The following is a 144,179-nucleotide window of genomic DNA, read 5'->3' as shown; positions in this document are numbered from 1 at the left end:
AGTGTGTGGATGGAGGAGGTGGGTCCCTGGGAGCTGCCTTTGGTATATGTTTTGTCCTTGTTAAGTGGAGCTACTTTGTGCTCTCCCTCCCACCACTCCACTGTTGCTCTCACTTTTTTCTGGTTCAGTGACCTGAGCTGCTTTTCTCCACCACACATGGTGTTCTGCCCCACCTTGGGCACAGAGCAACAGAACAAGAGTTGGTCACCTGTAGACTGACATCTCTGAAACTGATAGCCCCCAAATAAATGTTTTCTTCTCTAATCATTCTTCTCAGATCTTTTTATCACAACAGTGAAAAAGCTGACAAAACAAAACCAGGGCCTGGCACAGTGGTGGCTCATGCTCAGGTGCAATAGTGAACCATCTGCCCCCAAATAGCTCAGGAGACTGAGGCAGGAGAATCAAAAGTTCAAAGCCAACCTTAGCAAAGTAGCCAGGCACTAGACAACTCAGTGAGACTCTAACTAAAATACAAAATAGGGCTGGGGATGTGGCTCAGTGGTGTAGTGCCCCTGAGTAAATCTCTGGTACAAAAAAAAAAATGGGACTCAGACTACCACATCTACTTCCAGGCTCTGTTGTTGCACAAATGTTACTAAGGAAACTTGAAGCCATGTGCCTGACACTCAACCAGCAGAAGAAGAAGTCGTTTAAATAAAAAGAAAGAAAACATTTCTGCAGTGCAATTAGGAAACAATACAAACCAAACATATCCGTCCAGGGCCAAAGTATCCAAAAGAAAATTTAAAAAGCAAAACATCCAGGCAACCATTTTCACAAAGTGAAGCTACAAACTTGGGGCAAGGGCTGTGGGTGGAACTCAGTGTAGCATACTCCAAGCCCTGGATTTAATACCCATGCACCAAAAACAAAAACAACACCCAGTGCATTCTGGGCTACTATATTGATTATCCACGTATCATTCTAAGCCAGCGTTCTTGCTAACTAGAGTTGCTGGATAGGCTAAATTAAAAAGATTTGTTTACACTTGTGCAACTGTGACTGTTGTAAACTGTCATGCGACCAAGAAATTCTTGGCGCGGGTAAGAGAAAGGTGGTAATGCCTAAGTAATCCACCAATCAGGTATTCTGTGCAACTAAGAAGTCTAAGGCACTGCTTGGCTAGTACTGGTTTCCTCTCACTAAGTTCTAACCTGAAGACGCAAGGCAAACTTGGGAGGTGGTTCAAATCTCAAGCATAGCTAGCTGGACTTGATTTCTTACTCTTACCAAAAAACAAAACAAAACAAAACAAAACAAAACAAAAAGAAAGAAAGAAAAAGAAAAAAAAAGAAAAGAAAAAATCTTTCACCAGAACTTACTCGGAAAAAAGAAAATTTCAAAGCACAACTAAGAAATCACAGGCAAGGAATAAACAGGAATGTGTTCCGCTTAATTGGTTCACATTTAAGGCTACAGGAGACGTGGAAAATTCTGAGAGCTAAATCTGAGAGCTAAATCGGATCTCATCAGCCTACCCGCACTTGCCTGGACAAAGAAATCTCAGATATGGACAAATAGAGTTCTGGTACACTTAAATAATGGTAGCACTCGCCTTAAGTGCTAAACTGTGCCTTCCACAGAAACAACCCGCCCACCCACGCAGGACTTTTGACAGGATCAAAATTACTGAGCATGAAACCCAATGGAATGCCATCCTTAAAAAAAAAAAAAAAAAAAAAAAAAAAAAAAAAAGAAGACCTGAGAATAGAAATAAAACAAACTGGGACTGGAAAAAAATGACAAAAATATACAAAATACATAAATACTAAAAACAAATCAGTTTGTAAAATCCCATTAGAGCCCAGCATGGTGGCGCATGCCTACTGTAATCCTGGCAACTCGGAAGGCTGGGGCAGGAGGATCACAACTTCGGAACCAGCCTCAGCAACTTAGTGAGCCCAGTCTCCGAAGCAACTGAGCTGGACAGTGTCTTAATCAATCAATCAATCAATAATTAAAAACCACGTTGTAAAAACGAAAGGGATATGAAATGAGCAAGCCACGGCATATTTATATTGTAAATTGCACTAAGTAACAAATCTTAATGAGTATTAAAGATTAAGAAATAAAATCAAGAAACCAATTCATTCTTTGAAGCTACAAAATTCTGAGAGTGATTCTAAAATCGTACATGTCATTTCTAAAAGTTGAAAAGGATAAAATTCTAAAGTTATGGAAGGGAATATGTAATAGGACAAATACAAATGTTTGAAACAGAAGAAAGCGGCAAGTAATAGGCGACCTGAAACGCTACAGAGAATCGTCAGGAGAACGAGAATTTTTAAAAATTGACAAGGAACAACTAAAGGCAAATCTCAGTGCGTTTTGATTTCCTAGTGAAGCCGTTTTGTAACCCAGAATCTTTTCACAGAGTAAGACTCCAGAGGCTCTTCTCTGACCTAAGGCTGCCTTGCTGCCAGAGAAGGATGGCAGCACCCCCCCACCCCCCAACCCACCCCCACACACAGGGCGCTGAGAACTAGGGGGAATCCACCAGGAGCCTGAGGAAAGCAGGTGCGGGTTCCACCAGTTGGAGGAGCCAACTGGGAACTGAACCTAAGAAATACAGAGCCAGCTCTGCAGGCGGCATCACTGTGGTGGTTGCACAAATCACCTCCTGCCCATTTGTGCGGTGTCCTGCTGGCATTTGCACCCGCCGCTGTGCGGGCTCTGGCTCTCTTAGAACCACAAGAGTGGCCTGTTACTGGCACCGGTTTCCTACCGCGCCATGGCATTTCTCCCAGCTGGGCCTGTGGATGGAGGTGCCGCACCCTCTCCCCAAGCTCGCTGCTTCCCTGTGACTGCCCAACTAAATGACTAAATGCAGCCCAAAGCGGTGTTCTTTGGACAACAGCAACACCCTTCCCAGGAGCCCAGTATCTCCTACGCCACCGCGTCTGGGTTCCCAACCCGCCAGGCGCAGGTCTCATTGCCAGGAGACCTAGGGGCCAGGCAGTGATTGCCGCCCCTTATAGGTTCAGTTTCCCTTCAGCTCCATTTATTGCGGTTTGTTATTCGACTACATTTTCCTATGGCATTTAATCCTTTCGGTTTTCTTTAGGAGACTCCACCCGCCAGAGAGCAGTGTATACCCAATAGCCACGCCCCCAGGGAATCCCTTCCTCAGGCCACACCCACCTGCCTCCAGTTACCACTCATTCTCATCAGAGATTCAGTCACCCAGTAAATCAAGGCTAATTAAGCCCAATCATTGCTCCTCTAAACTGCATTTTCTCACCATGAACTTTTGCGAAAAATCACATCAACTGTAACACAGCCTCCTGGAAGAACAAGTCAGAAGGCACAAAGATTTCCAGACTGCAGATGGCCATTGTTGACTGCCCAGTTTCTGGTCAAGTAAGCCAATCTAATCAATCCCCTTTTGATAATCATACTTCCTGTTGATTCTGTTCCTATGGAGACCCCTGACTAATATAACTTACTGGTCACTGTTCCTGCTTCATCTCCCAAACTTTGGTACCCAGTGATTTTCATTGTTATTCACATCTATATATTTTTTACTTTACCTTGTGCTTTTTTCCTTGATCAGAAAATTGTTTGAAATGCTTTTTGCTTTCTACAAATTTGTGAATTTTTACTTCCCCTTCTTTATTATTGATTTCTAGCTTCATCCCATTGGGTATATACAAGACACTGACGGCTATCTTTAAAATGTTTTTAAAAATCTCCATTATGGGCCATGTTGTGAGAATCTGGGTATTGTGCTGACAACCCAGCTAAAACCAGAGGAAAAATATCTATTTTTCAGTGACTTGTATGGAGCAAGACTGCCTCCCAACTATACAAACTAACAGATTTTTGTTATTGTTAATCTCGTTAACTGAACTTTGTGATGGGATTTCCTTTTAGGATCAAAGCCAACACCACCCAGGTTCCCAGTCTGTAGTTAGAAAGTCACTGGAGGCCAGAGGGGTTTAAAAACACCCAAACTGCTGTCTGCTAAGTCCCACATACTTGGTGGTGCCTGGTGTGAGGCCCACAAAGCCATGGAGCAGAATTCCCTGCCATGTGCCACAGGCTTGGAATTCTTCAGAGCAGGCGCCAGGGCTCCAGAGGCTTCCAACCCTGAGCTCACTATATCCTGGGCGGCCCTTGCCACTGTCCTCCTACATCCACCCACCAGATATCTCCTATGACCACCAAGACTTCCTCTGTGACCTGCATTCTACACCCCAAAGACTTTTTTCCTAGCATAGGTAAAAAAAAAAAGGTGACTTTCCCAGAGAACACAGCACCTTGTGCCAGGACACAGAGCCTCCTGTCCTGGACCAGGCATCTCTGACCAAGAAGAACCCCCAGGCACCCCCATAAAAGTCAGGGGTCTCGCAGGTACCCCTCCATTGGTTGTCTGCTGAGACTCCTTTGTCATGTTCCAGGTACACATGTGAGGGATGTCTGGAGCCCAAGAAATCTGGTTGTGGTCACCCTTGTAAGAAGGCTTTCCTACTGCCCCTGCCAGCAGCCAGGAAACTAGCCAAGACTGTTGGGAGTGGATTCCAGGCCTTCTGCGCAGGACTCCCTGAGGCTTCTTGAGTCTGCCACCTTTGAAACCCAGGAGCATTGAGAATTCCCGTGCAACTCTTGTTTAGAAAAGCGTTTTGGAAGGGATCATGTTTTCTCAATATAATTGTGCCAAAATGTGAAATTCTTTGTTGTGTAGTCCTCCTGTTGGGAATGTTGGGGAAAGTGGAGGCTCAAATGTTGGGTGGTAAGAGACCATGTCCAGATTTAAGAGGGTCAAGTCTGTATCTAAGAGGGCCCTAACTCATTGTTTTTGCTTTGCTTATTCGTAGGGTGGGTTAGTGGCTTTTGCTAGATATAGGTAGGTTAGACGGATAACTAGTGTACCAGGGGTTTCACATGCTTCGTCTCCAAGCAGATACACAGCAGCCTTGAGCACCCAGCTTGAGAAAAGATCTTCCTGTGCCGCCCAGTCCTCTGTTTCCTCTAAGTCTAGCTCAGGGGTGCTCCTGCCATATTGTAGGATTTAATCTCAGTCATAGTTTTAGATTTGTTCTAGTTTTCTTCTTGTTTCAGCCTTGGTAGGCATTGTTAATTTTAGCATTCATCCAACTTGATAGGCTTAAGAGTTGCCAATGATTAAGATGCTTCTGGGTATGTCAATGAGGGTATGCCTAGAAATCATTGGCATGAGGGATAGCCAACTGAAGTAGAGTTCCTCCCTAATATGGCCAGCACCATCCAATAGGATGGTGGCTTCGATGGAATAAAAGGGAGAAGAACAAGGTAGCTGCAGCAGATACAATTGCAATTCTTCCAGAACTTGTTCTTGATTGCTGCTGCCATCACTTGAGGATATCCGACTCTTGCTTCTTTATTCCTCCAAAGTAGGCTCTGCCTTTGATTGTCCAGGGAGTTGCTGGAAGCCTTCTGTTTCAGTACCTGAGGGCACTATTGATTTATCTTGTTTCCTGGGCCTTCAGCCACTGTGTTCTCTGAAAAAGTCATCTTTTTTTTGACCTATTTAACCTGTGCAGCTACAGCTTTCTCCAGCTCTACAGCCTGCAGACGGCCATTGTGGACTACCCAGCTTCTGATCAAGTAAGCCAATCTAACAAATCCTCTTTTTATAATCATACTTCCTGTTGATTCTGTTCCTCTTGAGAACCCAAATACACCTTCCTGGTCATGGTTCTTGCTTCATTCCATAAATTCCTGTACAGTGTTTGTCATTGTTATTTATATTAATGTATTTTTTACTCTCCGTTGTGCTTTTCTTTTTGATCAGAAAATTGTTTGAATAGTTTTTTGCTTTCTACAAATTTGTGAATTTTCACATCCCTTTTTTATTATTGATGTCTAGCTTCCTCCTATTGGTTGTTACAAAGACACTGACAACTATCTTTAAAATATTTTTTAAAAATCTCCAATATGGGTCAAGAATATCTTTCATAAGAAACTTGACATAATGTGCTCCAAAGAGCTCCAAATCTTTTTATTATATTACAGATATGTTTTTTAAGAGATTAATTGGATGGAGTCAGGTATGAGGTCATAGATCAATGAGATTTTAGCACGAGATATGAAACTCAAAACTCATTTTCCCATTTTTAAATTGCTTTTTGGAAGTATACTTAGTCACAAGTATTCTATGACTCAGGAAGAGTTCAGGCAGAAAAAGGGTTAAACCAAACCATGTTGAGAGAATCTGGGTATTGTGCTGACAACCCCAAGAAAGCCAGAAGAAAAATGTGACTTACATGCAGCAAAATGGCCTTCCAATTACAGAAACTAACAGATGATAGGTTTTTACTGTTATTGTTAATCTCTTTAATTGAGCTTTGTGATGGGATTTTCTTTTAGGATTAAAGTGAGGTTCCCAGTCTGTGGTTTGGAACTCCCAAGAGGCCAGTGGAGTATACAAATTCAAAAGGTGCTCCCTGCTAAGTCCCACATACTTGGTGGTACCTGGTGTGAGTCCCACAATGCCAAGGAGCAGCACTTTCTAATCTATGTGCCACCAGCTTGGAATTCTGCAGACCAGACCCCTGGGCCCTGGCCACTTCCCTTCTATAACCACCAAGAGGATAGCTCCTCTGAAAGCCAAGACTTTGACTGCAATCTGGTTTTCACACTGCAAGGAGGTCTTTGCTGCAAACAGTCTGAACAAAGTGACTTTCCCAGAGCACAAGGTACCTTGTTCCAGTACACAGAGCCTCCTGTCCTGGAAAGGGCATCCACAACCCAGACCAAGCCCCGAGTGCCCCACCATCAACCACCACCTGGGGCTCCCTTTTTGTGTTCCCAGTGCACCTGTGAGAAATATCTGGAGCCCAAGACCTCTGCTGGTGGTTATCCTTGTAAGAGACCTCTTCCTCCTGCCCCTGCAAGCCACCATGGGACCAGCCAAGGCTGCTGGGAATGAATCCGGGCTCTTCTGCCCAAGATTCTCTGAAGATGCTTGAGTCTGCAACCTTTGGGGTCCAGCAGTGCTGAGATTTCCCTTGTTTGGAGGAGCATTTTGGAACAGATCCTGTAACAGTAATACTTGTGAGTCTGCTTCTACACACGGAGGCTTCAGAGCTATTAAAAATGTTTCTTTTATTTTTTTATTTTTCTCAATATAATTGTGCTAAAATGTGAAATTCTTGAGTGTAGTGTACTCCTTCTTGGGATTGGGCAAAGAGGAGGCTCAGAAAACTGGGTGGTGAGACACCATGTCCAGATCTAAGAGGGTCCATCCTCATTACTGTTGCATTGCTTATTGGCATGGTGGGTTGGTGGCATCTTTTGGCTATAGGTTGGGTAGACAGGACACTTGTGAATTGGGTGTTCTACAAGCACTACATCTCCAAGCAGAAACAGAGCAGCCTTGAGAACCCACGTAAGAATGATCTTATGTGCCACCCTATCATCTGTTTCTCCCAAGGCTATTTCAGGAGTGCACTGATACCTTGCCACCTCTGCCTGTCTTTCTTTCAAACCCAAATAAAACCTTCTTTTTGGGACTCAGAGTCTTCCCAGGCAGTTAGGATTCAAAGGAGTAAAGAAGCTAGAGTAGAAGATCAAGTCCAGTCAGGGGAGGGCAGGCCACTCCCAGTCTGGATCTCAGCTGCCACTACACCCTTGACTGCACTCACTTTGAGGCCTCTCAACAGACCCCAGTAGCTAGACCTCCAAACTCTGGGCCTAGGTATTCACCCATTGGCATAGATCTTCCAGAAGACTTCACACAGAATCTTTTGCTTCCAGGGGACTTCCAAGGTACTCTACTAAAGCTGGCCTTCTTGGGTTTTAAAAGTTTCAACTTGAAATCATACTCTGCTTTTTACAACCTTATCAGATACATCCACAATACTTTTAGATAACAAATACATCCTTAGTAGTTTTTTGTTCTTATTTTGACACATGATCTAGTGCAGTTGCAGAAGCTTCTCTTGAATTTGTAATTCTTGTGCCTCAGCTTCCTAGGTAACTGAGAGTTTCTCCTGTACTACCCTGACACATATTGCAAAATTTATCTTTACAATTAATTTAATATTCAGGTAACTGGAGTACTGTTTCTCAGTGATATTTTACAAAATATCAAAAGGGAGCTAAATTTTTGCTCCAGTGAAATAACTGAAAAAGGACAATTATGTAAAGTGATTCTAATTAATATATGGCAAGTGATTCTGCTCTGCTAAATGTGCTAATGTCTTTAGTATATAACTCTGGGAAAAAAGTGGATTCAATAAGTTGTATGATTATAGCATCTATTTAATAATTCTCAAAGCAAGGGATACCTTCAATTTGCATCAGAAGCATTACACTCTGTAGTGTATAAGACAATGGAGTAGCTTGGGTTTGAATCAACACATGAGATGATATTTCATTGTTTTTTAGGTCCAGATATAGAAGTCTAATCCCTTGGATTGAAATTTATGTTTGTATTTGCACTTGGAATTGGTCTCCTGGGATAAAATTTCACCCAGATATCTTTCCATATAGTCATAGTTTGGCGCCCTTATTTCATCTATAAGGGCTCCCTCTCCCTATCTTTCTCCTTTCCTTCTTCCCTTCCACCTTTCTTTTGTTCTTTTTCAGATACTGTGCACAATTTTGATGGATCCTAAGCTCCAGGATGACTACTGTGACTTCCATGGCCAACGCAGCTCCAGACACTGGCTTATTCCTGGACCTCTATGTAGTTTCTTCTTCCTGAATCTTGCCCTCTGCTACATTATCTTCTAGCAATCTGGAGCTCTATTCAGTGATGTCCTCCCCCCACCAAGATTTCACCTAATTCTGACTGCTGATATGTTCTTGCTTTAAAATTACATCAGTGATTTTCCTAGAGCAGAAAAGTAATAAGGCTTGGAGGTGGTATAAACCTGGAATCTGGAAAGGAGAGTTTAGATTACACTGGGTATCCAGAGTTCCTTACTGTTATGGTGCTAAGTGGTACAATAAAGAGATGTTATGAGGTCAAAGATTTGAAATCATAATTGAAGATTCAGCAAGACAACAGATTGGAATGAATAATAGGGAAGAAAAAATGGATACGAATGAGGTGAAGAGGAAACAAAGTACATGAAAACTGGACACTTAATGCTTTTCAACCTACTAATTATTGATAATTAGATATAAACAATGACATTCACCCAAAATTAATTACAATAATGCTCAAAATTACAGAACTCTTTTCATATTCCCTCAGACAAATATATAATACTACAAGCTTCTTCAGTAGGAAAGATAAGGCTAGCCTCACTAATGTTAGACATAAGAAAAGTAAAAGAAACACACATTTACATAAGATATTAAAAAGTGCTAAGGGGCTGAAAATGTGGCTCAAGCAGTAGCACGCTTGCCTGGCATGTGCGGGGCACTGGGTTTGATCCTTAGCACCACATAAAATAAAAGTTGTTGTGTCCACCGAAAACTAAATATATATATATATATATATATATATATATATATATATATATTAGAAAAACAATTCTCTCCTCTCTCTCTCTCTCTCTCTCTCTCTCTCTCTCTCTCTCTCTCTCTCTCACTTTATCTCTTTTTGAAAAAAAGTGCTAAGAATTTTTATTCTTAACGTGTAGTCTAGGGATGTAGGTCAGTGTTGGAGCACTTGCCTAGCATGGATAAGTCCCTGGATTTGATTCCTATTTTATAAAACAAAAGAAAAAGTTTTCATTATAACCATGTTGTTAAAAAGTTAGCAAAAATACGTTCTTCAAAACTGGTTGTTTGGTAGGATACATGAATATGCAACATAGCCATGTGTACTAACAATTTTAAACACTTTTTGACACAGGAATTCCATTTTTAAAAATTTATTCCACAGATTCATTCCTGAAACAAGAAACTCTATGAAATACAAGTGGTTTTTTTTCATAGTACAAGATAAAAATGATCCATTTAGTTAGAAAGAAGGCAACACTTAGAAATCAAAAAGGAATAGATTGTATAGAGGTTCTAGGACATACTAAATGTCTTTATAAGTCCAAGACGGAGAGAATACTAAGGATTTTGAATCTATGTACATGTTTATGTGATGAAATCATGGCTTCCAATTGACATGGAATCATGAATATTTTAAATCTCTAAACCAACATAACGATGCTACACAATTTTACAGATTTCATGTAGGACCTTCAATCTTTCACTTTCATTTCTTTCTGTGTCTTCCTGAAAATTATTCTAAAGAAATAAAATTTAAGTAATGACTTTTTTAGCAAAATATTTGTAAAGTAACAAAAACCACAAAAATATACTGAGATTTTAGTCTGCAAAATGGATGCAAATGAAGCTTATTAAATTTTGAAATGGATACAAAAGATACTGAAGATTATTAAAAGACAAAATTTTCAGTCATACAAAGATTAATTAAGGTTAGTTAAAGATTAGTTACATAAAGGTGTCATAGTACAATTAAGTGGGGGTCTAGTCAGGAGATACCTTCTCTTCCTGGTACATTTTCTAACTCAGACCAAAGGACTTGGCCTCGCCCTGTGCTACTTGTCAAAGGCTAAGCCTTCCTCAGGCTGTGGAATTGAAACAGAACCTGTGGTCCTCTGCCTGTTGCAGGAACCCACCCTGACTCTTGGCCCCAGGCACACTTGTAGCTTCAGAGACTCATTCCTGCACTGAAAACCCAATCAATACAGTAAATTAAAAATCATATTCCTTCACTACGGTTTTAAGACAATATGTTAATATTATGTATCAGATGTTATATTAGGTATGAGAGTTAATTGTTTTCTTTCAGTTTTACAAAAAATGAAAACAATTTTGTAGGCCCCTAAATTATTATAAAGCCTTAGATACTTTTTCTAGGGGGTAGGTAAGACCTGCCTTGTATCCTAGGGATTTGTGTTAGCAACAGTTGGGCTCTGTATCTAGAGTGGCCAAATTATAAACCCACTTCAAAGCAGAATTCACTTGGTCCTGCATGTTTAAGATGAAACTTTGTGAAAAAGTCTATGCTTTTGTGTGTGTTCATTGACTCCTAATGATAAAAACTACTCCTCCCTGGATCTTTGTGAAAAAATTTGTTAGAATAAAACCTACACTGTGGCTTCTTTCTCTCAAACAGAGATTTCTTCATGAATCATTTTCAATTCAGAGTCATGAGACTCTTGATTGTATTTCAGGAAATCAATACCTTATAGAAAATAAAAACAATCTCTTAGGAGAGTCTTAAATTTTTAAAAAAAGAGCTGGGTTGTGACTCAGTGATAGAGCACTGCCCTAGCATATGCGAGCCCTGGGTTAGATCCTCAGCAGCACATAAAAATAAATAAATAAATAAAAATAAAGTTATTAGGTCCAACTATAACTAAAAAATAAATATTTTTTTAAAGCATAATTTCTTTCAATGTAATATTTTGAAATAGAGTTAGTGATTGTGAAAATCAGCCAGCTTTGTGTACTACCTCTATGCAATTGACCATTATCAATTCCTAATATGTCTGTAATTCTACTACTCCATCATTTATACTACTCAGAAGGTTGAGGCAAGAGGATCACAAGTTCCAGTATAGACTCAGTAATTTAATGAGGCCACAAGCAACTTAGTGTGACTCTCTCTTAAAAGATAAAAACAGCAGAGGATGAAACCCAGAGTAAAGGTATTTCAGATTCATTCCCAAGTACCAAGAAGAAGAAAAAAAACTATTTAATGTCAATTTTTCTTTTCTATTAATTTATTCTGCTAGCATTATTTTTTATCATGTGCTATGCTATGTATTTCTTCCCATGATTATCAATATTGATAGCAAAAGTTGTATAAAGACTTTTAGAGAGTTCTAATTTTGTTTTATGCAAATTTAACCAAAGGAAATTACAGCTAATTGTTTTGCTAGGCTCTGTGTGTGTGTGTGTGTGTGTGTGTGTGTGTGTGTGTAAAAACAATGAAACTTCCTCAAAAATGAAAAGATTTCCTTTTTTGTACATCTACTTTTATTTATTTTTTTTAAGAGAGAGTGAGAGAGAGAGGGGGACAGAGAGAGAGAATTTTAACATTTATTTATTTTTTCTTAGTTTTCGGCGGACACAACATCTTCGTTTGTATGTGGTGCTGAGGATCGAACTCGGGCCACACGCATGCTAGGTGAGCGTGTCACCGCTTGAGCCACATCCCCAGCCCTGTACATCTACTTTTTAACATATAAAATCTCCCAAGGTCTAGAAACTTTGGGCAGTGGCATATGTAGTCATGCCTCATTGTTTTTTTTTTTTTTTTTTTTTTTTTTTCCCCTTGATGGTGTGGGTGATTGAAACAAGGGATTCACACATGGTCAACAAGGCCTCTAACCCTCACCTCCATCTCAATTTTTTTTGAGACAGGAACTTGCTTATTTGCTGTGGCTGACCTTGAACTTGTTTCCCCCCTCCCTCAGACTCTAAGTCCTTGGGACTACAAAATTGAGCCACTACACCTAGCTTCCTGCCTTTCTTTATCATGGAGCCTAATACTCCAGTTGTTCTCAAGTTTCAAACAAATCAACAAGGTGAGGGAGAGGATGAAAAGCTGATTTAGATTTTAAGTCTTTAAAGTGAGGGTGATCACATGGCATGTTTCTCTATATCTGAACCACAAAAACACTCTAACTCCTCTTTTATCCTCTACTCCTATTTCATATCATGGACAATTAAACTGAGGAGAAACAATAAAAACAGGCCTAATCCTACTGTTCAGGAAGACCTAGCACCTAAACCCCTCTAAATCCAAATTTCCTTAATCTAAAGCCTACTGAATTTCAGGGAACAGGAAAATTTAAAAGTTCATGTCCATCCTAATGAAGGCATTACTTCCCTTAAAGCTCAGCCCATAAGAAACTTAGTGAGACTCTCTCTAAAAAGAAAAAAAACAGCGGAGGATGTTACCCAGTGTTAAGGTGTCCCAAGTTCATTCCCAAGTACCAAAAAAAAAAATAGTTTAATGTCAGTTTTTCTTTTTTATTAATTTATTCTGCTAGCATTATTTTTTATCATGTGCTATGCTATTTATTTCTTCCTATGATTATCAATTTTGAAAGCATAAGTTGTATAAAGAATTTTAGAGAGTTTGAATTTTATTTTATGCAAATTTAACCAAAGGAAAGTACATTATGACAATTCTAATTATTTGGCTAGGCAGTGTGTGTTTGTGTGTGTGTGTGTGTGTGTTTGTGTGTATGTGTGTGTAAAAAAAATGAAACTTCCTCAAAAATGAAAAGATGCCTTTTGTACAACTACTTTTGTAAAATATAAAATCTCCTAAGGACTGGAAATTTTGTGCAATGGTATATGTAGCCATGTCTCATTTTTTTTTTCTTCCCCTTGGTGTTGATGGTGATTGAAACAAGGGCTTCACACATGGTCAACAAGGCCTATACCCCTTACCTCCATAGAATTTTGTTTTTTTTTTTTTTTTTTTTTGAGACAGGGACTTGCTCATTTACTCTGGCTTATTTTGAACTTGTTTCCCTCCTCCCTCAGACTCTATGTCCTTGGGACTACAGGACTGGGCCACTACACCTAGCTTCCTGCCTTTCTTTATTGTGGAGCCTAATCCTCCAGTTATTCTCAAGTTTCAAAAAAATCAACAAGAAGAGGGATAGGATGAAAAGCTGATTTAGACTTTAAGTCTTTAGAAGTGAGGGTGATTACATGGAATGTTCTCTCTATATCTGTACCACAAAAACACTCCTCTTTGATCCTCTACTCCTATTCCATGCCTTGGACAATTAAACTGGTGAGAAACACAAGACAAACAGGTCTAATCCTACTGTTCAGGAAGACCTAGCACCTAAGCCCTCTAAATCCAAATCCCCTTAATCTAAAGCCTACTGGGTTTCAGGGAACAGGAAAACTTAAAAGTTTATGTCAATCCTAATGAATACATTTACTTCCCTTGAAGCTCAGCCCAGTGTATACTAATTTATTTTCATTTTCTTGCTACAGGATATTGCTGTGTTGTTCAGGGTGGCTTCAAAAGTCCTGGGCTCAAGCAAGGCTTCTGAGTCTGAGCCTCCTGTGTAGCTTGGTCTACTGGTACACATCATAGCACACTGCTGATGACAGTTGGCTAAAGCAACCTGAGCAAACTGACATTTGCCATGTGACCGCACTGTCTTGATGGGTAAAAGGTGGAATTTTTGCAGTCCTGGGGGAGAAATAAATAATGTCCATATGCTTCCACCATTTTGAATGCTTTATTCACTCATATCACTCAATACAATTTTACTCTATAGGTTCTTAATCAAGGAACTGAGAATCCTTAATGTTAGGCACTGCAATAAACATAATCAATTCACAGTAAACAATTTTAGATTAATTCTAAGAACTGAAAACACACTTAATCATGACAGGCTCATGAAAGACACTCCCTGTGCATGCTAAGCTGAAGTGTCAAATCAAACATCTCAAGCCTTAGGCTCTAAGTCCAGCAGATGCACACTTACTCTGACTGTGGAGGTCAGATCAGGAACCAAGGCAAGCTTCTCCCAGGGTGGTACTGATGTCTGGCTGAGGAGGCAGTCATAGGAAAAAGTTTTTCTCACTAGAGTTAAGAGGCTGCTGTAGAGTCAAGAGCTGTGAGAACAATGCTGTGAGGATCAGGCAGAAGAGAAGAGTTGGGATGTCAGTCTAGGTCCTCATCAAGCTCTCAGGCTTGTGTGCATCAGTTTCAGCTGGCAGAATATCTGTTTATTTGACCTATCATTTATACTAAGTTTTGGGGCTTCTTACCATCCTTTCAATCCCTATCAACCACCACCGGGTTTTTCAGTGACATCATTTGCTCTGGGGTTAAACATCTGGTCTGGTTATTGCCACCCTGATTTTCTTGCTTTTTGCTCTGATCAGGATGAGGGTAACATGAAAGAGACTCGACTCTGAGCTTGTCAGAGTAGGGAGAAGTGACTAGTTTGGTTTGAGGGCCATACTAGAGGGCTCTGTATGTAGGCATGCCTGGTGAGACTGCAGGTTTCAAATTGGAGAGTTAAAATGGAGTTGCTTAGGCTAAGGCCTAAGGCCATACTTATACCCACAACTGGACAGAGCCCACCAGGGCAGGAATCTGTAACTGCCTGGACATGTCTGACCTAAAGCTTATGTCTTGGATTCCCTGGTGGTCAACTCAGAAGGCCCAAAACTAGAGATTTTATTTGGTCTCCTTTCCTAGTTAATGTAACTGGAGACCTTTCAAAAGACACTTATTGATGCTGGTTCTCTCCAGAGCTCAAGAAGCTCACATTCAGTTATGAAGAAACACCAGCAATCGGCCAGCCAACTACACATTTTGCTAGCACACTACCCTCATATCTCCAGAGATGCCCTTGGGTTCAGCCCATAGCTCTGAGCTGGGTAATTGTCTCCTTCTTGCCCCAGATCCACCTATACATCTTCTCACCCCGACTCACCTTCTTAAAATCAATAGACAAATAGTGAATAAAAGAATGGCTTTAATCATCATAAAAAATTCAATCAGATTAGAAACTATGAGAATTCTCAGTCCATCTAAAAGAAGAGTTTTTTATCAAATTAATTACACAAAGAAGGAATATTTAAAGTTTAAGACCAGTCTCAGCAATTTAGAGACATCTTTCTTTTTTTGTTTGATTGTTTGTTTGTTGTTGTTTTGTTTTTCTTTTTTTGTGCATGTGTTTGTGTTCATGTGTGTGCATTTTCTTCTTCTGGTTTAGGAAAACAATTTTTTTCAGTAAGGATCATCTCAGTGGGATAAGGGAGTTCATGTACAGGTTAATCTGGCCATGAGCTCTGTAAGTGTGGCAGTATATCTTGGTTCTTTACTCATTTGGGTACATTAAATGACCAAAAAAACCTACATCTAAATCCTCAAGTTCAACATTACTCTCTCCATATTTAAGAATGTCTGCCAGTATTGAGCACTTTTTTTTTTTTTAATCTATAGACCCTAATTCAGCCCGACTCTTTGGTCTAGACACTCCAATCAACTCTACCATTTTAACAGTGGAATTGCAAACATTTTTTGTTTGTTTTTGTTTTTTTGGATGATGAATGAACCCAGGGGTATTTAATACTGAGTTAATCTCCAGGTCCTCTTAAAGTTTCAATTTTGAGACAAGGTCTCACTAAGTTGCATAAAGCCTCACAAAGTTGCTGAGGATGATCTTGAACATGGGAATCTCCTGTCTCAGTCTCTAGAGCTGGTGGGATTATAGGCATAAACCACTATGCCAAACCACATTGTTTCTTTAAAGTGACATTTTTTTCAGACACTTGGTGGCCCTTTGGATATGTATACCCTTGATTGTTGGCAGTTTCTTTGTGTTTTAAAAGTTAGCACAAAGATTTGAACCTCTAGATTTGTAAGATTTTGTAGGGTTATGTGCATCAAGACAATAGTGACCTTTTTCACAGATCACCTTGGACAAGTTATAGGAAGAGGAGTGATTCATTTTTCAGGTGATTATATTTTCACTTGATGTAAAAAGCTTCAGGGGACATATCTAATTTCATTAAGAAGGAATTTCAACATTTTTAAAAATGTATTTATTAATTTATTTTTGCGGTAGCATTGGGAAGTGAACCCAGGGCCTCATACAGGCCAGGCAAGAACTCTACTACTAATCTACAATCAAAGCCCTTCTTTGTGAGTTACTAAGATCTTTTTATGTACATTTCATCTGTGGCTTTGAACTCAAACATAGTAGCCTCTGATGTGCCTCAGCACACCCTACCTTTTCACTCGCCTGCAGTGGATATTCATATTGCTGCTATCCTCTGTCACTACACATAATTGTCCCTATGCACCTGTGGGAAAATTTATCTAGGGCAGGTGCCCATCAACATAACTGTTCCCTCAAAAGAATATTACCGGAATTTTGCTGAGCACTGCCAGATTGTTTTTTAGGGTGAACATTGCATTTACTTTCCAACAATAGTGTTGTGTATTACTGCATGCACACATTCCCCACAAACACTTGGAGTGACCCTGTATTCTGACATTTGCTGGGGCTTTGGGATTGATGGCCTCCTGGTCCACTTTTTTTCTAATTTCTTAAATTTACTCTTTATGAGTCTGTTGCTGTGTGTTTTTGAGAGATATTATCTGATGTTCAGTCTTAAATATGTCTTTGCTTTTTGAACAGATTTTGAGCTATCTTTATTCCTTATGCTTAAACTGAGGGTTTTCGGTTTCTGTTCCTAAAGGCAAAAGGAACACAACTGTGCCTATCTTTAAGTCTTTTACAATTTCTTTTATTTTTAACAACTGCAAAAGAATGGATTTAGGTTTCATTCATAAAATATACATTTTCTCCATAAAAAGTATTAAAATCTTTCTGCTTTTAGGATGTTCTTATCAGGTTAGTTTTACATTTTGATTTGAGCAAAAATATGGGTAAAGAAAATCCCTTTCAAATTTTTATTTTGATATTTTACAGTTTTCCTTTCATATAAGATTTTCAATCAAAAAATAAATTTTCTAAACAGACATTTTTACATTTTCTATATATATATTAATTACATTAGTACAGGGATCCAGAAACCAGAGGCAGAAGTTTTGCCTTCTAAGACCTCCTCTTTTGGGTGGGTATTAAATCATATCTGAGTGACATTAGTCTGAAAGGGATCAGTTTCTGGGAGAGGCTGTGCTGGGCAGGGGTAGCTGTGTGAATGCATTAGAAACTGGACATTTCTAGGCCCTTCCTTAAGTAGATGCAGAATAAAAATACTATTCAAGGAGACACACTTCCCATCTAAGAAACTCCTGCCACACATTCTTTTCTATACTTGGATAGATTTGTTTGAGGTCAACAGCTGGGGCTCCTTTGCATTTCTCCCCCTGAATACCTTCCATACCTCTGCCCACCAAAGCAAGAGGAGCCCTTTACTAAGGCTCTGATATCAAGTCGAAAGCACAGCTCAGAATCAGAGTTTTGTCCCCCACCCCTTACAGCACCCCTCCATCCTCTATTCTCTCTTCATTCTGCCTACTGTTGAGCAAGTGAACCAAATATTTAGGAGAACCTTTAAAAACAATATCAACTGCCTATTAGAAAGTAAAAAAAAGAGACATGGTAAGAGAGAAATCTTATATTTGTCTGAGAGAAGAGAATAAATAGAATCTCTCAGTTTGAACACTCAGTACTCCTGGGACTCAGTGATCATGGGCCAGGGGTAAGATCAGCATGTTTCTGGGCAGCCTGTCTCCAGGACTACATGAATGTGACCAAGAGAAGCTGCCAGGGTAGGCGACTTCATGGTTGCTTTGCAGCATGGCACTCTCCTGAAGCTGAATTTGAGTTCTTGTGTGTCATGGGCATACGGTTCCAGGGAGGCAGGCAGGAGGAACTAGGCATGTTTCTTAGTATCTGGGCTGCAGGCAACTGACTACGTCAAGGGCAGGCCCAATGTAGTGGCCCCCATGGCCTAGATATAAGTTCCCAGTAGAAATGTAGGCTGTGCCACCAGGGTTCTTCCTAGCTTAGGATAGAAGGGGAGTAGCCATGGCCTAGAATCTTCTGAGCTCAGTGTCAAAAGTAACTGGGATCTCAGTGTCATCTCTGCAGGATCCAGAGCCTGCTTCACACAGAAGTAAATGGTCCATGATGATTTTGGCCTCTAGAGCAGGAGAAACAGTGTTAGGGCTGAGAGAAGTGGCAAAGGATTTGAGTGGATGCTAAGCATTCAGATGCTTATATATGGCTCTCTTGTACAGTCTTAACGTAGAGTTCATTATGTTGGATGATGATGGTACTCTTGGAGGCAAGTTGCTTCAGAAGGCTGGGTCTGATGAACTTCAGTAGAAAAGCAATCATTTTCACTTGACTATCCTGTATATCTAAGAAGAACAAATGAAAAAAGCAAAACAAAAAAGGAAAGAAATCATCTTGAATGCACTTATAATAAATCAAAATGGTATCAGTTATTAATTAGATTAAGGTTAAAATATTTTACAAAGGCTTACTTATTATGAAATGTCAGTCTCTCTGTTTTCTTTACATATGTGATATTCTATGTCACATAGCATTTCTTCAGGGCATGAACCTTTTTCTTCTACAAAGGCTTAATTCATTATTTCAAATCAAACCACAGGCTATGCTGTAGCTGAGAATGAAATTTAGGACCTCTTGGGGAGGAATGTTTGAAAGAAGATGGAGATCAATTCTCCAGTCTTCACTGGAATTCTCAGCTGCCTGTTGTGTTTCTGTACAGATGAATTTCTATATCAAAAGGACTAAGCAGAAGAGAGAGGTGGTGGGAGGGAAGGAAAGGGAGGGAAGGAAAGCTATAGCTTAAATATCAAATAACTAAATTCATTTCAGATTCGAATTCTTGTCTCAACTTATAACAGATTTAAGTGTCATTTAAATTTTCCAAGCCACAGGTGGTGGTGATTGATTAACCTCAGAGTGAGAACCAAATTGTTAATTTCAAAAATCAGATTGTAGATATTAAGAAATCATAGAGGTCAGTCAGGCACAGTTGTCTCATACACCTGTAATCTTAGCTACTAGAGAAGCTAACACGAAAAGAGTGAAAGTTTGAGGCCTGGCTGAGTAACTGAAGGAGATCCTGTCTCAGAATGATAACAAAGGCTGGGGATGTATCTCTGTTCTAAAGTGATTCAGCTTCAATTCCCAGTACTGAAAAAGATAAATGAAAATGTAAACAAAGTGACAGTTCCTGAGACATAATACGACTAATAACTCTTTTAAAATTATATTTATTCTTACGTGATTGGTACTATTATGCTAAAAACATAACCCCAATGAAGGACAAATGCATGACTGTGGCCCTTTAAACATCTCTCAAATGTAAGAGAATTTTTCACGTTCTTGTACCAGATCCACTTTATATTTATTTATTTATTTATTTATTTATTTATTTATTTATTTATTTATTTGAGAAAGGCTCTTACTAAATTTCTCAGGTTGTCCTAAAACTTGAAATTCTTCCATCTCAGTCTCCTGAGTGGATGGGATTACATGCATGGCACACTGTTGCCTTGCTATCGGATTCACTTTAAAATTGTCAGAAGTACATATATTTACCATCTTATAGGACTACAGTCTACAGGGATTAATTATCCTTTTACTTTCAATGTCATAAACTCTGCATTAGTATTAACTTAAGCATATACAGAGTGCTTACCTTTTGCCAGGTGTTATGAAAATAGCTATAAGTATGTCATATTCCTTCTCAAATGTGGAAATTTTTTTATAAAAAAGCATTACTTTAATGTAGAATAGGAATTATTAGGGACTGGGAAGGCGTCAAGAGAAGTAGAATAAGAGTGGATGGATGTGACATTACACTCCATATGTATATATGGAATTATTACATTAATCCCTCCCCAATATGTACTTTTTAATATGTGCCAATAAGTAAATCAATTTTAAAGGCATTACATAAGCAAAGATGAATAAAATCCATTATTCCCTCTCCTTTAGGAGCAGGCACAGAATTCTACAACCCTAGAGCACCACCTAGAAAGAGAACAGGGTTAGGGAATAATTCCCCAGCTTGAAAAGCCTTCAGGAGACCAGATCCCAATCTAGTTTACAGGGGCTGATGAGCAGAATTCTTAAAAGCACAGAAATGACTTTCACATGGATAGGATTAAAGACTTCTGTCTAAGCACCTATCTGGTCTTGGCAGCCCCAAGCTGCTGCAGATGAGGTTCTTGTCCCAGTAGATTAGGAGATACAAAAGAACAGAAGGGAAGAAGAACCTAATGGATGCCATATGTGTCCCCAGAGGCTTTCCCACAGCCTGCTCCTGCTTTCTTGGTCTCTGAAACACATTTCTGTTTCTGATCCATTGTTCTGTGCTGCTGTCCCCACTCAGGAGCCAAGCAGATTCACACAATCCTGGGTTGGGTTGGAAAGGCACAGGGTGGAGTGGTGCCCAGATCTTGAGCCTGGAATATGCCTTGGCACAGGGACAGTTTCCTTTCTGTGCCTTTTCTTTCTAGACATTTAAGAAGTTTTGCAAATTCAACAAACATTATTTGTTCTATAATAATAATAATAATAATTATATATATATATATAATATTTGTCTTAATTAGTTTTATGGATTGTGAGGGAATATTTCTCAATGACATTCTATCTCCTCTTCAAATAGAGAAAAAAATAAGTCATCATTTCATGAATTTATTCAGTTAATTGTTAAGTAGGGGAGCAAAACCCTCAGTGAATGGGGAAACAGAAGATCCTTTTTTGTCAATTTGCCTCTAGGTTCTGACCTGACTTTTGCCTTCCTATTCCCTGTTACCAGCACTAGCTTTTTCCTTGGGCCTGGCTACAATCCTATCCCTATCTTTCAGAATCCCTTAAATGAGTTCACACCACACCTATCATTGAAAATACATAATTTGTTATGGAAAATTGAGATTTCCTCATTCATCTTGTTTTATTTTTTAGAGTGAAAAACTAGAAGGCCATTATGAAAGGCAGAGGTTGGAACATGACAAAAGAGACCCTTTCAAGAATGAAAAAAACTTACTTCCATGCTGAGGATCCAAGGTGACTGCATCCCTGCTCTATGTATGCCCTGTCCAGTCACCTTCCATTTGCCACTGTGGAGCTCTGGACTGTTCTGACGCTGAATGCCCTTAACTGTCCATGCCCCACCAAATAGAGAACAAGGACTTTGCCCCTTTAAGCAGAAAATAGCTTGGAGATGTCATTGCCCACTTTCCATAGAAATGGAGGCTATAAATTGACAATGGGAAAATGTAACAGGGGATCATTTGATGCTTTCACTATATCCCTTGGGGCTTTGAAACTTACATTTTTTTTTCTCCAACCTTTTTCTCCCTGATCTTATTCCTAGTCTTTTTCCTATCCTTTTTTTCCCTGATCTTCACCTTCCTGATCTTTTCTCCCTAATCTCATTTTCTCTGAATCACCTCTATAAAAGCTCCCTGATCCTGCTAATGGGCAGAACCACAGCCTTTGGGAAAGGAGACCCCTGTGTTTCTCCTTTGCTAGCAAAGCAATAAACTTTCTTTTCCCTTTTTATCAATGAATAAAGGGACTTAATTTTGATTTTACAATTGAATGCATTTGGATAAATAGACTCTACTCTTTTCCTGCCATTAGATGTGAAAAGACAAAGACTCTTGATCTCCCATTCCTATTTACTGTTCTAGGTTTATTATAAGGTGTTTTAAAAAATAGAGAAAGATATCTAAAGCCAAAGATAAAGTAGGAGATAGTGATAAATCATAAAGGGCATCTTTTAATCACTAAAGGCAACTGAAATTAAAATGATGTTGCGCAGACATAAGTTTTCATTGCCTAAAATAAAACTTTATTTTCCAATGCCATCAAAACCCCCAAGTATATTCAAAATATTGAAAGGGAAGATGTTGGAACACCAGGGTACCAATGACAATTGTTTCTAACTGATCCAAAACAGAAAGCGAGAGCTCAGAGTTTTGTTTATACTTCCCTGCCTAATGGCACATAGAAATCACAGCTCTTCATACCTCATGAAGCAAAGATCTTCTCTTCCCTTTTTTATAATGGCGGGTGGTGTGCTGCAGCTGCAAACACCAGGATCTGATTTGTGAAAAGAAAATAGAAAAGGCTTTGCCCTGTAGGCCCAGGTCATGTTGGCTGTGGTTTTTAACCTATTAGCACTGTGTGGTGTGGTTCCTTTCTGTGGGAGGGCTGGTTAAAACTGCACTTCCACCTACTGAATCAGAATCTCTTTTTAAAGTATGGGCTAGTGATTCCTTTTTGCATTAGAGTTTGAGGTGCACTTTGCAAATTGGGTCCTGGGAGTTTGGAAACTGTCTGAGGAAAAATAAATATATGGAGAGTTCAACAGCTCAGATTGCTACATCCAAATGGATGACAATAGACAAACAGTTACACTTTTATGTGCCCCTCCTTCCCCAGGCACCTCTGGGCAGGGAGATGGGCAGCAGTGGAGGTGGCCTGGACATTTAGCTCTGAGTCAGTAGGGCACATCTTTTTTTGATTATTGCTGCCAGTTTCATAGGGCAGAGAGGCTGTAGGCAGATGTGGGGCCGAGAGAAATGTTCAGGGCTATGGAGGGTGTGAGAGGGAGATGCTAGAGTAGTGGGAGGCTTATCTCAGCTCTGTTTGTCTGCAGATGTGCTGGGCTTTGGCTAGGGCTCAAAGCTGGCTCTGATTCCTTCTAACTCTTGGGCACAGACAGTGTGTTTTGTTCTCTTTTTTCTATTTTTTTTTTAAACTTTCTCTGAAGGTCTCTTGACATCTCTTTATCTTTAGACCTTCTTCTTTGTTGGGGCCCCATCCTAGGTCTGGATAATGGGCTGGAAACTGGAATTGTAACATATCTTGGAGTAGTGCAGCCTGGCTAAATCTGCATATGTATATTCCTGCCTTTTGTTCCTATAAATTGCAACACTAGTGTAGGATGAGAGAAGGAAGACTAGCTGCCTTCTCAGTTTGGGTCAAACTACAATTAAATTTATTTTTTTCTTTTTATGTTGTTTTTTCTTATTTCGGTTGCAAAAGCCAAATCCACTTCATCTGAACACCAGCAAGGCCTCTGCCCTGGGGTGCCAGGAACTGGGAGGTTGAGACAGAAGAATCACAAATTCAGGACCAATATGAAGTGAGATTCCATCTCAAAAGCAAAAACAAAATAATGATAACTGAAGACAAAACCACAAAAGTTTAGAAAAATAAACTCTATTCAGTTATAATTTAGCAACTTGCCATCAAAGACAATACAAACTCCCACTGTAAGAATTGTTGTGGAAAATCCACATTTACAAGACCAGAATTCTCATCCTGGCTGGACACCAGAAACATTCAAAAGAATTGATGGTATCTTGGCCCTGACCCACCAAAAATTGGTCTGAAGAGGCCAATATACAATTAGGGTTGAAAAAACCTGCCGTATACTCCATCTGTTGATTGCAGTAGAATTTCTAGGGGCAAAAATTTGTCCTGGACAGTTTTGCAAAGCACTGTATGGGCAACTTGTCCTTCCAGGGCTGCTATTCTTCCTTCCTTCCTTTCTTTCTTCTTTCTTTTTTTTTTTTTTTTTTTTGTTTTTGCCGTACTGGTGTTCAAATCCAGGGCCTCCTGGATGCTAGGATCCCTCTACCACTGAGCCACATCCCCAGTGCCCAGGGCTGCTTCTGACCAGCTTCTCACTGAGAGATGACAGGAAGTTCATTTGCTTACCTTAATCTCTCCATCCACTTCTACTTTCAACACCACCTGCTGAAACTCCCCATTGTAATGTCAGCTCTTTTTTCTTTTCTTTTTTTTAAAGAGAGAGAGAGAGAGAGAGAGAGAGAGAGAAAGAGAGAGAGAGAATTTTTTAAATATTTATTTTTCAGTGTTCAATGGACACAATATCTTTATTTTATTTTTTATGTGGTGCTGAGGATCGAACCCAGTGCCCTGTGCATGTCAGGTGAGCATGATACTGCTTGAGCCACATACCCAGCCCCCCCTTTTTAAATTAATACCTTTTAGTTTTACATGGGCACAGTATCTTTATTTTGTTTATTTATTTTTATGTGGTGCTGAGGATCAAACCCACTGTTTTTAAAATTTTCTTCCTTTTATGGCTCTATATCCTTGTGAGTTGGGGAAAAACAGCACATTCTATTTTATGAAACTGTCTTTTTATTTTTGCATTAAAAACAACCTTCCTTTCTTTTGTTGACAATCAGAATTATCTTTGATCATATTTAATCAATTTCTCAGTTTACCAGGGATACATGTAGTGAAGTAAACCTCAGAGATGAATGTTTAGAATTATGTTATGACGCTAGAAGCAGTTGATAAGAGACACTTGGAAGAAATTCACGACAATGTGATCATCTTGTATAAATGATTCTTTCCTCCCCTATTTCACGTAAGAATGTCAATAGATGTAGTTAGCAATCTGTTAAATAGACTACCTTGTCGAACCCAAGACTGAGAACTGTTTTTTAGTCATTTTTACAGAACTTTGTACATAAACTGCCTTGCATTTGAGATGGGTTCATCAAATATTTAATTGAATTACTCATATTAATCAAACTGTAGATGAAGAGACACCCAAACCCTAAATTAACTATAAACCCTAAATGGCATCCAGGTTCTTAAAGCTATCCAAAAATAGAGTAACATGAGTGTATTATCAAAAGGTAAATTTAACTTCCACAAAATCTGCCCTTAGGGTGAGCACCATACATGACATCCTAGGGGACTTTCTCCAGGAGACTTCCCCATTCCTGCACCATTGGTCAAAGTAGAAGGACAGCAAGTTTGGATAAGTTTAGTATGTTGTGTACCACAGACCTGAATGAGAGACCCATGTAAGAAAACTTTACCTAAATAGACCTGGGGAAGAAAAGCAATGGCTTTCGTAAATTGAGAACTTCTTAGGAAACAGGTGCTATATTGAGTTCTTTATAAATAGCAAGCCTCACTATTTCCCACCACTTGGAGATGAAGAAAGTTGAGAAAACTGAGGGGTAGAACATTAAGTAACTTTGACAAGGTCTCCCAGCTCAGGAGTAGCAGTGTTGGGATTTGAACTCAGGCTGTCTGGCTCCAAACTCATTATCTCTCCACTATGCTACCTCTCCAAATGTATTATTAAACTTTTTTTTTCTTATGTAATAAATTAAGACTTTTTCTATTTTTTTTCCACTGCCACCTAGAACTCATTTGTCTTGTATTCCATTCCTAGCTCATTGGACAAACTTATTCATAAAACCCATTCTTAAAAACTACACTCTGTTGACAAGACTCCTAAAGAACATGAAATTAATCAAGAATCAATAAATAGATGGATTCAAGCTGAAGTGTGGTTGAATACAAGAAAACCCTTGGACAATGGTTCTTTCCAAGAGTGCATGAGGCTCAATATTCATAGAAGCTCAATTCATGATAGCTAAGACATGAAACCAACCTAGATGCCCTTCCACAGAAGAATGAGTTGAGCTTTGTACATAAACTGCCTTGCATTTGAGATGGGTTCATCAAATATTAAATTGAATTACTCATATTAATCAAACTGTAGATGAAGAGACACCCAAACCCTAAATTAACTATAAACCCTAAATGGCATCCAGGTTCTTAAAGCTATCCAAAAATAGAGTATAATGATTTAATTTCATTTTGTTACATATGAATTTCCAGTTTTCCCAGAACCATTTGTTGAAGAGACTATCTTTTCTCCACAAATGTTTTTGGTGAATGTGTCTAGTATGAAATAACTGTGCTCATGTGGGTTTGTTTCTGTGTCTTCTATTCTGTACCATTGGCCTACATGTCTGTTATGGTGCCAATACCATGCTGTTTTTGTTACTATGGATTTGTAGTATAGTTTAAGGTCTAATATTGTGATGCCTCCTGCTTCACTCTTCTTGCTAAGAATTGCTTTGGCTCTTCTGGGTCCCTTATATTTCCAAATAAATTTCATGATTGCTTTTTCTACTTCTATGAAGAATTTCATTGGGATTTTAATAGGAATTGCATTAAATCTGTATAACACTTTTGGTAGTATAGTCATTTTGACTATACTAGTTCTGCCTATTCAAAAATGGGAGATCTTTCCTTCTTCTAAGGTCTTCTTCAATTTCTTTCTTTAGAGTTATATAGTTTTCACTGAAGAGGTCTTTCACCTATTTAGTTGGATTGATTCCCAAATATTTTTTTGTGAGTCTATTGCAAATGGGGTAGTTTTCCTAATTTCTCCTTGAGTGGATTCATCACTAATATATTATGGGTGTTAATTTTTTATCTTCTTACATTGCTGAATTCATTTATGAGTTCTAAAGATTTTCTGGTGGAATTTTTTGTGTCTTCTAAATATAGAATCATGTCATTGGTAAATAGGGATAGTGAGTTCTTCTTTTCCTATTCATATCTCTTTAATTTCTTTCATCTAATTGCTCTGGCTAGTTTCCTGGACTATGTTGAAGAGAAGTGATAAAAAAAAGGCATTCTTGTATTGTTCTAGTTTTATTTTTAAACATTTTTTAAAGTTGTAGTTGGACACAATATCTTTTTTTATTTATTTATTTTTATATGGTGTTGAGGATTGAACCCAGTGCCTAACATGTGCAAGACGAGTGCTCTACCACTTAGCCACAATCCCAGCCCCTTGTTCTGGTTTTTTAGAGAAAATTTTTTCAATTTTTTTCCATTTAGAATGATGCAGGTCTTGGGTTTAGCATATATAGCTTTTACAAAGTTGAAGTATGTTCCTACTGTCCCTAGTTTTTCTAGTGTTTTGAAAATGAAGACGTACTGTATTTTGTCAAATGCTTTGTCTGAATCTATTGAAATGATCATATGATTCTTGTCTTTAAGTCTGTTGATGTGATGAATTACATTTATTGATATCTGTTTTTTTTTAAAGAGAGAGTGAAAGAGGAGAGAGAGTGAGAGAGAGAGAGAATTTTTAATATTAATTTTTTAGTTCTCGGCGGACACAACGTCTCATTTATTGATATCTGTATGTTGAACCAACCTTGAATCCCTGAGGTAAACCCCACTTGATTGTGATGCACTATCTCTTTAATGTTTTTGTATGCAATTTGCCAGAATTTTACTGAGAATTTTTGCATCTATATCCATCAGGGATATTGGACAGAAGTTTTCTTTCCTCCATGTGCCTTTGTCTGGTTTTGGTATAGGGTGATATTAGCCTCATCTAAAATGAGTTTGGAGGGGTTTTTCTTTTTCTGTTTCATGGAATAACTTGAGGAGTATTGGTATTAATTCTTTTTTGAAGATCTTGTAGAACTCAGTTGAGAATCCATCTGGTCCTGGGATTTTCTTGGTTGGTAGGCTTTTGATGGCATATTCTATTTCACTGCTTGAAACTGATCTGTTTAAATTGGATATGTCCTCCTGATTCAATTTGAATAGGTCATATGTCTCCAGAAATTTGTTGATGTCTTTAAATTTTTATTTTATTTTCTATTTCTATTAGACCCTGAACCTACTAGAAGAAAAAGTAGGCAGAACTCTTCACCTTGTTGACTTAGAAACTGACTTCCTTAACAAGACTTCTAAAGTGTTAAGAAGTAAAATCAAGAATTAATAAATGTGATGGATTCAAACTAAAAAAGCTTCCTCTTGGCAAAGGAAACAATCAATAACATGAAGAGAAAGCCCACAGAATTAAAGAAAATCTTTACCACATGCACCTCAGATAGAACATAAATCACCAGGATATATAAAGAATTCAAAAAGCTTAACATAAAAAAAAACCCACACACACAAAAAACCTAATCAACAAATGGGCTAAGAAATGGAACCAGATGATTCACAGAAGAAAAAAAACAATCGATCAAAAAATATAAGAAAAAGAGTTCACTATCAGTAGCAGTTAGAGAAATGCAAATCAAAACTAAGATTTCATCTCACTCCAGTCAGAATGACAATTATTAAGAATAAAAGCAATAATAAATAATGGTGAGGATGTAGGGGAAAAGGTACACTCATACATTGCTGGTGGGAATGCAAATTGGTGGAACCATAATGCAAGGCAGTATGGAGATTTCTCAGAAAACTTAAAATGAAACCACCATTTAACCCATCTATTCTACTCCTCATTATATATCCAAAATACTTAAAATCAGTATGCTACAATAATACAGCCACATCAATGTTTATAACAGCTCAATTCACAATAGCCAAACTGAGGAACCAACCTAGATGTCCTTCAAGAGATGAATGGATAAAGAAAATTTGGTATATATACACAGTAGAATATTACTGAGACTTAAAGAAGAATAAAATTATGGCATTTGCCAGTAAATGGGTGGCTCAGTAGACTATCATGCTAAGGGAAATAAGCCAGTTTAAAAAAAAAAAAAGCCAAATGTTTTCTCTGATATGTGGATGCTAATTCACAATAAGGGGGTGGGGGCTAGGGAAGAACAGATGTAATTGAGGTTAGACAGAGGATAGTGAAGGGAGAAGAGGGAATATGGGAGTAAAAATGGTAGTAGAATGAATTAGACATTATTGCCTTGTGTGCATATACAATTACATTACCAGTGTGATTCTATATTGTGTACAACGAGAAGAGGGAGGAGTTCCCCCTTAATGTATGATGTGTCAAAATGTGTTCTACTGTCAAGTATAGCTAATTAGAACAAAGAAAGTAAAAACAGATAAATGAATAAAGAAAATGTGGTATATATACACAATGTAATATTACTCAGCCACAAAGAATGAAATTATGGCATTTGACAGTAAATGGATGGCTCTGTAGAATGCTAACGGAAATAAACCAATTCCAAAAACCAAATGCCAAATGTTGTCTCTGATATATGGGTGCTGACTCACAATAAGTGAGAGAATGAGGGAAGGGCTGGAAGTTTATTGCACTGGACAGGGAAGAATGGGGGAAAGAGAGGAGGGATGGGAATGGGAAAGATAGTAGAATTAATTAGACATACCTTTCATATGTTCTTATATGAACACATGACCAGTGTAACTCTACATTATGTACAATCATAGAATGAGTTGTTATACTTCACATATGTATAATATGTCAAAATACATTCTACTCTCATGTATAACTAAAAAGAACAAATAAAAAATAAAAAGATCAAAAAAATTTTAAAAAGTGCATGTGGCAACACATGACTGACTTAATTCCAATGCAAATTCCTTGAGGCAGAGACCATCTCTACTTTGTACTTTGGTATCTGCAGTTGGCAAGTGGGTGGCACACAGTAGTATCAATATTTTGTGAAGAATAAACAAGATGCCATGAATATCCAGATGCCATGGCACATGTATGTAATCCCAATGGCTCAGAAGGCTGAGGCAGGAGGAATGTGAGTTCAAAGCCAGCCTCAGCAATTTAGCAGGGCTCTAAGTAACTCAGTGAGAAAAGGCTAGGGAGGTGATTCAATTGTTAAGCACCCCTGGGTTCAATTCCTGGTACCAAAAAAAGAATTAAACAAATGAATAAATTAGGAAGTGGTTATATCAGCCATTTCTCATGTTTGCCAACTTTAATGAAGAGTGAGTTTTCTTCACCATTTAGTTATTCCAAATGTAAACTTATAGAATAAAAATTTTCCTCATTTCAAAGGATGGTGGTTACTCTAACAGCCCTTAATCAGAAGCCTGTCTTAGTGATTGCAACTGAACTTATTCACACATTTTTCAACCTTATTGGAACATAGAGTGTTTATAGAGTGACAGGAGGCACTGTTTAATCTGAAGATTATGCTGAGTCACCTGAGTTATGCTGCGGGGAGATTGATGGTACCGGAAAATTAAATACAGCACATTTCCAAGTTAGTGTAGGAATTGTGATAGGTTGGTATCAATAAATAATTAGAGGATGACATTTCATTTTATGGGTTTGTGTCAGCAACAAATTATAAAATGTCAACACTTTCTTATTTGGTATTGTAAAACACCAGATGTCAGATTAATAGTTACATAAAGATTTTATTCATTTTCCAAAATTATCTTAGACTTGAGTCATAAATAATAGACAATACACTTATTTTGTACAACTCAGTCCTTTTTAATAACAAAGAAATTGATTATTTCTTTGATAATTCCATAATTCAAATTCCACTGTAAGTAGCTGAATTGGATACATTCCGTGATATATTTGTTAGAAATATTTGCATTTCACATACAGCAGTGCACAGCGCCAGATCATTTGAGCACTCATATCTGGCCCCAAGATCTAGATAATGTCAGAAACACATGGTAATCAGAGACCCAATACTTCTTATTTAATATATTATATGACTATAGAATTTAATTCAAATATGACTGGATGATCTCTACCGTTTTATTAACTTTTTTGTGTAATTTTCCAAATGTTCTCATTTGGTTTATTTTATTTGATTTTAGCCTGACACGGTTGGATGGGTCTCTTTATAATTGGGTATCATAGGTAAAAATAATCCAGGTGGTCTAGGACATATTTTAGAGTTACCTGTGCTCTAAATGGACAGGTGAATGGACAGAAGGGGTCCTTCTCAGCATGAGCTGTCACATTCCTTCTTTCTTTCCTCTTCCTAACACCTTTTTTTTTTTCCAACAGAGGGATATGGTGACCCAGTCGAGTAAGGGCTTACAGATAGGAACAATAAAAACTAGCAGAGTTTGAGGGCTGGTGTTACGCTCAGTGGCAGAGGGCTTCCCTCGCACATGTGGAACACAGGGTTCAATCCTCAGCACCACACAGGAAATATATAAATACAATAAATATACTGTGTCCATGTATAACTAAAAATATATTTTTAAAAGCTATCAGAGTTTGATTTCAGTAGTTAATGACTAAAGGTATAGCTTTTACAATGTGCTTTTAGTTTATCTATGTAAAAGGCTATATAGGTTAACTGAACATCATTTTCAAAAAGAGAAAAAAGGAAAAAAGGGCTAGTTTAAAACCATCCTAATGACTCCATGTGACAAACTTACCTTCATTTTTGTCTTACTGTGATTGATTTAGACTTCATCAGTATTTCTTTTCAATGAAACTTGAAGTTCCAAGTCTTCTACAGACAATAAATTCTATTCAGATAATAAGTATCTTGGGATGTGCTTGGTCATTTTAAAAATTCTAAAATATCCTTATATACATGTTCTTTGTCCAAAGAATGAAGTAGGGTTGAAGATGCAACTCAGTGGAAGAGTGTTTCCTAGCATGTGCCAGACCATAATTCAATCCTCAGTATGGCAACAAATAAAATAAGGTAGATTTGATGGATAAATACAGCTTTTTAAAAATCATTCTATGGGCCTGAGTATATAGGTCAGTTGGTAGACTGCCTGCTTCACTTGCACAAGGCCCTGCGTTCAATCCCTAGCACCACCAAAAGAAAAAAAAAAGTAAAACTTGCTATGAATGTAAACATCATCAATTAAAACAAAAGGCAGGGCTGGGCTGGGGTTGTGTATCAGATATACAGCACTTTCTTAGAAGGTGTGAGGAACTGGGTTTGATTCTTAGCACCACATATAAGATAAAATAAAGTTTCATCACTGTGAACGTCTAGTGCATTTGGGTCCCTGGGTAAGGGTCGCGAAATCACCGGGACACAGGGGATGAAGAGCCAAGGCAGCAATTGCAACTGCATGCTGAGGTTTATTTGCAAGTTTCTTTTATATTCTTTTTCTAACAAAGCAAGCAATTCTTCAGTAACATTTCATCTACATTTGCCCAAATATCATGTCTCAGCAGGTACACAGAGCTAAATTCAGATTGTTCCTGTTCATTTGATAAGTACCCTCCCAAAGTTCTTTGTAGACATTATCAAATCCCCGAATGTACTGTTCCCAGGTCCAGTATGCAGGAAGCTTCTTCCTCTAGGCCAAACCATGCAGAAGCTTGTGTCTTGCGATAAGGGGAAGAGAACTTTTCCTCCTCCTAGCGAGGTGTGCCTCAGCTGGCCTAAATCACAGTTACAGCTTCTTGCAAAGTGTCAGGCTGAGGGAGCTAAACTCTGAACACTTAAACCCCAACACATCACCAACTAAAAAAATACATTAAGTTTTTTTTAAAAAGGAATTTGCTTACAAAATTATATTCTACACAATTTTTAAAAGGATACAATAAACATCCTTGGTAAGCATCTACCAGGTAACTCTTCCAGACCATTGCAGACCAGGCCCTGTAAGAATCTGTAAGTTAATAATTCAATCAGTTGCCATTATTGAGTCAATAAATACTCAGTAAATGTGTATGTGCACAGAGCTTTGATATGTTGTAAGAGAGACAAATATGAGTGATAATTTAAAAATTTTTAAAGTTATAGATGGATAGCATACATTTATTTTTATGTTGTGCTGAGGATCAAACCCAGTGTTTCACACAGGCTAGGCAAGTTTTCTGCCACTGAGCTCCAGCCCCAGCCTGAGTAATAAATTTTTGACTGTCAAGGAACTTAATCTTAATAGTAGCTGAGAGCCAAGATAAACAACCAAAATTACCCTAAAGGCAAAATGACACAGGAAAAGCACAAAACAGATGCAATGGGAGACACAGGAAGAAGAAAATGACAGTTGACAAGACACAATCACAAAATAAGAGGACCATAATGAGACGACAACCCATTCACTCTTGGCACTGGGATTTCAGCACCACACTCAAACCAAGGGGAGGAGCTCAGAGCACCTCAGCTAAGAGCTAAGTTCTGTCTTCAACTTAAATCACCTGCCACCTTCATCCTCAAGCTCTTGAAGAGTTTTAGGGGTAAATTAATTGAGATAAGCCATACACTTGCTAATTTCAGGTATCGTGAGTTTATAAGGAAATATTTTATGTATTGTAATTTAATGGATGCATTTTATTTCTCATCATTTCAGTCAATATGCCTAATAGTATGTCCACTGTACTTTAAGGAGCTGGCCAAGGACAAACAGACAGTTGTGATGTATGGAAGACTAGCATTGGAGCAATACAGCCTGGCCAACAATTTGGGGAAAACAGAAAAATAAACGTTTTCTTTCTAGGGACTCCATCTCAGTTAAGTTGTTTTGGTACCCAGGGGACCAAGAGAAAGAAGCAGCAACAATGACAGACAGTAGCTATGGCTGTTGATAAGCCATGAATCTCATCCAGAGTACATGCAGACATGCAGCAGGGACCAGTGTTACTAGCACACTCTTTGTTCTCTCCCCTGTTTACCCAAGTGTTTTCAATGAGATAAATCTTTTTTCTGCTCAATTTCAGACACTGCAGCAAAATTCCTCTATCCTTGGAGCGCAATTGCATGTTCAGAAGGAAGATGCAGCTGGGTGTGGTGTAATCGCAGCAGCTCAGGGGTCTGAGGCAGGAGGATTGCAAGTTCAAAGCCAGCCTCAGCAAAAGTGAGGTGCTAAGCAATTCAGTGAGACATTGTTTCTAAATAAAATACACTAGGGCTGGAAATAGGCCACGTGCCCCTGAGTTCAGTCTCTGGTCCCCCCTCCAAAAGGAAAATGCAAATGGAATTGACAATTACCAAAATCATTAAAGCCAATGGGTCAAGATGACTAATGTTCTCTTACATAGAAGCAGCAGCAGGGATTAGCAAATCAGTATATCAAGAAATCAACTGTGTTAAAAGAAAAGAGAATCTCCTTTTGTCTCATTTCATGCTTGCATTATTGCTCATTCTATTTTCCTTAATAGGCTCAAGAACTCTCTTATCATTTTTTCAATTGTGTTTGCATTCTGTGGCAGAATGTCAGGACTAAAATCACTTTCTTCCTTTTTTTAATTTATTTTTAGTTGTTTATAGACCTTTGTTTTATTTATTTATATGTGCTACTGAAAACTGAACTCAGTACCTCACACATGCCAGAGAAGTTGACTACCAGTGATCCCCAGCCCCAGCCCCTGAGATCATTTTATTATATGTGTAATACTAAGTAGAATGTCAACTGTATCAAGTTATTAAAGGGGAAGTTTTCTGTTTTAAAGTACAAAGTTAAATTTAACAAAACATACACAAAGCACCAGATAAGCATTGGGAATTCAGGACCCTTCAGAGTTTTCCCCACTTCTCAAGCACTAACAATTTATTCTCCTTAGCAAGCAGGCTGATCTCTTCCCCAAGCTAGTAAGAAAGAGGTATATTTCATCTGTAGGTAACTCATTTGCAACAAAGTTAGCTCACTCGTTTCTATTGCAGCTTAACTTGCCACTAACATAGACACAGACATACCATTCTTTACAAGTGTTGCTTCCTTGGAAGGCTCTTAGACAATTGAATTGTTTCCTTTATGAATTACATTATAATTTCATCAATGAGTTCAATGATTATTTTTGAAATGACCACAATTGGGGATTTTTATTTTTAAATTTTATCTATCTATTTATTTATTTGCAATGCTGAGAATTTAACCTAGGGCCTTGCGCTTGCTTGCTAGGCAAGCACTGTATCACTGAGCTATACTCACAGCCCTATTTTTAAAATTTTTGACTTTTAAAATGCTCTTGCATTCCTCAGAAAATTTGGAATGGGAACTAGCATTTGGCCCTGCTATCCCACTCCATGCTATATACCCAAAGGACTAAAAATCAGCATTGTACAATGACACAGCCACATTAATGTTTATAGCAGCTCAGTTTATAACAGTTAGGCTATGGAACCAACCTATCATTCAACAGATGAATGGATAAAAAAAATGTAGTATACATACACAATGGAATATTCTCAGAAGAATGAAATTATGGTAAATGGATGGCTCTGTAGACTATCATGCTAAGTAAAATAAAGCCAGTTGTAAAAAACCCAAAGTCAAATGTTCTCTCTAATCTGCAGATGTAACAATGGGAGCAGCTATGAAAGTTCAGTGGATTATACAAAGGAGAATGAAAGGAAGGGAGGATAAGGATAGAAAAGACAATAGAATGAATTGGACATGACTTTCCTAGGTACATAAATGAATACATGACCAGTGAAACTCCATATTATGTATAACCCACAAAAATGGGATTCTGATTAGTATAAGATGTACTCCATGTTAGTAAAATACGTCAAAATACATCTACTATCATGTATACCTAAAAGAAGATGTTTTAAAAAGAGAAGAAAAAATTAAAAAGTAAAATGCTATTGCATTAAGTTGCATACTTATTTAGAGGTGATTATATATGTGTATACAATTTTCTGGTACAATTTTTTTATGTACTAAGAAGTACATTAAAAAAAAGCTGGGCACCATAGCATCTGCCTGTAATCTCAGCAAGTTGAGAGACTGAGGCAAGAGGATTATAAGTTTGAGGCCAGCCTTAGCACCTTGATAAGACCCTGTTTCAAAACAAAACATTTTTAAGAAGGGGCTAAGAATGAAGCTTAGTGGTAAAGCACCCCTGGGTTCAATTCCCAATACTGGGTTGGGGGCACAGAAATAAAAGAAATATTCAAAACAAAAAAAATGTAAATAATAATATATTTTCCCTTCAACAGCCCAAAATCTAATTATAAAAAGCTGGACATTCAGACTTTAAGCAGTTGATAAACAAGGCAGAATGAATAATTGAGTGGAGACAATTTACCACACTCACTTAATGGCTTAAAAAAGCATGAATGTATTCTCTTAAAGCTCAGGAGGTTAAGGCTGGGGTTGTCACTCAACAGTAGAGCGCTCACCTAGCATTTCCAAGGCCGTGGGTTCAATCCTCAGCACCACAAAAAATAAATAAATAAATTAATTAATTAAATAAAAAGGTATTGTGTCCAACTACAACTAAAAAATAAATATTAAAAAAAAGTTAAGGAGGTTAGACTGTGAGCTGTCAGGCCTGGTCCATATGCTGTGTGCAACACCAGTTCCCCTGTCCCACCAAGAATGCCCAGATTAGGCCAAGTGGGTCTGAAAGCCATCAAGAAAAGCTCATCCAGTGTCCTGTGTAGCTCCAAGGCACCATGTCGGACATTATCTGGGTGGGGACCAAGGCCTTTTCTCCCTGGCTGGCAAGAGGAAGTGCAGGGAGAACATGCCCAAGTGGTCTTTGAAGATACTCTGGGACTGGCTGTACTTGCACTGCTACAAGCCCTGCCCTTCAATTCAGAAGCTGAGCTTTCTGGACAGACCAACCTCTCAGTGCTGCACATATATGTCTGGCTCATCAACCTCTGGCGGTGGCTTCCCCAGACACGCTTTGGAAGGATGTCAAAGTCCCCAATCAGTTTAACATTTCCTGTCATGGTGCTAAGCCCTGGAAAGTGGCCCTGCCAGGTGGCAATAGCTGCTTACTGTAACAGTGTTGATAGTATCAGTACCAGGCCCATCAGTGTGCTCTTTGTCTGTGTGCTCCATGCTGCTCCACACAGGCCAGTGGGAAAAGCCAGCAGCCTTCTTCCAACAGAGAGAACCCCTCTCCTGCTGATCTCTAGTAGTACACCTGACCAGGGCTGAGGCTGGGAACCCGACAGGTGGACTCATCAACACACCACAGTTAATAAACTAGGCAGAAGAAATGATTGAGTGCAGACAATACCCTCACAGGTGTTAGACCACGACGCAAGAAAAGACCACTTACTCCAATTAAAATCATATTAAAGCAAGCTTATTATTTTGACCCGCCGGGCTGCCTTGCCCCTCAAAATCGTGGGAGCCAAGGACAGCCCCGAGGCTTCTTTGTGGCCCAGTTTTATAGCCCAAAAATTTACACAAAGGGGAGTTACAGATAACAACACTCTGAAGAGCATAACACAAGTTTACATTTTTGCTGGCCCCGGCATCAGAATTTATGGAGATCTTAGAGACTCAGAGAGGGTCCTTATCCAGCCAGGGAAGGCCAGAATTTATGAGGCATCACTAAGGTTTAGGAAAGGGTTGTTATATGGTCAGGGAAAACTGGACCTAGGTGAGTTCAGGGCACGGGCAGGCATTCCAATCAGCTTTACAACATAAACTAGTGGCCAGGCCATACAGACATCCTGATATTTTTACAGAAAACAGAAATGAATCCTTCATAACTTGTGACAAGCTGGCTTCTGATCTAATGAGATAACTAGGCTAGGTATATCAACAGGTAGGAATTAGAGTCAATTGAAAGAACTAGGGCTTCATCAAGAGCAGCAGGACCTGGCACCCTAGATCCTACACATTCCCATCACTTTAGTTTTTGAGAACCCCAAGAAGGCATCAGCCAACAGGAGTGCTCAAGGCTCAAGCCAGCTGTTCTGGGTTCCTGGTTCACTTCCCTTCTATGCAGAGGGTCTTCTATAGATCACTGCCAAGCATCAGGACCATCTTCTCTGTCCAGAGGTCTTTAGCAGGATGGTGTCAGCTGGCATCACTGCATTGTGACAAGGACTGCTCTACTAACACTGCCAAGTCTCCAGGCCTCCTCAGTGAAGAGACAAAAGATCCAAAGAAAGAAAAGGCCTCAGGCTGGTGTTGTGGCTCAGGGTAGAACACTTGTCTAGCATGTGTGAGGCACTAGTTTCAATTCTGGACACCATATATAAATAAACAAAATAAAGGTCCAAAAAAAAAAAACCCAATCTTTTAAAAAAGAAAAGAAAAGAACTGCTAACTCTAATCAGAGCCAAACAGAAAAAGGGAATACAGAGAAATTTGGGGAGGACACTATTCAATCCTCTGTATTCATCAATACCTTTTTAATCAATGAGGTGGTATCATGGAGGGAAGGCAGGGCCACTCTGCCTTCCCAGACCATCTTTCAGCACATTAAGGGATGGCCAGCCACAAGCCCTCAGGCAACAACAGGAAGCCCAGGTCAAAATGCCTCAAAGAAGGCTCACAAAAACCCCCCTCCCTTCTGCAATCTGCATTTGGGGTAAAATTGGGAGTTCATAACCCACTTCAATCTAATGTATGAAATATGATATGTCAAGAGCTTTGTAATGTTGTGAAAAACCAATAAAAAAAAATAAAAAATTAAAAAAAAAACCACTCCCTTCCCTCAAACAGAGGCCTGCCTCAGGGGCATAACACAAGGGCTACAAGGGGAGATGCCAGCTTCTGTAATCCATAGCCCAAAGTCCCTGACACACAGCAAGTGATGAGGAGTTTCCAACCATTCAGAATAGCTCAACACAGAAACTTCTGTGGGTCCTGAAGGATGTGGGCTGCTGATAAGTAGAGATGGCTGAGAAGCTGATTCTGTTTCTCAGGACAAGTACAACAAAGGTTTGGTTATAAATGGCCAGAAAGCATATTTGAAAAGACAGGGCTATTGATCAGGAAATAATGCTCTGGTGGAAGTAGCACTCTTTTCAATGAGTAATTAAGATGGTATCACTTGATGGCTACTCCAGGGATCATCCCTCTTTCTGCTCAGTGTCATTAATCTGGTGTCATGGCAACAGGCTGGCCTTGGGTTCTCCCTCTGGACCTTTCTTGTGCTAATGTGGCAATTTCCTGCCTCTGCACAAGTGTGTACATCCTTTCAGTGCTTGTTCCCTTAGCAGCAGCAGCAGCAGCAGCACTGGGGAACTTGCTAGAATCTCAGAATCTCAGAATCTCAGACCCCACCACAGCATCAGAATCTGACCTTAGCAGCATCCGCAGATGTTTCAGAGTCACAGTCAAGTTCAGAAAGCACTGCTAGATAGAGACTTCCCTTTAAGAACACCAGCAACAGCTTCATGCAGAGGTTTCTCTTCTGAAGAGCCACTTTTTTTTTTCTATTAGTGAGCCTTGCTGGCCTGTCAAGATTTCAACAAAGATTATGTGAGAGACACTGTTTATACTGTAAGGAAAAAGCCTTGGAATGTAGCCTGGGACTCTGGACTGTGAATCTGGCATCATGTTCCAGCTGTATAAAGCAGAGGAGGCTGTTCCAGAATCTGTACCAAACAAATGAGATCCATTCCAGCCAGGCTACAAGAGGATCCATCATAGCAATGAATTTCTTGTCTAAACACTGATCTAAGAATGTTCATGAAAAAGTGTTGCTATCCTAGAGAATCAAGTTTGAAGAAGTTTTCTCCATTCCTAGAAGGCATAGGAAAGGCCACAAGGCAGGTCTCTGCAATCATAATGAAATGAGAAAGAAGCCAATTCCCTGGATACTTTCATTCCTCTTAGTGGGAGTAGATCTAATCCTCAACAGTGTAATGATAGACCCAACCTGATCTTTTATTAAATTGGGAGCCATCTTGCCACAAAGCCATGAAAAACTAATTTTGGCTTTACTATAAATTACTGCAAACTCTGAAGCTGCTTGGAATGCCTGCCCGTGCCTTGAACTCACCCATGCCTGGCTCTCTGACAAAATAGCAGCCCTCTCTGAAACTTTAGTGACACCTCATAAATATTGGCCTTCCCTGGCCAGACAATGACCCTCTCTGAGGCTCTAATGGTCTTCATAAATTCTGATGTTGGGGCCAGCAAAAAATGTAAACTACCATTAGTGTGATGCTTGTCAGAGTTCTGTTATCTGTAACCCCCCCTTTGTGTAACCTTCTGGGCTATATGTTGGGGCGCAGCGGAGCGTCGGAGGGGAGAAACCACACAAGAGACTCACTTCATGCAATCCCAGGGGGGAAGTTTATTGAGGATCCTGTTCCAGCGCGCTGGGACTCTGTGCCCACTCAAGAAGGGAGAGCGGCTCAGAGCCCAGAGCGTAGGTCAGGTGGAGCTTAAGTACACTTTTTGGAGAGGGTGGGGGGCTTTGCATACATCAGAACAAATCATCATGAGGCACGGGAAAATTGAACAACAACCCTGAGTCAGGATTAGTGCATACATTGGCGGGAACAATTAAGGCAGGAGTGATTGGTGCTCCTAGGTGGGGTACACATTCAAACTGATTGGTTTAGGTCCTGCAATGCCTACGTGCCAAGCAACTCGGAACCCTTAGCTATTAAACAACCAGAAAGTCAGTGGAAATATTTACTGGGTAGTTCCAGTATTGTCCTAACAGCTACAGGGATTACAGGTTTTGGGGGTAGCAGAGGGACTCTAACAATACTAGTCTTTTACTTTTTAACCCAATCCCTGCACTTTGGAAACTTTAGGATGCCTGGTCTTTTACACTTTAACTCAGGCTCTGCGGCTTAGAATCAGCTTGGAAATTTTACCTTTACAATACTTAGGATGGAAAACTAAAGAACTCTACTTCCAAGTTGGCAAGTAACTTCCCAATCATTCAGTCTTTTTTTTTTCACCAATTTTGAATTGGGTAGCCTGGGAAAATGTTACTGTGTGTACCAGTGCATTAATTTGGACAAGGATAGTAAATCATAGTATGGTATCTATTGACAAAACAAGATGTACAGATATAAAATTTTGTGAATTGTATCTTAAACTTGTATCATAATTTTCAACATTGGAACCTGAAAATTATGACTTATGGTTAAAATGCCTTAGGCCTGAGGTGTCTGCTCAGAATAGAGTTTGTCCCTGCTCCTTCCAGACCTCAGCCAGGACTTATGTTGAAATGCAAATGAAAGAAGCCTGCAAGCTCAGTAGGAGACTGATTTGAGACCTAAGGAAAAAAAAAAAGAAGTAAATTGTATGGTATTTACTAATTACTGGCCAGTCATTTTTACTACGACTCTTGTTTTTTTTTTTTTCCTTAGATTCTGTATTTTTTTTGAGCTCATGATTTTGACCCTACAGACCTAGGTTAATGTTTTTCTGATCAGTCCTATTTTTGACCAACTGTGGAGCTTTTGAAACATTGCAATGGAGATTTCACCTTCGAAAAGCTACTAAGGCCTTTACTATTGTTATGTGTGCACACTTTTTTATGTGTTGTATGTCTATATATACATATGTCCGTATATCATATATATGATATACAAATTAACATATATAAGGAGCGCTCATAAAAACAAATTTAAAAAAAATGGATCCAAAGATCTTTAATTCATGTGATTTAAATGGTTCAATTTAAATTGGATAAACAGATAAAAATAAATGTCTTTAAAATTTAAGCTTACAAGTTTTTCTAGGTGTTCAAAAACCTCATAAAATATTAATGTCAATAAAATGTCTAATATGCCTTGGTTCTAGGACTTTTCCTTCAACAAAAAATGGTTTACACTGTTCAATACATTTGTCTAATATTTTGATAAATAAGTAAAGTAAATGTGATATGGGATTACTCATGAGTACTTTTGTTGGATATCTGATTGATTTACTAAGGTCTGTATAAGTTTGTACTAAAGTCTATATAAGATTGTAAAAATCAGTCATGTGTTAAAGAGACAAAAATTTCTTAAAACATAAGTTTACCCATAACATTGTGTTTATTAAGTTTTACTTTTTCTAGAGCAAGCAACAATAAAATTTAAACAACTGGTTAAATAAGAACTGTTATTTTAAAGCACTGTACTGCCATTTCTTTAAAAGCTAAACTTGATTAATGTAGAAACATCAATGTAATTGTGATGCTATTAATGTGCTCATATCTTCCAGGTGTACAAGTCTGTAAGGTAGAAACTTTGAAAGAGCATTATATCAAGCTGGTGTTCAGAAGTTGTATGGTAAAAAATATATTGGGGATTTATTTACCTGTTATCAATAAGATATGTAAAGTTTTGTTACTTCTTACATTGGGGAACAATTTAAATGTGTTTTTAAGTTAATGAGAGCCTAATCTATGTAAAGGTGAAAAACTTTCAGCCTTTCTTTTATTCATGTTTTAAATGTGATATCATATGGTGTTAGCTAATGTTCATGTGACCTCGAACAATTTATGTAAACTTTGTAAAATGATATTTAAAAATACAAAGATCAGCTTTAGAACTAAGACACTTAAGATTTATAAAGAGCCCTGCCTTACCTGAGATGAGGCTCTGTGTCCCATCTTACTACATGTGAGAATGACTATGAAAGCAGTAGGCCAGATTTTAGTTCATTTAAAGTTATGTTCAAAAGTTTGTTTTTTTTTTCTGACAAGATTACTAGGATCTCAAACAGGGGATATAACGTATAACTCAGCCAAAAATTCAGGGTAGCTGTTACAGGAACTAAGTGTATTTACTTTTGTTAATTTTATTCTGTAATTTCCTTATAAGTGATCTAAAGATTCCCTGTTAGTGTTTTACAGAAGTGTTGCTTTAAGAACACAACATGGGTTAGTTTGAGATAATAAGCCATCACCTACAAGACAGATAGGATAATACAAATCCCAATTAATAAAAAGATGAATTATTATAAAGTTATAGACATTATAGCCCAGTACTCTTAATATAAGGCTGTTAAAATTTATTTGCTGGATGTTTAAGATTAAGTTTTAAAATTAAAGTTAAATTAAAAGGGCCAGAAAAATTTGCCTCTTGCCCTCTGAGTCAGTCTGAATCCAGGGAACAGGGGACTTTTCTAAAGAGTTTTGCAACTCTGGACCACATAACCTCCCTATCAGAAAGAATAATGAGACCACTGGAGAACAGAAAGGCAATCAGTGCATTTGCTATGAAGAGAAGAGTCATCAGAGAAGGGAGACATCCCTGGTGCTTCTGAGGGAAGCCACATGGTCAAGCAAGACCTAGACCCATCCTAGCACAAATGGAACTAGCAGAACTGAGAAGTTTCCCCAGGAATGACTCCCATAAAAGCTCAGCTTACTGTTAACAATAGATAGAAACAAAAGTCAGTTTGACTACTTCATCTTAAACACTTAGCAAAGACAGTTAAAACCAAAATACAACCATTCCTGGGCATTTTAAATAATAATAATGATGATAATAATAATAATTATTATTATTATTATTTAAAGTATACACTTTATGTTAGCCTCCCAAAATAAGTAAGACTGGAGGCTACAAAGAAGGATTCTCAGACAGAAATGTCTGATAACTATAAAAAGAGACTATCAAGAGGAGCTGCCAGAGACAAAAGTTTTTAGTTTAAGGCCTACAGATATTCCTAACGTACACAGGTAGGCTTCGTGTTTGCTAGTATGATTATCCAGTCCTGAGTAACAGAATTAAAGGTTTCTCTATTAGACACAGAGCTCATACTAGTAAAAAAATTTTGCAAAATCAGATGAGATTAAATTATTAAACTGTATCTTATGGGGAAGGACATCTGTAACACTAAAAGTTAAATGTTAAATTTACAGGCCTGATAACTGGAAATGTTAAAGCCTGGTGAGGGAACTTATATACAGTGACACGTTCCAGCTGCTGCAACATTTACTCAGTACTCATGGTTTTTGTTTCTCTCATAGAAGCACCCATTCCCAGATGACTTTACAAACTGTTCTTCCCCTACCAGACTTCAAACCGAACTGACTTCTAAAAGGCAACTCATGTCCCTCAACTGACTTCTAAAAGGCAACTCATGTCCCTCATGCCTTGCCCCCTCATGTCACCCTCTCTCAGCTCAGAAGAAGCCAAAATGAGTGACGCCTGTCTTCTTACAACAATGGAGCCAAAAATAAATAGATTATCAATATAAGTAATTAATTAAGTCAGGTAAAATCAGGGAGACCAGTTTGGGGTGAGTTCTAAAAATGTAGAGACTGTTAACCTGAGGGATTAAAATTCCCTCAGTGCTCTTCTCCTACCCTATCAAAGATTTGAAAGGGACACATAAGAAAAGGGGGGAATGATAGACCCAACCTGATCTTTTATTAAATTGGGAGCCATCTTGCCACAAAGCCATGAAAAGCTAATTTTGGCTTTACTATAAATTACTGCAGCCTCTGAAGCTGCTTGGAATGCCTGCCCATGCCTTGAACTCACCCATGCCTGGCTCTCTGACCAAACAGCAGCTCTCTCTGAAACTTTAGTGACACCTTATAAATATTGGCCTTCCATGGTCAGACAACGACCCTCTCTGAGGCTCTAATGGTCTTCATAAATTCTGATGTTGGGGCCAGCAAAAAATGTAAACTACCATTAGTGTGATGCTTGTCAGAGTTCTGTTATCTGTAACCCCCCCTTTGTGTAACCTTCTGGGGTATAAAGCTGGGCTGTAGGAAAGGTGGGGCTGCTGTCTTGTTCCCACCGTTTGGGGAAAAAAAGGCAATCCTGCCGGTCAAAATAATAAGCTTGCTTTAATTTGATTTTAATTGAAGTCAGTGGTCTTTTCTTGCGTCCTGTCTAACAGTAATAGGGAGAAGTTCATCACAATGTAAGTGAGTCTCCTGAAACCGCTTATCCAATTGAACCTTAAAGTCCTTTTCATCCAGAACTCCGAAGTCTATACACAGTATGTAACTTCCATCTGATGTTTACACTTTTGGTCAGTAATCATATCACCTCTGTCAAAAAGCTGGCCCATTGTCTGAGCCAACAATTATTGGGACATCAAATGTGGGAATAATTTTCCAGAGAAGCATCCTAGTATCTCCCTAGCCTTTTCAGTGCAGGTGGGAAAGGCTTCCACCCAGTCAGAGTATGAACACACAAAAACCAAAAGTTATTTATAGCCCCCTGAGCATGTAGTTCAGTGAAGTTTACTTCCAAGTCTTCAAAAGATGCTCCTCCTATAGTTTGGATTTCTGTTGGGAGCTCTGGCCCCTGACAAGGATTGTTGTGAGCACAAACCTCACATTGTTTGCAGATCATCCAGGTGTTGCTTGTGAGCCAGGGGACATAGAATTGTCGACTCAGAACTGTCTCAAGTGCTGTATGTGAAGCCACGTTTAAAGATAAGTATATATGTAGTTAGTAAATTGGGTCTAATATCCAGTAAAATAAAAAATGAAGGCAATGTTGAGAATGGAGCCCAGGGAAGCAGAGCAGCACTTGGAGAAATTCAAATGTTAACATTCCCAAGGCCCAGAGCCCACTCAAAAGAAATGTTAAAGAAGCAGCTCCCAGCCAACTGGGAAGTGCTAATCAAAGGCAGCCCCAGGCCCTTCCTGCTCAGATTACTCCTCTGGCCTATCTACCCCTCACCTTTAGTCTGCTCACCTACATTCTATCACTTCAAGAAAACAGAACAAAGGACAGAAATGTGGGAAAGATGGAAGAAGACCTTAGCTATAATCCCTTCCAAGATTCCACCTCTTGGGTACCCTTCTTCCTCCAGGTAGAAGTCTTTTCTGCTGTCCTTAATAAAGTTTCTACTTTCCACTCTAAATTTGCCTGGGTGTGCTTCTCAGGTGTTATACTTCAGCATTGCAGAAGCAAGGACTCATCAGTAGTAACATAGGTCCAACATGTTTTCCTGCGAAACTGTCTGATAAAGGCTGGGGCTAGAATCTCCGGGATGGCTCTTCCAGCCATCAGAAAATCTCCACCATTCACCTAGGAGAAAAGTTTTTTTTTCAGTCTTAAATCACATACTTTCATGTTGGGAGTATGTTGGCTCCTATTCTGTTAGCTAGTCAGCCAGACAGAAGGGCAGCATTTAAACCTGGGACTGGATTTTCTTCCCGTTTCTTGCAGATAGGTAACCTGGCCTCTCTGTCAACTCTCTGGGTTTAGAGTTCTGAGGACCTTGACGTGGATACGTGGATTTTCACATATAATGACCTGATATTTGACCATTTTTTCATTAGCCAACCAATAGTGTCCTTTATATTCTAACAAAGTCAAAATTGAATGAGGAACTCTGACAACCAGCTCTTGTCCCATGGCCAGTTTATCAGCTTCCAGTACCAGAAGAGCTGTGGCTACAAGGGCCCGTAAACCAGGTGGCCAGTCCTCTGCTACAAAGTCCAGCTATTTAGACAAATAGGCCACTGGACGGTTCCATGTCCCCAGCATCTAAGTCAAAACTCCCATAGCCACTCCAGACCTATCATGGACATACGGAAAGAAAGGCTTTGTGAGGTCAGGGAGCCCTAATCCAGGTGCACCTGTGAGTGCTTGTTTAATATCTTCAAAGGCCTTTTGCTTAGTTGGCCCCCATATTAGAGGATCCCATTCTCCACTCTTTGTGGCTTCATAGAGGGGTTTTGTCTTAACTGAAAGATGGGGATCCATATATGGCTGAACTCAGTAGCCCCCAAGGATTCTCTAGTCTGATGGCAGGTTGAAGGGACTGGAATTGAGCAGATCTCCTGTTTCTTTTGAGGCCCAGTGGTTGTTCTTTTCTGTTGCTGAGTCAGATGGTGACTAAGGTATTTCACTTTTTCTTGATAGATGTGGACTTTTACGTTAGAGTCCAGTGCTGTCACAAAGATGGTCTACTCAAGCACCTGGGAGGAACTGTCATTTAGGGAAGGGAGGCATATATAGAGCCTCTGGTGCTTTAAGATGCAGGATTTTTTTGTTGTTGTTGTTATTTCACAGTGCAGGATCTTGGCTGCTAAAATTCTCAAACTCTTAAATCTAATGTAAATCTTAACAGAGACTGATGATCTGGCACATCATTTGTGTAAAAGCCACTTATGTCAATCTCGTCATGGGCTGTCTGCCAAGGATAAAGGGCAGTAGTGTGGTCCCGTGCAGGTCCCAGTGTGGCAGCCACATTGTGCCCACCTAGGTGTTGCTCCTTGACTGTATGGCTTTCTCCTCCTGCCAGGTGGAAGCCTTCTCTAATTGTCCATATTAGCTGCCCCACTTGTGTTTTTGTTCAGTATGCCTGGGTGCATGAGTCTCTGTGGCCCTTCCTGCTGGTGGCTCCCAGCATGTGGGTTGGAGCCAGCGTGGCATGTCCTTTTGCAGTGAGCACCCTATGGCCCACTATCGGCTGTTAACATGAACATATTCATGGTTCATTTGGAGGCTTGCAGCAGCTGAGCCCTCCTGAGGTGCTGGGTCCCAAGCATCAAATGCAGTTGTGTGTCTATGGGACCCCTGCCATATTTGTCAATCATTAAATTCCAAGCAAATGGGAAGAAACTGAAAGGAGGGGCTGGGGCCAAAGGCTGGAGGAAAATATTCACTCCTTCTCTGTTCAAGGCTTAGCATTTGAGCATGGCAGTGGGTGCTTGCCTGCTGGGGCCACTGGAGGCTTCCCATTTTTCTGGCCATGCTTTTTTTCCTTATAAACATGTGGACCATTGGCTTTGTTATAGTGAGACCCCCCCCCTTTGAGTGACCTCTGGGTTTGTGGTGAGGGCCACTGTAAAAAGTTCCATCCTCCTCTTCATCTTTTTGGTCTGCCTGTCTTTGAGTCTCTGGATCTCGATTGATGAAAACTGTGGTTGCCACCTTAATCAACTCACTGGCACACTTCTCAGTAAAGCCCTCTAGAAAGGTAATTTTTGGCAAATGGCTCTCTGAGCCTGTCCCACTAAGGCTGCATTGATCACCTGTTGCTTGCACCTGTGCATTTCTTTACTGACAAACTTGCATTGTGGCTGTTACACTTGTATGTGCACCTCCTTACCCGGACACTTCTGGGCAGAAAGAGGGGTGACAGTGGAGGTGGCCTGGACATTTAGCTCTGAGTCAATTGGGCACATCTCTTTTGATTATTCCTGCCAGAGAAATGTTCAGGGCTATGGAGGGTGCGACAGGGAGATGCTGGTGCAGCAGGAGGCTTATCTCAGCTCTGATTGTCTGAAGATGTGCTGGGCTTAGGCTGGGGCTCAGGGCCCAGACAGTGTGTTTTGTTCTCTTTTTACTTTTCTTTTAGAGTTTCTATGAGGGCTTTTTGACATCTCTTAATTTTGAGACCTTCTTTTTTGTTGAGGCCCCGTCCTAGGTCTGGATAATGGGCTGCATCAGATCAGTCATGGTCCAAGCTTTCTCCATGTAGAAGGGAGTATGATTTTTCCAGCTTATGAGCTCAGTGGTGGTGAAAGGCTGGCACATAAAACTGCCTTGTCTTACTCAGACATTTTCCTGTTGTCAACATGGGTATGTCCTTTTGTAAGGGTCTGGCGGACCGTCGGAGGGAGAGACCACACAAGAGACCAGCTTCATGCAATTGCAGGGGGAAGTTTTATTGAACCAGCATGCTGGGGCTCAAGGCTCACTCAGGAAGGGAGAGCAGCCCAGAGCCCAGAGCAGAGGTCAAGCAGAGCTTAAGTACACTTTTTGGAGAGGGTGGGGGGCTTTGCATACATCAGAACAAATCATCTTGAGGCACGGGAAAATTGAACAACAACCCTGAGCCATGATTAGTACATCTATTGGCGGGAACAGTCTGGGCAGAGGTGATTGGTCACCCCTGAGTGGGGTACACATTTAAACTGATTGGTTTTGTGGCCTGGATGCTTACGTCTGAGCTATTTGGAGCCCTTAGCTAAAAAACAACCAGGGAATCAATGGAAATATTTACTGGGCAGTTCAGGTATTGTTCTAACAGCTACAGAGATTACAGGTTCCACGGGTAGCAGAGGAATTTTAAAATACCTGGCCTATTATATTATTATTTTTAGCCCAAGCCTTTCAATTTAGAAACCTTACAATCCCCAGTCTTTTACACTTTAACTCAGACTCTTGCAGCTTAGAGTCAGCTTAGAAATTTTACCTTTACACTTTAGTCCCTTGCAGGGGCATCTGGAGAGTTCTCATCTGAGTTGTGGCTATGGTCTTAGGACAGATCTTCTACCTTCATCTTTGGAGGTGAAAGAGTCTTTGGTCCTAGGAAGCCTATAGCTCTGAGGACATCACAGAGGAAGGAATAGCCAGTATTGGGGGCCATCATGTGTTACCTCTGAGGACAAGGGCCCTGAAAGGAGAGTCTGTTGTCCCAGCGGTCTTGGCAAAGTTGCGTAGAGTGGCACATAAAGGATTGGGTCATCTTCTGGCTCACAAGAAAAACTGTTTGCCTTCCCCTTTCCTACTCAGATTTTCTGTTTAGCTCCTTTCTGCTGGGTATTAGAGATGCTCCTGGTGAACATCAGCTTGGACTGTCCATCTAGACAGGCTCTCAACCAAGGGGGCTGTTCCTGAACTATCTCTTGCAAACAATCAATATAAGCAAATTGGTTCAGGGGTTCCAACAACAATAAATAGGACCTCAGAAATGACTCTCTCTTCTAAAGATTCATCTGGTGGCCAGCCCACATCTTGGGTGGGCCATTCTAATTCACAGAGTACACAATATTTGTGGAGTGAGTTTCACTCCACAGTTACCAGGAAAACCTTCTAAAGGTTTCTAACACATTTCAGAAGGCTCAGTTTCCTTAGTGTGCCTTCATGTTCCACCCAGCATCGGTGCAGCACACTTAGAACAAAACACACTTAGGAGAAACGTTGCTTTGTCCATCTCCTGCCACTCCTCTCATGGGGACTTAGGGCCCTCTTAGCCTTGCAAGTCAGTATCAACCGCTGACCTGGAGCTTTCAACTGGATGTTGTTTGGTGAAATTCCACCATAGACTGTATGAGGTGCCACGGAACCGAGGATCAGGACTCTGCACTTGCTTTGGCCCTTGGGTTGAGTCTGAACCCTTCCCTTTGTCTGTCTCATTCACAAAGTTTAACACACTTTCCCACAGACATGGCCAGGACAGAATTTCTATACCGCCAAAATTTCAATAATTCCAAACCAAACAAAAAGGGAGTCATGGTTTCCCCTCTGCTCGCTGTCCCTGAATGGAGACTACTCTGGTGTCTCCCCGGGTTCATTTCAGTTTCAACTACTTTGGACAGTACTCCGGACCCAACAGAGGTTGATCTCTTGTAGGGTCAAACAAGGCAAGGCACCGAAGATGGCAGGAAACTGTTTTATTTGGCTGTAGCCAGGTTCAGAGGGTACAGCCTTTGCTGTAATCAATCAATTCCCTGAATCCCGAGTTCAGGGAGTTTCAGAGTTTTATACCCAGCATGTAAGAGGAGGGTCTCAGAAGTTCACAGTCTTCAGAAGTTCACATAAAAGCAGCTTTTTCTTTCACTGTTTTGGGCAAGTCAACTCTTCAAGGACAACACCTGAGAAGGGGAGAGCTTCTTTTTTCCTTTTTTCCTCTTGAAGCCAGATTTAAAGTTAGGTAGTCAGTGTAGTTAGGTAAATCGGGTCTAATATCGAGTGAAATCTAAAATAAAGGCCATGCTGGGAATGACTTAGGGAAAACAGGACAACTCATGGAATGTTAATGAAGTTCCGAAAAGGCCCTAGGCCAAAGTCCACCTGGAAGAAGTGTTAATGAACATCCCCAAACAGATTTGAAGACAGCCCATCCCAAAGAAATGTTAATGAAGCCCAGGATGCAGCTCCCAACAGTTTTGGAGATAGCCCATCCCAAAGAAATGTTAATGAACAGCAAACTTGACTCGGAAATGCCCAGATTACTTCTTTGGTTCACCTGTGTCCCAACCCTTCCCACCTACATTCCATCACCAAACCTATAAAAGGGGAACACATTGCCTGCTAACTGGATTCCACCTTCTGGGTCCCCTTCTTCCTCTGGAAGAAGTCTTTTCTTCTGTCCTTTAATAAATTTCTAATCTCTACTCTTGCCTTGCCTCGGCATGCTTCTTTGGTGTTATTCTTCAACATCAGGGAGCAAGAACTCGTCACCGGTCAACAGCGGTAACACTCTCCCTGCCAGTTGTTACCAAGGAACCCAATTGTAACTTATCTTAAAAATATAGACATCTCTGTGAAGGCCAGCTCAAAGCCAGAGGCCTTGTTTGCACATTTCTTCAAAGTACTATACTGAATATGTTTGTGAAAAACTAGTAATGGGTGTCCAGAACCTGGAGTGCTGCTATCTTCTCTGCCAGTGGCCAAGTAAAACAGGGCAACAAGAATGTAGGAAGTTTATTTACATTGCACTCTTTTGCAGAGACTCATTTGCTGACAGTAATAAAATCAGCCATGGTAGAGATTTCTGGGGAAGCCCAGTTAAGACCTTCCTGAGAGAGGGAGTGCCACTTCAATGCTTCAGGGTCTGAGCTGTGGTCTTATTAGAAAACCTGTGGGTGTTCTGGCTGTTCTGGGAACATTCCCTCTCTCCCTAGATTGTGATCTGTGCTTCAACTCCTCTTGAACTGAAGGGGGGGGGTGCCTCTGGACATTTACATTATTTGCATAGAATACTATGCTGAGCACTCCCTTTAGGTCCTCAACATTTTGTTGCTAAATTTAGCAGTCTGCTCTTTCTTTCCTTTGTCTTTTTTGTCTTGTGAAGGAGAATCAGAATTCTTTGGTTTCCCACTCAACCCCTCCCTACCTCTCCTGACTCTGATTGATCTGTTGTTCTCTGAACTGTCCTTCTTTGCCCACTGTCTGTTAAGATATCTGCTTCTATTGCCCCTTGCTGTTTGGATTTTTCTGTGGGTGACCCTCAACTGACCTAAGGTCTGCAGCTTTAATCTCCTCCTGGTTGGCCCCTTATAGTTCTTTTTTGCTTTTTGGTATTGGGGATCAAATATGACTCATAATCCTAGGCAAGCACCCTACCACTGAGCTATGCCCCTAGGACCTTAGTAGAGCTTCTTAATGTTTGTGCCTCTGTATCATTTAGAAAATTAAATAATTTTATTTTACTAAATTGTGAAAACAGAGTTTATTTTAAAATTCAAGTGATCTAGAAATGTCTCATTAGGAAGTAGTCATGGAAATCATAGTCTAATGTGACTTCAGTACTAATATTTTCATAGTTAATTTGAGGTTATCACCCTGGATTTCTGTTTACTATGCACATATAACACATAAATTTACCTGAATGAACTCACATTTTGTTCCCTGGTATTTTAAAATTTTGATTCTTATTTATTGGCATCAATAAATAAATTGGAATTGAACCCAGGGGCAATTAACTACTGAGCCACATCCCCAGCCCATTTTAAAATTTATATTTAGAGACAGGGTCTTGCAAAGTTGCTTAGGGCCTCACTATGTTGCTGAGGCTAGCTTTGAATTTACACTCCTGCAGCCTCAGACTCCAGAGCCATTGGGCTTACATGCCTTTGCCTCTGCCATTGCACCTGGCTTTTTTCCTGCTGCCTTATGTGACAGTTTGTCTTAAGGTTTTTCATATCAGTAAATGGAAACATGAATAACTTTTAAAAAATTAGTGAAGCATTTTCTTTCTTTTGTATTTATTTATTTATTTAATTTATGTTTAGTTTTAATGGACATAGTACCTTTATTTTATTTATTCATTTCTATGTGGTGCTGAGGATGGAACCCAGTGGTTCATATCTTGACGGGAGCAGGAGCAGGAGCCGGTGCGCTCCTTCACTGAGAAGGAAACCCTGGAGCATTTTCAATATTCACAAAAGTTGAGAGATTGTGCTTTTGCCACTTTTCACCTCTTCAATAGTTCTCCATGCATGGCCAGCAAAACCTTTGCATTGAATGTTCTATTGTGTATCTCTCAATGCTAAATTTTCACAAATAGTTAAGACTATCAGCATTAATTCATTACTATTGTCACACTGGTGGTGTTTGGATTTCCTTAGTTGTCTTACAACATGAAAAGTTTGTTTGCCTCATTGTCTAATAGTTTCCCAAAGGCTGAGTGATATTTTGTTTGGATGCACACTAATTTACTCCACCCTATTGAGGGAGTGGTGATGCCAGAAGTGTGCCATTAGTGTGCTGAAACTTATCTCCTAGGGGGAGGACCCTTCCACCTTTTGACCCTGGGGGTGGAGTCCACACCCCAGGATATAGCTGTGGCTATGTAAAGAAAGTTCCAAAGTGATTCTCCCTTTTGTGAGGAGCCTGCAGAAAAGTGTCTTAAGCAATTTGGAAGCAGTCTTCAATCTCCAACTTCTACTTCTGCAAAACGGTAAAAATAAATTGTTTGCAAGGTAGAGATGCCATGGAGTCTTGTTTTAGAAGCCTGAATGAGCCAAAGCTCTGATATTTCCTCATAGTAGTCTGCCGTTGTTTGTTTAAACTAGTTTTGCTAATGGGGATTGAGCCTAGGACTACTTTATCTCTTAGCTACATCTCCAAAATATATTTTTAGTTGTCATGAATCTTATTTTACTTTTTTATATGTGGTGCTAAGAATTGAACTCCACATCTCACACATAGTAGGCAAGCGCTCTACCACTGAGCCACAATCTCAGCCCCCTCAGTCCATTTTTGTTATTTATTTTACTTTTTATTTTGAGTCAATAGGGTCTCACTGACTTGCTTGAGATTGGCCTAAAATTGGTATCCTCTAGGCTTGTGCTCCGGAATACTTGGGATCTACTCAGGCACTAGTTCGCCCACATTATTTGCCATTATTTAAGTGAGTTTGTGGAATATATTTGTTGAATTGGCCCTAACTCTTCAAAATGAGTTTGTGGAAGTGAAATCGCTGGGTCAGTACCCAAGGTCCAGCAACAGGGTTGTGAGTCTTTGCATTTCTGTGGGTTCGGTAGGTAGACTTCCTTTGCATTTTGTTCAGCACCTGTGTGGTAGAACATTTTTGTCTTTTTACAGTTTGGGGGGTCCCGGGGTTTGAACCCCAGGGAGATTAATTACTGAACCACTTTCCCAGGTAGTTTTTTATATTTTATTTAGAGACAGGGTTTGGCTAAGTTGCTTAGGGCCTTGCTAAATTGCTGAGACTGGCTTTGAATTTGTACTCCTGCCTCAACATCCTGAGCTCTGCTGAGATTATGGAGTGTGTGCCACCTTGCCCAGCCAGTCTTTTCTTATAATTGATTTTGGTTCTTTTTTTTTTTTTTTTTTTGGCGGTACTAGGAATTAGACCCAGAGGTGTTCTACCACTGAGCTTTATCCCTAGCCTTTTTAAATTTTTTAGAGGTGTAAAGGTAAAATTTCCAAGCTGATTCTAAGCCGCAGAGCCTGAGTTAAAGTGTAAAGGACCAGGCTTGTAAACTTGCTTCTAAAACTGCAAAGCATGGGTTAAATTCCTGAGGCAGTTAGGACAAGGCCCTACTGACCATTTAGTGATTTATGGACTGGGGTCCTGTGCAACTCCTCACGTAAGCATTCAAGACCCTGTGCAGTTTGTCAAGTAGATATTCAGGGTCCAAACAAATCAGTTTGAATGTGTACCCCACCTAGGAACACCAATCATTCCTGCCCTGATTGTTCCCGCCAATATATGTACTAATCATGTTTCAGAATTGTTGTTCAATTTTCCCGTGCCTCATGATGATTTGTTCTGATGTATGCAAAGCCCCCCACCCTCTCCGAAAAGTGTACTTAAACTCCACTTGAACTCTGCTCTGGGCTCTGAGCCGCTCTCCCTTCTTGAGTGGGCACAGAGTCCCAGCGCACTGGAACAGGATCCTCAATAAACTTCCCCCTTGCGATTGCATGAAGTGAGTCTCTTGTGTGGTTTCTCCCCTTCGCCGCTCCGCTGCACCCCAACAGAGGAAGGCTAGCTTGGAACTTTTCATCCTATTCCCTCACCTCCAAAAGTAGAGTTATTTTATATTTGTTGTTGTTGTTTGTTTTCTTTTTCTGAAAGAGGGTCTTCCTATGTTGTCCTAAAGTTCAGGATTCAAGTTGTCCTCTTGCCTCAGCTTTCTGAGTAGCTGAGACTACAGGCTGGTACTTTCTGGGTCCAGGTTTAGGCGTTTGTTTTTTATTTTCTTTATGATTTTTATGCAAATAGAGGTTTGACTCCAGTTGGGTGAAGTTTTCATCAATTCAGGAAAGTTTCGCAGTTTTATAATTGTAGAGCTTGTGTGAGAGTTTATTCCTAAGTGTTTTATTATATATATTTGAGAGAGAGAGAGAGAGAGAGAGAGAGAGAGAGAGAGAGAGAGAGAATTTTGTAATATTTATTTTTTACTTCTCGGCGGACACAACATCTTTGTATGTGGTACTGAGGATCTAACCCGGGCTGTTTTCATTAAAATTATAATTAAAAATTTAACCTTGTTCAATCATTTACCTCTATGGATTATGAAATCCTGCTGGCAGCCAGTTGTATATGACAGAAATGAGGAGATAATTTGCTGAATCAGAGTTTATTTAAATACAGTGAGAATTGTTGTGTAGGTATACATGCTCAGAGGGGAGAGAATAATGTGAAAAATCTTCATAGAATACTGCTGGTAGATGAAGTACTTTAACCACATATTAATGGTTTCCAAAATTATTAAAGCCCACTGTTTAATTAATATGGAAACAGGCTTTGTGAAAAGTAAAGTGTCCTTGAAGCTGAGATTTTCCTGTAAAGGAGCAGTTCTTGAAGAAGCCAGCTTGACCACCTTGGTGGACAGTCAGGATAAGAGGTAAGGTCTCTAATTACTAGTTGATAGCAGGTGGTATTGGTGGATGAGGCTTCTGAGATTAATTCACAGCTGATGAGGCCTTGTCACTGCTTGGCTCCAGGCTTTCAGAGAAGTGTCATGGTCTTTCACATGACAGAGGTGGCCCTACCTTAACCTAAGCTCTCAGGGTGTCTGGCAAAACTATGGAGTTGAGATTTTTCTGAAGCTCAGTAGTTTAGATCAGTGGCTGATACATGGGGAGTCTGATGGGACATATAAGGTCTGGCAACACATCATGCTCTAGCAAGGAGGGAAAACTCTCTAAAATGTCAAACTTTTAGAAGTATTTAGAAATATTTCATAGTTACATAACGTATGGCCTAGCACCAAAACCAAGCCACCCTCTGCCCTGGTTCCAGGCTCAACCCATGACCAGATGGACAGAAAATGCCATTATTCCAAGCCTTTGTAATTCTGGAGTCTGAAAAGGCTACCCAGGAGCTTTAAGGAGTAAGTGGGTAGAGAAAATGATTTCTTAGAAGAAGAACCTGACTGGCTTGGTGGCCCATGCCTATAATTCTAGTGACTGGGAAGGCTTAAGCAGCAGGATTGCAAGTTGGAAGCCAGCCTCAGCAACTTACAAAATGCTGTTTCAAAATCAAAATGGCCACAAGTGTTGCTCCATGATAGAGTGACCCTGGGTTCCATCCCCAGCACTGCCCTCACCACCCCCCTCCAACCAAAAAAAGTGTGGTTGCTCCTGCCTGCAGGACTGTGCAGTTCAGAAATAGACAAAGCATTCACTCTTGCTTCCCACATATCACAGCTAGTCTTTACAAGGTTGGCCCCCTTCCCCATACCTCTTCAGATATATTTTCCAACAACTTTATCTTACTCCCAAAGTTTGTGATATTGATTAAAATTAACATTCATTATGACATCTTGTTTCCAAAATTAATGTTTTTTTGACCCATGCAGGGCATGTGTTCCCTGCAGTCACCACATGTGCCCCTTACTGAAGTTTGGCTCTGCATATTTTTTTTTAAAGAGAGAGAGAGAGAGAGAGACAGAGAGAGAGAGAGAGACAGAGAGAGAGAGAGAGAGAGAGACAGAGAGAGAGAGAGAGAGAGAGAGAGGGAGAATTTATTTATTTATTTAGTTAGTTTTTGGCGGACACAACATCTTTGTTGGTATGTGGTACTGAGGATTCAACCCGGGCTGCACGCATGCCAGGCAAGCGCGCTACCACTTGAGCCACATCCCCAGCCCCTCTGCATATTTTTTTAATATTTATTTTTTAGGTGTTGATGGATACAACAAAATGCTTTTATTTATTTATTTTTTTATGTGGTGCTGAGGATTGAACCCGGGTCCTGCTCCTGCTAGGCAAGCGCGCTACTACTGAGCCACAATCCCAGCCCCGAGCTGCATGTTTTTTATGTTGTTTGTTCCTGAGGATTTAAATATTTTATGTCTGTTGTGAAAGGGAGACTTTTTTTTTGTGTGGTGGTGCTGGGAATTGAACCCAACATGGTGTGCATGCAAGGTAAGCACTCTATCAACTGAGCTGCATCCCAGCCCTGAAAGGGACTTTTATATGAGGTTATTGCTGATTCAGTGATTTTTCTAATGATTTTCATGAGAATGAGAAATGATGGATTTTCATTTTCTTTCTTTCTTTCTTTCTTTCTTTCTTTCTTTCTTTCTTTCTTTCTTTCTTTCTTTCTTTCTTTCTTCCTTCCTTCCTTTCTTTCCTATTTTCTACTTTGTGTAATTGGTGCAGGTATCATCAGGTAGTAAAAATGTTCTTCAGTACTCCTGTCTGGTCCCTGAAAGCTTGTGTCCTTTAGCTCCGCCATGAGGCTGGTTATAAAATTCAGTTGTACCTGTGTTGAACTCTTAAGTGGGTGTTGACCTTATAAATTCAAGTGGGTGTTGACCTTACAAAATATGTTCCTGAGGCTGTGAGGTCGATATTAGATTTAGGTTAGATTCAGGTTCTTAATGTTTAAATTTGTGGTCCTGTCTCTAGCTAAGAATGTGGTATCTTTTATTTTTTTTTTTAAGGTACTGAGGATTGAACCCAGTGGTGCTTAACTACCAAGTCACCTACCCAACACTTTTTAGTATTTTACATAGAGACAGGGGTCTCATTAAATTGCTTAGGGCTTTGATAAGTTGCTGAGGCTGGCATTGAACTCACAATCCCCCTGTCTTAGCTTCCTGAGCTGCTGGAATTACAGGTAGGAGCTACCACTCCCAGCCTGGGGCACTATTTTCAGGTTTTTGTGTCACTGTTAGACTTGTTAAAACCTCTGCCATTGTTGTTTCTGTTTGACCGATCCACCCAACCCAATCATGGCATTTTTCTGTGTACTTGAACTTTACTTCATTTAGGAAATGGTTTTTTTGTGCATCAAATTTGGCCTGCCACATGTTTTTCAAAGTAAGGTTTCACTGGAACACAGTCATGGCTGCTTTCTTGGCACAGGAGTACAGTTGAGTAGTGGAGCACACTGGATGACCTACAGGCAGAATTATTTACTGGTTGGCCCTCCAAGGAGGCATTTTCTAGTCTGTGCATTCCTGTATCCTTCACCTCCCCTAGACAAGGCTTGTGGCCTGTGTTAGTCAGGTTTTTGTCACTAACAATAAAGTACATGATAAGAAAACTAGTTTCAGAGGTTCAATCCATGGTGGACGTACTCCATTGCTCTGGGCCCAAAATGAGGCAGAATGTCATGGCGGAAAGGCATGATGGAGGAGTGCTTCCCCATTGATGTTGCCAGGAGATGGAAAGAGGGGAAGGGGAAGAGGCCATAGGGAATATGGACCCATTCCAGATAGGTACCCAGTGACCCACTTCCTTCAATCATACCCCACCTGTGTATGATTACCACCCAATTATTCTATTCAAAATAGGATGAACTGATTTAGGTCACAGCTCTAAGTCTAATCATTCAACTTTGAATTGTTCTGCATTAACAGTTTTCACTTTATGTCCAAATCATAACATGATCCTTTTCAATTAGACTGCAGGGACCTTGCTTCAGTATTTTCCTTACCAGGAAAAATGCTGCCCTTAACAGGGTATATGTTCTAGTGGAGGAGAGATTGGCAATAGGAAAGAAATTAGTAGATTATGCAGTAAGTTACAAAGTTTTGGTGGATGTTTGAGAGGAAGCAGTGGATGGTACATTAGACACTGAGGTTCTTCCCAGGCCTGGCATCCATGAGCTCTTGCATTTGTCCTTCAGCTTTGACCCTTCAAGTGAAACTGGACTTTTCACACCTCCTTCCTGCATCTCCCCAGCTGCAGCCAGTGCCCTTTCTGGTCTCTACAAACTGTGAGTACTGAGGTGAAGAACCTGCTGGACAAAGTCCTAGGGTGAGTGCTGCTGAAAATGCACCCAGGGCTGTGTGGGTGGGGGCAAAGAGGGTCTGGAAGAGGGAATTGAAAGGGAAGTGGTGTTGGGTGCCTGGCCCAACGAGCTACAACCAGGTGGACCCTCTTTCCTGTATCCGACCCCTTTGTGGGTCTCTTGGTAATCTGTCTTGCTTTGGAGTTTGAACTTGACCTGTGGGCATTGACCACATGATATTAATATGGGAGTTATAAGAATTTTCGTCACTTGTGTGTTTTCAAAAATGATAGAAATAATGGACCCATGTGAGGACTGTAATGGAAATTCAGTAGAAGTTATTTGTAATGTCTGGCACATGGTTAAGTACCAGCAACATTTGCGAAATGAAGTAAAATAGTTGTATTCCATATAGTTATAGTGCTTAGGAACTTTGGTTTTTATGCTTAAGTGTTAGTAATAGTTGAGTGTTATCTTCTATAAGATGGAAGAGAATGATCAACTTTAGTTTCCACTGAGTATTAACTCAAATGGTTGAATATAGGTTTTCCAAGGAAAATGAAGATAAGATGTACTTAAGGAATACATTTGTTATGGGTTCATGTTTTTAGCCATTTGGTGGACATTTTCTTACCAGGAGGAACATTTATATTTTCAGTATAAAGATTTCATAGAAAAGTAAGCTGAATGCTTTTATTTTAAAAATAATGGTGATTTCAGTCATGTATTTAAAAAATAAAATACTTTTGTATTGGTACTTGTCATCAAGTTCCTATAGGTTGATGCCTCCAGGATATTAATGGTGAGGAACAGAGTCCCAGGCAAGTGGTACATTTCTGGTGTTGTATCTAATAATTTTCTTAAGTCAATATTTGTGGTTATATGATTGAGGTTTTATATATTTGATAAATATTTTTAAAAATAACTTCAGGGCTGAGGTTGTGGCTCAGCGGCAGAGTGCTTGCCTAGCATATGTGAGGCACTGGGTTTGATTCACAGCACCACATATCAATAATTAAAATAAACGTCCATTGCCAAGTAAAAAAATTTCTAAAAAAGATATAAAGATGCTATGTCAGTTTTTCATGGCTGTGATCAAAATAACCTAAACAAGAACAACTTGGAGAAAGAACAGTTTATTTTGGTTCATGGTTTCAGTGGACTCAGTCATGGTCAATTAGCACCATTGATCTGGCACCCAAATGAGGCAGAATATCATGGCAGAGGGTATGGTAGAGAAAACTGCTCAGCTCTTGGCAGTGGGGAAGCAGGGTAGAAGAGGAAGGGGCCAAGGACAAATACTGTTCTCAAGGCCAAACCCATAATGACTTACTTCCTCCATTCATGCCCCATATGCCTATACTTTTCACCACCTCCCTGTGGTCCCTTCAAATTATTAAGCCAACTAATTGATTAACCCACTGGTAACATCAGATCCCTCATGAACATTCACCTCTGGAACATGGTGGCGTTGCCTTAACCATGGGCTTTCCATATTAAGAACAGTAACAGATTTTATTATTGGTTCTATTTTAGCATAATGTAGTTGTTATAACTGAGTTTCATGATGCAATTTGTTGCATGACTTTGTATTGTCCAAGTGTGTAGAATATCAGAAGAAATCCAGACTCAATAAAGAGCAGACATGAGGGAGGTCGGTTATTAGGGGCAGGGTTATAACAGGGGAATTGATCCTATAAATTCAACACAGGATTGACATGTTTATCATAGAGAAATACACATCTGAGATGAGAAAGAGCAAATTCACTTCAATTTGTTCTTGTTTGGTGGCCCCATATTGTTGGTGGAATTAGAAGACTAAGGCTCTAGGACTTGTTTTGTTCTTGTGATTAAAAACCAAGGCCTGGTACAAGCTAGGGAAGCAATCACTGATTGACACTCCTAGCTTTAGGCAGCAGGCTGTAAAATTTTAGGAACCTTTTCTACCTTAGCCTCTCTTTGGAGCACAATGGACAATTTTAATTGTAAGGCATAATAGTAAAAGTAATTTATATAAAGGAACAAAATGATGCTTGTTCACAGGCACACACTTAAGGTATTGCTCTATGATGAAATGTTTTCTGACAAATGCATCCTGAGGTAATTTTGTCCATATGCAAACATCAGAGTATGTACCCACATAAAGTAAGATGGCTACATCACTAGGCAATCTAGTCTGATGGGACAAACTTATAAACTAATCTTCATTGACTGAAATGTTATTTCATATGTGACTGTAACTGGGACCACAGAGGTAAACCTTTTGTCAACAGTTCAGTATTTTTTATGGGTTTGCATGATTTTCACACAAACAAACTGAGGTTTGAGCAGAAGACTTGCTCCTGAAAGTCTCCTATGTCAGACTTCCAGGAAGGGCCAGTTTGACCCATTTCTAGCCAGTACCTGATGTGTGAGAATCATGTGACTGAAATGATGAAGAAGAAGCACTTTCCATCTTGAGGGGCTATACTGGTGGCCAAGCTGGAAGTCCCTGCTTCAGATGGTAAGTCTCCTTCCTTCATATAGTGGTGGGGTGGGGTGGGGGTAGGGGGTTGCCTAGAACTTTTGGTTTCCTGAGATTGGATTGTCATGGGACTTCTGGGCTCTTGTCACACCTGGGGCTGAACACTGGACACAGCAGCAGAGCTGGAAACATCACAGGCAATCAGGCCTCTCAGCTCTACCATGCAAGTGTGAGAAATAGGGTTATGAGGAAAGGACATAGATGCACAGTAGGTATGTGTACAGGAAATAAGATCCAGCTTAACAGTGTCAGTGTGGGCACCGGATATGGCGATGTGACTGGGCAATGCAAGAGTTGTGACCTTTTTTGGGGGAAGCTGCAGATAGATATTCCATAAGCCCCCCCCCCCATGCCCAGCTTCTCTTCCTTTTGGTGTTACTGGCTCCTTACACTAGTTGCCTAGATTTCTTGCTTTAAACCCGTTTAAATTCCTTTTTAATATTCCCTGCACCAGTACTGTGCCATTATCCCATTCCCACATGTTTACTGGCTGGTCTTAAAAACTTGGCCTCACAAAATTACGATGTCATTGTGTACAACTTCTATGGCCATAGATTCCCAAACTTGTCTAGGTTTAAAAACCCTTTCCTTAGATACATAGTCCTGGGACAGTGCCTGGGTGGACCTGGGCCTTGAGCCTTCCTCCCCCCTGTGCCACCTGCTCCACTGTCTCCACTCCCTTTCTCTCATCCCCTGGGCCTGATGGGGGCCCTGGTAATTGGCTTTCCAGACCTGGGCCTGGCTCCTTGCTGTAGTACCAGATCACTCATCTCCAGTACCCTGGCCCTGTCCCCATCTCTGGATCTCAGGCCCCTTGCTGGCACCTCCTCTTGAGCCTCCCCTCTGTTGCCCTGGTGCTGTGGGATCCCTGCACTACCTGGACCATCCGGTCAACCTGATTCTCCCAAGCCTGGGCTCCTCCATGGGTCCCGGGTTCCCTCCCACCCAGACACCAAGCTTCATGCTAGCGCGGGCAGCCTTTCCACACGAAGGGCCCTCCTTTTGCCCTTCTGTGGTCCAGGTCCCATCCCAATCTTTAGGTTCTACTTCCCTGGATTGCAGAGGAGGGCAATAGGCTGGCCTCAGACACTGAAGGTTGCCTATGGGAAACACAGGCCTGCCCCTCGCCTGGGCCCCCTTGGCTGCCCACAGCCTGACACCTGGCAGTGGATTTGGGCGCTGCGCTGACCTTGGCCTGCGCGATCCCCTCCCTTCCCTCCCCTGCCCTCTCGCCTTGCCTGCTGCCCCTAACCCAAGCCAGACCTCCCTAACCATGGAGCTTTAAGTTGTAGTCCTGGGGCCTGGATCCTGGACTGGGCCCCTGAGCACGTGTTCCTAGTCGTGTTGCGTGGCATGCCATGGCGTCGGGTGGCGTTGTCGGGTCAAACCGGGGGGCCCCTTGCTTGGGCCCCCTCTCGCGCACGCTCCCCTCGGTGCCCCTCAAGCACCCTCACCCCAACCCACTCTTTCCTCCTCCTCCTCTCACCGCCCCTTCCTCCCTTTCCCTCTCTCCCCTTGCACTCTCTCCCTCTCCTTGGCCTAGGTGGAGTGGCTCTCTAGCCAGGGCTCCTCCAGTGGGTCCTGGGACCCCTCCCAGCCAGCCACCCAGCTTCATGCTGGCGCTGGCAGCCTTTCCACACCCAGGGCCCTCGTTTGGCCCTGCTTGGTTCCAGGTCCCTGCCTGGAGGATCTACTCCCCTGGATTGCAGAGGAGTGCAATGGGCTGGCCTCTGTGCCCTGGAGGCTCCCTAGGGGAAACACAGGCCTGCCCCTCGCCCGGGCCCCCTTGGCTGCCCACAGCCTGACACCTGGCAGTGGACGTGGGTGCTGCGCTGACCTTGGCCTGCTCATTCCCCTCCTTTCCCTCCCCTGCCCTCTTGCCTTGCCTGCTGCCCCTAACCCAAGCCAGTCCTCCCTAACCATGGAGCTTTAAGCTCCAGTCCTGGGGCCTGGCTCTTGGGCCGGGCCCCTTAGCGCGAGTCCGTAGTTCTGTTGCGTGGCGTGCCATGGCGTCGGGTGGCATCGCTCCGGGTCGTCGAGTCAAACCGAGGCCCCTTGCTTGGGCCCCCTACTGCATGTGCTCCCCTTGGTGCCCCTAGTGCCCCCCCACTGCACTCCACTCTTTCCTCCTCCTCCAGTGTTTGCCAGTGTTTCTGATTTGCAAAGGAAGGGAGCATCCAGGAGGGAATGGACATGGGGTTGGGAGTGTTGTGTGGCTCAAATGGAGGCAAATGTAATTGGGGCTTTCCCTCAGTGTCATTCATCTATGGATCACCTTTTATACCTCTTATGGCAGCTGGGAGGAATTTTCAGAGAAAGAACCTTAGGATTTTCGCCTGAGTGTATCTCAGGCCAGAAATTCCTCATGTTGTTCCATACTCCTTCATTCACTTCAACACATCCAAGGAAGATCGGGACTAGGGACACTGTGTACTCAAGCCAATTGCTCTCTGAGCCTGGACAGAAGAGTAGGAAGAGGCTTCAGCAGACCCCATCATGCCTGCTCTGTTTTTAACAGGTGATTAACAGCTGCCTAGGCCAGAAACATTTCACCCTAGTCTTAAAGAGTGGTGGCTGCACTAACTGCATTTAAATAACCGACAGGTACCCATCATCCTCCAAAATAAGAGAAAAAAAGATGTACCTCAAGCTGATGTGGGATGTATGGAGAGGAGCTTACCTCAGTATAGAGGTAAACTCCTCAAAATAAGAATCTCCAAATATGATACTGCTGGTTATTGGTGAGGACTGCTGCTTCTGCACATGGTGAAGTTTGAACATTAGAGAAGCAGGCCAAGGCAAGCAAATGAAGCAGGGTTTATTTAAAAGACTACTCTTGTGAGGGAGAAAGGGGGCATAGCTGCTATCCTGGTATCCCAAGAAGCTAGGTGTTCTGTCCTTTTTCTATGTCCTAGGCTTCCTTTGATGTCCTCCTTCCCCCCTTATTTTTCCTCTTTCTGTGGTCATGACTAGGCCCAGGAATGCTTGGTGGGATGGCCAAAAGTTGGGAAATAGGTAGGCTGAAGGGGGAAGGGCAGGATCAAGTAGAGGAAAAACACCCTAACAACCTTATAGCTCCTTGTAGGGCAGAGATTTTTCTGAGACTGGTTACTTCGACAACAGGTTGGAGCAGGGGCAGGTTCTTGATAAGTTCCCTCACGGACAGTCTCCCACTTCCCAGACTCACTCAAAATTGGCCTCCTAGATGTGACCTGACTTGATTTACTTATCTATACTGATACCTGTCTAATTCTGGTTTCCACACCCTTAGAAAATCGATCTTTAACTTCCAGAGTGCTCCTCAAACTCTAATGCCAAAAGGAATCACCTGCTCATATTAACAGGAGATTCTGATTCAGTAGGTCTGTGGGGAGCCTGAGAGGGCAGTTCCAGCCTACTCTCAGGTGAAGGCCTCCCAGCAGGAAACAGCTCACAGCAGTCAGTAGTCTACAATCCACAACCAATGGGACCCAGGCCCACAGGGCAGAAAGTGGGAAGGCTAAGACAGCCTTATCTGTTTTTCATTCACAAACAGGATGCTGTTGCTGGATGCTGCAGCACACCTACCACCACTGAAAAGAAGTGAAGATCTTTGCTTGGTGAGGTGTGAATAGGCGTGGTTGGAATGAGCCATTAGGCAGGCAAGACAACACAACCTGTGCCTCTTGATTCTGCTTTGGATCAGTGAGGCACACTGGTCTTCAGCACCCTGATGCTCCAACATCCACCCTATCAAATGTTAAGATATACTCTGGGGTATTGATGTTGCTGGGAAAGAAAGTTTTATTTTAGGTAGTGAAAATTTTTTTACATCTCAGTAACATTGTTTTTATTTCAGTGGCCTTTAGTGATTAATAAGTACACTCTATGCATTGTCAGGATCTCTTAAGCAATGAGTTAAGATACTTTTTCTATTTTCTAAAAACTTTTTCATAAACCTAGAACATTAATAAACAATGGGAGATCAAGAGTCTGTCTTTTTATATCTAATGACAGTAAAAAAAGTGTTCAGATCATTTATCCAAACACTTCTAATAATTAATCAAATTTAAGTTCCTTCCTTTTTAAAAATTTTTTAGTTGCAGATGGACACAATAGCTTTATTTTATTCATTTATTTTTTATGTGGTGCTGAGGATCCAACCCAGTGCCTCACACATGGTAGGCAAGCCCCCCACCACTGAACTACAACCCCTGCCAGTTTCTTCATTCTTGAGAGGAGACCATCTTTTTCATATTTTACTCTTTGCCTTTCATATTTCCCTCTAGTTTTCTCACTCTGAATAAAACAAGATAAAAGGGAAAATGTCAATTTTTCATAAGATATGATATGCTTTCTATGATAGACCTAATGATAACTCACTTATAGGATTCTGAATGATAGGAGTAGCATAGTAGCCAGGGCCCAAGTCAGAATCTGGTGCTGGTAAGAGCTTAAGTTTGAAAATGGCAAGACAAAAGTTGGGGCTTAACCTAAAGGCAAATGTTAAAAGAAGGGGCTTTTGTTTTCCCATTCACTGAGGGTTTTACTCTTCTGCTTTACAACTAACTGACTAAATTCATAAAATAACTACTTATCTTTTTTTCTTTTATTTAAAGAGGGGATAAAATGTCATTTAGAAAAATTCCCTGGGCTGAAGCCATACCTCAGTGGTAAAGTGCTTGCTTCACACGTGTGAGGCACTGGGTTTAATCCTCTGTACCACATAAAAATACATAAAGATACTGTGTGTTCATCTACAACTAAATAAATATTTTTAGAAAATCCCTCACAATTACTATAATCCATTAATACAAATCTCATTATGTTATTATAGACCAAAGAAGGCTGATTTAATCTGAAAATCTTCCTAAAGGTCTAGAATACAAAGGGCACAGATGGAAAGTTTGCCTGCACAAAGACACTACTATAGCTAGATATTCCAGGTTCAGTTTGGACACCACTCCACCTTGTACCTTCCAACCCAAAAAAGGAAGGTGTGAATCTGCAGGGCTCCTGTGTGGGGCTGGCGGCCCAGGGCAGTGGATCTGAAATAGAAATGGGTTTCGGAGACCAAAAAAGCTGTGGGAATGCCCCTGGGAGACATATGTGGTGTCAAACAGGCTCATATTCCCTTCTGTACTTTTGCATGCACTGATCTTTTGGGACTAGGACCTCATCTGCAGTAGCTTGGGGATTCCAAGACCTGATAGGTGCTTATACAGAAGCCTCCAAACCTATCCATAAAGGAAGTCATTTCTGTGACTTTAAGGATCCTGCTCAGCAACCCTCAGGTAAGTGGATTGGTTCTTGCTTTCTCAAGGCTTTCCCAAGGTGGGGGAATTTCCCCCCACATTGTGGTCCCTTTCCAGGTAGAACTCAAGGACTACAGAATTCTGTACCTGCTCCAACAGGAGAGAAAAGAATTAGTTTTATTCATCTTCATTTTTTGTATTGCTTTAAAAATGTATCTATTGACATATATACAACAAACATTGAAGGGGTTCATGTTATATCTTCATTCATACCGAGGGCATTGGTCACTTACACCAACTTGTCTTTCATCTTCTCCTCAATCCTTCCTAGACCCTAATAATCCTTACTCTACATTCAAGTAAACTTTTTGTTTATAAAATTCTACATTTTAGAGAGAACATGCCATACATGTAGCTCTTTTCATAACAACTGGCTGAGATATGCTTGATTGAATAATATGCTGGATTGAATAATAATGCAGAGTTGATGACATTGAAGGGATCATGAAACAGGGGGGCCAGTGTTTCTATAAGATTTAAATATATGTGTGCTTCTAATAATTTTTTAATAACCAATTTCTGGTAACCTTGCAACAGTGGTCCATACCTCTAATCACACCTATTAAGGAGCCTGAGGTGGGAGGACTGAAAGTTTTAGAAAGCCTGGGATATTTAGGAAGGCTCTGTGGCTGAAATAAAATACCAATAAAGGGGCTCTGGTAGTGAAATGTGAAAAATTCTTTTACATTAGGGAGATGTTTTAAAGGGCCACAGTTTTTTTCTACATTGGGGTTATGCTTCTAGGATAATAAGCAGTATGATCATGTAAGAATGATCAAACCTTCACAAAGGTTATTTGTTGTACTATGTTTCAGGAACTGTTGTTACTTTGTTCATATTTCCTTTTTTCTTCTTCAGTACTGGGAATTGAAGCAAGGTCCCTAGAACAAAGCTACATTTCCAGGCTTTTTATAATTTTGAGAGAGAGTCTCCTTTAGTCGCTCACCTGACTTCAGACTTTTATTCCTTCTACCTCAGCTTCCTAGTAGCTATGATGACAAGTGTGTGACACAACTATGCTGGACTGACCTATGGTTTTTTAGAATCCTAAGACATAATTTTCAAAATTAAGAATTTTGTTCTCACTTCACAGATTGAACAATGTCCACCAGATGTGACTTAAAATTTTTAAATTTATAATCACATTTAAATATATTAAATGTTGAGATAAAAATTTAAATCTGAACCATATTTGGTTTTTTGATATTTGAAGAGTATAGCTTTCCATCCCCCCACCCCACCTCTCTATTCCCCTTAGTCCTTATAATTTAGGAATTCATCAGTAGAGAAACAAAACAGGTAGCTGAGAATTCCAATCAAGAGTGGAGAATTGATTTCCATCTTTTCTCGTAACAGAGGACTCGGTTGAAGCATTGCCTTTGGTGTGATTTGGGATAATGAATTAAGCCTTTGTAGAAGCAAAGGTACATGCCCTGAAGAAGCACTGTGATCATGGGATTTCATATACACAAAGGAAACAGAGAATCTGGTATTTCATAATGAGTAAGCCTTTGTGAAATATTTTAACCTTAATCTGCTTAATCTAATTAATTAATTACTTAATCTAATGAATTACTCATACCAATTAGATTTATTATAATTGCATCCAAAATGATTTCTCTTTTTTTTTCTTTTTTTTTTAATTTGTTCATCCTAGATATACAGGACAGTAAAGATGATTGCTTTTCTACTGAAGTTCATCAGACCCAACATTGTGAAGCAATTTACTACCAAGAGTACCATCATCATCCAACATAATGAACTCTACCTTGAAATTGTTCATTCAAGCGGGCCATCAGTAAAAAACAAATGCTGAGCAGCCACTCAATTTGTTCCCTCCTCTTTCAGCCCTGCCACTGCTTCTTCGGATCTAGAGGCCAAAGTCATGGACCAATCACTCCTGTGTCAAGCAGGCTCTGGAATCTACAGAGTTACAGTAAGATCCCAGTTGCCTTTGTCACTGAGCTTAGAAGATTCTGGGAAGTGGTTCCCCTTTCTGTCCTCAGCTGGGAGAACCCAGGTGGGAAAGCCTAAAATATAGGCCATGGGGGCTGCTATATTGGGTCTCCTTCCACCCAGACACTTGCCCAGCGCCCATACACCATAGAACCATTGCTAGTTCTACCTGCCTGCCTTTCCAGAACCCTATGCCCATGACACCAAAGAACTCAAATTCATCCTCAGGAGAGTGCCATGCTGCAAAGCAACCAGACAGTCGCCTGACCTGGCAACTTCTCTTGGTGAAATCCATATAGGCCTAGAGAAAGGCTCCCCAGAGACATGGAAACTTTTAACCCTGATCCATGACCACTGAGTTCTAGGAGTACTGAGTTTTCAGATTGGTAGATTTTGTTTTTACTTCTGTTCCAGAAAAATGTAAGATGTATTACTTACCAAAGTCTTCTTGTTTACTTTCTAATAGGCAATTGATGTTGTTGTACAGGCTCTCATGAATATTTGGTCCTCTTGATCAACAGGAGTCAGAATGAAGAAAGAAGAGAGGATGGATGAGTGCTGCATGTGGTAGGAGACAGAGCTCTGATTCTGAGCTGTGCTGTGGACTGGACATCAAAGCCTTAGAGATGGTCTCCTTTGGTGGACAGTGGTATGGATAGTATCCAGAGAGGGCGATGCAAAGAAGCCCCAAATTTTAGCCTCAAACAAATATATCCAAGTATAGGAAAGAAAGTATGGGATGGTAGGAGCTCCTTAGCTGGGAAATGTGTCTCTTTGCACAATATCTGTATCCTGCATCTACCTAAGGAAAGGCCTAGAGTCTTCAGTGTCTATGACAGCTACAAGGCTGTCCCTGACCAGCACAGCTTCTCTCAGACACTAGCATCTCTGAGTGGTGTCACTGAGATCCAGTTTAATACCAACCAGGGAGAGGAGGTCCTGGAAGGCAGAATGTCTGCCTCTGGTCCCTGGATCCCTGGGGTAATGAGTTAACCTATATAGAAAATGTACAAATGTCTCTATTTAAACAATGTATTTCTTGATGGAAAGGCTTACACCGAAGAAAACCTATAAAGTTTCTAGATGAAATTTTGAAAGACATGTTTTCATTTACCTGTATATTTGCTCAAAGAAAAAATTATATAAAGCTAACCTTATAAAAACATCCTAAAATCAAAAATATTTTAAATATTCTTTTTATGGAGAATATGTATTTTTAAAATATTTTTTCTCAGTTGTAGATGGACACAATACCTTTCTTTATTTCTCTTTATGTGGTGCTAAGAATCAAACCCAGGGCCCCACACATGTTATGTGAGCACTGTATCTCTGAGTCACAACCCCAGCCCAATAGGAAATGTATTATTTTATGTAGCCATTCTTCTGGGGTTGTCAAAAATGAAAGAGATTATAATAAGCTCAAGGCACAAAGTCATATATAATAGCACAATTGTATTCCTTCAGTCTTTAGGAACCCACACTGAACACACACAGTTTATGCAAAAGGGATAAAGAAAATTAGCAATCCGATCAAAAAGCAGAAGCAGATTTCAGACTGAATATCAGAGAGTGTCTCTCAAAAATCGCACAGCAACTGGCTCATAGAGAGAGTTTCAGAAATTAGAAAAGACTGGACAGGTAGCCATCAGCACCAGAGCAAACCTCTACAGAGCCACAAAGCCCCTGGAAAATGTCAGAATACTGGGTCATTCCAAGTGTTTTGGGGGAATATGTGCATGCATTACTGCACATCACTATTGGAAAATAAATGCTCCACCCTAAAGAACAATCTGTCAATTATCCGTAAAATTAAGGTCATACACTTTTTATGGAACAGTTTTATTCATCGTCACCTGTTCTAGAGAAATTCTCCCACAGGTTCATAGAGACAATTATGTGTGGTTATGGGGACAGCAGCAATATGAATGTCCACTGCAGAACAATGGAGAGTTGTGGTGTGCTAAGGCACATCAGAGGCTACTATGTCAGAATTTGAAGCAGCAGATGAAATGTACATAAAAAGATCTTAATAACTTGCAGATGGGGACATTGAGTGCAGATTAGTTGTAGAGTGCTTGCCAGCATGCATGAAGTCCTGGAGTCAATACCCGATGATACTTAAAAAAATAGTCAATAGAAAGAAAAAGAAAAAAAAAAGGAAATGTTAAAACTTCTTCTAAATACAATTGGGTATGTCCCCTGAAAATTTTTAACATCAATTAAAAATATAATCTCCTGAAGAATGAATCAATCCTTTTCCTATAACTTGTTAGAGGTTATGTGTGAAAATGGTTCACTATTGTCTTGATAAAAAGCTCCACAAAATCTTGCAAATCAAGAGGTTCAAATATTTGTGTTCACTTTTGAAACACAGCAAAACTGTCAAGACCATCAAGGGTATGCATATCCATGGTCTTAAGAGTATGATCCAACACCACTGAGTCTGGTCTCTGAAACCAGCCAGTCCATATGTGGAGAACTAGCTAGGTGTAGTGAACCTTGCAGGCAATCCCAAAGAAGCAAGAGACTGAGGGAAGAAATACAGATGTTTGAGTTCATCCTAGGCAATATAGCCAGATCTTGTCTCAAACACAAGATAAAATGGGCTGAGAAGAAGATCAGTGGTAAAGCCTGATATTCAATCATGAGAATTATTGAAAAACAAACAAAAATTAAGTGCAGAATTAGACTAGTGATTTTGAATTTTTTTTTATGTATTTTATTTAGAGACAGAGTCTTAATGAGTTGCTTTGCACCTTGCCCTTGCTAAAGCTGGCTTTGAAGGTTTATAACTTGGCCCTCTAGAGTTGAAGCCTTAGCTGCTGCTAACATAAATCAGGAAGATTCCAGGCAGGTCTCACCCATCTGTTGTGCAAAGTGACTAGGGCCTTAAAATACATTATGGTCCTACAAAATTGTTTTAATTTTTTTTAAACTGAAAGAAAAAAATAATTATCATACATAATATAACACCTGTTATATAACATCAGCATATTTTATAAAACCATAGTGTTTGACAACAATTTTTAATTTAATGTATTTATTAAGTTTTTAGTTCAGGAATAAGTGCCTTAAGGCAAAATAATGCCAAGGATCAGGTGGGTTTCTGCTAGGGGCAGAGGGCCACAGTATGTGTTCTAATTCCCCAGGCTGAGGAAGGCTCAGTCTTTGACAAGTAGCACAGAGGGAGGCCAAGTGCTTTGGTCTTAGCTGGTGAATGCACCAGGAAGAGGAGTTATCTCCTGACTTGACCTCCACTTAACTGTACTATGACACATTTACTTGTCTTAAGTAATGTTTGTATTATTTAAAAGTTTGTCATTGAATAATCTTTAGTAACTTTTATATCCATTCATAATTTAATAAAGTTCTTATATAATTATATTTGATATCATTTGCATCCATTTTGCAAACTAAAAATCTCATAATATTTTTGTAGTTTTTGTGACTCTTACTAAATACTTTGCTAAAATATTCATTACTTAAATTTCATTTCACTAGAATAATTTTCAGTAGTACAGGAAAGAGAATGAAAGTGGAAGATATGAAATTAGAGAATGATTTTATCAAATATTTTTTTATTAAAGGTCCTACACAAAATGTATAAAATTGTGTAGCATCATTATCTTTCTTTAAAGATGTAAAATCTAAGTGATTCTATATCAAAAGGGAGCCATGTTTTCAATACCATAAAAATTTAGATATATATAAAATTCCTTAATGCTCTCTACCTCTTAGAATTATAAGGGCATTTAATATGTCCTAGAACCTCTATGCTATCTATTCCCTTTGAGATTTTAAGGGTTGCCTTATTTCTAAGTGGATCATTTTTATCTTGTACTATGAAAGAACACTATTTTTTCTTTAATAGAGTTTCTTTTTTTCCTGTGAATAAATCTGTACAATAAATTCCTAAAAGTGGAATTCCTATATCAAAACAGTGTATTTAAAATTGTTAAAACACATGGATATGTTGCATACCAAATTCATTCAAACACCAATATTTAGGAACATCTTTCTGCCAACATTATTTAAAAATGTTTATTTAAAATGGTTTTCTTAGTTGCACAAGGGCATAATATCTTTATTTTGTTTATTTTCAGAACCCTGTGCTTCACATGTGCAAGACAAGTGCTCTGACACTTAACCACAACCCAGTCCTTTGCCAACATTTTAACAACATGGATTATAATGGACACTCCTTCTCCTTTTTTATATAGCAGGAATCAAATTCTTGAACTCATTCATGCTAGGCAAGTGCTCCACCACTGACCTACATCCCTGGACCCTGTTATTAAAGTTCTTAACTCTTTCTAATATGCCATTTAAATATGTGTTTCTTTTAATTTTCTGGTGTCTAACATTGGTTAGACTAGGCTCAACATTGCTACTGGAAAGCTAGTAATGTTATGTATTTGTCTGTGAGAATTTGAAGAGTTCCATAATTTTCATCACTTTTCTAATTGATCTGGAGTGACTGACATTGATAATATGTAATTGTCAATAATTAGTACTTTCAAAAGCTTAAAGCATCCCATCTTATGTACTTTATATCCTCTTTGCCTCATTCACATCCATTTTTTTCTCCCTAATACTCATCCCAATTTGCTCTCTTGCTGAATCTTCAATTATGATTTCAAACACTTCGCCTCGAAACATCTCTTCATGGCTCCACTTTGCACCATAACAGCCAAGAACTCTGGATACACAGTGTCATCGGAACTCTCCTTTCCAGATTCCAGGTTCACACTGCCCCCAAGAATCATTACTTTTTGCTCCAGGAGAAAAACTCATGTAGTTTTAAGGTAAGAGCACATCAGCAGTCAGATTGGGTGAAACATGGTGGGCGGGGGGACATCATTGAATAGAGCTGTAGAATTCCAGGAGAAGAGGTAGCAGGAGAAAAGATTCAGGAACAAAAACTCCCTAAAGGTCCAGGAAGAAGCCAGTGTCTGAAGCTGCATTGGCCATAGAAGTCACAGAGGTCATCCTGGAGCTTGGGATCTATCAAAGATGTGTGCAGTATCTGAAAAATAGAGAGAGGGGAGAAAGAAGAAAGAGTGCGTGGAGGGAGGGGAAAGGAAAAAGAAGGTGGCAGAAAAAAAGCGCTTTGGTCTGAAACAAGAATGCCAAACTAAGAGTGCATGCAAAAAACTCAGGGTGAAATTTCACCCAAAGAGACCAATACCAAGAATAAACACAAACATAACTGTCACTCAAATGGATTAGCCTTATATACTTGGACTTAAAAACCTAGGGAACTGCCATCTCATGTGTTCATTCAAAATCAAACTGCTTAATTCTCCTATATACTATGGGGTGTAAAGTTTCTGATGCAATTTGAAGTCATCCCTCACTTTTCTTCTTAGTCAAATACATGGTATAAATACACAACATATTGAATCAACTTTCTTCCCAGAATTACATACTAGAAGACCTTAGCATATTCTAGCATAACAGAATTATTTGGTATATGTTCATTACAATTAATTTATGCACTGTTTTGTTTTTTTTCCAGTTAATTCACTGGAGCAAAAAAAGTAGGTACATTTTGATATTTTGTAAAATATCACCGAGTAACAGTTCTCTGGTTCCATGAATAATAAATTGATTGTAAAGATAAATCCTGCCAGGTGGTAAGGATAGTACAGGCTTGTAATCTCAGTGACCTAGAAGGCTGACACAAGAGGACTACAAATTCAAGACAAGGCAGGTAGGGTGGCACACACTTGTAATCCCAGTGGCTATAGAGGCTGAGAAAGGAGGATTGTGATGTCTAAGCCAGCCACAGCAACAATGAGGTGCTAGACAACTCAGTGAGTCTCTGTATGTAAATAAAATGCAAAATAACAAAATGGGGCTTGGTATGTGGCTCAGTGGTTGAGTACCCCTAAGTTCAATTGTGGTGTAAAAAAAAAAATTCAAAGAGCTGGGATTGTGGCTCAGTGATAGAGAGCTTGCCTAGCATGTGTGAGGCCCTAGGTTTGGTTCTCAGAACCACATACAAACAAATAAAATAAATAGTTATAAACACCTAATAAAAATACTTTAAAAAAATTCAAGAGACTGTTCAGCAACTTTATTAGATCATGTCTCAAAACAAGAACTAAAAATTATTAGAGATACATCATGTAAAGTTGTCAAAAACTAAAGATCCATGATTTCAAGTTCAAATTATAAAAATGCTAGACAAAGTTGGGTCCAAGAAGGCCATCTTTAGTAGCTTACTTTGCAGGACCCCTGGCAGCAGAACAATCTGGGTGGAGTCTTCTGGAGGATCTATCCCAATGGGAGAATACCAAGACCTAGAGTTTGGAGGTCTAGCTATTGAGGTCTGTTGAATGGCCTCACAGTGAGCGCAGTCAAGGGTATAGTGGCAGATGTGACCCAGACTGGGCAGATTGCCTGCCCTTCCCTGGCTAGACTTGATCTTCTTCTCTGGCTTCTTGAGTCCTTTGAATCTTTGTTTAATACATTTTATTTATTAATTTATTTGTTTGTTTATTTATTTATTTATTTATTCATTTATATGTGGTGCTGAGGATCAAACCCAGAGCCTCACATATGCTAGGCCAGTGCTCTACCACTGAGCCACAACCCCAGCTACACTCCATTGAATCTTGACTGCCTGGGCAGACTGTGAGTCCCAAGAAGCAGAAGATTGTAGGTGGGTTTGAAAGGAAGAGAGGCAGAGGTAGCAGTTAGTCAACTGCAAGGTGTGAAAGCTCCTCTTAAATAGTCTTGGGGGAAATAGATGGCATGGTAACACAGGAAGATCATTTCTCATCTGGGTCCTCAAGGCTGCTGTGTATCTACTAGGAGATGCAGTGTGTGTAGAACACCCAATACACCAGTGCTCTGGATACCTGGAGACACCACCTAATCACGCTGCCAATAAGCAGAGAAAGAACAATGAGGGAGGGCCCCCTTAGGTTTAGAATTGACCCCTTAGATCTAGACCTGGTCTCTCACCACCCAGTGGTCTGAGCCTCCTCATCCCCAACAGGAGTATACTACAACCAAGAATATCGCATTGACACAATGTTATTGAGAAAACAGGAGAAAAATGCACAAGAGCTCTGAAGCCTCCAAGGTGGACAAGCAAACACAAGCGTTACTTCTAGATGATCCCTACCAAAACGCTCCTCCAAACATGGTTGTAGGAGAAATCTCAGTGCTCTTGGGTCCTAAAGGTTGCAGACTCAAGCAGCCTCAGGGAGTCTTGTGCAGAAGGGCCTGGATCCACTCCCAGCAGCCTTGGCTTAACTCCTGGACGCTGATGGGAGCAGGGGGAAGAGGAATATTACAAGGGTCACAACAAGAGGTCTTGGGCTCTAGACATCCCTCACCCACACACCTGGAACACAAGAAAACCCCAGGAGATGGTTGATGGTGAGGCATTATGAAGACCCCTGACTTTCCTGGGGGTGCCTGGGGCTTCTTCTGGATTGCAGACACAGAGTCCAGGACAGGAAGCTCTGTGCCATGGCGCAAGGTGCTGTGTGCCCAGGGAAAGTCATCTTTTCATGACCAATGCCAGGGAAGATGCGCTTGGGGTGTGGGATGCAGGTTTCAGTGCAAGTCTTGGTAGTCATAGGAAGTATCTGGCGGTTGGATATAGAAGGGCAATGGCAAGGGCCGAGGACATATTAAGCTCAGGGTTGGAGGCCTCTTTAGCCCAGGTGCCTGGTATGCAGAATGCAAAGCCTGTAGCACACAGCAGGGTAAGTGCTACTCCATGGCATTGTGGGCCTCACACCAGGTACCAACAAGCATGTGGGACTCAGCAGGCAGCAGCTTTGGTGTTCTGAAACTCCTCTGGCCTCCAGTGAGTGTCCAACCACACTGGGAACCTGGGTGGTGTTTGCTTTAATCCTAAAAGGAAATCCCATTACAAAGCTCACTTAATGAGATTAACAACAGCAACAATTATCTGTTAGTCTGTTTAATAAGAAGTCTTGCTCCATACAAGACACTGAAATCTGGACATTTTTCTTCTGGCTTCAGCAGGGTTGTCAGCACAATACCTAGACTATCACAACTTGGTTTGGTTGTAACCCTTTTCCTTCCTGAACTCTGCCTGTGTGGTAGAATACTTGTGACTAGAAATACTTCCAAAAAGAAATTTAAAATGGCAAATGAGTCTTCGGTTTCAGATTTGGTGCTATAATCGGATTGATCTATCACCTCATCCCAAACTCCATCCAATTCATAACTTGAAAAATGAAACCCCAACATGATAATTAGAGAACTTTGGGCTCTTTAGAGTAAATGAGGCCATAACCCCCCATGAAATGTATTTATGTCTCATACTGGAGATTTTTTCAGCAAAATATTTTACACACATTAGTATCTTCTAGACCCTCAATAGAAGGAAGCTGGAAATCCATAATAAAGAGGAAGTGAAAATTCACAAATTTGTCGAAAGCAAAAAAGCATATAAAATAATATTCTGATCAAGGAAAAAAGCATAAGATAGAGGAGAAAATACATAGATAACTAATAATCATGAGAACACATTATACCAAAATTTCTGGGATGAAGCAGAAACATTGACCAGGAAGGTGTATTAATCAGGGCTCTGCAGAGGAACAGAATCAACAGGAAGTATGATTGTAAAAAGGGATTGGTTAGATTGGTCTACTTGACCAGAAATTGTATAGTCCCCAATGGCCATCTGCAGGCTGTAGAGCTAGAGGAACTAGTAGCTGCACAAGTGACTGAAGCCCCCGAAACAAGAGAGATCAACAGTACTCTCAGAGTCTGAAACAGAAGGCTTCCAGAAACTCCTTAGACGATTACTGGCAGAGCTCACTTTGCAGGAGTGAAGAAGCAGGAGTCTGATATTCTCAAGTGATGGCAGCAGCAATCAAGAACCCTTCCTAAAAGAATCACACTTGTATCTGCTACTGCTTCCTTGTCCTCCCACTTTTTATTCCATCCAAGCCACCATGCTATTGGATGGTTTTGACCCACTTTAGGAAGGGTCTCCACTTCAGTTGCTATCCCACATGTCAATCATTCCTAAACACACCCTCACTGATACACTCAGAATCTCTTAATCTTTGGTATGTCTTAATCCCATCAAGTTGAATGAATGAAAAATTGTGTGCTATATGTGTAATAGGAATTGTAATGCAGTCTGCTATCATTCATTTTAAAATATATAAAAAAAAGAAATAGATAGCAGATTAGTGAATGCCAGGGGCCCAAGGGTGGCTTGGCTCTGCTCTGGTGAGATCCTGGTCACAGGAGATCAAATTACCCTTAGATGGGAGGGATGAGTTTCAAGCATCTAATATATAATATAATAACTACACTTAATAAAAACATACAACAGAATGACTACAATTGATAATGTTATATACACATGAAAATGACTGAGACAGTAGATTTTAAGGGTTCTCACTACAAATAAGTATATGAAAGAGTGTATATCTTCAATAGCTTGACTCAGCCATTCTTCAGTATATACATGATTCAAAATATGTTGTATGCCATAAACATGTACAAGTATCATTATCATCAACATCATCATCATCATCATCATCATCATCGTCATCAGGGATTGAACCCAGGGTTGCTTATTCATTGAGTCACATCCCCAACACATTTTATTTTTCATTTTGAGGGGAACTGGGAAGTTGTTTAGTTTTGTAGATTGATAACTCCTTCCTGAAACTGGAACTCTGTTTAAAGAAAAAGAAAGAAAAAGAGATAGGATGAACAATGAGCACTGCCTTCTTCAATTAGCACTGGGCCTGATAGTGGATAACCCTCACCAAACTTCTCCCCATGCCATCTCCCCAGGAACCATAATACATGGTCTCTGTATTAGCCTGCTTTTGCTGGCTCTAACAAATTACCCAAGAATGGGTACTTTATAACGAGATGAGGTTTATTTAGCTCAGAGTCCAACAATTGGCAGCCCCTGTGATCAACCTTTGGTGAGAGTGCTTACAACATGGTGAATGGCATCATGGTGAAAGGAAATGCAAGGGGTACAGGCTGCATGACGAGAAACTGGGGAGCATGAGTCTTGTTCTTTTTATAACAAGCCTCTCTCACTGGAACTAATGGGAGCCCATGAGAAGTTTATTACTCCCTTCCAAGGGTCTCATCCTCAGTGGAACAATTACCTCCCACTAGGCCCCATCTTTTGCAGGTGCTACCAGCTCAACACTGCCACACCCAGGACCAAGCCTCCAGCCTATGAACATTTGGACGACAAACCAGATCCCATCTTCACCAGCTCCAACAAACCCACCATTGTAAAAGCAGGATTTCCCAGTATACAGGTGTGTATGTGAATTCAGGAGAGGGTTGCTCTCAGAGGGCACTGGAAGCAGCTACAGCCCCCATTCCTGAACTGCTCTGATGTCACACTTGTAGTCATGGTACTCTGGGTTCCAAGCCAGGAAAAGGAGGGGTTGGCTCTCATTTGTTTGAGAGCAGGCATCAGAGCATGAGTATCTCAAATGCTTTCTGGTCCCCACCCCCACCCCAAGCCAGATCCTGGCTTTTCTTGAGACATTGGGCTTGTTTGACTGTGACAGCACTGGTCTCTCTGAGCACAATATTCTTCACCTTTCCATGAGTCTCCATGCCAGCTGTCAGGTTTCTCACCAAGAGACAGACAGGAAATAGTGAGAATGCAGAGGCAGGGAAGTGGAGGGAGGCCAGGAGGGGAAGGAGGATATTTAGTTAGAAGCACAGAGACATGGGAAGCCTGAGGCTTTTAGAGAAGTATGGAAGGTTGATAATGCTGGTGATATTTGGTGAAGGAAATGGGGTCTGTCTCTACCTGGATATTCAGATCTGACCTTAAGGTGTGTGAGACTGACCTCAGGTGAGCAGGGCCTCATGGGGGCTCCGGGTTGTCCCAGATTAGAACTGAGTCTGGCCCTGGTTTCAGATGCTGAGCACTGGCCCAAAAAAGTGTGGGCTTTTTCATTGGCCATGGGTCTTCTCTGCCTCCTCACTATGTACAGCCTCATTTCTATGACTATATCGGACCCAGGCATCTTACACAGAGGTAAGGCCTCAGACCCCTAGGATAGGCATGTGGCACCCAAAGGGCTGGTGTCTACAGAGGTTATTTCTAAAGGGCTGACCCCACCTGTGACCTCAGGATTCCTTCTTATCCTGTCATCATTACTTGGGCCTTGACACTTCATTTCCCAAGTCACTGAAGTGTGAAAAAAACAGAATCCCTGGAGGTTTCCCAGTTGCTTTAGAAGAGAGGCCTGGGCAGGCTGGCATGAGAGGCCTACATATTCTTCAAACACCATGTAGTTCACTTCTCCTCCTTCCCATTTCACACAATTCCAAGCATTGATTACTATTCCAAAAGGGGGAGCAACATACAAAGCTCTTGAGGCTGGACAGCCCCTTCTCTTTGACTGCCACCTATCTGAATTGTCAGCTTGCTCAACAAGGACCAGAATTCCCCTGTTTACTTCCACCCCACCTTCTTGTTGCCCAGTGATGCTATGGGTTGCCCTGAGCAGCAGAGTGATACAAGGGCCACCTCCACTGCCAAAACCTCTTTCCCTGCCTGGCACCTTCGAGCAGGACCCTGAGGCTCCCTACATGGCATGAGTGAATGGCAGGTTATACGAAATGTCGTGGTGTCCCACCTCTTATTTTCAACTCATGCCCTGAACCTTCCACTGCAAAAGCTGTGACGTCTGTGTGGAGGTGAGTGCTCCTCCTCCCTGTCCACTCACCAACCTGTCCCTAGGCACTTGAATAGGACCAGGAACCTCACATCATGAGTAGGCAAGATGGGAGTATCAGACCATGTTCCCAGAGTGCTTCAAGTGGCTCTCAGCCTCTGTTGGTCACTTATATATGTCATCACCTCTGTGTTTGTAGCTCTCCATGGAGGCTGTCCTTGCTTGCACAGGTGCTAATATGCCAAAGAGGGGAGCTCATCTGTGCTGGGCCTGGTGGAGTTGGGGAGGAAAAGTAGTGACTGTCCCCTTTCCTGGCTTGCTGATACTAGATCCTCAGCCCTTTAAGCTGACTGCTGCGGTGTCCTGGGTATCTTTGCCTGTCTTGGTCTGGGTGTCCCAGTTGGAGGGTTTCCTGGGCTCTGAATGTGTTTCTCGGATGTGCCCATCCTGCTTGGGTTCACAAATGCAGATGTCTGGATGGGCGAGGATGTTTTTTCATCTTGATTCAGTTTCTGTAAAAACAGAGGTCCAGAGATGTTATATCCTGCTCCAAGCGACACCAGGCAGGTTTTGTCTCTATACACCTCACTCAGGACAGGTGACCTGATGAGCCATGGGGTCCTAACTGTGCTCTAACCTTGGAAATGCCAGGTTCTTTCTGAGATGGAACCTGTGTGTAGGGCAAGAGCAGGAGGCCTAGAGGGCTGAATTGGGGGAGGCCTCAGGATTAGGGGGTGATGGAGGCCATTCCATAGGGATCCTTGGTCCTGCCTCCTCTCCCCTAAAAATTTGATCACCATTGCAGGTGTTTGAATAACTGTGTGAGGCATCAAACATCCAGCTCTACCTGCTATTCCTCCTGTCCCTGTGCCTCTACCTGGGTGTCATGCTGGCCACCTGTGTGCTTTTCATTATGCACAGGAGGCACATGGCATTCCTGGACTATACCATGATGTATCCACACAGTCCCAAAGGCCAACACTGTGAAGAGCTAGTGTGGTGGGGAGGTAGGGGTGAACAGCCAAGAAGGAATGGGGGAGACCAAGGTTAGGGCTAGAGGGAGAAGTCACTTGGGAGGACTTTTGAAGGACATGTGGAGGGCCAGTGGAGTTAGGGATATGGGAGTGTTAGGATGCCTGTGAAGTTAAGAATCTAGGGGGGCCACAGAGTAGCGTAAAATAAGTTGAAAAGGAACAGGTGGGAGGACAGTGTGGTGAAGTTAGTGTTCACTTCGTTTTACTGGACTAACTGTCAAGTCCAGAAAGTGAGAGTTGGTGGGCGGTGCTAGCTGCGGTAGGAGGGATTGAGGGGATGATGCTGGTTTAAAGGCTGGACCAAGAAGGAGCTATTCCATGGCTTCACTTCTTAGCCTGTACAAAGCATCCTAGTAGCTGTACCGCGGGAGCCCTCCTTCTCCCCCTCATTCTGAAGCTGTTCATTAAGGCTGTGGCAGTGGGCAATGCCAGGCGACCCTATAAGAATCAGGTAAGTGGTATGAGTGTTGTGACCTTGGCTGTGTGGAGGCAACTTGCACCTCTGCAATTAGGCATTTTCTGTTCTTTATCTGCAGGCTTGGCCCTGATTGTGCCTCAAGAGTCCTTCCAGACCCATCTATGAAGATTCAGCTTATATATCTCCATACCCTGGAGCTTGCTGGCCATTCTCCCTCCTAGGTGCATTGAATTGAAAGCCTACAGTGTGCTGGGTGTGCTAGGTGGTAGTTATTTGAGGGATGAGTGTAGAAGTGAGTAAGTACCTCATTTACTTGTGTTGATAAACAACATGCAATCAGAATAACACTGGGAGATACCCAGGAACTCTGTGAGCCAAGGAGTGAGTCCTGAGTGATATAGCAGACTGAAAGAGACTGGGAGTTTGGCAAGACCCAGGATGTAGAATAGAACATGTCCCTCTCTGTGTCTTTGGTGTGCACTTGCAGAGGAGACAGGAGGGCATTTACTGTGAGAGGTACAATTTTGCAGAAAGGCACAGAAACCTGAAAGTAGGGTGTTAACAGAATGATGAAGAAATGGATCTAGTTCAAGCACAAGGTGGCATGGGCAATGAGTTTGGTCCTGTGGGGGTCAAGATTAGAAAGATCATCAAGCAAGGGAAGTAGTTTTAAAGTAGTGGAAATCTGGGCGGCATGGTAACATTTTGTAAAAATGTCATTTATTGTGGAATAATTAAAAACAGTAAAATTCACTCTTTTTGTCTATAGTTAGAAATTTTGGCCAATGACATTGTATACTCTCCTCTAAGATCAAGGTTAACCAGTTCCATTACCCCAGAGAATCCATTCATCTCTGAGTTCTTGTGGTTTTTCTCTTTCCAGAATCATGTATAAATGGCATTGTAGGCTTTTTAGTCTAGCTTCATCCATTGAGCATGACACATTTGAGATCCATATATGCAGTTGCTCATATCAGTAGTTTATTGTCTTTTGTTTCGGCATAGTATTGTATTTCCCTAGAGATTATTTATACATTCATCTATTGAAGGATTTTTACTTTGTATCTAGTTTTTGATAGTATTATTTTTGGTTTATTTTGTTTTGTTTTGTACCAGGGATTAAACCCAGAGGTGCTTAACCTCTGAGCAACATTCCTAGCCTCACCCCACCCCACCATCAGGACCCTTATATTTTCTTTCTGAAAAATTTTTAAAATTTTTAAGTTGCTTAAAGCCTTTTTAAGTTACTAAGTTACTGAGGCTTTGAACTTGCCAACCTCTTGTCTTATCCTCCCAAGCCACTGGGATTACAGGCATGGGCCACCTTGCCCAGCCAGTTTTGGGCAATTATAAATAAAGCTGCTATAACAACCATTGGTGCAGAGACATGTGGACATAAGTTTTCATTTCTGTTGGATAAATTGTTAAGAGTGGCATTGCTGAGTCATAAGGTAAACATATGTGGGAATTTTTAGAAAACAACTGCACCATTTCTACTTTCTACTGGCAATGAATGAGATTTCCAGTTGCTTCACATCCTCACTAGATTTTGACACGGTCATTTATTGCTATTCTTTTTGTTTTCAAATTGTAGCCTAATAAATGAGTAGTGGTATCTCATTAGAGCTCCAATCTGTATTTTCCTAATGACTAATGATGTTGAACATATTTTCATGTCTTCTCAGCCATGAGTATATTGTTGGTGATGTGTTTGCTCCAATCTTTTGCCCATTAAAAAAATTGTGTTGTTTTCTTACTGGGTTTCAGGAGTTCTCTATACTGGCTTCAGATCTATGTTTTGCAAATCTTTTTTTGCATTTCATGGCTTGTCATTTTATTTTCTTAATAGCATCTTCCAAAGAGCAGGAGTCCTTAGTTTTGCTGTTTTTCCAGCACTGGGGATTGAGTCAGGGGTGCATGATCACTAAGCTTCTTTCCCAGCATTCCTTGTTGTTCCCTCTGAATGGAACCTCATGTCCTGTGTGAGGAAGAGTTTCATTGCTTTCTTCCCCATCTGTGTTATTTCTTTTTCTTTGAGCTTCAACTAGGAATGCTAGGAGTGGGCATCTCTGCCATGGGATTCCTTTAGTATGGCAATCACTTGACTAAAGGCTCTTTCAGAAATACTGGTGGGCAGTATCAATGGGGGAGGGGAAGCCGCAGACCCTGAGACAGCTGAACAGACAGAGGATCCTGTCTGCTCATCACCTCCCATCCTTTTATTCAGCACCCCAATCACTGCCACATGTGACTCCTATGCTTGATCCTTTTTCTCAGCCCTGTGGTTTGCCTGTCTTCTCCTTTCTTCAGCTTCTAGTATATCATTGAGTTTGCCTGGCAGCCTTTTTTCTTCCTCCATCATGTGGTTCTTTCATCCCAGGTCAGGCCAGAGGCAAATGCCCTTTCTCCTCTGCTCAGAGAGAGGCTCTCCAAGACCAGGATCCCCAAGTCTCAAGGGATCTAATTGTGGTCTGTCTTCTGGCATTCAACAAACAGGGCTACCTTTCATTATTGGCAGCACTAATTTCAGGCACTGACCCCATGCTCCAGCTTTCATTCCCACCATACTCCATTCCCTGACTGCAACTCCTCCTGGAGTCACTTGTTTGGTGGTTGGTGGCAAAGACTCTGGTGAAAACCACATAAGTTCAAATTACAGCTCTAGAACTGAACAGCAGGGAGACCTTGGGTATGCTAATTAGCCACTTGGTCACTCAATTTTCCTATCTGTAATAAAAGAGGGAATTGTGGGTTAATTCAGGTAAATCACATAGAACAGTGGCTGGTGCCAGAAAGTGCCCTATGTGCTGCTATTACCTCACTACCATTCCTTCCCATGGTCATCTACATATGTTTGTGCCTCATCTTAAAAGTCATACTAGTCCCACCCTTACCTGTTGTACCTTCTGGGTCTTATTCTCTGAAAGAGTTGACCTTGTTCACTAGCTCACCCTTCACTTCCTGGCCCAGGTCAGTCCAACCCTTGCTGTCAGGATGATGCTCTCATTAATGGCCAAAGCCAGCATACCTCTTCAGACTACTCTTTCTGAACTGGACACAGCCTCTGAAACCAGAAGTAGCTGTCTCACCACTTAACTCTATGGGCTTCTCCTCTGCATGTACCTGGGTGCTGTGAGCTGCATTGCCTACATGGTTCTCATGATACTCTCTCTCTCTACTCTACCCTGGCCATTTCCCATGGTGCTCAGGGCCTCGTGTTGCAGCTGACCTCACTACTCTGAATGTATGCTGGCCATGTTGTTTGCAGGGTGCTTTCTACCCCCGTGCAGTGACTAGATGATGTTTTTTTTTTTTTTTTTTTGCTATGAGGTATTGAACCCAGGGGGTCTTTATCAGTGACATACATCCCCAGTGCGTACTATTTTTTATTGTGAATCAGGGTCTGACTAAGTTGCTGAGCTGGTCTCAAGCCTGCCTCAGTGTCCCAAGTCACTGGGATTATAGATGTGCACCATGGTGCCCAGTTTTAGAGAAGCATTTTTGATGCCCTGAAATACTTCTGATGGGGGTGCATCTCAGTGGTAGAGTTTATGCTTAGCATAAGCATGGGCTTGGATTCTTCAATCGAAGCACACAAAGAAAAAACATCTGGATAAATGAGTGAACCAATAAACAGAAGAATCAACATTTGGGGATAGAAAGAAAGAGAGAAAGGAACAGAGAAGCCTGATGCCTTGATCCCCCAGGATAAGGGGAAGAAGAAGAGGCAGCAGAAAGTTGGTCAGAAGATGGGGCAAGAAGAAGATGCTGCTGGATTTTGGTTTTGTGGAGTGTGAGGGTATTTGAGACACAGAATTGGAGCAGGAGTCCCAGGAGTGGAGCCAGTGAGAGATGCTGGTCTGTGTGCCTCAGAGCTGTTGGATTCCAGTTGTGTGTGATAGGGTTTCAGTGAGGAAGGTATTCACATTTACTGATCAGTTCTTAAGAATTTATTATCATTCCTTGAAGCATTTTTCTATACCTTATGTACAATCAATATTTTCTATACATTATATATATATATATATATATATATATATATATATATATATATAAATTTTTTTTCTAGGTTTAAAAATTCTGTAATTTTAAAAATAATCTGCCATTATTAAGTTATTTCTTCTGGTACAAGGGATTGAACTCAGGGGTGCTTTACCATCAAAGCTTCATCCACAATCCTTGCTATATTTTGTTTTCTGAAAAGGTGTCACTAAATTGTTGAGGGCCTTGCTAAGTTGTTGAGCCTGGCATTGAACTTGTGATGGTCCAAGTCACTGGGATTACAGGTGTGCGCCACTGCACTTGGTGGTATACTCATTTCTTAAGTGTTGTGAACACCTTAAAAGAGGCAGAACCTCATAGAGGACATGATTCATGTTGCCTTTTGGACATATTCCACAACTGTTCTGATGTGGAATCATCTTTCCTTCTGGTGGAGAATAGTGTTGAAGATCAAAATCTTTATATGTTTGCCATGGGAGAGTTGGGGGTGGATAGAGGTGCTGCTGGACCACTTTTCATTATAACAGAGTGTTTGCTAGCTGAAGCTCTTGAAGTTGGGGTGAAAATCAACCTGGTCTGGAAGGAGGAGGGGTTGAGGCTGGACTCAGCAGAGGGAGAAAGTGGAATAAGGGAGAGGAGATAGCAGTCAGTGTCCAGGAAAGGAAATGACCTTTGAGCTTGACCTTTACTGCTTTGTATAGTAAAGGCCTTCAGCCCATGTTTTCCTGGAAAATCTGATTTTTGACTAGGAAAATATGTCTGGGTATCCTCCACTGCCACTGCTCTCCCAGATGGTGAAATTCAGTTGAGGTAGATTTTTAGAAAAAATCAAGATTAAAAGAGTAAAGTAGGAGCATGGTGGTGACACCATCTTTGGATCAGTTGAGTAGAGGAGCACTAGAAAGATTTTAAAAGGTGCATGGAAGGACATGGTGGGAGGACAGGTGTGGCCAATGGAGACAGAGCAAGGTTTTTACAAAGGGAGGCACAAGGAGATGAGGAGCCCTGAAAAGGCAGGAGAGGTGGGTGCTGAGTCAGCACTCTCTGGGGAAAACTACTCAAAAGTGGGTCTAGAGAGGTCACTCTTCCTAGGAGCCTGGGAAGGCAGGAGGCCCTGGGTCACTCACTCTTGGGCACTCCTGTACCTAGAGCCTGGCCTCAGGCCCAGGTTGAACCCTGGCTTACCTGACCAACTTAGGGAGGGTCACTGGAAGATTGCCTTGTGTAGTCCTGCTGATTCTGAGCTCCTGTTCCCTTCCTTTCCTCCTGTTCCCTTCCTGTTCCCTGAGCTTTCTGTTCTCCTTCCAGCACAATAATCTATTTGACCAGGGCTGCACCAGGAACTGCTATATCATGCTATGTGCTCCCCTGTGACCCAAGAGAGTTGGTAAACCAAGGGCTCAAGTGGTGGACCCTGCCTGGGGCTGGTAAGGTGAAGCTAAATCTTTTTACCTGGTATCTGACCCCAGCTCCCAGACCCTGACACTCACTGTTCCTATCCTTTGGGGTTTTCTCCAGGGTGCTCTAGGAGTTTCTGGGAATTTCACTCTTCCTTGTTGTTGTAGGTTCTTGCCCCAAGAAATATGGTAGAGGGGAATGGCAGTCTGGATAAGGCTCCTGGATGAGAGCCCTGGGCTCTGTGCTTTCCCAGCTGAGGGGTGAGAGTGGTCAAGGAGACCAGGCCAAGGTGGGTAGTCACTCCTTGAATTTGGTCTGTCGCTTCGCAGGTACATGTTGGAGGCTGTATGCCTTCAAGTGGAGCAGGGTACCAACTGGGGGCCAATGGATGTGCACTACTCAGCACACCATCTTAAAGACATTTCTGGGCCCAGGTCTGCAACTCAGGTCTCCCCAAGGAGTGGCAAGTTTGCACCCTTACAGGAGGTGAGGAGTATTGGGTATGCTTTGAAACATGAGAGTTTGTGGTTGCACATGTGTTGGGGGAAGCCCCTGATTTTAGGCTGGCCCTGAAGCTGAAGCACTTGGGGGTGTAAGGATGGGATTATGGACCTGGAGGATGCAGGGTCCAGGTCACAGGGCTTCAGAGCACACTAAGGTGTCCCTGAAAAGAGAAAGAAAAAACTGAAACACTAACTTTCTAATTGGCTTTGGGCCAGTCTTTACATTTTTTTGTCCCCAGTTTCCTCAGCTATTAATGAGGACTGAGACTACTCCAATAGTTTGATTTAAAGAAAATTCTGTTTCTTTTATATTTGTGTGTGTGTGTGTGTGTGTGTGTGTGTGTGTTAGTTGTAGATGGAAACATATATTTATTTTATTTGTTTGTTTTTATATGGTGCCAAGAATTGAACCTAGTTCCTCATGCATGCTAGGCAGGCATTCTACAACTGGGCCACAACCCCAGCACCCCAGATTCACTTTTTATTGGAAATTTTTATTTGACATATGATATGAAACATTTAGAGTGGAGAATTAGAAGTGCAATGGGGTTGGTCACCAACAGTGCCCCCCATGGTCTCTTGCAGTGATGTGGTTCCAGCCTTCTTTCTTGTCCTGCCTCTAGGCACCCAGAGACTTGAATGTGATCTGTGGGATGAAGATTAGGGAGAGCCCCCATGTACTAACTCTGTGTTTAGCTTACCATTAGCTCAGTGGTGTATTGGGAGGTTTTCAGAGGAGGCTTGGCCTCCCATTCTCCCTTCACACCCAGCAATGCCAGGACACACACAAAAAGTTTATCTCTTGAGCCACATGTGGGGGACTTGTGCCTGATTCCTCACTCACTCTCCTGATGAGAGTGCTAAGACCCCCACACCTGTTATATACTCATATATTTTGCTGCTTCCTATGGCTGCTGTGCTGTCTGTCCTAGGTTCAGGGAAATGGGTTTTCTGGGCATGAGTGGAGGCTCAGTGGGGCTGGGGTAGAGCCCTTCTGGAAGGGAAGATCCTTGCTCTCTGGAGACTCAAGCTCAGGAACCAACACTGCCTTACTCTTTGACCTTGGGCAAAACATTCAGCATGTCTCTCACTCTAAAAACGTGGCAACAGTAATAATCACAGCAACTGACCTGGCTGACTTCCTGGCAAGAGCTGGAGAGGGGCGTATGCCTACCAGCCTGGATAATACGAAGTGCACCTCAAACAATTTCATAAAATAGGAAGTGAACTTGTTTATTATTAGTCCTAATAGGCTAGTATATTAGCCATAAATTAGAAAGTTTCAGTTAAACATGAGTAAGTTTTGGAGATATAGTGGTCAAAATGGTTGTTGCAGTTAGTTTACTGCATACTTGAAAACTAATAATAGAGTTGGGTACAGGGGTGCACATCTATAAGTTCAGCTACTAAAGAGCCTGAGGCAGGGGGCTGGGGATGTGGCTCAAGCGGTAGTGCACTCGCATGGCGTGCGTGCAGCCCAGGTTCGATCCTCAGCACCACATACCAACAAAGATGTTGTGTCCGCCGAGAACTAAAAAAAAAATAAATATTAAAAAAAAAAAAGAGCCTGAGGCAGAAGGATCACAAGTAAGGATCAGTAACTGAAAGATAATTGTTTTATTTCTCAAAATAAAAAATAAAAACAACTGTAAAAATCATAGGGCTGTAGGTCAATGGTAACACACTCCTGGATTCAATCCACAGAGGTGGAGAAGGAAAGAAAAATTGACAATCAGTTTTGTGGGTTTTCTGTTTGTTTGAGGTGGAGTCCCAGTATTTTGGCCAGGCCAGTCTTAAACTCCTGAGGTCAATCTGTTGAGTGCTCCTATGTCAATGTGCTGAGTGCTGAATGGCAGGTGTGCACCACTGGACTGGCTAGAAAAGAGATTGTAAACTGGGTTTGGTGGCACATGACTAAGTCCAGCAACTCAGGAAATTGAAGCAGCAGGATCATATGCTTTAGGCCAGCCTCTTAATTTTAGCAAGATTGTAACCCAAAATAAGAAGAGCTAGAGATAAAGCTAAGGGGTAGGATGTCCTTGGGGTCAATGCCCCAGTTCTGGGGGAGGGATATACATACATACATACATACATAAATACATATTCTATCATATAGAAGGATTTGGAGATTTTAGATTTCTACTTTGGGGCTAATATGAATAAGCATGGAAACTATTGTTCTTGATCATGCTAGACATTGAGTCACACCAGAGACCTTACATTTAAATTTAGGTTATTTTCTCCCTGTTAGTTATTGAAGCACCCCACTTTTATCTTTTTTTCCCATTTTCTTTGGTGGTCTTGTGGGGCTTCCTGTGATGCTCAGACTGGTCTCAAATTTGTAGGCTCAAATGATTCTCCTGCTGCTGCTTTCTGATCAAGTGGGACAACAGGTACATACCACCATACCTGGCTATATAATTTCATATTGATAAGACCTTTTACATGTGACAGGAAACCCAGAATACAAAGCAATTTAAGATGACTGGGCATAGTGTCATAAGCCTATCATTCCAGAAGCTCAGGAGGCTGAGGCAGAAGGATCTTAAGTTTGAGACCAGCCTGGGCAGTTTAGCAAGACTCTATCTCAAAGTAAAAAAGGTTGTAAATGTAGTTCAGTGGTATAATGATCCTGGCTTCAATACCTAGTACTGCCCAAACAAAGAATAAAAACATTAGAGTTGTGGCTCAGTGGTAGAATACTTGCCTAGCATGGACGAAGCCCTGGGTTCGATCCTCAGCACCACATAAAAATAAGTAAAACAAAGGTATTGTGTCCATCTACAACTAAATATTTTTTTAAAAAAATAAACTTTAAAGCTGGGCTTGGTGACACATGCCTGTAATTCCAGCTACTCTTCAGACCCATACACAAAGATCACTTGAGTCCATGATTTTGAGATAAGCCTGGGAAAAACAGTGAGACTTTATGTCGCAAGAAAAAAAAACACACTAAATAATAATAATATTAATAATAATAATAATAATAATAATAATAAAATTTGTGAAGCCAAGCACTGTGGTTCACCCCTGTAGTCCCAGAATCTCCAGAGGTTTAGGTAGGAGGATGCAGGTGTTGGGATCTTAACAAGACTCTTCAAATTTAAAAAAGGGTTGTGGGATGGGAATGAATCTCAGTGGTAAAGCACCCCTGGATTCAGTCAGGGAGATGGGGGAGGAAATAACTAGATAACGTTAAAATCTTGGGACTAGATGTGTAACTTGTAGTGTGTTTACCTTACACTTAGCAGCTTGAGGCCCTGGCTTAATCCCAAACACCACGAAAAGAATAAAAACAATTAAAAAACTTTATGTATATATCCCAAATCACAAATGAAAATGTTAGTTTCACCTGTATACCTTTTGACCCAGAAATGTAATTTTTAGCATATGTGTCCTAGGGAAACAATAGAACAGCATATATTAAAAGTTTTGTCCCATTATTTAGATAACAAAATGTAGCAAAAACTCAACTCAAATATTATTAGTGGTAAATTGGTTAAAATGTGGCATGACAATTTAATGTACTGCTTGGTTATTTTAAATGGATTTAGGGGTAAAAAACTGTCATGTATTGCTGGGCTCAGTGGAGCATGACTATAATTCCAGCAGCTTGTGAAGCTGACTTAAGAGGTTTGCAAATTCAAAGCCAGACTCAGCAACTAAGGGAGGAACTAAGCAATTTAATGAGACCCTGTCTCAAAAAATATAAAGGCTGAGGATGTGGCTTGGTGGTTGAGTGCCCCTGAGTTCAATCCTTGGTACCCCTTCCCCCCTCTCCCCCCAAAAAAATATATGAAACAGTAAACACTGTATAAGGTGGCTTCCTGGTTTAGAAACAATAAATTTTTTATTTCCTGAAGTGCTGATGTTGGAATGGGCCTGCTGCCCTGTGTTCTGTATTGGTCTAAAGCTTAAACCAGAACCAGACATAAGCAAGCATCTTTCTTCCTGTTTGCTGTCCCCTGACTTTTGCTCTTAGCTTAAGCCTTTTAAATTAGGAGCTACTCTGGTGGGTGATTAACAGGAGGAAATGCAGGTTTGACACTTCTGTCCCTCTCCCCAAACAAACCCAGCACTCCATTCCTAGTACTCTGTTTTGAACATTCCTGTTCATTTGCAAAATAGATATGGAAATGTAGAATTCTAGAAGGCTAGACCATTTAGAATTTAGTCAAATCTAAAATTATGTGTATTGGTTTGTTTTATGTATGTTTAACATTAATTTCTGAAAACTAATTTATTAGAGCAATTGAAACCACAAGTAATTTCTGAATTTCTCTTTGTTAGGGCATGCCAGAGCAGTGGGCATGACTCCAACACAGTGAAGCAGAAACATCTAAGCTTTACTCCTCCTGGAAAGACATCAGAAAGTGGTAAAACACTGAATCACATGGAAACTTGTGAAGCACTGATAGATGAAAAGATCATTTCTGGAAAAATAAAAGGCTAAGCTATATTGTCCCTACTTTGTCCTACATAGAAATTGCTTTTTGTCAACTGTCCAAATGGCACTTGAACATCTTCTGGAATCTGAGGATTACTTTGATCTCATAGTTTTGTTAGAAATTGAATTGAATGTTTTACATTTTTTTCCATATTTCTTATACATTATAATTAAACATGGTAGTGGGACTGACACTTGTTCCATGTTGTTGCATTTACTTAGGGTGTTTCTTTTACTCACTGCCTTAAATTATTTTCAGTTTAGAAGGAAAAAGTTCGATTTATAGACGTGTTTATGCTAGAAATATGTTTATTGTCAGTGGCATAGAAGAAAGTTTTTCTTTATTATTCAATAGACATCAAAATAAAAAATATTACAAGGCTCTCTAGTTGTCTTTTCAGTTTTGAAGAAGGTCAGCAAGATCCTTTAAAGTGTTCTTCCTGTATCACAGGCAACTCAGTGAGGGTCTCTATTGTCTGCTCAATTTTAAAACCTAAAATTTATACTAAAAAATCCATTAATTAGATATAATTTTATTTCTAGAAACTTAAAGGTAATAACCAAAAATTAAAGTCTACAAAGATTTTCTAAAGGGTATTGGTTAAATAATGAAAACACCCATATTAAGGCACTATCAATTTAGCCATTAGAATAATGTTATGATCAGATATTAGGAATGATGAAGCTGGCATATAGCTGGCATATAGTTTTAAATTTCATTGATTTTTCTTTTTCTTTCTTTCTGTTTCCTTTTTTTCTTTTTCTTTTTTCTTTTCATTTGCTTCCTTTAACTTAAATTGTTCTTTTGGCTTTGGCCTCTAAAAGCTAGATTACTGAATTTAGCTCCCTTTTCTTCTCTCATCTGTGTATTTAATGTTATAAATTCCCCTAAGTGCTCTAATTGCTTACACATTGCTTTGGGTAAATTGTGAAATTAAAATACATTGTATTTTCTTCATTTTAATTCAAAATATTTTAAAAATTCCCTTGAGACTATTTTTACTCATGTGTTATTTATAAATGTATTACTGAATTCCCAAATATTTGGGGATTTTTCAGTTCTCGTTCTATTAGTGATTTTTAGCTTAATTTCATTGTGATATAAGAATATGTTTTATTTTACTTCTAATGTATTAAATTTATTGATGACTCTTTTATGGCACAGGACATGGTGGACCTTTCTGAATTTTATGTAAACTTGAAAAGAATGTGTACTCTCTTCCTTTTGAGTAGAGTATTTTAGAAATGCCAATAAGATCAAGTTGATTGACAGCGCCACTCAGGTCAACTATATCCTTATTGATTTTCTGCTTCCTTCATCTATCAAGCCCTGAGAGATATGTTCAAAAGTCTGCAGCTTTAGGAGTGAATTTTGTCAATTTCTCCTTTTAGTGTCACATATTTAGATGTCTGTTGTTAAATGCTTACATATTTAGAATTGTTATGTCTTCTTGGAGTTTGTCCCTTTTTATCCCTGATAATTTTCCATATTCTGAAATGTACTTTATATAAAATTAATAAAGCTTTTGCATATTTCCATTGATTAGTTCCTATAGTGCATCACTGTTCATCTTTTGGCTCTAATTGTATCTGAGTCTTCTTAATCAAAGTGGTTTCTTATAGACAATATATGGTAGAGTTTTGTTTCTTTATTCAGTTTGAAACTTTTTCTTTAATTGTCATTTTAGACTAGTCACATTTTAAGTGATTATTGGTAGAGTTGGAGTAGTATTTAATGTATTTATAACTGCTTTCTCCATTTTGCATTTGTTCTTTATGCATTTTCCCACTTTTCTGGTTATACTTAGTATTTATATGATTTTGTATTATCCACTCTCTTAGAAAGAGGAGGTCAGAAAAAGTTCTTCAGAAAGCTAATATTGAGTTACCGTATGAACTAGCACTACTACTACTAGATATATATCCAAGAGAATTAGAAGCATATGTCTAGGGCAAGTGTTGTGGATAAGTAGAAGCATGCTTGCCTTGCATGTGTGGGGCACTGGTTTCCAATCTCAGCACCACATCAAAACAGAAAATTAAATAAAAATAAATAAATAAATAAATAAAAAGTATATGTCAATGGAGTGGAAGATGTAGATCAATGGTAGAGTGCCTAGCGGCCCTGGGTCAGTCCACAGCAGTGACAAAAATAAAAGGGCAATAAAAGCACATATTCACACAAAACATATACAAAGTGTTCATAGCAGTTTTATTTAGAATAGCGAAAATTGGAAACAATTCAATTACCTCTCACTTGATGAACAGTGGAATATTATTTGGCCATAAAAGGGAAGGAAGTTCTGATACATGTACACCATTGACCCTTAAATGTGCTCTACTAAGGAAAACAGGTGAAAGAGCAGATGGAATTGGATTTGCATATGCTTTCCCTGATGCTTTTTGCCCCATTGCCTGATTTCAGTTCAAGTAAGCAGTTAAAGTAGTTTTGACAGTAGATCTATTTAGAATACTTTCCAGAGCCATTTTCAAAACCCTTTTTTTTTCATGTATTTATTTAGCCAATATTGAATTTAGTCCCTGCCTTGTGCAAGGCACTGTTCATTTTGCTGCCTAGAAAACCCACAAAAATTCCTGCCCTGTACAACCTACACTTTAGTAGGAGAGAAACTATAAAGGAAATAAGAATAACACCTTAAGCAATGGACTCTTTAGGTGATGGACTTGCAGGAGAGTGAGAGTCAGAGGGTTGTTTTCATAGGGTTCCTTACCTAGGGAAGAGCATGACAAGCAGAAGAGCATGATAAGCATGGAAAGCCCTGAGGAAGGAATGTTCATTGTGAAGTGAAAGATCTTGAAGGGCTTTAGCAGAGTCACAGTGCACTGAGCAAGGAGTAGGTGGAGAGGGTCAGTGAGTGATGCCCTATGTAATGCTTTGTAGGGCTTCTGGCTTCCACTCTAAGATGGGGAAACCAGTGGAAAGTTTTGAGCAGAGGCATAAAATGGTCTTACTTAAATATTAAGAGGCTCACTCTGGTCAATTTATTCAGAAGAGATTCTCAAGGAAGGCCAAGGTAGAAGCGGGAAGACCAATTAGAATGCTGTTGCAATAATTCAGGTGAGAAATGACAGATATGTAGACAAGAATGGTATCAATTCAGGTGAAAAAAAAAACAATAATCAGATTCTGGATGTATTTTGAAAGGAGCGTCTATGTAAAGAAGAGTTGAGGGTAGTTCTAAGAGTTATGGCCTAAGAATGGGAATGATGAAATTAAAGTGTCCCTTAGTTGAGATGGGAAGGACTTCAAGATGGGTAGAGGGGTTGGGGTGGTAATTGAGAGTTTAGTAGTGAGCATTTTAATGTGTTTTAGACATGTTAAAGTTAAGACACCTAGTAAGATGTTCAAGTGGATATACTGATGAGGCTGTTGGGTATGCAAGCCTGGGATCCATGTTAGAGAGATAAAATTGAAGCTTCCTAGCTACAGATGTTTCCTAAAGCTGCAAGGCAAGATGAGGTCACAGAGTCAAGTGGGAATAAATGGACAGAAATTTACCTTGCACCCTGACACAGTCCATAACTAAGAGTTGATGAGGTATACCAGGAAGGAGACCAAGAAAGAATGAAAGGAAAGACAGGGAAAAAGATATGCCCTGAAATCTATAGGCAAAATGTGAGGGAGAGATCAGCTTTGCAGAATCCACAGTTATGTCAATAAAGATGAAGACTGAGACTTGATCAGGTAAGATATAATGTTGGTGAAAACTTGAAGAATGGGGACATCTACTTTTTGTTAAAATAAAGTAACTAGGACTATCTTAGTCCTTCTTGCTGAAAATGACTTCAAGAAACTAGATTATAGGAAACAGTGGTTTTCCAGATGCTATGTCAGACATTGAATGAAGGACAGTGATGTCAGAAAGTAACAACTGAAATGAACCCTACAACGACCCTAATTTCTAAGCCACGTGCAGAGAGGCATAACCCAGATGGGACATTGCTGGAGAAGCTGAGAAAATAGAAAAGATGGACACTCTCGAGCTCTGGGTAGGACCCCTCTTATGAATTCAACAGAGATCCATGAGAATAGCCACGGTAAAGACTGAGATATAATTGTCTGGTGAGATTGGCAAGAACTGGGCTGAGGTGTAGTTCAGTGACAGAGTGCTTGCCTAGCATGCACAAGGCCCTTGGTTCAACCACCATGAGTAGGAATAAACCCTGGGGCTGGGTGTGATGGTGCACGCCTATAGTCTCAGGTAGTTAGAACACTGAGGATCACTTAAGCTCAAGTCTGGGAAACATGGTGAGACCCCCAAGCTCAGAAGAACAAGATCAGAAGGAGTAGTGCCTGCCACATGTGTAGGGTTGGAAGGAGTGCCTGTTTCTATCAGCCACCATAAAAAAACCTTATCACTCACAAGATATTGAGAAGAGTCATAATTGTCTTGTCTCAATGATAGGAAATAATTATCCTTAAGCACTGTTTCAGTTCCACCTAACAAATCTTACAAATGAGACACAAAATAGCTTAAAACTGCATCCCAGAACAAAGCTCAAGAATATTTATAGGGCTACAATCACAACCATGGTTCTACTTATGCCTCAGAAGGGGCTTGTCCTCAGTGTCCTCTGCTGTGGATCTGATTAGACCCTAGTGAATCTGGCTAAATCCTATATGTCATCAAGTATCTGTAGATAAGAGGTGATAAAAGATGGGCTGGTCATCCATGAGCTTGCTACTGTCCATTCCCTGGGCTCAATATGGAAAAACACATTGGCCTGCAGGTAGAGCAGTCACATGGGCATAGTTAGAATAGGTAACCTGGAGGAGAGGGTGACAGCTGTATACCAGGTTCTCATAAGATACCATGAATCTAAAGAGATTGCCACTTGTATCAGAGCCTGTACCTGGAGATGAAGGAACGTGGCCCCAAACAAAGCAGATTCTCATGGAACATGTCCACAAGCTGAAGGCAGACAAGACCTATGAGAATCCTGACTGACCTTGCTGAGGGCCACCTTTGTGAAGAGCACCTCTAGGCCAAGAAAGGAGGAGGAGATCATCAAGACTTTCCAAAGAGGATGAAGCCCAGAAATAAAGCTCTACCTTCATTGTAGCCTCCACAGTTAACACAGATCTGCCCTTCAAATAAAAGAAGCCTTGATCTGCCTGGGAAAAAGTCAGAGAATATTGATAGGAATCCAGAGTGGTCAGGATGCAACAGGCACCCAGACCTCAAGTCAAAGCTTTAACAAAAAGACAAAAGGGTAGGAAAATACAATCCATCATGAGGAGAAAATATTCAGATGGAACCAGCCCATACTTGACTAAGATAAAAGAATTAGCACACAAGTTCATGAAAATAATTTTCATAATTATGTTCCAGGGTTTAAAACACTATGCATTTTGAAGGCAAATTTTTAAATGATGCAAACCAAACTTAGTTACATATGGTGATTTGGATATGACATGTCCCTGAAAAGCTCCAGTGTTAATGCAGAGATATTTGTAAGAGAAATGATAGGATTATGACAGTGATAACCTAATCACTTTCTACTAGTTTGAATGGAGAGTTGGTCACTATAGGAGTGTGGCTGGAGCAGATGGGACACTGGAAGGTGCCCTCAAAGAGTTTTTTGCCCAGTGTCAATTTTCCCCTTCTCGGCTTCTATGTTTCCTGGCCTCCTTGAGCAGAGAAGCTCTCCTCCACAACTGAGTGGTAGAGCACATATCTCACAAACTGGCCCTGGGTTCCATCCCCAGTACCACAAAATGAATAAAAGAAATCAAATGTATATGGTATACCCGTAAAATAAAATAGTACTCATGGATAAAAAATGAGATATCATAACAACAATAGACATAACAGAACTTATCTATTTGCTTATTATAGGGAACAGACATGGAAAATATGGTGTGGACATATTATATTCTTAAAGAAGTTTAAGAGAATAGTGCTTAATGATGTCTTTCAGTTTAAAGGGGCTAGATGCTCTCCAATTGCAAGTTGAATGTGTGGGCTGGAAGTGTTCATCCATGCTAGGGCACTTGCCCAGCATGTAAGTAGAGGACATCTAAAGTAGAAAAAGTTTTAAAAATTCAATAATTGCAGGGATTCAGAAATGTGAAGAGGTTGAGTGTTAGAGTCTGTAAACAAGTAAAGATGGTGCTTGGCATTTTGCAGAGGGAGTGGTTTGTGAAGTAACGCCAGAGAGCCATTAAGTGTGGAGATCCCTTATTGGTTGACTGCTGTATCTAGTTTATGGTAATTAAGATAAGCTGTGTGAAATGTATATATACCCCTCTGGTCCTACAATAAATGGCTTCCACTCCTGCTGTATCAGTCTACACAAGTTGCTCGTAACCCCCCGGTTATTTTGCTGCAGCCGCACTGCGGCAGTTGAGTAGTAAGTGTTTAGTGCAGTGAATTTATTCAGTTGATGTTATAATGGTAGATACATGACAATATTGATTTTCAAAACCCACAGAATAATATAATACAATGCACAATTTTATAATAATACCTAATAAATTATATAATACAATACCAAACTCACTCTAATGTAAAGTTGTAAACTTTGGATTAATAGAAGTATATCCATCTTTGTTTATTTGTTTATAGTTCTTGCATAGCATGCACAAGTTCTCCAGATTTCAAGTGCCAGCCAAAAAATAACAAAATACATTTATATTTAGATATGTATACACACGAATATCAATATAATAATTACACTGTACTGTAATGCAAGATATTAATAATAAGAGCATGAGGGGCCAACATGGGAACATTTCAGGATCCCCATTTTAAGACTCAGTATGTATTTAGAAATTGCATTTGCAAGGCTATCTAGTTGTCTTTTCAGTTTTTAAGAAGGTCAACCAGATCCCTTTAAGTGTTCCTCCTGTCTCACAGGCAACTTAAGGAGGGTCTCTACTGTCTGCTTAATCATAAAACTTAAAACTTCTACTTAAAAAAACCCATTAATTAGAAACAATTTCACTTCTAGAAATTTAAATTTAATAACCAAAATTAAAGAATACAAAGATTTTCTAAAGGAGATTGTTTAAATTATGAAAAGACCCATATTAAGGCACTATTCAGTTTAGCCATTAGAATCATTTTATGGTCAGTTATTAGGAATGATGAAGCTGGCATATAGCTTTTGAATGAAAAGAGTTTCAGTAGATCCAAATAGTTTTGAAATGTAATTTTTACAAAGGTTTAACAGGGTAGTCCACATTGGTAGTAGGATTGTCATCATTTTTCTTTATATATTTATGCAACCCAGGTGGGGTTTTTGCTGTTGTCGATTTTATTTTCTTTAAGCAAATATATGCAGTTATACTTCAACTCAGAAAAGATGAAGCTGCCAGGCCTGGGAGTGCACACCTGTAATCTCAGCTTCTAGAGAGACTCAGGCAGGAGGATCTCATATTTGAGCCCACCTGGGCAATTTAGAGATACTCTGTCTAAAAATAAATGAAAAGAGGCCTGGTGTATAGCTCAGCAGTGGAGCACTTATTTGCTTTGCATGTTTTTGGGTTCAATTCCTAAAAAAATCACAACAATCCATAAACTTTATATATTATAACTTTGTTGAGCTACCTTAAGAATGTCACAAGTACTATACCCCATGGTTGCACACCTGTAATCTCAGTGACTCAGGAGGCAAAAAAAAAAAAAAAAGAGGATCACAAGTTCAAGGCCAGCCTCAAGTATTTGGTGAGACTCTATCACAAAAATAAAAATAAGGATTAGGAATGTAGCTGACTGGCAATGCCACCTCTGTTCAACCCTCACAATTTCAGGCCCCCCAAAAAAGAATGTCAGAGATGTGCTGTTTTTAAGTCTTACACCTGATTGCAACAAATGAAACTTCAGAAATTCCAAATCCAGACAAAGTTTCCCCGGTATTTCACGATTTCTTACATAAGTGTTTGTGAGTGGATGTGGAGAAAAGGGGTTCAACAAAGGTATTGTTAGAGTTAAATTTTGAAATAATGCAATTTGGACAAAATATTGACTCTTTTTGAATAACCCACAGAGAGTTTCCATTTCACTATTCATTGATCACTACCTATAAGGCAGCTGCTATATTTTAGGACTTCATCTGCCAGGAGTAAAAGTTTAATTTTGTGAGAGTTTGTTTTCGTATATTATCAAATATCATGTCCATTCAATGCTGGCATGAGTGGGCTGTTTAACTGTTGATTTTTAGAAATTAGAACAATTAAAAACAACTTTGTTTTCAAAACAGTTTATGAAAGTTATGATTGTGATTATGAGACATTTGGGCAGGTATTAAAATATGGGTTGTTTAAATAAATTGTATTCATAAGTAGTCTTCAGGCCTTAGTTGAAAGAACATGTTTTGCTTCTAAATTATGCACTTTTTGTTTCCTCTCTTTGACAGCACCCATACCTGAACTTGGCAAAACTGCTAGCAAGTTTAACTCTACACATCCTGGCGGCCAATGTGGTTCTCAAGAATAGCTAATAACATAGCATCCTATTCTTTCATTTTCTGAAAGGAAAATTTTTTAAAACTATAATAAAGTGTTCATTATTGTAAAAGACTTGTAACATAAAATTTGCCATTTTAGCCATAGTAAGTGACTAACTCAAAGGCATTAATTACACTCACAATATTGTACAAGCTTCTGTTTCCAGAACAGTTTTGTCACTCTAAACAGAAGCTCTGTCACCATGTAAGTAAAACTCCCATTCCTCCTCCTCCTCCCCTTGGCTGCCACCAGTCTTTTTTTTTTTTTGTTCTAATTAGTTATACATTGATGAGAGCCACAACCAAGTTAAGATGGAGCCTGGCAGTTTGCTAGGAGGAGTGGTTTCTGAGCCAATGCCAGGGAGCCATTAAGATGATAAGGATTCCTTAATGACTGACTACTGTATCTAGTTTATGTTAATTAAGTTAAGCTGTGTGTAATTAGTTGGGTATATGTACCTCTGCAGTCTGGCAGAGAGGTGGTGCCTGCTACCTAGGGTACCCGCTACTTTGAGTTCCCGCTCAGTTCCCACTGAGTTCACTCACAATAAAGTAGTTCCCACTTCAATCTTCAAGTTGCTTGTCATCTCCCAGGTATTTCTCCCAGCTTCACAACAGGAATACATGACAGTAGAATGCACTTTGACACATCATACACAAATGCTGTATAGCTTCTCATTTTTCTGGTTATACATGATACAGAATCACATCAGTCATGTAGTCACACATGCATATAGGGTAATAATGTCCAATTCATTTTATTCTTCCTCCTACCCCCATATTTGGCTTCCCTTCTTTCACTTCCCTCTGCCTAATAAAAATAATTCTATTCTTCCATAGCCATACGCTTTATTGTGAATTAGTGTCAATATATCAGAGAAAACATTTAGTATTTGGTTTTTGGAATTGGCTTATTTTGCTTAATATGATATTCTCCACTTCCACCCATTTACTGGCAGATGTCATCACTGCCTTCTTCTTTAAAACTGAGTAATATTCCATTGTGCTTAGAGACCACATTTTCTTCATCTATTGAAGGACTCCTAGGTTTGTTCCAAAGTTAAACTATTGTGAGTTGAGCTGCTTTATAACACTGATGTGGCCACATCACTGTTGTATGCCAATTTTAAGTCACTTGGGAATAAAGAAGTGGGATAACTGGGTCAAATTGTGGTTTTATTCCAAGTTATCTTAGGAATTTCCATACTGCTTCCCCTAATGGTTGCACAATTTTGGAGTCTCACCAGCAATCTATGAGTGTGTCTTTTCCTCCACAATCTTGCCAACATTTCTTGTTACTTGTCTTCTTGATAATTGCCATTGTGACTGAAGTGAGATCAAATCTGATGGTTTTTATTTGTATTTCTTTAATTGCTAGAGATGTTGAACATTTTTTTCACATATTGGTCTATGAACATATATCTTCTGAGAATTGTGTATTCAGTTCCTTTGTCAATTTATTGATTGGGTTATTTGGTTTTGGGGTGTTAAGATTTTTGAGATCATTATATATTCTGGAAATTAGTGCTCTATATGATGTGTGTGTAGTAAAAATGATCTAACACTCTGTGGGTTCTCTCTTCACATTATTGATCATTCCTATTGCTGAGAAAAAGCTTCTGAGTTTGATTCCTTCCCATTATTGGTAAGGAATATTGTTTTATAGCCCAGAATATAACCTGTTACTGAAAGTATTATGTGCCCTAAAGGAAACAGGAGTTCTGTAGTTGTTGGGTGTTGTATTCTATAAAGTCTTTTAGGCTAAGGTAGTTGATACTCTTGCTCAAAACTTCTATGTCTCTATTAATATTTTTGACAAATTAATGTATTTACTGAGAGACAGATATCAAAATCTCCCATGATGGTTGGTAACTGTATGTTTCTCCCTTTCATTCTGTTAAATTTTGCTTTATATATTTTAAAGCTCTGTTACTGGGTACAGGAATATTAATTATTGTCATATCTGTCTTCAGAATTTCTATTTATGGTAATACTTTTCAAGTTTATTTTGTCTGATATTAATTCAGCAGTTACAACTTTTCATTTTTTTTATTATTATTTTTCTGATTTTTAATTTTCAATATATCAATATATCTTTACATTTAAAGCACATCCCTTGTAGACATGATTAGATCTTGATTTTTTTAACCCATTCTGATAATATCTGCCTTTCAACTGGGGTTTTAATTCATTCTGTTCAGTGTAATATTGATATATTTGGATTTAGGCCTCATATTTTGCTCTTTTTTTCCTGTTTGTACCATCTGGCCTTTGCTCTAAATCTTAAATTTTTAGCATCAACTTAAGACTTAATGTTTTTATTTAAAATATAAGAGTGTATTCTAAGTCCATACTATATGTAGAGTTAGTTTCACATAACTAACCACACAGACTCTAAAACTAACATTAATTCTACTACATGTCTCTTCTATTTGGGGCAACTCTCTGAGGTCAAGGTAAGTTTCCTTGCAGCTTACTAGCCATTGGCTCAACCCTCAAAATCTCTGGGAAGTGACAAAATACAGTGAAACATCACAGGTCCCTTTTGACTTGTGAAAGCTTTCTACCATAGACAGAATTCTCCATAGCAAAGGAAAAGTGTTACACCTACGATTGTTTACAGATGTGGAGATTTTCCTAACTAGGTGTGAGTGTGTCTCTCCTTCACCCCACTGCCCTACCTGGGGGACAGGGTTGGCAAATTTGCAGAAGCCAGGGAGCTCAAAAGCAATCCTATTTCCTTCAGTTTGAAAATTTCACATATTAGAAGTTCTCTGGTGGGCTGAGATGACCGGGTCTGAAGTCAGCTGGCAGGAAAGTAATTCACATAGATCCTTCCACCTCCCTAAAAGGTCCCATAGAGAGGCCAGGAGGAGCAGCAGAAGCAGTCAGAAAACAAAAGAACTTAGTCTTCCCCAAGTGTGGACTCCCCCTAGTGGTTTACAAGAAAGACCGAGATGAAGCATGGGATCTGCTCAGGTGGGACCCTGAGGTTTTGTTCCTTGCCCTCTTTTCCAGCACCAAGATCCCTCAGACTGGGAGAGCTGGAGAGATTCTTGGGCAAACACAGTGAGAAGTCCTGAAAGAAACAAGACTGCCTGTGAACTTGCCTGTGCAAGTAGTGTACGGATTACTTAGAACACTACAAATAGTCATATTTGTCTAAAGCACATTTTAGTGTAGCAGGAGTCAAAGTCAATTTCGAAGTCAAAGAAATGTTGTCAGTCTCTTCCTCATCTGCCAATCATATACCCAGACACACCCAACTCAAAGACATATGTTCAATGCTTAGCTGCCTTTCTCCCTCCTCTTCCATCCCTCCATGCTTTGCCTTCCTCCCAGGTGGACAGGCAGAGGAAGTACTGACTGTGACCAGTGAAAGAAAGGAAGGTGAGTCTGAAAGAAACTGGTGCTTTCTCTAGTAACTTGGCTTCTCCTTCAAAGAACCTTCTAAACTTTCCCCACTCCATTCCTCCCACTCAATGTAGAACAGTAAAGTTCAAATTCTGCACAGAGAATCTTGGTGCATGAAAAAAAAAATCTGGCCTCCCTTTTTCTTTAAGCAATCCAAGAAAAAGATTATGCATTTGCTTGAGTTGGCTGGGTTTTGTATCAGGGCTCTGAGCTAGGAGAAATGGTGTGAGTAAAATCACACATATTTACATTTGGTTTGTATAAGCCAGTTTCATCTGGAAAAGTTAGTACTGCTACACTAGAATTTTTTTCCAACTCCAAAGGGGTGAAATATGTGTAGCTCAGTACCCAAGGATGTGAATTGTGCCTTCAATTTCATCATTTTATTGTTTCATTTGAGCATCTTTGTTACAATGTAAATATATGTATCTATTTTGACTTAGAAGATATTCCATCCAACATTCCATCCCAGACAACAGCAAAATTACATAATTTTACTCTTGACAACATCTCTATTGCACCAACTAGTAAGTTTTTATATTCACCCAGGGAAGAATATCAATTAAAAGTAAAATGTTTTTGAAAATTTACACACTTTTTTTGAAGCCAAATAGCACAAGGCATACCAGAGTTCTTCCTGCTGCTAAAATTATGATTTTGTTTTAAGATCAGGCAAAGTCCAGAAATAAATTTCAATACCCTTCATGATGTTTTGCTGAAGCAAGGCTTAGTGGCATAATTGCAGGAAGACAGCTCAAAGGCAGGTCCTTCTCTCACAACACTGCCTGCTTTCTAGTTATGGGGCTGCCCTGAGGAGCAGAGTGATAGAAATGGTCTCTTGTCACTGCCCAAACCTCTTCCCATGCCAGACTCCTATAAGCAGAACCCTAAGGCAGCATGCATGGCCTGAATGTATCAAAAGCCTTTTAATGCCCTGATGCCCACATTGCTCTTCCCACTGCCCACCCAGGACCTTCCACTGTCCCTGTTGTAGTATCTGTGTGAAGGTGAGTACTCCTCCTCCCTGTCTAATTACCAACTCATTCCTAGGCACCTTATCAGGACCAGGAATCTCACAGCATAAGTGGGCCAGAGGTGGGTACAAGACTATCCTCCCAGACTCTTAAGAGTGGCTCCCAGCCACTCTTGGTCACTTACATCTGTTATGGCCTCTGTGTCACTATGTGTTCTTAGAGGCTGGCCTTGCTTGCACAGATGATGACATGCAAAGGGCATCCCATCTGTGCTGAGCCTGGTGGAGCCAGGCAGAGGAAAGGCAGCGACTGTCCCATCACCTGGCTTTCTGGTACTAAATACCTGATCTGTAGGCCAGCTGCTCCCATCTTCTGGAGGTCTTTGCCTGTCTTGATCTTGGTGTCCCAGTTGAAGGGTTTGCTGGGTTCTGAATGCTCTCTCATGTTCAAACCTGCAGGGATCTCCAAGGGCAGAAGCATGGATGGGAAGAGTGTTTTTTACATCCTTAACCAGCATCTGAGTAAATAGAGGCCCAGAGTTATTGCATATCCTGCTCTAGGTAACACCAGGCAGGTCTAGTCTCTAAAGACCTCACTCATGACCAGTCCGATGAGCCATGGAGTCCTAACAGTGCTCTAACAATGGAAATGCCAGGTTCTCCCTGAGATGGAAGCCTGTGTGTAGGGCCAAGAGAAGGCTGCCTAGAGGACAGCTTTGGGTGAGGCCTTCTTATTTGGGGATGATGGAGACCAGGCTAGATATAATCTCAAAGTCTGCCACCTCTCCCATAGGAGTCTGAGCACCACTGTAGGTGGGTCGAAAAACTGCATGTAGCCCTGTAATATCAAGCTGTTCTTGCTGCTGCTTGGTCCCCTTTGCCTGTACCTGGATGCCCAGCTGGTGACATGTGTCATCTTCCTTTTCTGTACCAGAGAGATACTGTTCTTGGACAAGGCAATGGTGGGTCCATGCAGTCCCCAGGGCCCACACTGAAAACAGCCGGGTTGTGTGAGTGGAGGGGTGGAGAGCCAAGAGGTGGGATAATGGAGGGCAGGTCTAGGGCAAAGCCCCTTGGGAGAACCTGTCAAAGACATGTTAAAGTTTAGTGGGGTCAGGGAGGTAGGTGGGGTAGACTACATACACTGTGGAGCAGAGATTCCAGCTGGGCCAGAGAGAGGGGTAATGAAGATAAAACAGGGAGAGCAGGAGGACAACACAGCGTGGTGGAGGGAAGTTTCCATTGGGAGTACTGGTCTAACTCTCCAGTCCAAGGAGGAAGAGTGGGTGGGTGGGGCTACCTGGGGGAGGGGTCATGGAGGGCAGAGTTGAGCCCAGGGGCAGGGCCAGTGAGCAACTGTCCCCAGGGTTGGCTTCTTAGCACGCACACAGCTTCCTAGTGGCTATACCTTCCACAGCCGCCTTACTGTCATTCATCTTGGGGTGTTGATCCAGGCTCTAGAGGTGAGCACTGCCAGGTGCCCCAGGAATAGATAAGTGGGGCTTGAGGCCTGTGTCAGGATATAGGGCTGTGCAGAGTCAACTTGTACCTCTTCCTCCAGAAACTCTCTGTGCTTTCTCCAATGCCCTTGGCCCTGATGGTGCCTCATTATATTTTCCACACCCACCTCTTCAGTTGCAGCTATGATATCTCCTTCTCCTGGTGCTCACTGGTCCTGCTCCCTCTTGGGTGCATTCCTTCCAGAGCCTACTGTGCACTAGGTGTGCTAGGCTGTGGGTTATTTGAGGCATGGGTACAGAGATGAGTAAGTACATCGTGCACTTGTGTTGATGAGCAACCTGCAAACACAATAACACAGGAGACACCAAGGAACACTCTTAGCAGGATTGGTCCTGAGTGGTGCAGCCCAGTGAACGGAACTGAGAGTGTGACGAGATCGCATTGTAAATTAGGAAGTGCTGCCTCTCCCCAACATAGGTATGGACAGGAGGGCGTGACCTGTGTAGGGCACAGTAGTGGAAAAAGACACACAACCAAAAGTAGGATGTTTAAGGAATGATGAAGATATGGCTCTAGGATATGGCATGGGAAGTGAAGTTGACCCTCTGGAGCTCAGGATTAAAAGGATCCAGAAACTCAAGTGTAGAATTTAGTTTGGATATAGAAAAAACCTGGCAGCCACATTAGAATTTTTTTTAAAAAGTTGGTTTTTGAGGATTAATTTACACACAGTAAAATTTGCCCTTTTTCATCTACAATTAAGGATTTTGACAAGTGGATACTGTCCTGCACTCTCCAACATGATCAAGGATAGACCAGAACGTCCTTTCATCATCTTCTGTTATCAGCTTCGCTCCCTACATCCTTCTTTTTTTTTCTTTTTTGAGAATCACATATAAATGGAGTGTTTGCCTTTTAAGTTTGGTTTCACTCATTTTGTACAATGCATTTGAGATCCATCCCTGTGTTGCTCCTATCAGTATTTTATTTCCTTTTATTGTTTTGTCATATAGTATGGATGCCCTGCACATTATTTATACATTCACCCATTGAAGGATAATTCATTTATCTGTTTTTCCACAGTGTTTTTGTTTTGTATTATTTTGTTTATACCAGGGATTGAACCCAGGGGAGCTTAACCACTGAGCTACATCCCTAGCTCCTCTGCTCCTTCATTTTTTTCCCTTAATTTTTTTTTGTTGTTGTTGTTTTTGAGTTACAGTCTTACTAAGGTGCTTAGGGCCTTGCTAAGTTGTTGAGTCTTGCTTTGAACTTGCAATCTTACATTATAAGCTTCTCAAGCTGCTAGTATTCAGACATGGGCCATTGTGCCCAACTAGTGTTTTAATCTTATAATTAAAACTTCTGCAAACATCGGTATACAGGCACATGGACATAAGCTTTTATTTCTGTTGAGTAAATTGTTAGGGGTAGCATTGCTGAGTCATAAAGTAACCATGTGTGGAACTTTACAGGAAATTGTCAAATTTGTCCTCCAAAACAATTGTACCCTTGTTATTTACTACCAGCAAAAGTATGAGGATTCCAACTGCTCCACATCCTCACCAACTTTTGACATTGTCATTTGTTCTTTTGTATTGTATTTTTATTGGAGCCTGTTTAATAAATGAGTCATGGTATCTCCTGAAGAATCCAGGTTGTGTATGATGCTGTGCATATTTGCATGTCTTCTTGGCCATTGGCATGTCTTTGTTAAAGTGTTCCCTCTTATCTTTTGCCCATGGTGGGATTACTCCAGAGCTGTCCTGAGTGGTAATGCTAGTTCCTTTTAGTGGAGAACAGTGTTGAAGATCTAAGTCTTCATGTATGGGTCATGGGAGAGTTGGGTGTGGACACAGTTGCTGCTGGGCCACTTCCCATTGTGAAGAAATATGGCTAGCTAAAACTTATGAAGTGGGTGAGATGCAGCCTGGTCTGGGGAAAAGAGAGTGGTGAAGCCGATGGATGAGGTTGTGGAAAGGAGAAAATGAAATATGGGAGAGAAGAAACCAGTCAGTGTCCAGGGGAGGACTTGATCTTTAGGCTTGACTTTTACTGCTTTGTTTACTTCAGCCCAGATGTTCTTGACTCATATTTTTTTTGTTGTTGTTGTTGGCTTGTTGGTTTGACTAGAAAATTATCATGGGGCATTGCTGCTGCCCCTACTCTCCCAGGTAGTGAAATTCAATGAAGGCACAGGTTTAGGAAAATGTGAGAGGTGAGAAAGTGAGGTAGGAGTGGGGTGGTGACACTGTCTTTAGAGCAGTTATGCACCCCAAGGAAGAGCTGATGAAGTATCTGGAAGGAGGACAGGTGTGGCCAATGGAGACAGAGCAAGGATGCAGCACAGGGAGGCACAAGGAAATGAGGTGCCCTGAGAAGGTAGGAGGAGTGGGTGCAGTGTCAGCCATGCCTGGGGAGAGCTGCCCATGAGTGGGTCAGGGAGGTCACTCTTCCTAGGAGCCCGTGGAGCCAGGATGCCCTGGGTCACTCATGGGCTTCCCTGGCCTTGGAGTCATGCTTCAGGCCTGAGTTGAGTCCTGGCTTAGCTGGCCAACTTAGGTATGGTCACTGGAAAATTTCCTTACCCAGTGCTATTGTTCTTGAGGTCCCCTTCCATTACCCATATCCCTCCAGGATCACTTTCTTCAGGACACAACCTCTTTGACCAGGGCTATGTCATTAATTGCTATGTGACCCCCTGCATACCACTGGGATCCAAGTGAGTTGGTAAACCAGAGGCTCAAGTGGTGGACCCTGGGGCTGGAAGGGTGGGGGTGAAGCTGGTCATTTTCCATGCTTCCTAGTCCCTGCTTTCAGGCCCTGAAACTCAACTGTTCCTTTTTTTAGGTTTTTTTCCAGGGCCCTCCACGACCCTCTGGGAATTTCCTTTTTCTTCCCTTTATCTGTTCTTGCCCCAAGAAATGATGTAAGGGAAACTACAGCCTGGATGAGGCTCCTGGCTGGGAGCCCTGAGCACTGTGTCTTCCAGGCTGAGGGGTGAGGTTGGTCAGGGTGTCCAGGCCAAGGTGGGTATTGACCCCTAGGTTCTGACCTGTCACTTCTCAGGTCCATGTCAGAAGCTGTGTGGCTCCAGAGGAAGGAGGGGACTGAATGGAACCCAATGAATGTGATCGGTCACACTCATACTCCCCAGCACACCATCATACAGACCTCCCTGGGCGCATCTTTCACAGAATGGATTTTGACTCCCATGGGCAGGGCTCCCCAGGAAGTGGGGAGGCTGCAATTATCTAGGAGATAAGGAGAGGCAGGTGTGCATTGGGAGAGGGCTGAATGTGGGTTATACAGTGATCTGGTGGGGGTCTCCTGGGGCTCAGGCTACAACTGTACAGAGGTAATGTTTCTCAGAATTCATGGGGGATTGGTTCTAGTATTCCCAAGGATACCCAAATCTCTAGCTACTCAAGACCTTTACATAAAAAGGCAAAATATTTAAATATATACCACAAAAAAACTTCAAGTACAGGTTAAATAAACTCTAGGTGATTTATAATACCTTATACAATATAAATGTTATATAAACAGTTGTTGTACTGTGTTTTTTAGGAATAATAATTAGAAAAAAATTTATACATATGTATGATCCACAACATTATTTTTCTCAAAGGCATGTGATTCATATTTGATTGAACGTATGGATACCAAACCTGCAGATATAGTCAAACAAGTTTACTTCGGGACTTCAACAACAGCCTGGACACCCCAGAGCATCCTGACTGAGAATGAAAGTTTTGGGGAAATAAAGGTTTATCTCTTGTCCCAGGGAGCTTGTGGACAAGCAAAGGAGACAGGCTGAGGGCTACATTGGAGAAGAGTCAGTGCTTGGTCTTCATGATTCAGTCCGTTTGTGCATCTGTCCACACATGTATTCCAAAGTCCAGCTGCCTGTCATGCCCTGGAAGATGGGTGCAGGTGGCTGTGCCCTCAGGATCCCAGCCACAGATCAGCATTCTCTATCCTATGGGTTGAAGTGGTAGGTTTCAGATCAGTTTAGGGCAATTTCATGGCAAGGAAAGTCTTACAAGATCATATTTTCAAATTTTTCATTTTTTCTTGTCTCAGATGAGGAGACCAAGTTTCGTACAAAGGGAAAGGCACACACTCCCGGCTGGAGATTCATTTTGGATGATCTTCAGCAGTCCCTTTAGTCCTCCATGTCACCTGTATCTCCTAACAGGATCTGAGAAGGGTTTTTCAGGACCTTGGAATGGCTCTTCTTAACAAGTAACATAAGCAAACTTGTGGCCTGTTCTGTTCTAAAGTCCCAGTAACATTGCCAGTAAGGCATGGATTTACCTAACCATATTGAAGTGATTGCCTTTCCTTATCACCAATGGGATGTTACCCTGAAGGAGAAATGGTTTTTTGATGTGTTTCTGTGATTGTTCTATGCTTCTGGGAACATAAGACCCTAGGCCTGCTTAAATAGAGAGGTTCAGGAACTTATTAAGTTCCCTGAGAAGCTGTGGGCCCTTCCCACTGCATGGTCACCCTGGGGCCATGCCTTTCTCCCCCAGAGGGCAATAGATCCTTGGAGGCTCTATTGCCCTCTGTACCAGCAATTTAACTGATGGCCTTGGCCAACCTCTTTGGGGCTTGCTGAGTAGACAAGGAAATTGTCTTCACCACTGAGGCCAGCAAGCTAGCCCCTTCCAGGAAGCTCAATTCTTCCTAAAGGCTGCCAGGTGGTATGGGGTTGGCAGTGTGTGGGGTCACCAAACTCAGGTGTTCTTTATGGTATGTCTCCTGACCATTGACAGTCCTAAAAGAGAAAGAATCTGGTTCTTGAATATCCCCTTTCTGGGTCATTTGCTGCACCCTCTTTCTCGAGGTCCTGCTTGGACCTTGGTTTCTGAAGAGCAGTGAGGTCCCTGAAAGCCTTTCCTAAAGCTCAGAAAAGCCAGGGCTTTGGGCAAAACCCACTTTCTCATCAGCTGGTACAGAAGAATGAATTTCTCTCTTCAGTTCCAGACAGGATGTATACCCTGGCAGGCCTAATGGACTCTGAAGCTCTCCCACAGAAAACTGACTACAAATGACCCCTTTCCTCTTGCTGCTTCACCCTCTGCCCTCTGCTGGCTGCCTGAGCACTCCAAGTCATTCCACATCTCACCTATCTTAGTGTGCTCAGTGCTATAACAAGATACCTCAGGCTGGGAATTTTTATTCACAGTTGCAGTGTCTGAAAGTCCAAAAACAAAGTGTCAATAGGCTCAATGTCTGGTGAGCCCATCTCTGACTCAAAAATGGCACTTTCCAAAGATATCTTCATGTGCTTGCAGGGTGAATACACTCCCTTGGGACTGCATTACATATGCACAAATATGCTCTTGTGGCCTAATTGCCTTCTAAGTACTCTACTTCTTTGTATCACAGCAATAGGAATTAGATTTCTACAAAGGAATTTTAGAGCAACATAAATAATCAAAACATCGCATCCTCTTGACATTAAATCAGAATCTAGGTGTATTCATCAACTTTCTGTCCCTGTAGTGAAATTCTGGAGCAATTAACCTATAAAGAGAACAAAGTCATTGTGGCTCCTAGTTTGGGAGGTTCTAGTACATGGTCAGGTGGCCCCATTATTCAGTTCCTCTGGTGAGGGCGCTGATGGTAATGACAGACTTTGCAAAATCTCATGAGCCCAGAAGCAAAAAATAAGACTGTAAGAGGAAGAGATTGGGGTCCTAATTCCCTTTTTGGGCAAATCCCCAAAGACCTAACACCTCCCACTAGTCCCTACCTCCTCTAGTTTCCATCATCTCCCAATAGTGCCAAACTGGGGACCGGTTCTTTTCCACATGGGCCTTTGAGGGACACTCCTTCAATTACAGCATCAGGCACTAATCTGATGTCCCACAGACTTTCTTTGTAACTAACCTATTTTACTTGATTTACTTATATTGATTACTCTCAGGTACTTTGGAAGTTCTGGGCTCTGTGTGTGTGTTACATCACAGAAGGCACAGAAGGAGGGAGGATTCAGGTTGTGGCTACAGGCTCTCTTGCTGTGTGACTGACACTCCTGCCAGTGGGAGGAGGGGGGCCGAGGGCAGCTGTCACTAGGCACTGTCAGGATGTCAAGTCCACACATTGCCTCATGGGTCAAAATGTGGACACTTGGAACAGGAAACATGGGCCACAAAACAATGGTCAGTAGAAACAGCATGAAGCTGAGATGTGGGAAAATAGGATACAATGAGCTCTAGAAAACGGAGTTCATTCAGGAGGGTAAACCGAATTAGGTCAACTGGGGGAAATCAAATTGCAGCAGCCCTGTGGCCAGACCCTGTGCTGAATAAACCACCTACATCACATGAAATCCTCAGAAACCCAATTTGCAGATGAGGAAAGAGCATCACAGGCTTTATGTGTCTTTCCCACATCACAGAGCTTGAGCCAGGATTGCAAGTCATGTGCATCTGGGTTCATCTGCATCATGTGTTTCTGCAAATCATGGCATGGAAAGGGGTTCTTGTTTCTGCCAGTTTCCTTTTAATCAAGGAAGATCAGGCCTTGAATCTAGCCTTCAAACACAGTGATGTTTGTTTAGCACTTACCAGTTATGACAAGCCATTATGTGTTTGTTGGTATTCTGGAAACTGTTGGCTATTCTAGCCAGTCTTCTCTGGTATACTTGTTGAAATTTCAGCCCCTATTTGCCTTTCTCACATAATAATCTGGAATTGGAGAGAAATGGAAGTCACATGATTAATGTAGGAATTCTGATCTTATAGAAGATTAGCAGCATGTCCTTGGAAAAGTCATTTTTCTGCCTAGACGAAAAGTACCCAGGCATCAAGGAGCATGCCCAAGGATGCACACAGCAGCTCTGAATGATAGCAGGAAAAACTGAAGACCATCCAGGATAACAGCAATGAACCACAGTGACCTGAGTGGTAGCCATCCTCCAAGTTGGTGCCTAGCCACCCTCACCTCTGGTATTGCCCCAGGTGGTAAACCAGGGCCAATCTAAATAATCAATAGAACATGGCAAAAGGAAAGGCAGATCACATTGTCAAGACAAGGGCTTCCATCTTGGGATATTTTTCTCCTCCTTTCTCTTTGATCACTTGCTCTGGGAAAGCTGCCTTATCATGAGCAGTACTGGAGAGAGCCCATGTGGACAGAGCAGAGTCCACCTGCCACCAGCTATGAGAATGAGCCACATGGGAGCCAAAGTTCTACACAAGCCTCACAGTGACTGGAGCCTCTTCAGAAGACTCCAGCCCCAGCCCACAGCTCAGCTGCAACCTCACCAAAGGCACTGATCCAGAACCACAGGGACAAGCTGTTTCAGGTTATGGGCTCAGACATGGTGTGAGATAATACATTTTTGTTGTTTTCAGCTGCTAACTTTTGAGGGGAAATTTGTTACACAGTAATAGGTCGCGAATATGCCACATGCTATAGAGCATTATGTAAAAGTGAAAACAGTGGGGTAGGTCTGGTGTGCTGATAGGGACAAATGTTTTGTTAAGAGAAAGTAATAATTGCAGAAAAGCACATATAGCCATTAGTCTTATGGCAAATAACATCACCACAGACTGTGCCTTGTATTTATTTATATATGCATGTATACCACTCATTAATAACTCATTATGATACCCTGACTATTAATATTAGGTTAACTCAGTAAGGGAGTTGAATGAGGAAAGTGCAGAAGGGGATTTTCATTTTTATTCCCTATGGGAAACACCAGCCCTGCCCCTGTCTTTGGTCCCTTCCTTGCTTGGACCTTGACACCTGGCAGTAGACATGGGACTTGCACCAACCTAGCCCTAAAGAATCCCATCCATTCCTCCCCTACTCTCTCGCCATGCATGCTGTCTCAACACCAATACAGCTGTCCCTAACCCTGAACCATTGCACTCCAGTCCCTGGTCCTGGCCTCTTGCCTCAGCCCCTGACTGCTTTCCTCATGTTGAGTGGCGTAGTGTGGCATCGCTGTGTGTCTGGTCTGACCTGAGGGCCCCTTGCTTAGGTCCCCGGGCATGCTTTCCTCGGTGACCTTTGCACCTGCCTCTGTCTCCTGCTCCTCACGCAGCCCATTTCTCCCCTTCCCCTTGACCTTTCCTCTGGCACTCACAAACCTCCTCCTCCTTGGTCCCATATCTCAGTTTGTCAGTGTGTCCCTTGCCTGGAATCCTGGCTTGGGTTCTGGCGCTCGCCCCTCTCTGAACCCACCGTGAACCCCGGCCATGCTCTCCCGTTGCCCTCCTCCTGGCCCCCTTTTCTTGCTAGGCCTCCTTTGCCTGATCCCTGGCCCTGGATTCTCACCTGGGCCAGTTTGCCCTGTGAGAAACAGAGCCCTGCCCTCCGCCTGCACCCCGTGCTCTCCCTGGGGCCTTGGTCCTGCACTGGGAACCTTGAAATCTAGCAGTGGTCCTTGGCCTGGAGGCTGGCTCCCCCTGCTGGATCCCCTGCCTTCCCTCTCCAGGCTTGTCCACTTTTCTGAGCCCCCATGCTCAGCCCTGACCCTTGGCTCTCCATTCCCTGGCCTCGCTCCTCACTTGAGCCTCTGGTGGACATTCTTACTCCTTGAGTCCCTGGGCTTTGATTGCAGGCCCCTTACTGAGGCTGCTTCCCTGCTCTCCTTGGCTTCCCTGGAGTGCAGAACATTAGTGCCAGGCCACCTTCCGGGCCCCACCCTTCCCTGCTCTCCTCGGGCATGGGCCCTCCTCTAGTCCCTAACCTGGGCTCCTTGCTGGGTTCCTGGCTCCCACTTCTTCCACAGGGGCCCCTGGCCTTCCTGGCTGTGCCCTTCTTGGGCCCTCCTGTGTGTCCATGTCTCTGCTGGGCCCCTTTTCCGGAACCCCTTGCCAGGATGCTTACCTGAGCCAGAGCAGTAGACCTGCGCTCTTGGCCCTGGGGGCTCCCTTTGAGAAAACATAACCCTGCACTTTTCCTGGGCCGTTTTGTCTTCCTCACCCAAGCCCTGCTCCTGAACCCTGACACCCAACAGGGGACCTGTGCTTTGAGTCGTCCTCCCTCTGCGACCACCCATTCCCCTTTCTCCTCTCTCTTTCCTCTCTCCCCTCCCCAGCTCTGGCCCTTTTCATGCACCTTGGCCCAGACCCTCATACTTGGCTCTCCATTCCTGGCCATGGCTTCTTGCTTGAGCCTCTAGCTGCCCTTCTCCAGGATTCCGTCCCTATACCTTGACTTCAGGCCCATATTTTTGGCCCCTCCTCTGCCTTCCTTCTGTTCCCCTTGTACTGTGGTATCCTGGTAGTACCTGGACCCTCCACTACACCTACCTTTTCTTACCCTGGGCTTCTCCAGTGGGTTCTGGCTCCCCACCGACCTGCCCTGCCCCCACTGCATGCCACGTAGCCCCTCAAAGTGCCCTCCTTTGGTCCTCCTTTGGTATAGGCTCCTTTCTAGGACCTGCTCACCTGAGGCAGAGGAGTGGAATTAGCTGGGCTTTGGCACTCAATGTTTCCTATGGGAAACACAGCCCTGCCCCTGGCCGGGGTCCCTAGGCTGCTGGAACCTTGATGGCTGGCAGTGAAAGTGGGTCCTGGGTAGACCTAGCCCTGTGCAATCCCCTCCCTTTCATCCTGTGCCCTTTGGCCTTGCATTCTGCCCCTCTTTCAACCCAGCCTTTTCAAACCCTGACCCTACCAGCTCTAGACCCCAGGCTTCTCTGCTCACCTGAATCCCAGACCGCATTCCCCCTGTAGCGTGCCACAGATTGGGGTTCTTTGTATTGGGATTGACCTGGGGGCACCTTTCTAGGGTCTCCTAGGACAATCCCCTTTTCTACCTTTGCACCTCCTTCTTCCTCCTGGTCCTCATGTAGCCCCTTCCTCCCCTTCCTCTTGCACTTTCCCCTGTCGCTTGCTAGTCTCCTGCTCCTTAGATCCTTACCCTAGGTAGGTGAAATGGGTCCCTTGGTTGGGTTACTGGCTTGGGTCCTGGCTCTCGCCTCTCTCTGCACCCACCCTGACACCCTGCCTTGACATCCCATTGCCTTACTCCTGAGCCTCTTTTCTTGCCAGGCCTCCTTTACCAGGTCCCTGGCCCAGGATTCTCACCTGGACTGGATGCCTTGGAAGAAACAGAGCCCTTTTCTTCTACTGGGCCCCTTGCTCTCCCTGGTCCCTTGGTCCTGCACCAGGAACCCTGACACTTGGCAGTGGTCCTTGGCATGGAGGCTAGATCCCCTGCCTTCCCTCTCCAGCATGTCCACTTTGCTGAGCCCCCTGGAACAGCCCTGGCCCTTGGCTCTCAAGTCACTGGCATGGCTCCATGTTTGAGCCTCTGGTAGGCCTTTTTGCTCCTTGAGTCCCTGCAATATGACTTTGGGCCCCTTGATGAGGCTGCATCCCTGCTCCCCTTGGCTTCCCTGGAGTGCACAACACTAGTGCCAGGCCTCCATCCTGGCCCTGCCCTTCCCTGCTTTTCCCAGGCATGGGCCCTCCTCTAGGTCCCTAACCTGGGCTCCTTGCTGGGTTCCTGGCCCCCACCCCACATACAGAGGCATCTGGCCCTTCAGGCTGTGCCCTGCTTGGGCCCTCCTGTGTGTCCCTGTGTCTGCCAGGCCCCTTTTCCCAAACCCTTGCCAGGATGCTTACCTGGGACAGGGTACTGGACCTGGGCTCTTGGTGCTGTGGGCTCCCTTTGAGAAAAAGGAGCCCTTCTTCTTGACTGCGCCCTTTGGCCTCCCTCAGCTTAGGCCCTGCTCCCGAACTCTGACACCCAGCACTGGACCTGGCCTTTGAGTCTTCCTCTCTCTGCACCACCCACTCCCCTTTCTCCACTCTCTCCCCTCCCCAGCCCTGGCCCTTTTCATGCACCTTGGCCCAGGCCCTAATGCTTGGCTCTCCAAGCATTTCTGGGCATGGCTCCTTGCTTGAGCCCCCGTCTGCCCTTCTCAATGACCCTGTCCCTGTTCTTTGATTTCAGGCTCATTTATCCTCCCCTCCTCTGCCTCTACTCATTTCTCTTTGTGCTGTGGTATCCCTGCACTGCCTGGGGCCCCCACTACCCCTGCATCTCTTTAGCCTGGGCTACTACAATGAGTTCTCTCTTCCCACCAACCCCCCCCTCACCTCTGCATGCCAGGTAGCCCCTCACAATGCTCTCTTTTGGCCCTCCTTTTGTCCAGGTTCCTCTCTGAGAACTTGGTCCCCTGGTGCAAAGGAGTGGAATTGGCTGGCCTTTGCGCCCTCCATTTTCCCAGTGAGAAACCCAGCCCTGTCCCTGGCCTGGGTCCCCTAGGCCACTGGAAACTTGAAGCCTACAAGTAGAGGTGGGACTTGTGCCAACCTAGCCCTGAGTGATCCCTTTCATTCCCTCCTCTACCATCTGGCCTTGTATGCTGCCCCTCCTTCAACCCAACTTTTCTAACCCTGACCATTTCAGCTCTAGTCCCCAGGCCTGGCCTTTTGCCTGAGGCCACGACCACAATCCTAATATCATGTAGAAGAGCATGGGGTCACATTTTCTTGGTCCTGATCTGGTTGCCCTTAGCTGGGGCCCTGTACCGCTATCCCCCCAGTGACCTTTGCACCTCCTTCTTTCTCCCAGTCCTCATCCAGCCCCCTCTTCTCCTTCCTCTCACGCTTTCACCTGGCACTCGCCAGTCTCCGGCTCCTTGGGTTCTTCATCCTAGGTGGGTCACATGGATCCCTTGCCTGAGTTACTGGCTTGGGTCCTGGCTCTCACCCCTCTCTGCACCCAACCTGACCCCTTGCTGTGCCCTCCTGATGCCCTACTCCTGAACCCCTTTATCTTGCCAGTACTCATTTATTGGTCCCTGGCCCTGGATTATCACCTGCACCAGGTTGCCCTGTGAGAAATAGAGCCCTGCTGTTCACCTTGGCTCCTTGACTTCCCTGGGCCCTTGGTCCTTCACTGGAAACCCTGTCACCTGGCCGTGGCCCTGGGCCTGGAAGCTAACTCTCCCCTGCTGGGTCCCCTACTTTCCTGTTCCAGCCTTGACCACATTTCTGAGCCCCCAGACCTAGCCCTTGGCCCTTTGATTTCAGGCTCCTTGCTGGGGCCGCATTCCTGCTCCCCTTGGCTTCCCTGGAGTGCAGAACACTAGTGCCAGGCCACTGCTGGGCCCTGTCCTTCCCTGCTCTCCCCAGGCATGGGCCTTCCTCTAGGTCTCTAACCTGGGCTCCTTGCTGGGTTCCTGGCTCCCACCCCTCCCACAGGGTCCTCTGGCTTTTCTGACTGTGCCCTTCTTGGGCCCTCCTGTGTGTTCCTGTCTCTGCTGGGCCCCTTTTCTGGAACCCCTTGCCAGGATGCTTACCTTGGCCAGGGGATTGGACCTGGCCTCTTGGTCATGTTGGCTCCCTTTGAGGAAATGGAGCCCTGCCCTTTGCCTGGGCCTTTTGCCCTCTCTCAGCGTGGGCCCTGGTCCTGATCCCTGAAATCCAGCAGTGGACCTGGGCCTTGAGTCTTCCTCCCTCTGAGCCACCTGCTCTCCTTTCTCCCCTCTCTCCCCTCCCCAGCCTGTCCCTTTACATGCATCTTGGCCTAGGCCCTCACATTGGCTCTGCATTCAATTGGCTCTACATTCCTTGGCATGGCTCCTTGCTTGAGCCTCCGGCCTCCCTTCTCCAGGATCCTGTTCCTATCCCTTGATTTCAGGCCCATTTTTTTGCCCTTCCTCTGCCTCCACTCTCTTCCCCTTGTGCTGTCGTATCCTGGCATGGTCTGGACCATCTGCTACCCCTGCCTCTCCTTAGCCTGGCCTCCTCCAATGGGTTCTTGCTCCCCACTGACCTTCCGCCCCCCTGCATGCCAGGTAGCCCCTCACGGTGCCCTCTTTTGGCCCACCTTTGGTCCAGGTTCCTCTCTGAGGATCTACTCACCTGGGACAGAGGAGTGGAATTATCTGGCCTTTTCACCCTTAATGCTCCCTATCAGTAACACAGCCCTGTCCCTGGCATGTGTCCCCTAGGCCCCTGGATCCTTGATTCCTTGCAGTGGAGGTGGGACTTCTACTGACCTAGCCCTGAGCCATCCCCTCCCTTTCCTCCTCTGCCCTCTGGCCTTCCATGCTGATACTCCTTCAACCCAGCCCTTTCTAACCTTGGCCCTTCCAGCTCTTGTCCCCAGGCCTTGCCACTCTCCTGAGGCCATGACTCAGTTTTCCCTGTTGTGTGGCACATCTTGGGATGCTTTGTGTCCTGTTTGACTGGAAGCCCTTGCTTGGCTTACCTAGAGTGATCCCTCAGGTGACCTTTCGCCTCCTTTTACCTCCTGGTCCTCATGCAGCCCACTCCTCCCCTTCCTCTCCCGCTTTACCCTGGCGCTCCCCTGTCTCCTGCTCCTTGGGTCCCTCAGCTTAGATGTCTCAGATGGGTCCCTTACCTGGGCTCTTGGCTTGGGTCCTTGCTCTCGCCCATCTCTGCACCCACACCGACCCCTTGCTATGCCCTCTCATCGTCCTACTCCAGACCTTCTTTTCTGGCCAGGCCTCTTTTGCCTGTCCCTGGCCCTGGATTCTCACCTGGGCCAGATTGCCTGGTGAGAAAAAGAGCCCCGCCCTTCATCTAAGCCCTGTGCTCTCCTTGGGCCCTTGGTCCTGCAGTGGGAACCTTGTCACCTGGCAGTGGCCCTGGGCCTGGATGCTAGCTGCCCACTGCTGGACACAATGCCTTCCCTCTCTAGCCTTGTCTACTTTCCTGAGCCGCTACCCCAGCCCTGGAATTTGGCTCTCCATTCCCTGGCCTGGCTTCTGGATTAAGCCTCTGTGTCCCTTCTTGCTCCTTGAGTCCCTGGGCTTTGACTGCGGGCCTCTTGCTCGGCCACTTCCCTGCTCCTCTTGGTTTTCTTGTAGTGCAGAATTCTAGTGCCAGGCCACGTTCCGGGCCCCGCCCTTCCCTGCTCTCCTCAGGCATTGGCCCTCCTCTAGGTCCCTAACCAGGGCTCCTTGCTGGGTTCCTGGCCCTCACTCCACCCACACCTGGCCTCTGACCCTACAGTCTGTGTCCTACTTGGGCCCTCCTGTGTTTTCCTGTATCTGCTGATCCCTTTTATCTGAACCCCTTCCTAGGATGCTTATCCAGGCAAGGGAACTGGACCTGGGCTTTGGCCCTGCGGGCTCCTTTTGAGAAAATGTAGCCCTGCCCCTTCCCTGGGTCCTTTGGCGTCCCTCAACCCAGGCCCTGATCCAGAACCCTAACATCTGGCTAGGAACCTGGGCTTTTTACCTTCTTCCCACTGAACCACTGGCTCCCCTTTCTCCCCTCCCTCATCTCCGTCCCCTCCCCAACCCTGTTTGTTTTTATGAGCCTAGGCCCAGGCCCTTACATTTGGCTTTCCATTCTTGAGCCTGGCTCCTTGCTGGAGCCCCCGGGCTGCCCTTCTCGAGGACCTTGTCACTGTCCATTGATTTTGGGCCCCTTGAGCCTGCCATTCCTATGCCTCCCCTCTGTTTCCATTGCACGTGTTTTTCTGGCATTGCCTGGACCCTCCCTTCCCCCTGCTTCTCCCTAGCCTGGGTTCCTTCAATGGGTGATGGTTCCACACTGACACTCCCCCAATCTTGTACCAAAGTTATCCCTCAAAGTGCCTTTCTTGGGCACTTCTTTGGTCCTGTCTCTCTCTGAGGATCTACTCACCTGTGGCAGAGGAGTAGAAGTGGCTGGATTCTGGGCCCTGAAGTCTCCCTATGGGAAACACAGCCCTGCCCCTTGACTGGGTCCAACCTTGACACCTGGCAGTGGACATGACCCTAGAGATGACCCCCTAAGCCAACCCAGCCCTCCCTCACCCTGACCCTTTGCCCTTCAATCCCCATGCCAGGTTGCTGGCCTGAGCCCCTTGCTGCATTCCTCGTGTGGCATTGCTTTGCATGGTGTCGCATCATGTAGGGTCTGAACTGGGAGCCTTTGCTTTAGCCTGCTAGCATGCTCCGTTCTGTGCCCTTTGCGTGGACCTCTGTCTCCTCATCCTAGCTAGCTGTGTCCTTTTCTCTCCTTCCCCTAGTGCATTTTGCTGGTGCGCGTGCCTCCTGCTTATTTGGTCTCTAATATCTTTTGGAATGGTCAGTCCCTTGACTGAGCTCCTTAATTGGGTCCTGGCTCTTGCTCCTCTCTGCACCCACGATGCCCTCCTGTCACACTCCTCCTGGCCCATGTCCCTTTCCAGGCATCCTTGGCCTGGTCCCTGGCCCTTTATTCTCATTTGGGCCAGGGTACCTTATGGGAATCAGTGTCCTGCCCCTCACCTGTGCCCTTGCTGTCCCTGAACCCGGAACCCTGACACCTGGCAGTGTCTCTGGGCTTAGAGTCTGCCTCCCTCTGTCTGGATGCCCTGTCTTCCCTCCCTAACCCTGTCCACTGTCCTGAGTCCCCTTCCAAGTGCTGGCCCTTGTCTCTCCATTCCCTAGCCTGGCTCCTCGCTTGAGCCTCTGGGAGCCATTCTTGCTCCTGGCTTCCATGGGCTTTGATTGTGGGGCCCTTGTTGGGGCCACTTCCCTTCTCCCCTTCTGTTTCCTGAAGTGCAGAACACTAGTGTCACCCTCCTTCCCTTTTTCAGGCCCCTTTCTTCCCTGCTCTCCTTTGGCCTGGGCCCTCCTCTAGGTTTCCAGCCTGGGCTCCCTCCTGGGGTTTTGGCTCACACCCCACCAAAACCCTTCCTGTGGCCCTTCTTGCTGTGCCCTCCTTCAGCCCTCCTGTCATCCCTGTGCCTGCTGGGTCCTTTTTCCAGATCCCTTTCCCAGGATGCTCACCATAGCCAGGAGATTGGAACTGGGCATTTATCCCTGCAGGCTCCCCTTTGGAAAAGGTAGCCCTGCCCCTTAAATGGGCCCTTTAGCCTCCCTCAGCTGGGGCCCTGCTCCTTAATTCTGACACCCAGCAGTGAACCTGGGCCTTGAGCTCTTCTCTCCCTGTGCCACTTGCTCCCCTTTCTTTCCTTATACCCATCAACAACCCTGTCTCTTTTCATGGGACCCAGGAGAGGTTCCTGTCACTTGGCTCTCCATTCTTGGTCCTGGCTCCTTGCTGTAGTCCCCAGCCATCCTTCTTCAGGACCCTAACTCTGTCCCTTGATTTCAGGCCCCATGCTCAGGCCAATAGCCTAGGTTCCTCGAATGGGTCCTGGCTGAACACTCACCCCACCATCCCTGTCCTAAAATATCCCCTCACAATGCCCTCCTTTGGCCCTCATGTTGTCCACGACTCTCTCTGAGAATCTAGCCCCTGGGTCAGAGGAATGTCATTGACTTGCCTAGGTTCCCTGTAGACTTCCTATGGGAAACAAAGCCATGCCCCACACTTGGGCCCCTTGCTATCCCTGGGCCCTTGGTCCAGCACCCAGAACCCTGCCACCTGGCAGTGGTGCTGGGCCTCAAGCCTTACTCCCCCTGCTGGATCTCCTGCCTTTCCACCCCAGCCCAGTCTACTTTTCTAAACCCCTGCCCCAGCACTTGTCTTAGGCTCTCCATTCTCTAGCCTTAATCCATGCTTGAGCCTCTGGGGCCCTTTCTTGCTCTGTGCTACCTCGAGTTTGGACTGCAAGCCCCTAGCCTTAGTTACTTTTCCACTCCCCTTGGCTTCCCTGCACCTCAGAACCCTAGTGCCTCCCATGTACCGGCCCACCCTTCTTTGCTCTCCCCTCTCCTGGGCCCTCCTCTAGGTTTCTAGCCTGGGCTTCTTTCTGGGCTCCTGGCCCACACCCCACCAATACTCTTCCTGGGCCCTTCATGCTGTGCCCTCTTTTGGCCCTCCTGTCATCCCTGTCCCTGCTGAGTCCCCTTTCAAGATCCCTTTGTCAGCATGCTCACCAGGGCCAAGGGACTGGACCTGGACATTTGGCCTTATGGGCTTCCTTTGGAAAAAGGTAGCCCTGGCTCTTGCCTGGGCCATTTGGCCTTCCTCAGCCCAGGTCCTGCACTCCAAACCTGACGCCCAGCAGTGAACCTGGGCCATGAGACCTCTCCCTGCACCAACCATTCTACTTTCTCCATTCCCTTCTCTCCCCAGTCCTGTTTAATTTATGGGACCCAGGAGTCCTGGCACTTGGCTCTCCATTTTTGGGAATTGCTCCTTGCTGGAGCCCCAGGCATTCTTTCTCCAGGACCCTGTTTCTGTCCCTTGATTTCAGGCCCTTTTCTCGCCCCCCTTTCCTACTCTCTGTTTCCCTTCTACTGTGATATCATGGCACTGCCCAGACCCTCCCTTCCCCTTGCTTGTTTCTAGCCTGGGCTCCTAGATTGGGTCCTGGCTGCCCACTGACCCTTCCCAATCCAGGGCCAAAAGTATTCCCTCACAGGGCCCTCCTTTGGTCCTTCTCTCTCTCTGAGGACCTACTCACTTGGGACAGAAGACTGGAATTGGCTGGCTCTGTGCCCTGAACCCTTCCTATAGGAAACACAACTATGCCTCTGGCCTGGACCCCCTTCACTGCCCAAACTTGACACGTGGCAGTGGACATAGGCCTAGCGTCACCTTGCCCTGGGTGATCCCCTTCCTTTCCTCCCCTGTATTCTAGCCTTGCATGCTGCCCTTACCCCAACTAAGCTCTCCTGAAACCTGACTCTTCGCCCTCCAGTCCTGGGGCCTGGCTGCCCACTGGATCCCCTAGCCCAGTTCCTTGTGACGTGTGGCTTCATGTGGTGTTTCTATGTGTTGGGTCTTACCTGGGGGCCCCTTGCTTTGGCCCCCTATGTTCCTCCTCTCAGTACCCTTTATGGTACCCTCTGTCTCCTTATCCTAGCTCTGCCCCTTCCTCGCCTTCCTTTAGCACTTTCCCTGTGGGAGCGGCCACTGGTGGGCCTCATGCACTTAGGGTCACTTGCCTGGGCTCCTTGCTTGGGTCCTGGCTCCCACCTCTCTCCACACTCACCGTGACACCGTGCCATGCCAACTCATCCTCCTCCTCCTCCTGGTCCCCGTCCCTTGCCAGGCACCCTTTTCCAAGTCCCTTGCCAAGGATTTTCATCTGAATCAGGGTGCCTTATCAGAAATAGAGCCCTGCCCTTCGCCTGGGCCCCTTGCTCTTTCTGGGCCCTTGGTCCTTCACCCTGAACTCTGATATTTGGCAGTGGCAGTGGGTCTCAAGTTTGTCTTCTTCTTGCTGGGTCCCCTGCCTCTCTCCTCAGCCCTGTCCACTGTCCTGAGTCCTCTTCCCTAGACACACTCTTCTCTCTCCATTCTGTGGCTGGGCTTCTATCTTGAGCCTCTGGTAGCCCTTGTTGCCCAGTGCATTGTTGTGTATTGACTGCGGTCCCCTTTCTTTGGCCATTTTTCTGCTCCCCTTGGTGTCCCTGCACTGCAGTCCACTAGTGACACCAGTCTCCCCAGCCCTGCCCTTCCCTGATGTTCCTTGGCATGGTCCCTCCCCTAAGTCCCTAGCCTGGGCTCCTTGCTAGGGTCCTGGCCCCCACCCACCCAGCACCATTCCTTTGACCCTTCCCACTATGGGAAAAAGCTACACTCCTACACTGCTGATGGGACTGCAAGTTGGTGCAGCCAATATGTAAAGCAGTATGGAGATTTTTTGGAAAATTGGGAATGGAACCACCATTTGCCCCAGCTATCCCTCTCCTCTGTCTATACCCAAAAGACTTAAAAAATAGCATACTGCTGGGACACAACCACATTAGTGTTCATAGCAGCAGAATTTACAAGAGCTAAAGTGTGGAACCAACCTAGATGTTCTTCAATAGACCAATGGATAAAACAAATGTGGCATATATACACAATGGAGTTTTACTCAGCAATAAAAGACAATAAAATCATGGCATTTGCAGGTAAATGGATGGAGTTGGAGAATATAATGCTAAGTGAAGTTAGTCAATCCCAAGAAACCAAATGCTGAATGTTTTCTTTGACATAAGAAGGCTGCTTCAGTGTGGAATAGGGAGTGGGAGCATGAGAGGAATAGACAAACTCTAGATAGGGAAGAGGGGTGGGAGGGGAAAGGAGGAGGCATGGGGTAATTAATGATGAATGTGATGATCAGTATTATCCAAAGTACATGTATGAAGACAGGTGTGAGTATACTATGTATACAACCAGAGATATGAAAAATTGTGTTGTATATATGTAATAAAAATTATAATGCACTCTGCTCTTATATATAAATAACAAACAAACAACAACAACAAAAAGAAAAATTAGAGCAAAAAGGCTGTAAGGGTACAGGCCAAAGGCAGAAAGATGAGTTTCTTCAGAGAAGAGTCGAGAGAATATAATTGAGGGATTAATTAAAAGGACTTAACTTTTAGTTGTAATATTTTAATTTGATTAAATAGAGATAGATCACTAGTGAGCACTATGTGAGGAATGTATTGAAGATTCATGTGTCATTTAAAGTTAATTTAGAAATAGCCACATGTCCACATCAAGAGCTTGGCGGGATGGACACCTGCTGGCATTCTGAGGGCAGCATAGCTCAATAATAAATGGCTGTGCACTAGAATTTCCAGTGCTTCAGGTGCCAGTCTTGCCTCCAGCAGGAACTCTCATATGACTGGTGTTGTGGCACTGAACTTAGTGACTTTCTAAGGCTTTCTAGGTGATTTGAGCAAACAGCTAGGGCTGAGATCCATGCTGGGACTGAACAAAACTGAAGTGATGGTCAAAATGGAGGTTGCAGAATGTTGTGGTACCCTGGGCTGGACGCTCGAACAGAATGTGTGGCCCATCCCTGCAGCAACCTCTTGGTTTGAGAAGTGTGTGGTCAGGGAAGATGTGACAAGATTGTGGCAGCTGATGAACAACACAGGGCCTCTAACCTATTTCCACAACTTTGTTGTAGATCTTGTTATTTCCAGATGAAATGCTTCAGAGCTTTACACAGTTGGGGTAATTTTCCAGGTTGTATTTGAATTATCTTGAAACAGACTTTGGAAAGTCTTTTGTCCTTTGAATTTTGTATTTTAAAATGTTGGGGTTGGACGGTGGTCCTTACTGGGAAACCTCCTGGACAGCAGGAGCTGGAGCTCACCTGGGGGTAGGAGTGCTCGGTGGAGATGGACACTCTTCATGGTCACAAGCTGGCAATACGGTACAATGAGCTAAGTTCAGACTCTAAGGAAAGCATTGCCTTCAGGCTCAGGGGTGAGAACTGGCAGAGAAGCTTGCTGTTTGTTCTGGAACCAAGGAGTAAAAGAGAAGGGCCTGTCCCTGGGAAAAGTCAGGGAATCTTGGAGCTGGGGAATTCAGTGCTCATAGGTCTGGTGCACTCATTTCACAGTTTGGCAGAAAAGAGGCCAGAGAGATGGGGAGGCCAGGTTAGGCTTTACGCCCAGCTCTCTTGATCCCCAATTGTAGGACTCTTTCTTCTATTTTGCTTTATCCCTATCCTCGCCAAAGAGATGTCTGTGTTGAGGAAAATTAACCTCTGGGTTTCAGAGTGCCCAGAATTGAAATCATGGCTTCTTGAATCTCTCTTTGTCTTTGCTGTGGGAAATTTCTTATTTTCTGTTAGGTAAAAGCTCTGTGAGAGGGCTTGCTCCAGTTTTCCAGCTGCTAACACTTAACAAAACAAAATCATTCTGATGAATGTATGATTTCTTTAATGCCTTCCACCCCTGAGGGCTGGTGCCCAGTCCTACCTCACTTATTGCATGTTGGTGGCTATCTCCTGCTTCTTGGGAAGGGAAGTATGGGCCACTCTCACCTTACTGGGGTGTCCAGCTGAGATGAATGGGGTGTATTGCCATGAAATTTACCTAGAGTTGGTGTCACACCCCATTCTGATGCCAGAACCTATAGGGGTCTAAGGATCGGCCTGTCCAACCATGTACATTTTGGGTTGGTCATAAAAAAAATGGCCTGCAGAAAAATGACCATGTATAAAATCCAATATGATGGTCCCTGATAAGAAGAGGAAACATGGACACATGGGCCTGTGTCCTCACAACCTAGGGAGAAGGCAGCCCATCTCAAGCTGAGTAGAGGCCTCAGGTCCCTTGACCTCAGACTTTCACCCTTCATTTCTGAAAAAAAAAAAAATCCCCCTTATTTGTTTAACTCTATCTGTCTGATTATTTGTTAAGCTTCTGTGATTTAATAAACCCCACTGGTGGCACTTTGTTATGGCAACTGGAGCTGGGACACTTCCCCAGCTAGATGCTTTCTAAGGCCCTGTCACTTGATATCCTGTGATTTTTTGTGTGTGTTTGTGTCCTCTCAGTTAATTATCAAAAATAGTTTCTGGAACTTAGGAAACTCTTAAAGGGTTGGCTGGGGCTGATGTTGGGAGTCCACCTCCCCCAGGCTCAGGGCCTGGGAAGAATGGGGAAGTAGCTGCTTTTCCAGAAGTGGTGTTGGGTTGGCCTCTTCATCTCAAAGCTGTCTTGATGAGCTGGCTCTGCAAGTTAAAAAGAAATGTTTCACATCCTACAGCAGGCAGAGAGGGGATGCTGCCAGGTCATCCAGGCAGACACTGCTTCCCACCCATGGATAAAGGGTCAGACTAGCCTCTGTGATTCTGTATTACCAGCCAACTTCACCGTGTAGGTGTTTCTTCAAGTCCACTCAGCAGCATGCTGGGGGCACGGTGGGCCCTGTGCTGGCCATGTACTGGCCATGAGTTTGCATAGAGGTCAGCCCCACCATTTTTCCCCATATCCCACCAAGTGCATTTGTTGTCAGTATCCTTGCAATTGCAAATCATAGAAAATCAAACTAGCATGTCCAGTGAAAAAGGGGTATATCAATTCTCATAACTAGTGAATTAATAACTAGCTGACTCCTATAACTAGAAAGTCTGGAAGGGTACAACTGGTTGAAGACTTGATTGGATTCAAGGGTCCAAAAGACACCATCAACAACACATTTATTTATCCTTATCTCCTCCTCACCTGCTTTCCCCTTCTGTGATTTTATCCTCCAGTACACTTTCCCTGACTTATGGCAAAGGGGCTATGAGGAGCTCTAGGCTGATATCTGAATAAGCTCAATGAGATGATTTGGTGTAAACAGTTTGGCTCTGCTTGGATCATGTGCCAACTTATGAACATTAGTAATATTTGTAATATTTAGAAATAATTATACTATTATCAAAATGGCAGGGAGGGTACACTGGCTGGGCCAGAGTCCAGAGTTGCATGAGCCTTATAGGAGGAAGGAAGTGGATAACCATATGCAATGGACTCCCACTTTCAAGGAAGGATTTCTGTTGAGACAGACAAAATAAACAAATGAATAAATAAAAAAAATTGTAGTGGTAGGAAGTCTTTTGTCCAGTGAAACCTCATGCTGTTTGTGTATTTAGTGTTGAGTTTTTTGAGTTCTTTACATATCCTGGAAATTATTGCTCTATCTGACATGTGTGTGGCAAAAATTGGCTCCCAAATTGTAGGTTCCCTCTTCACCTCATTGATTCTTTCTTTTGCTTTGAAGCAGCTTTTCAGTTTGAGACCCTCCCATTTATTGATCCTTGAATTTCTTTCTTTCACTTTAGAAGTCTTGTAAGAAAGTTGAGGCCTAATTGGCATGATGGAGATTTGGGCCAATTTTTTCTCTATTAGGTGGAGTGGCTCTGGTCTAATTCCTAGGTCCTTGATCCACTTTGAATTGAGTACTGTGCATGGTGAGAAAGAGGGGTTTATTTTCATTTTGTTGCATATGGATATCCAGTTCACCCAGCACCATTTGTTGAATAGACAATCCTTTCTCCAAAGTATGTTTTTGGCACCTTTGTCTACTATGAGATTACTGTATTTATGTGGGTTTGTCTGTGTCTTCTATTTTGTACCATTGGTCTACATGTCTATTTTGGTGCCAATACCATGCCATTTTTGTTCCTGTAGCTTTGTCGTATAGTTGAAGGTCTGGCATTGTGATACCTCCTGCTTCACTCTTGTTGCTAAGGATTTCTTTTGCTATTTTGAGTCTCTTATTTATCCAAATGGATTTCATTATTGCGTTTTCTATTACTAAAATAAATGATGATGGAATTTTAATTGGATTTCCTTTGAATCTCTGTAGCACTTTAAGTAGTATCACCATTTTGACATTATTCATTTTGCCTATCCAAGAGCATGGGAGATCTGTCCATCTTCTAATGTCTTATTCAATTTATTTCTTTTGTGTTCCACAGTTTTTATTTTAGAGGTCTTTCATCTCTTTTATAAAGTTGATTCCCAAGTATTTTATTTTATTTGAGGCTATTGTGAGTGGGGGAGTTTTACTAATTCTCTTTCAGAGGATTCATCATTGAGATGTAGAAATAAATTTGATTTTGATAAATTCAAGCAACAAATATTGAAGAAATGTTCAACATCTGTTGTAATTAGATAAATGGAAATCAAACATACTCTAAGATTTCATCACATGCCAGTCAGAATGGCAGTTATCAAGAATATAGACAATGTTGGTGAGGATATGTGGGGAAAGGCACACTTATTCATTACAGATGGGACTTCAAATTGGTGCAACCAATCTGGAAAGCAGTATGGAGAATTTTTAGAAAACTTAGAATAGAGCCACCCTTTGACCCAGCTATTTCATTGCTTGGTCTATACCCAAAGGACTTAAAAGTAGCATACTACAGGAACACAGCTACATTAATATTTATAGCAGCTCAATTCACAATAACTAAACTGTGGAAACAATCTGGATGTCCTTCATCATTAAAAGAGAATAAAATTATTCTCAGCATTAAAAGAGAATAAAATTATGACATGTGCAGATAAATGGATGAAATTAGAGAATATTATGCTAAGTGAAGTAAGCCCATCTCCCAACACCAAAGGTCGAATGTTCTCTCTCTTATAATTGGATACTGATCCATAATGAGGGTGGGGGGCATAGGATAATTGGAAGAACTTTAGTGGGGCAAAGTGGAGGCAGAGGTGAGGATGGGGCATATTGTTAGAAATGATGGTGCAATGAGATGGAAATCATTACCATAAGGAGATGTATTACTGCACATATGGTGTGATGCTATATCCTATACAACCATAGAAATGTTAAGTTGTGCTACAATTGTGCATGATTAATTAAAATGCATTCTGCTGTCTTATATACCTAATTTAAAAAAAAAAAAAACTAAGGCTTGCATGATCTGCCCAAAGCTCAATAAGACTGATTAGTATGATTCTAATACCACTTCTGACCTTCTTCCATGACCCAATGAATATGATTCCTCCTTCCTGTGCTATAACAGAAATCAACATAAAAATTGATGGTAGACTATGGCCTTAACATTACTGCATCTCAGTAGAAACCCAACTGGCCGACAGAAATTTGAAAAAGAGGCTCAACATTCCTAATCATTACAGAAATGAGAATTAAACCCAAAATGAGACACCATCTCATACCTATTAGAATGGATATTATTAAATGGACAAAAGAAGCAGGCTTGGTGGCACATGCCTTTAATCCCAGTAACTCAGGAGGCTGAGGCAAAAGGATTACAAATTCAAGGAAAACCTCAGCAACTTAGTGAGACTTGGTCTCGGAATAAAAAAATAAGAAGGGTTACAGGTGTATCACAGGGGTAAAGTACCCCTGGGTTCAACACCCAGTTAATATAAAAGAAAAAGAAAGAAAGACAAAAGAATATTGAGGTCTGGTCAGGATGTGGAGGAATTGGAATTCATGTACAATGTTTGAGGGAATGTAAATTAACACAGCCATTATGAAAATCAGTATGGGAAGTTTCTTTAAAAATTACAAATAGAGCTCAGATGTTAGAGTGCTTGCCTTGCATGCACAAGGCCCTGGGTTTGATCCTTAGCACAAAAACAAAACAAAACAAAACAAAAAACAAAACAAAACAAAACAAACAAACAAAAAAAACCCAACTACCCTATGGTGCAACAATCTCTCTACTTGGTATATATCCAAAGAAATGGAATCAGTGTGTTAAAAGACATGTGCACCTCATGTTCATTTCAACACTATTCTCATAACCAAGATATGGAAAAAGCTGTGTTGGATAAATGGACACCGAAAATATGGTTTAGAAACATAAAGGAACACTACTCAGTCTTTAAACAAATAAGGAATTCCTGTCATTTGTGTTAAATGAATGAGCCCAAATGACATTTTACTAGGCGATATCAGGTAAGCACAGGAAAAATATCTCATGAACTCAGCTACATGTGGGATCTAGAAAAGTTGAACTCATAGGACTTAAAAATAAAAAAAGCATACTACAGAGTCACAGCAACATCATTGTTTACAACCGCACAATTCACAATAACTAAACTGTGAAACCAACCTAGATGCTCTTCAGAAAAGAATGGATAAAAAATATGGCAAATATACCCAATTGAATATTACTCAGCAATAAAAGCGATTAAAATTATGGCATTTGCAGATAAATGTGTGGAATTGGAGAAGATAATGCTAAGAGAAGTGAGCCAATCCCCCCCCCCAAAAAAAATAAAACAAATGCTGAATGTTTTCTCTGATATAAGGAGGCTGACTCATAGTTGCATAGGGAGGGGGAGCATGGGAGGAAGAGACAAACTTTAAATAAGGCAGAGGGGTGGGACAGGAAGGGAGTGGGAAGAAGGTGACTCGACAGGAAGGGAGTGGGCAGAAGGTTAGCAATGATGGTGGAATGTGGTGGACATCATTATCTAATGTGTATATATGAAGTCATGATTTGGTGTGAACATAGTATATATAAAACCAGAGGTATGAAAAATTGTGCTCTATATGTGTAATATAAATTATAATGCATTTTGCTATAATTTATTTTAAAAAAAATAAAAAAGAAAGAAAAAAAATAACAGAATAATGACTGCCAAAGGCCCAGGAGTGGCTGGCCTTGGACAGGGGAGATGCTGGTCACAGGAGATAAAATTATACTTAGATGGGAAGGAGACAATTAAGGGATCTACTGTGCAATATAATGAATAACGTTAATAAAAACATACAAAAATGACTACAGTTGGCAATGTTATATACACTTGAAAATGACTCAGAGACTCGATTATAAGGGATCTCACTACAAATAATTATATGAAAGAATGAATCTGTTCAATCGCTTGACTCAGCCATTCTTCAGTGAATATGTTTCAAGATATGGTGTATGCCATAATCATGTACAAGTTACCATCATCATCATCATCATCATCAGGGATTGATCCCAGGGTTTCTTAACCATTGAGTCACATCCCGAACATATTTTATGTTTTATTTTCAGACAGAATTGTGTTATAAAGCCCACCTTGTTAATGAGGGAAACTGGGAAGTTATTTAGTTGTGTAGATTGCTACCTCCTTCCCCAAACTGGAACTCCATTAAAAGAAAGAGAAAGAAACAGAGATAGGATGAGCAGTGAGCACTGGGCCTGAGAGTGGATAACCATCACCAAACTTCTCCCCATGCCATCTCTCCAGGAACCATTGCTCTATTTCTATGCTTTTCTGAATATAACTTGGTTTCAAAGCCAAATCAGAGCATTATTACAATTAAATAATTTCTTAGAAAGTCTTTATGGGAGTATAATTGAAATACCATAAACTGCACTTAAAGTACATGTCCTCATATATATGAAACCATTATCACAAACATGGTAATGAAACGGTCCAGTCTAAAAATTCCCTCCTGCCTCTTTACAACTCCTCCTGCTCACACATCCCCTCCTCCATACCTGTATACAGGCAGCCAGGGATCTGCTTTCTGTCAGTACAGATCAGTTTGCATTTTCTGGTATAAATGGAATTATAAATATATGCCTTTCACCTCCTCTAGCTTCTTTCACTCAGCAATTATTTTGAGATTTATCATTATTGTGTGTATCAACACATTAATTCCTTTTCTTTAAAAAATAGAAAACAGGGCTGAGTTGTGGCTCAGCAGTGGAGCACTTACCTACTACGTGTGAGGCTCTGGGTTCAATCCTCAGCACCACATAAAAATAAATAAGTAAAATAAAGGTATTGTGTCCAACTACACCTAAAAAGTAAATATTAAAAAAGGGAAACAGCCCTTATTGAAATATTATTTACCTTCCATAAAATTCATCCAATTTAAGTGAATGATCCAATGGTTTTCAGTATATGTACAGATCTATGCATACATCACTAATGTTCTAATTTTAGAACATTTCCATCATTTGCAAAGACAACTGATACCTGTTTGAAATCATACATTTCCATTCTGATCCCTAGGCAACCACTTTTGTACTGTCTGTACAGGTTTGCCTATTAACTTTTAATATAGTTGAATGATACAAAATGTGTATGTACATAAAATACATAATACATATAACACAATGCATTCAACACAATATAAAACATATTTCATGTAGTTGAATGATATACAATACAATATTTCTTGAATGCTTCACTTTTTTGGTGACTGAACAGTATTCCATTATGTGGGTATACCAAATTTATCCATTGATAAAAATTTTGGTTACTTTCACAAATAAGGCCACTCTAGATATTTAAATACAAATTTTTGTGTAGACATATTTTTCATTTCTCTCAGATATATACCTGGGAATAAAATTGCTGGGCCACAGTGTAACTCCTTGCTTGATATTCCAAGAAACAGCCAAACTATTTTTCGAAGTAGCAGAACCATTTTGTATTCCCTCCAGCAAAGTGTAGCATTCCAATTTCTCTGTCTTCTTGTTAGCACGTGCTGTTGTCTGTCTTTTCTATTATAGCCATTTCAGTGAGTCTGTAGTTGTATCTCCTCATACTACTCTTTTAAATGTGTATTTTCCTAATGATCAATAATGAGTATCTTTTTGCTTATAGGCCATTCAAATATCTTTGAAGAAATGTCTGTTTAAATCCTTTGTTTCTTTTAAATTGGGCTATTTTGTTTTCCTATGATTGAGTTGTAAAAGAAACTGTGATAATAAGCATTTACTGTTTTAAGCTACTAAGGTTCAGGGAAATTATTACTGAAACTAATTATTTTTATTAATGAATTCACTATATTTATAGATGTGGATAATAAATACATACACATATAGGGGGTGAGGGGTAGTTGGCAGCTGGGACCTGGCTCAGGGATGTGCCCTACCTTCATTCTCCAGATAAGACTCTTCAGGAAACCCCATGAGACTCCTCTTCTGGGCTATCATCCAGTCCAGTGGTCCCTTACTCCAGCAGCAAATAGTGAGAAGAGTAAAACGACTGTCTTTTTGAGAGGTCTGCAAGGGAGGCTTGGAGGGATGGAGGGAGCTGTGTCCTGTATCACCCCCTGTGGAAACCAGAGGGGCTGAGCCTCCAGGGTTCAATGGCCTCAGTGTCCCAGACATTGCAGGGGTTGTCAGGGACCACAGAGCTCCCTGCTGGGAGGCTTTGGTGGTGATCCTGGCCTGGCTCTGAGGCCTGGCTTAGCCTGGAACCCCCACAGCCCAGGTGTGCAGGATGGGAACTGAGAGGCCTACAGGCAGCTGGCACCTTAAGCTGAGGTGATCACCTGAAACTGGGGCTGCTGTCCCACTCTCCTGCTGGGCCCTGCAGGGAAGAGGGAGGGGTGGGGCTGCAGGTCAGGACACAAGAGGCTCTCAGACACTTGACTGAACTATGTAAGGGGTCATCTAGGCAACCCTGCCCCCACTCCAGGGTTAGTCTGAGCCTGGAAAAAAAAAGGATACTCTGAGCTCCATCAAGACCCAGATCCCACCTCCCAGTGTCAGTGCTGCCTGTGACAGGGGAGAGAAAGAAGAAGACCCATGTTTGATAGTAATGGAGGAACTGGGTTTCCTCAGCTCCTAGTGCCTCAGGTGAGGATGGGGACAACTGGGGCACCCACAAGAACCTCAGTTTTTGTAGAACTGAATTTTCCTTCTCCTTAGAGGGAGATGGAAAACTTTACACCCTAACACAGTGTATACTTATAATTACATTTATGAAATTAAACCAACAGCCTCCTGGATGATATTTACCCTTAGTGTGATGGCCTCATCTGTCCTTCCCACCCCACCCCCATGTGTTCTGCTCTACTCTAGAGGCAAAGCAGGTGAAGCTCTGTGGGCATGTGTGAGGGGTCACCAGAGTTCTTCTAGGGTGAGTCCCAAACTGCAGCTGCTTTGGGTGTCTTCTCCTATTGCCCTGGGCTCTGGGCAGCAGAGAAAATGCCCTATTCACTCTCTATCCTGATGGATCCTGGAAGAAACTTGGAATTCTTAGAATCTGCAAAATTTGGAGAAGATCCTGGGGACAAAGTCTGGTTTATGGGGAGGAAGGTTTGGCTCACATGCATCCAGCCAGCTATGGTAATTGACCTGTGGGGACTTCTCAGTGCACAAATTGGGGTCAGGGGACTATGTTCCTTCCTTACTCTGACCCTTCCAGTTTCAGCTCCCAGTGCTCCCTTTTGCTCTAGTTTAAATCACTTGCACATTTAATTCATTCCTGGTTCATGGCCCTGGGCTCTGCAGACCTGAGTTTTTGGTATTAAGTCTTAGATTCTAAAGAGCTGGCACAGAGACACAACACAGAATCTCAGACTCAGGGTCTGACCAGTCATGGGCATGAGTGTAAATGAACAGAGAAGAGGCCCACTGCCCACTCCCCATTGCCCACTGGTGGAATAAAGGGCTTTGGTGCCAGCCAGACCTTAGTGTGTTTCTGCCTTTGCCATCACAAGCTGTGATTTGGGGTATGCTCCTTTGCCACTATATACACTTTTCCTTATTTCTTTTTTTTATTTGTAGATAGACACAATATCTTTATTTATTTATCTTTATATGGAACTGAGGATCAAACTCAGGGCCTCACATGTGCTAGGCAAGTGCTCTACTACTGAGCCAAAATCCTAGTCCATGTTTCCTTATTTCTAAAATGGGGCTAATACTGCCTATTTTGTAGAGGTAGTGTGAGGAATAGGAAAAAATATATCTAATGTACAATTCTATTGAATTGATGTGAACTCAAAAATGGCACCTCCTATGATTATTGTTAATAGTAATCACAATGATTCTAACTGGTGGGTCTCAAAACAACTGTGGATAACTCTCTGTGATAGCTTTGGAGGGGATTTGGCTGCCATTTTTTGCATCATCCCAAGCAAAAAAAAAAAAAAAAAAAAACTTTCGTAAAAACTTCGGGGAGGAAGCAGATTATGTTTGTGAACAGGTTGAATAATAAAAGGAGAGGAAAAACACACATGAAACCAAGCAGAGGACACAAGCCCATGCCAAGCATTTTCTTTGGTTACAAGTGATAGCTGCATTCTTGGAAAATGAACAGAAAGACTCTGGTTCCAGCCAAAGCCCCCTGGTATGCTGAGAGGATATAATCCTGGCCTCTGAGTCACTCCCAGTCCATGCACCAGAATAAATACAGTATGTTGGGACAGAAGGATAAGAGGAATGGGAAAGGTGGGGGGGGGAAATCCATGCGAGTGATGGGAAGCCCTGTTCTTCCCCTCAGAGGCAAACACAGAAAATAATTTAGGAAATCATTTGGGGGGGGGGGCTTAGCATTTAAAACCTAGCAGTCATTTTTGTTTAAATAATTGAATATGTGAAAATATTCAGAATAAAAATGGAGTCTTTTTGTCAAGCCCTAACAATAAGAATATAACCATGCCAGGCAGTTATAAAGAAGGGGTCTCATACATGTGTGATGGTCACAAGAACTATTATTCAGAAAAGACTGTGCCAGAACCCAAACCTCACACAAAGGCCACCACAACCTTACACAGAAAATTGTGTAAACTCTGTTTACCTTGGACTGACACCACCCTTTCATTGATCCTTGTATCTAAATATTATTGTTTCAAAATATCTTATTTATTAAAAAAAATACTTCCTCTTGCCTCAATCTTTTTGAATACACCCATATTTTCCCCTGGAATAGGTCTGCTTAACTTCAGTAAACTTTATTAATCTTTAGAGAATCTCTGATTGTTATTTAGGTTCACAAGTGAAATACCTTCATGAGCGAACATAACATAGGATTTCAATTTTCTGGATCAGAAAACACATATTTGGTGAATTACAGATTTTGAAAACAAAATTATGACATGATTGCCAATTTTACTCTAAATTTGGCATTTCTTTTTATGTTCGCTAGATGGTGGAATGGGACCACGGCAGGTCTCCCAGTTCAGTGTCAGCTCTTCTCACAAAGGTTTAAAATGAGGAAATTGGGTTCCATCCAAGATTTTTCTTTTCCCTCCAGAAAGAAAGGTCAAGAATTTATGCACAGTTTTCCAAGGACCCTCTATAACACACAGAGGTTTTCCATTTCCCTGTCTGAAGGTCTGAACCTAAAGCATTTCTTATTTTGGAGAAAGGAACATTATGAGAGAAAATTGACACTAAGCCAGGTGCTATTCTGTGAACTTCATTTATTTATTCTGCACAGGAAACTCTAAAGTGTCACTTCTGTTTTGATTAAAAAGTATCATCATTTTGTTGCCTGGACATTCTCTAGGCATATGTATTTCAGATGTAACTACCAGGCTCAAATGAAGGATCAGCCTGGGAGAGTAAATCTAGTGACACTAGAAAGAGACCTCTTTGGAGGTGCTCAACTTTTCATTCCTGGCAGTGAGAACTAATGTGATAGAGTTCCATACTTCTTGAGCAAAGAGGCAGATAACTTCTGGATAATTGACTTAACACACAGCCTTATCCAGAAAAAAAAAGCCAGAGCTGTGGGAGCCAGGGATCACATAAGCCATTGGCCAAGGCCTTTTTCCGTCCAATCTGGTGATCTGGCTTCCAAGTAACACAGCAGCAGGAGGGCCACTAAATCAGCATCTGCCAGGTTCCTCACCTGGATGTAAGCCTCATTGACTCCTAACAGCCATGCTTTGATGCAGGGTGCACAAGGCAATTGCACTGAATCACTGAGGTTATTTATTCAGGCCTTATCTCTGCACCAACATTCTGTTAAGGGAAGTGGAGACTAATACAGAAATATAAACCTTAGTGCTTTGCCTCTATAGAATTTGTGATAAAAAAGAACTTCCATTGCTGAATTTACCCAAACTGGTTCCAGAGAAGAAAACTAGTTTTTTCAGCATGAGTATTCAGACTTTGCAGCCGGTTGCTGATCAGTCAGGATTAAATGGGATTCAAATGCCTTCCTGTTATGTATTGAATTCAATAGAAAAAAGTCTTTCCACATGTGGAGGGATTTAAATTTATTCTGGCTGAAAGCTATTAGAACAGTCTCTGAAAGTGCCATCTCCTTACTGCGCCCCACCCCCAACCCCCAGATCTCCATCCTGTGATTTACCCAAACCATGAATTATTTGAGCACACACAATGGAGATAAAATTGATTTTTGAATCAGAAGAGAATCTCCCTTAGGTTTTTCACTCATAAATTCATCCATTCAGGTTTAACTACTTCCTATTCCAAAACCAGGTTAAACTTGGACTTCATGATCCTCTACAGACTTTAAATCAAATCAGGGCATTTTTCTGTTCAAACCCAAAACTTTTTAATGATTCACTATTTTGCTAAAGCCGAGTTCTCAAGAAGAAAAAAACAAAACCTATAGAATTTTTTTTTTGAGACAGAGAGAGAGAAAGAGAGAGAGAGAGAGAGAGAGAGAGAGAGAGAGAGAGAGAGAGAGAGAGAGAGAAAGAGAATTGTTTTAATATTTATTTTTTAGTTTTCGGCAGACACAACATCTTTGTTTGTATGTGGTGCTGAGGATCAAACCTGGGCCACACACATGCCAGGTGAGTGCACTACTGCTTGAACCATGTCCCCAGCCTCCCTATAGAATCTTATACAGCCCCATTTCTCATTATTTATCTCTCTAATGTCATCTAATTTCTTCCTTTTCTTTTTTCTTTTTCCAAGCATTGTTTCTGCCCTTTGCAGCACCCAAATCACTCCAACTTTCTTTCTGTTTTTTTTTTTCCTATCATGTCTCAACAAATATAACTTTCAGATCAAATGCTGGTTTTTTATGGTACACAGCTGAAAATAGTATTTGCATTTTAAGTGGTTGAAAAATTCAGAAAATGAATACTCTTTTGTGACACATGAAAAGTAAATGAAATTTAAATTTCATTGATCATAAACAAAGTTTTATGAGAATAGCCATGGACACTGTTTCCCTGTTATCTATGACTGATTTTGTGCTACCAGGACACAGTTGAGTAATTGTGATGAAACCATGTGATGCATAAACCTGAAGTATTTACCAGCCCTACCTGTCAAGGTGGCACACACCTGTAATCCCAGCAGCTTGGAAGGCTGAGGCAGGAGGATTGCCAATTCATAACTAGCCTAAGCAACTTAATAAGGTTTTAAGCAACTCTGTGAGACCCTGTGTCTAGATAAAAAAAAAGGGGGGGGTTCTGGGGATGTGGCTTATTAGTTAAGTGCCACTGAGTTTAATTACTGGGCATACACACACACACACACACACACACACACACACACACACACACACACACATACAAAAATGTATTCATGATCTGGCCCTTTTCAGAAAAATTTTTTGATCCCTGAGTAAGGTCAGTATTATATCACTGTCTTTCACATCTCTCCAATTCTACCCACCCTTGAAAATTCAGTTCCAATAATCCTCTTTCAAAAGTTACATCTTTAACAGATTCAGCCAAAATCAATATCACAGCCTTGATTTATTTCCCAACCTAGAATTACTATTAAATCAATTCACTGAATGCTTATTGCCTTTCTGCAATAAGCCCAGGCATAATAATTGGTACTTAGGATAGAAGTACTCTTGTGAATTGTGCTAAAAGTACTAGCACAATTCACAATAACTAAACTGTGGAACCAACCTAAATGCTCTTCAGTAGATGAATGGACAAAAAAAATGTGTCTTATACACAATTGAATATTACTTAGCAATAAAAGAGAATAAAATCTTGGCATTTGAGGTAAATTAATGGAGTTGGATAAGATAATACTAAGTTAAGTAAGCCAATTCCCAAAATGCAAATGCCAAATGTTTTCTTTGATATAAGGTGACTGACTCATAGTGGGGTGGGGGTGAGAGAGCATGGGAGGAATAGACAAACTCTAGATAAGGCAGAGTAGTGGGATGGGAAGAGAAGAAGCAGAGGGTTAGAATTGATGGTGAAATGTGATGGACATCATTATCCAAAGTACATGTATGAAGATACGAATTGGTGTGAAAATACTTTCTATACAACCAGAGGTATAAAAATTGTGCTCTATATGTGTAATATAATTGTAATGTATTCTGCAGTAATTTATTTAAAAAATCAGGAAAAGAAGAAGTAGCAGAATAATGACTGCCAGGGGCCCAGGGGTGGTTGGGCTGTGGACTGGTAAGGTGCTGGTAACAGGAGACCAAATTACACTTAGATGAGAGGGTTGAGTTTAAAGGGTGTACTATCCAATATAATGACTACAGTTAACAACATACAACAGAATTACTACAGTTGGTAATGTTATATACACTTGAAAATGAATCAGAGTTAATTTTAAGGGTTCTCATCACAAATAAGTAATGAAAGAATGTATGTGTTCAATAGCTTGACTCAGCCATTCTTCAGTGAATATGTTTCAAGATATGTTGTATGCCATAATCATGTTCAAGTTATCATCATCATCATCATCATCAACATCATCATCATCAGGGATTGGTCCCAGAATTGCTTAACCATTGAGTCACATCCTCAACATACTTTATTTTTTATTTTGATCAGAATTCTGTCATAAATCCCAACCTGTTAATGAGGGAAGCTGGGAGATTATTTAGTTGTGTAGATTGCTACCTTCTTCCCCAAACTGGAACTCTGTTAACAGAAAGAGAAACAAATAGAGATAGGATCAGCAACCTGCACTGCCTGGTTCAATTCGCACTGGGCCTGAGAGTGGATAACCATCACCAAACTTCTCCCCATGCCATCTCCCCAGGAACCATATTATATTGTCTCTGTATTAGCGTGATTTCTGTGACTCTAACAAATTACCCAAGAATGGGTACTTTATTAAGAGATGTGGTTTATTTAGCTCAGAGTCCAACATTTGGCAGCACCTGTGACTGAACTTCAGTGAGAGCGCTCACAAAATGGTGAATGGCATCATGGTGGGAGTACATGCAAGGGGTCCAGACTTCATGGCCAGAAACTGCGGAGGATGATTCTTGTTCTTTTTAGAACAAGCCTCTCTCACAGGAACTAATGGGGGCCATTAAGAATTTCATTACTCTCTTCCAAAAGCCTCATCCCCAGTGGCACAATTACTTCCCTCTAGGCCCCACCTTTTAAAGGTGCTATCAGCTCAACACTGCCACACTCAGGACCAAGCCTCCAGCCTATGAACCTTTGAGGGACAAACCACATTGCAACCTCACCAGCTACAACAAAGCCACCATTGTAAGAGTAGGATGTCCCAGTCTATAGGTGTGTATGTGAGGGCAGGGGAGGGTTGCTCTCAGAGGGCACTGGAAGCAGCCAGAGAACCCATTCTGGAACCTCTCTGATGTCACACTTGTAGTCATGGTACTCTGGGTGCCAAGCCAGGAGAAGGAGCGGTTGGCTCTCATTTGTTTGAGAGCAGGCTCAGCATGAGTATCTCAAATGCTTTCTGGTCCCCACCCAGACCCCCAGCCAGATCCTGGCTTTTCTCGAGCCTTTGGACTTGTTTGACTATGGCAGCACTGGTCTCTCTAAGCCTAGTGTTCTTCACATTTCCGTGAGTCTCCATGCCAGCAGTTGGGTTTCTCTCCAAGAGACAGATGGGAAATAGACAGGGAGAGTGCAGAGGCAGGGAAGTGGAGGGAGGCCAGGAGGGGAAGGAGGATATTTAGTGAGAAGCACAGAGATGTGGGGAGCCTATCAGGAAACTATGGGAGGCTGGTAATCGTGGTGACATTTGGTGGAGGGAATGGGGTCTGTCTCTAGCCTGGATATTCAGATCTGCCCTTAAGGTGAGTAAGTCTGATCTCAGGTGAGCTGGGCCTCATGGGGGCTCTGGATTGCCCCAGAGTAGAACAGAGTCTGGCCCTGATTTCAGATGCCAAGCACTGGCCCAAGATGGAGTGTGGGCTTTCCCATGGCCACAGGGCTTCTTCGCCTCCTCACTATGTACATCCTCATTTGTATGAATGCTTCAGACTCAGGCATCTTACACAGAGGTCAGGCCTCAGACCTGTGAGAGAGGAAGGTGGCACCCCAAGGGCTGGTGCCTACAGGGGTCATTTCTAAAGAACTGAGGCCCCCTGTGGCCTCATGATCCCTTCTTACTCTGTCATCATTATTTGGGCCCTGGCACTTCATTTCCCAAGCCACTGAATTGTGAAAAAACAGAATCCTGGAGGTTTCCCAGTTGCTTTAGAAGAGAGGCCTGAGCAGACTTGCACGGGAGGCCAATAGGCTCTTCCAAAACCACGCAGTTCACTCTTCCTCCTTCCCAATTTACACATGACTCCAAGCACTGATCACTATTCCAAAGCGGGGAGCTTTTTGGCTGGAAAGATCTCTTGTGGCTGGAAAGTCCTTCTCTGACTGCCCGTACATCTGAGTGGTCAGTTTGTTCAACAGGGTCCAGGATTTCTCTGCCCACCTCCTCCCCATCTTCTTGTTGCCCAGTGATACTATGGGTTGCCCTGAGCAGCAGAGTGATAAAAGGGCCTCTTCAACTGCCCAAAGCTCTTCCCCTGCCAGGTGCCTTCAAGCAGGACCCTGAGGCTCTCTACATGCCACATGTGAATGGCAGGTTATACAAAATGCCATGGTGACCCACCTGTTATTTTCACCGCCTGCCCCGAACCTTCCACTGCAAAAACTATGACATCTGTGTGGAGGTGAGTGCTCCTCCTTTCTGTCCACTCACCAACCTATCTCCAGGCACCTGGCCAGGACCAGAAACCTCACATCATGAGTAGGCCAGGTGGGGGTATCAGACCATGTTCCCAGAGTGCTTCAAGTGGCTCTCAGCTACTGCTGGTCACTTATATATGTCATCACCTCTGTGTGTGCACCTGTCCAGGGATGCTTGCCTTGTTTGCACAGGTGTTGATATGCAAAGGTCATCACAACTCTGCTGAGCCTGTGGAGTCAGTGGGAGGAAAATCAGTGACTGTCCCCTCCCCTGGCTTGTTGATAGTAATTCCCCAGCCCTTTAGGCTTACTGCTACCATGTCCTGGGGATCTTTGGCTATCTTGGTCTGGGTGTCCCAGTTGGAGGGTTTCCTGGATTCTGAGAACCTTTCTCTGATGTGCAAACCCTACTCGGGTTCAAAAGTGCAGACGGCAGGTTGGTGAAGGGTGTTTTTTCATCCTCATTCAATGTCTGAAAAAACGGAGACTCAGAGATGTTCAATCTTGCTCCAAGTGATACCAGGCAGGTCTTGTCTCTAAAGACCTCACTCAGGACAGGTGAACTGATGAGCTATTGGGCTAACTATGCTCTAACCATGGAAATGCCAGGTTCTCCTTGAGATTGGAACCTGTGTGTAGGGCCAAGAGAAGGCAGCCTAGAGGACTGAATTGGAAGATGCCTCAGGATTAGGGGGTAATGAAGGCCAATCCAGAAAGATCTGCAGTCCTACTTCCTCTTCCCTAGGAGTTCAACCACTATTGCAGGTGGGTGAATAACTGTGTGGGGCACCGAAACATCTGGCTCTTCCTGCTACTCTTCCTGTGTCTGTGCCTCTACCTGGGTGCCATGCTGACCACCTGTGAGGGTTTCTTCATGCACAGAAGGCACATGGCATTCCTGGACTATACTATGACTTATCCACACAGTCCCAAGTGCCCACCCTAAGAAGAGCTGGTTCTGGTGGAGAGGGAGGGGCAAACAGCCAAGAAGGGACAGAGGATACCAAAGGAAGGGCTAGAGGGAGAAGTCACTTGGAGGGACATGTGAAGGAGATGTGGAAGTCCAGTGGGGTCAGTGACATGGGCTGGGTAGGATGCCTGTGGAGTTAAGAATCTAGGGGGGCCACAGAATAGGGTAATGGAATTTGAAAAGGGACATGTAGGCAGACTGTTTGATGGAGTGAGGTTTTACTTGGGTGTACTAGACTAACTGTCTGGTCCAGGGAGGGAGAGTGTTTGGGCGGTGCTAGCTGGGGTGGGAGGAGTAAGGGAG

General features: G+C 42.0%; 2 long non-coding RNA genes across 6 annotated transcripts; both read left to right on the top strand.

Annotated features, from left to right (window-relative positions):
• The first annotated feature begins 55,167 nt into the window (after positions 1–55,167).
• LOC144364958 (uncharacterized) lies at positions 55,168–59,229 on the top strand. The gene is made up of 2 exons (XR_013423157.1): positions 55,168–55,329; positions 58,566–59,229. It is a non-coding gene; the product is annotated as an uncharacterized LOC144364958 (long non-coding RNA).
• A 2,008-nt stretch (positions 59,230–61,237) lies between these two features.
• On the top strand, positions 61,238–93,460 carry LOC144364957 (uncharacterized). Of its 5 annotated transcripts, none has more exons than XR_013423155.1 (10): positions 61,252–63,712; positions 63,799–63,886; positions 64,730–64,793; positions 66,346–66,467; positions 67,845–67,991; positions 68,146–68,424; positions 68,966–69,093; positions 72,548–73,249; positions 78,610–78,742; positions 81,693–81,971. It is a non-coding gene; the product is annotated as an uncharacterized LOC144364957 (long non-coding RNA). The 5 variants fall into 5 exon arrangements; XR_013423154.1 differs by having other exon boundaries at positions 64,730–64,798; XR_013423150.1 differs by adding an exon at positions 91,768–93,460 and having other exon boundaries at positions 61,258–63,712; positions 63,799–64,798; positions 81,693–81,795.
• The last annotated feature ends 50,719 nt before the right edge of the window (positions 93,461–144,179 follow it).

The sequence above is a fragment of the Ictidomys tridecemlineatus genome, chromosome 1 (assembly GCF_052094955.1).
Source record: "Ictidomys tridecemlineatus isolate mIctTri1 chromosome 1, mIctTri1.hap1, whole genome shotgun sequence".
Taxonomy (NCBI): domain Eukaryota; kingdom Metazoa; phylum Chordata; class Mammalia; order Rodentia; family Sciuridae; genus Ictidomys; species Ictidomys tridecemlineatus.
This window is presented reverse-complemented; position numbering and strand designations above follow the sequence as displayed.